At 45.0% G+C, this 144,179-nt stretch overlaps 1 long non-coding RNA gene across 1 annotated transcript; it reads left to right on the top strand.

The window, feature by feature from the left end:
* The first annotated feature begins 38,711 nt into the window (after positions 1-38,711).
* On the top strand, positions 38,712-110,490 carry LOC138674052 (uncharacterized). Its single transcript, XR_011320451.1, has 3 exons — positions 38,712-38,811; positions 62,331-62,436; positions 109,000-110,490. It is a non-coding gene; the product is annotated as an uncharacterized lncRNA (long non-coding RNA).
* Positions 110,491-144,179: the final 33,689 nt, after the last annotated feature.

Genomic DNA, 144,179 nt, shown 5'->3' with positions numbered 1-144,179 from the left:
TCAGTGTTCGTGGGAGCGCACGTATTACACGGACCCATTAAAGTCAATGGGTCCGTGTAAAACACGGATGCTGTCCGTGTGCAGTCCGTGAGCCATGCAGGAGACAGCGCTACAGTAAGCGCTGTCCCCTGCATCTGGTGCTGAAGCCGCCATTCATTTCGTCTCTCCAGCAGCGTTCGCTGGAGAAAAGATATGAAAAATCTTTTTTTTGTTTTTTTTTGGTGTTTAAAAAAAGATCCCTGTCCCCAACCCCCTCCCACCCCCTGTGCGCCCCCCGCTGTTAATAAAATACTTCCCATAGGGGTGGAGCTGCATATTCATCACTGTAATGGGCGGCACCATGTGACCGCTCATACAAGAGAAGCTGCGGCGAGGAGAGGAAGCAGCGAGGGAGCCGGGTAAGTATTTTATTAACGGCGGGGGGGGGGGGGGGGAGGGGGCGCACAGGGTGTGGGAGGGGGTTGGGGACAGGGATCTTTTTTTAAACACCAAAAAAAACAAAAAGAAAAGATTTTTCATATCTTCTCTCCAGCGCACGCTGCTGGAGAGAAGAAATGAATGGCGGCTTCAGCACCAGATGCAGGGGACAGCGCTTAACTGTAGCGCTGTCTCCTGCACGGTGCCTGTGGTACCCAGTCGGCACACGGGCGGCACACGAATGCCGCATGTGTGCCACACTGATGTGCCATGTGAGCACACGGACACACGGACACAGATAATTCCGGTACCGATTTTTCTGGTACCGGAATTATCTGGACGTGTGGGACAGGCCTAAAGAGGGAAGTCCTCTGTAAGTACTCATGATCCAGTAGCACAGAGCATAGGGCATACCAAGGCTCTCCTGCCTTTGTTATTATGTTTCCTCTCCTTGCATAATGACTTCTGCATATGTTACAGAGTAGGCCCACAATACTTAAGTTATTAAGTCAAGATTTCTGATGGAGGTTTGTACATTCTATGAATAAATTTGTAAAATTGCTGATGACAGCTGAAAGTAGCTGCTCAAGTAAAATGGCATAAGATGAGATATAAGTATGCAGAAACAAATACGATAAATATAAAATAAAATTAAATTGTTACATGATGGCTATGTGGTTAGCACTGTTGCCATGCAGTCCCAGATTCAAATCCAACCTAGGACAATATCTTCATGGAGTTTTTATCAACTTCTTGTGCTCACGTGAGTGACTTGTGTTCCTGTGGTTGTCTGATAAGTGTTGTGGAATATTTTGACACTATATAAGTAAACTAAATTGTTCTGTTCTAGCAGTTTAATTGCTGTCTAAAAGTCTAGTCATTTCTTGTGTCTCAGTTATTACAGACATGTATTTTCTGTATATATTAATCCTTCCTATATTTTTATATTGTAAATTAACAGCACCATTAGCTGGTGATTAGGAGTAGGCATTCTGGTGCAGTTTGCAATGTATTCTGAGAAGTTCCTAGGTCATTGTGGGATTGCTCCTGTTGTATTGTGGTCTTATTATGACACTGAAAGGAACAGCAGCCATTGTTCCTGTATGCTTCTGTGGAGAAATCACACCACTCGTTTTCTGTCTTGCTCCGCTAAGCATAGTTGGTAAGTCACTATCTATGTGTTACAGTCCTGTGCTTAGGAGTACGTTTGCTGAATTAGGCTAGTTTCATCTTTGCGTTCGAATCCGTAGCGTTTAATCCACAACCGCAAGTGCAGAAAAAAAAGCATAGAAACACGTACAAACGCAGAGTTTTTTAGACGCATGCGGGAACGCATGCAGTTTATAAAACGCTGCGTTTTCATGCTTTTCCATGCGTTTTTTCATGTGTTTGCATTTTTTGTGCACATGGTAGAAAATTTTACAGGAGAAAAATCTAGATAACCAGACACCACCAATGGGACTACAGTGGGCATGTATTATGGGATATCTATATATAGACCCTAGGACTGCTGTATCCTGTGTCATGATGGATGTACGCATGGTTAGCTTTTATTTCAACCTGGATTAAAGCATCAAGCTGTTTCTTGCCTGTGCGTTTGCTTGGGAGCAACACAGAAATCACGAAAGATGGAGAAGGTCACGGTGTAGGCGTTTTTGGCGACACCCCATTATTGAACTCCGTGAGAGCCGTGGAGCCTATCACACGCTATATGGCGAGCTTAATGCCAACCGGGACAAACCCAGATGTCGCAAGGCTCTTTTTGTGATTTGTTTGGTTGTGTCCAAGGAGCCATACGGAGACAGAACACCCAGTTCCGTAGAGCGATTCCAGCAGAGGAACATCTGCTGGTTACATTAAGGTACGTAACAATTCTAAACAAATGCCAGTCATAATTATTGTTGGTCTGACATGTATTCTTTGTATTTCCCTTTATGTCTTTAGCAGAACAACACCATAAATAGAATTGATTGTAATTTATTTTTTATTTATTTTATTACAGATTTCTGGCAACCTGAGAGAGCTTATCATCCCTCCACTTCCAATACCGGCTTGGAATTTCCACCCTGTTCGGAATAGTTGCGGTCACATGCCGGGCTTTGTGGAACGTTCTCTGGTATGAATTTATACCCCTACCCACCGAGGACATGTGGATGGGAATTGCAGAGAAATTCTGGAGTGTGTGTGATTTCCCCAACTGTTTGGGGGCGTTGGATGGAAAGCACATACACATTATCAAACCAGCCAGAACAGGATTGGAGTACTTCAACTACAAAAAATAATTTTCTGTTGTGCTCATGGCAATAGCAGATGCGGACTGTAGCTTCCTCACCATAAACATTGGAGCTTTTGGCCGTGGTAATGATTCCCAGACTTTCAAGAACTCGGATATGGGCCGCCGTGTGTATGGCAAAAATTTTAATTTTCCACGGCCACGACCTCTCCCCAACACTGAAGGCCCACTGATGCCATTTGTTATGGTTGGGGATGAGGCCTTTCAGATGTGTGAAAACCTACTGAAGCCATATTCCAGTTGGGACTTGAACCACACTAAAAGGATCTTTAACTACAGACTGACCAGGGCCCGAAGAACAGTAGAGTGTACCTTTGGGATTCCAGTCTCAAAATGGCGCATTCTTGCAACAGCCATTAATGGAGACAGTCGATGAGGTGGTCAAAGCCTGTGTGGTTCTCCACAATTACATAATGGCTAAGGAGCAACCCAACATTGAACTGGATGAATCAGTTGCAAACAAATTGCCAGATTATCAGCATCACCCGCTGCGGTCAACTGCTGAAGTTGGCCACATGCGGGACCAATTTGCTGCCTTTTTTTAATCTGATATTGGACGTGTGGCATGGCAGGACAATATTGTGTAAAATGTCCTGTTGGGTTTGGTCTGTACCAGTTATGTTTTAAATGATACTAATATTTGTTGTTAATAAACTACGTGTTTTGTTATCTTGACCATGTCTCCTATGTATTTCCTCTACAAATCACTTAGGTTGTTAGTGGTAAGGTTGTTGATGTCATTGCATCCTGATTCTGTTCTGCAGTATCTATTGGACACAGACTGAAGAGATGATGACGGTTTAATACAAAACAGATCTATACTCATCAAGTCAGGTGTCAGAAATAATGAATTCATGATGCACATATACAGTTAGGTCCATATATATTTGGACAGAGACAACATTTTTCTAATTTTGGTTATAGACATTACCACAATGAATTTTAAACAAAACAATTCAGATGCAGTTGAAGTTCAGACTTTCAGCTTTCATTTGAGGGTATCCACATTAAAATTGGAAGAAGGGTTTAGGAGTTTCAGATCCTTAACATGTGCCACCCTGTTTTTAAAAGGACCAAAAGTAATTGGACAGATTCAATAATTTTAAATAAAATGTTCATTTTTAGCACTTGGTTAAAAACCCTTTGTTGGCAATGACTGCCTGACGTCTTGAACTTATAGACATCACCAGATGCTGTGTTTCCTCCTTTTTGATGCTCTGCCAGGCCTTCACTGCGGTGGTTTTCAGTTGCTGTTTGTTTGTGGGCCTTTCTGTCTGAAGTTTAGTCTTTAACAAGTGAAATGCATGCTCAATTGGGTTGAGATCAGGTAACTGACTTGGCCATTCAAGAATATTCCACTTATTTGCTTTAATAAACTCCTGGGTTGCTTTGGCTTTGTTTTGGGTCATTGTCCATCTATAGTACGAAACAACGACCAATCAGTTTGGCTGCATTTGGCTGGATCTGAGCACACAGTTTAGCTCTGAATACCTCAGAATTCATTCGGCTGCTTCTGTCCTGTGTCACATCATCAGTAAACACTAGTGACCCAGTGCAACTGGCAGCCATGCATGCCCAAGCCATCACACTGCCTCCGCCGTGTTTTACAGATGATGTGGTATGCTTTGGATCATGAGCTGTACCACACCTTCGCCATACTTTTCTCTTTCCATCATTCTGGTAGAGGTTGATCTTGGTTTCATCTGTCCAAAGAATGTTCTTCCAGAACTGTGCTGGCTTTTTTAGATGTTTTTTAGCAAAGTCCAGTCTAGCCTTTTTATTCTTGATACTTATGAGTGGCTTGCCCCGTGCAGTGAACCCTCTGTATTTACAGTGGGGCAAAAAAGTATTTAGTCAGTCAGCAATAGTGCAAGTTCCACCACTTAAAAAGATGAGAGGCGTCTGTAATTTACATCATAGGTAGACCTCAACTATGGGAGATAAACTGAGAAAAAAAAATCCAGAAAATCACATTGTCTGTTTTTTTAACATTTTATTTGCATATTATAGTGGAAAATAAGTATTTGGTCAGAAACAAACAATCAAGATTTCTGGCTCTCACAGACCTGTAACTTCTTCTTTAAGAGTCTCCTCTTTCCTCCACTCATTACCTGTAGTAATGACACCTGTTTAAACTTGTTATCAGTATAAAAAGACACCTGTGCACACCCTCAAACAGTCTGACTCCAAACTCCACTATGGTGAAGACCAAAGAGCTGTCAAAGGACACCAGAAACAAAATTGTAGCCCTGCACCAGGCTGGGAAGACTGAATCTGCAATAGCCAACCAGCTTGGAGTGAAGAAATCAACAGTGGGAGCAATAATTAGAAAATGGAAGACATACAAGACCACTGATAATCTCCCTCGATCTGGGGGTCCACGCAAAATCCCACCCCGTGGGGTCAGAATGATCACAAGAACGGTGAGCAAAAATCCCAGAACCACGCGGGGGGACCTAGTGAATGAACTGCAGAAAGCTGGGACCAATGTAACAAGGCCTACCATAAGTAACACACTACGCCACCATGGACTCAGATCCTGCAGTGCCAGACGTGTCCCACTGCTTAAGCCAGTACATGTCCGGGCCCGTCTGAAGTTTGCTGGAGAGCATTTGGATGATCCAGAGGAGTTTTGGGAGAATGTCCTATGGTCTGATGAAACCAAACTGGAACTGTTTGGTAGAAACACAACTTGTCGTGTTTGGAGGAAAAAGAATACTGAGTTGCATCCATCAAACACCATACCTACTGTAAAGCATGGTGGTGGAAACATCATGCTTTGGGGCTGTTTCTCTGCAAAGGGGCCAGGACGACTGATCCGGGTACATGAAAGAATGTATGGGGCCATGTATCGTGAGATTTTGAGTGCAAACCTCCTTCCATCAGCAAGGGCATTGAAGATGAAACGTGGCTGGGTCTTTCAACATGACAATGATCCAAAGCACATGGCCAGGGCAACGAAGGAGTGGCTTCGTAAGAAGCATTTCAAGGTCCTGGAGTGGCCTAGCCAGTCTCCAGATCTCAACCCTATAGAAAATCTTTGGAGGGAGTTGAAAGTCCGTGTTGCCAAGCGAAAAGCCAAAAACATCACTGCTCTAGAGGAGATCTGCATGGAGGAATGGGCCAACATACCAACAACAGTGTGTGGCAACCTTGTGAAGACTTACAGAAAACGTTTGACCTCTGTCATTGCCAACAAAGGATATGTTACAAAGTATTGAGATGAAATTTTGTTTCTGACCAAATACTTATTTTCCACCATAATATGCAAATAAAATGTTAAAAAAACAGACAATGTGATTTTCTGGATTTTTTTTTCTCAGTTTGTCTCCCATAGTTGAGGTCTACCTATGATGTAAATTACAGACGCCTCTCATCTTTTTAAGTGGTGGAACTTGCACTATTGCTGACTGACTAAATACTTTTTTGCCCCACTGTACTTTCATGCAGTCTTCTCTTTATGGTAGATTTGGATATTGATTCGCCGACCTCCTGGAGAGTGTTGTTCACTTGGCTGGCTGTTGTGAAGGGGTTTCTCTTCACCATGGAGATTAATCTTCGATCATCCACCACTGTTGTCTTCCGTGGGCACCCAGGTCTTTTTGCATTGATGAGTTCACCAGTGCTTTCTTTCTTTCTCAGGGAGTACCAAACTGTAGATTTTGCCACCTAATATTGTAGCAATTTCTCAGATGTTTTTTTTTCTGTTTTCACAGCTTAAGGATGGCTTGTTTCACCTGCTTGGAGAGCTCCTTTGACCGCATGTTTACTTCACAGCAAAACCTTCCAAATGCAAGCACCACACCTAAAATCTACTCCAGGCCTTTTATCTGCTTAATTGAGAATGACATAACAAAGGGATTGCCCACACCTGTCCATGAAATAGCCTTGGAGTCAATTGTCCAATTACTTTTGGTCCCTTTAAAAACAGGGTGGCACATGTTAAGGAGCTGAAACTCCTAAACCCTTCATTCAAATATAATGTGGATACCCTCAAATGAAAGCTGAAAGTCTGAACTTCAACTGCATCTGAATTGTTTTGCTTAAAACTCATTGTGGTAATGTCTATAACCAAAATTAGAAAAATGTTGTCGCTGTCCAAATATATATGGACCTAACTGTAACAGCCAAATGAATTCACTATTTCTGACACATGTCCGGGTGAGTATAGATATGCCTTGTATGACCTCCATCGTCCCTTCACTTTGTGTGAAATAGATTACGTACACAGAAGAGAAAATGGAGGTTATGCAAGGCAGTTGTCTACTCACCAGGTCAGGTGTCCTAACTAATGAGTTTTTGGACACATGACCTGTTGAGTATAGTTCTGCATTGTATTGCCGTCATTTTCTCTTCAGTCTGCAACACTGGTCACAGAGTGAGCAGAAGGAAGAGATTATGGAGAAAATCTAAGTATATTTTTTTTGACCACCTCTATATCTCTATACCAAACACACACAAAGTTGCAGTGTTGTACTTGCTAACAACTGGAGCTATGAGGTGGCAAAAAAAAGTGTGCGGCGCAGTGTTTTATTTGGCTCACGATGTGTGTTGCCGGCGGCAAAATACACAAATAACCAAACATTTTGGGGGGCAAAAATCATTATTATTTATTTTCACACCAAAAAAAAATAACTGCGCCTGCTTGGGGTAGAGTGCCGGAAACGGGGGGTGTGTAGCTGTGAAGCTTGACTCACTGTGGACGATGCAGGGGTGGCAGAAGAAGGGGCAATTAAATTACTGGGGTCTGGCAGTTCGGGGATAGGGCTCGACGAATGAGAGGGCAGAGACACACTGGAAGGGTGAGACAAACCAGACATTACAGACACATTGGGAGGTGAGAGGGGAGGGATAGCAATAGTCTTCGGTTTCTTTTTGCATTTCCCTTTTTGGGATCGGCGCTGCGGTACGGGGAGCCTTGTTGGGCTCTTTTCTAGCGGCCTGGCCATGGTGGGTGACCTGTCAGGGTCTGTGTGCCGCTGCATGGTTGTGGTGGTGGGGAAGGCCATGCCAGTGTCCATGTGCCACTGCTGCTGCATGGTTGTGGTGGTGGGGAAGGCCATGCCAGGGTCCGCGTGCCGCTGCTGCTGCATGGTTGTGGTGGTGGGGATGGCCATTCCAGGGTCCGTTTGCCTCTGCTGCTGCACGGTTGTGGTGGTGGGGAAGGCCATGCCAGGGTCCGGCTGCTGCTGCTGCATGGTGGTGGCAATGGAGGAGGTCCAAGCAGGAGCAGCAGTTGTCATGGTGGTGGCGGTGGGCTGTCCAACAGCACTCGGCATGGTGTGGTGCTGTAGTGGTGTCCGGCAGTGCTTGGAATGGAGGTGGTCGTGCAGTGGTATGCAGCAGAGGTCGGCATTGAGGTCAAGTGTGACAGGTGGATATGCCGCCACTCTCTGCTGAAAATACCAACTCTGCTGCATTGCCTGCACATAAGCAGCAGGAGTAAGGTGTTCCGACATGCCCTGTTCAATTTGTTTAAAAAAAAAGATGTGCTGGCCTCTGGAGGTCGGCTTTTACTTGGTCAAGGTTTTTGGTGACCACCTGGATACGTGTATTCATATGACTAATAGCAGTATCCAGGCGGTCACCCATCGCCTTGAGTCCATCGTGAAAAACCGAGCTCAAGTGCAAAAACTCGGGCATGAGTGACCTGTCTGAGGCCCTCTGCTGCTGCCAGGAAGAGCCGAAAAAAAAGGGGCAGAGGCAGAGAACTGGGAAAGAGGAACACCTGATGGACCAGCTTCCTGGTCTCCAGTTAGTGTGGAAGACCCACTTGCGGCAGCGCTGCTGGATGGCTGGGACGGGTCCGTGGCTGTCTGATGAAGGACCGCTCCAGAACCAGGGTCAAGAGTGCTGCTCCATGTGCTGTGAAAAAAGAAAAAAAATTAATACCAAACATTTACAAAACACCAACTAGTGTGAAATAGAAACATACAGATTATGGCAATACAACACAACCTAATACGCTGAAAAAATACTTACGTTCTCTGGGCAAGGACCAGTCTCAAAAATGCCAGAATGCGGTGGTATTTATGTTTTCGAATCCTTGCTCCAGAACCACTAGGAACATGGCTCTCTTGACGAAGGTCCTTGTTGAAGCGGTCCTTCATCGAACGCCAACGTGTTTTGACTTTGAGCACTGTTGAAAAAACAAAAAATAATGGTTAGACAATGGACTTTTGGCCATGCTAACACAACTGTGTGTGATGAGAGAAACTCCTGAGAGTTTCTCTCATCACACACAGTTTTGTGGTCCCAGCCTAGGTCTCTGCTGCATCACACTGCATTGCAATACTTACAAAATGCATTTCGGATCCGAGTCGGGGCATTGTCCCAGCCATCCCACATCGCTTTGGCCACCTCATTCCATAGCCGCCGGATCATCATGTTGTCCGAGTGCTGCGGAACCTGGGTGTCCCACAACGGGACTCTCTCATGGACCAGGGAGATAAGGAGGTCATTTTCAATGAGGTCCTCATGCCATTCTGGAACCTAAAAAATAAATAAAGACATTAATGTTGGAGACATTAACATAAGGAAAATAAAGAAAACAGAGGCAGAGAAATGGCATGAATATTGAAAGTCAAGAAAAAAAGGCGTCCAGAAGAAAAATGTAAAGAAAGAGGAAAGTAAAGAAATAAAGATTCAAGAATAGTAAAGTGAGGATATAGTAAACAGTCAGCCACATATACGTACACGCTGCCGTCTTGCCACCTGACCGTGAACCCACTGCTCCTGCTCAGCCTCTGCTGCAGTGGAAGAAGTGCTCTAAAAAAAGGGGGAAAAAATTGTCATATGTGTAGATGTGATAGTGAATACTTACCAATCTGAGGAGGTGAGTACTCACTTTACTGACATGTTCGGCTTGTGCAGGCCCAGGCCTTTGCTCTTCCTCAGAAGTGGACATTCTGATGCATGCAGAAAGAAAGAAATGGCAGAAATTAGGACATATAGAGGCAGAAAATAGAAAATAAAGACATTGGCTAGGATATACTCACATTGTTCAGAGTGTAGATTCCTTCCTGTGTCTGCTCTGCTGCGTCTGGAAAGCTTCTCGGTCTGCTGTGTAGTGACCCGCAACTGTCCACTCCCTCCCTTTATCACTTTGTATGTGGGGGGGGGGGGGTGGCTGGTCAGCGTCTAGACATGTTTTCCTGTGGTGCAACACATGAGTTCACAAACTCAAGCAAACTCATGTGCTTCCAGCCGCATGCGTTCACATAGACCGTAATGCGTTTTTTTGCCGCATTCCTTCCGCTAAAAACCACATACGATTCTAGGCGGCTAATTGACACCTCTAAAATTACTACATGTTGCATTTACAGCGCCAAACCGCAGATGACAAAACGACGCATGCGTCGTCAAACGTGGCAAAACGCAACTGATATCAGACACATGCGTCCTGTTGTGAATTCTGTGGCTGAATTCACTCCTGTGGTCACAAGTGGTACTGCAGCTTCTGAGCTTCCTCCCTCAGGTGTTCTGGTGAGCTCGTTAACTGCTTCATTACTTAACTCCGCCTGATGCTGCTATCCTTGCTCCTTGTCAATGTTTCAGTGTTGGATCTGAGCTTCTCCTGATTGTTCCTGTGACCTGCTGCTCTGTATAGCTAAGTGCTTTTTGCTTTTTTGTTGCTTTTTTTCTGTACAGCTTGTCTTTTGTTTTGCTGGAAGCTCTGAGACGCAAAGGGTGTACCGCCGTGCCGTTAGTTCGGCACGGTGGGTTTTTTTTTTGCCCCCTTTGCGTGGTTTTGCTTTAGGGTTTTTTGTAGACTGCAAAGTTCGCTTTACTGTCCTCGCTCTGTCCTAGAATATCGGGCCCCACTTTGCTGAATCTATTTCATCCCTACGTTTTGTCTTTTCATCTTACTCACAGTCATTATATGTGGGGGGCTGCCTTTTCCTTTGGGGTATTTCTCTGGGGCAAGTCAGGCCTATTTTTCTATCTTCAGGCTAGCTAGTTTCTTAGGCTGTGCCGAGTTGCCTAGGTAGTTGTTAGGCGCAATCCACAGCCGCTTTTAGTTGTGTTTAGGATAGGATCAGGTGTGCAGTCTACAGAGTTTCCACGTCTCAGAGCTCGTTCTTGTATTTTTGGGTATTTGTCAGATCACTGTGTGCGCTCTGATCGCTAAGCAAACTGTGTTTCTGGATTGCCTTCATAACACCTGTCATTAGCAAACATAACAGTACAAGGAGCCTAACTAATGATTCTCAATAGAGGGAAAGAAAAAGTTCTGACATCATTTTTTTTTTTTTTTTTCTGCTCTGTGTTCACTTTTTTTTTTTTCCCCTAGACATTTGGGTGATTCTGGACACAGGTGTGGACATGGATATTCAGGGTCTGTGCTCTTCAATGGATAATCTCGTTATAAATGTACAAAAAATTCAAGATACTATTGATCAGAAATCTATGTTAGAACCAATAATTCCTATTCCTGATTTGTTTTTTGGAGATAGAACTAAGTTTCTAAGTTTCAAAAATAATTGTAAGCTATTTCTGGCCTTGAAACCTCATTCTTCTGGTAATCCTATTCAACAGGTTTTGATTATTATTTCTTTTTTGCGCAGCGACCCTCAAGACTGGGCATTTTCTCTTGCGCCAGGAGACCCTGCATTGAGTAGTGTCGATGCGTTTTTCCTGGCGCTCGGATTGCTGTACGATGAGCCTAATTCAGTGGATCAGGCTGAGAAAAATTTGCTGGCTTTGTGCCAGGGTCAGGATGATATAGAAGTATATTGTCAGAAATTTAGGAAATGGTCAGTACTCACTCAGTGGAATGAATCTGCGCTGGCAGCTTTGTTCAGAAAGGGTCTCTCTGAGGCTCTTAAGGATGTCATGGTGGGATTTCCTATGCCTGCTGGTTTGAATGAGTCTTTGTCTTTGGCCATTCAGATCGGTCGACGCTTGCGCGAGCGTAAATCTGTGCACCATTTGGCGGTACTGCCTGAGGTTAAACCTGAGCCTATGCAGTGCGATAGGACTATGACTAGAGTTGAACGGCAGGAATACAGACGTCTGAATGGTCTGTGTTTCTACTGTGGTGATTCCACTCATGCTATTTCTGATTGTCCTAAGCGCACTAAGCGGTCCGCTAGGTCTGCCGTCATTGGTACTGTACAGTCCAAATTCCTTCTGTCCATTACCTTGATATGCTCTTTGTCGTCGTTTTCTGCCATGGCGTTTGTGGATTCGGGCGCTGCCCTGAATCTGATGGATTTGGATTATGCTAAACGTTGTGGGTTTTTCTTGGAGCCTTTGCGGTGTCCTATTCCATTGAGAGGAATTGATGCTACACCTTTGGCCAAGAATAAACCTCAATACTGGGCCCAGCTGACCATGTGCATGGCTCCTGCACATCAGGAAGTTATTCGCTTTCTGGTGTTGCATAATCTGCATGATGTGGTCGTGTTGGGGTTGCCATGGCTACAAACCCATAATCCAGTATTGGATTGGAATTCCATGTCGGTATCCAGCTGGGGTTGTCAGGGGGTACATGGTGATGTTCCATTTTTGTCGATTTCGTCATCCACCCCTTCTGAGGTCCCAGAGTTCTTGTCTGATTATCAGGATGTATTTGAAGAGCCCAAGTCCGATGCTCTACCTCCGCATAGGGATTGTGATTGTGCTATCAATTTGATTCCTGGTAGTAAGTTCCCTAAAGGTCGATTATTTAATTTATCCGTGCCCGAACACGCCGCTATGCGCAGTTATGTGAAGGAATCCCTGGAGAAGGGACATATTCGCCCATCGTCATCACCACTGGGAGCAGGGTTCTTCTTTGTAGCCAAGAAGGATGGTTCGCTGAGACCGTGTATTGATTACCGCCTTCTTAATAAGATCACTGTTAAATTTCAGTATCCCTTGCCATTGTTATCTGACTTGTTTGCTCGGATTAAGGGGGCTAGTTGGTTCACTAAGATAGATCTTCGTGGTGCGTATAATCTGGTGAGAATCAGGCAAGGAGATGAATGGAAAACTGCATTCAATATGCCCGAGGGTCATTTTGAGTATCTAGTGATGCCGTTCGGACTTGCCAATGCTCCATCTGTGTTTCAGTCTTTTATGCATGACATCTTCCGTGAGTATCTGGATAAATTCCTGATTGTTTACTTGGATGACATTTTGATCTTCTCAGATGATTGGGAGTCTCATGTGAAGCAGGTCAGAATGGTTTTTCAGGTCCTGCGTGCTAACTCTTTGTTTGTGAAGGGATCAAAGTGTCTCTTCGGTGTGCAGAAAGTTTCATTTTTGGGGTTCATCTTTACCCCTTCTACTATCGAGATGGATCCAGTTAAGGTCCAAGCCATCCAGGATTGGATTCAGCCGACATCTCTGAAAAGTCTGCAAAAGTTCCTGGGCTTTGCTAATTTTTATCGTCGCTTCATCTGTAATTTTTCTTGCATTGCCAAACCATTGACCGATTTGACCAAGAAGGGTGCTGATTTGGTTAATTGGTCTTCTGCTGCTGTGGAAGCTTTTCAGGAGTTGAAGCGTCGTTTTTGTTCTGCCCCTGTGTTGTGTCAGCCAGATGTTTCTCTTCCGTTCCAGGTCGAGGTTGATGCTTCTGAGATTGGAGCAGGGGCGGTTTTGTCACAGAGAGGTTCTGATTGCTCAGTGATGAAACCATGTGCTTTCTTTTCCAGGAAGTTTTCGCCCGCTGAGCGTAATTATGATGTGGGCAATCGAGAGTTGCTGGCCATGAAGTGGGCATTCGAGGAGTGGCGTCATTGGCTTGAAGGAGCTAAGCATCGCGTGGTGGTATTGACTGATCATAAGAACTTGACTTATCTCGAGTCTGCCAAGCGCTTGAATCCTAGACAGGCCCATTGGTCGTTATTTTTTGCCCGCTCCGACTTTGTGATTTCGTACCTTCCGGGCTCTAAAAATGTGAAGGCGGATGCTCTGTCTAGGAGTTTTGTGCCCGACTCTCCGGGTTTATCTGAGCCAGCGGGTATCCTCAAGGAAGGAGTCATTGTGTCTGCCATCTCCCCTGATTTGCGGCGGGTGCTGCAAAAATTTCAGGCGAATAAACCTGATCGTTGTCCAGCAGAGAAACTGTTCGTCCCTGATAGGTGGACTAATAAACTTATCTCTGAACTTCATTGTTCGGTGTTGGCTGGTCATCCTGGAATCTTTGGTACCAGAGAGTTAGTGGCTAGATCCTTCTGGTGGCCATCTCTGTCACGGGATGTACGTACTTTTGTGCAGTCCTGTGGGATTTGTGCTAGGGCTAAGCCCTGCTGTTCTCGTGCCAGTGGGTTGCTTTTGCCCTTGCCGGTCCCAAAGAGGCCTTGGACACATATTTCGATGGATTTCATTTCTGACCTTCCCGTTTCTCAAAAGATGTCAGTCATTTGGGTGGTCTGTGATCGCTTTTCTAAAATGGTCCATCTGGTGCCCTTGGCTAAATTGCCTTCCTCCTCTGATTTGGTACCTTTGTTCTTTCAGCATGTGGTTCGGTTGCATGGCATTCCTGAGAATATTGTTTCTGACAGACGTTCCCAGTTTGTTTCAAGGTTTTGGCGAGCCTTTTGTGGTAGGATGGGCATTGACCTATCCTTTTCCTCGGCTTTCCATCCTCAGACTAATGGCCAGACCGAACGAACCAATCAGACCTTGGAGACATATCTGAGATGTTTTGTTTCTGCAGACCAGGATGATTGGGTGTCCTTTTTGCCGTTGGCTGAGTTCGCCCTTAATAATCGGGCCAGCTCGGCTACCTTGGTTTCTCCATTTTTTTGCAATTCTGGGTTCCATCCTCGTTTCTCTTCAGGACAGGTTGAGTCTTCGGACTGTCCTGGTGTGGATTCTGTGGTGGATAGGTTGCAGCAGATCTGGACTCAGGTAGTGGACAATTTGATCTTGTCCCAGGAGAAAGCTCAACTTTTCGCTAATTGCAGACGCCGTGTGGGTCCCCGACTTCGTGTTGGGGATCTGGTTTGGTTATCTTCTCGTCATATTCCTATGAAGGTTTCCTCTCCTAAATTTAACCCTCGTTTTATTGGTCCGTATAGGATTTCTGAGGTTATCAATCCTGTGTCTTTTCGTTTGACCCTCCCAGACTCCTTTTCCATACATAATGTATTCCATAGGTCGTTGTTGCGGAGATACGTGGCACCTATGGTTCCATCTGTTGAGCCTCCTGCCCCGGTTTTGGTGGAGGGGGAATTGGAGTATATTGTGGAGAAGATTTTGGATTCTCGTGTTTCTAGACGGAAACTCCAGTATCTGGTTAAATGGAAGGGTTATGCTCAGGAAGATAATTCCTGGGTTTTTGCCTCTGATGTTCATGCTTCCGATCTTGTTCGTGCCTTTCATGCGGCTCATCCTGGTCGGCCTGGGGGCTCTGGTGAGGGTTCGGTGACCCCTCCTCAAGGGGGGGTACTGTTGTGAATTCTGTGGCTGAATTCACTCCTGTGGTCACAAGTGGTACTGCAGCTTCTGAGCTTCCTCCCTCAGGTGTTCTGGTGAGCTCGTTAACTGCTTCATTACTTAACTCCGCCTGATGCTGCTATCCTTGCTCCTTGTCAATGTTTCAGTGTTGGATCTGAGCTTCTCCTGATTGTTCCTGTGACCTGCTGCTCTGTATAGCTAAGTGCTTTTTGCTCTTTTGTTGCTTTTTTTCTGTCCAGCTTGTCTTTTGTTTTGCTGGAAGCTCTGAGAAAGGGTGTACCGCCGTGCCGTTAGTTCGGCACGGTGGGTTTTTTTTTTGCCCCTTTGCGTGGTTTTGCTTTAGGGTTTTTTGTAGACTGCAAAGTTCGCTTTACTGTCCTCGCTCTGTCCTAGAATATCGGGCCCCACTTTGCTGAATCTATTTCATCCCTACGTTTTGTCTTTTCATCTTACTCACAGTCATTATATGTGGGGGGCTGCCTTTTCCTTTGGGGTATTTCTCTGGGGCAAGTCAGGCCTATTTTTCTATCTTCAGGCTAGCTAGTTTCTTAGGCTGTGCCGAGTTGCCTAGGTAGTTGTTAGGCGCAATCCACAGCCGCTTTTAGTTGTGTTTAGGATAGGATCAGGTGTGCAGTCTACAGAGTTTCCACGTCTCAGAGCTCGTTCTTGTATTTTTGGGTATTTGTCAGATCACTGTGTGCGCTCTGATCGCTAAGCACACTGTGTTTCTGGATTGCCTTCATAACACCTGTCATTAGCAAACATAACAGCGTCCCTAATGTTAAATATAGGAATACACAAAGCATGCGGATAGAAGAAAGGAAAAGGGAATATCCAGCACGTCCATCCAGTGTATGTAAAATATCCAAAATTTATTGAAGCATTTTAAAAAACAATATTAAAAAAGAGAGGGAGACTCTCTCTGCCTGACGCGTTTCTGGCGCACCACGGCGCCCTTAGTCATAGGCTGCGGATAATTGCAGAAGAAGCGCTGCGGACACAACCGCAAATGTGAAACCAGACTTAAATAGGCAATCATCAGCTTATATATTACCTCATGTTACTGTGTATTGCAGCCTAGCTGTATTTTATTCACTGTACAGTTATATGTTCTGAAAAGCTCCTGTTATTGCATCTTACAGTTTCACCCTTTCCTGTAACATCTACAATCAACGAAGGTTACATCTTTACAGCCTCTTTTCTTAAAGAAGACGGGGAGTTTAGCAACATGTCTCATTACACACCGTGCTAACGTGTATGAGGACAGTATATACATATAATTTTTTTTCAACTCACGGGCCCCATAGCGTGCCAGTGTCCCCGATGGCGAGTGAGCTACAAGGGATATTTGTTTGTCACTATAGATCGGTGTGTGTGTTTTTAAGAGACTTTGTTACTGATTTTCTCAACATAAACTGCATTTATAATTTTATAGATCTCTGACATGATGGGGCTGTTATACTTGCTTTTGAAAATTCACATCAGAATGAATGTATATTTTTTTTATGTAAGAGCAGGTGCAAATTGCCACATGTTCTCTCGTCTGAGAGAATGAGGATGATTCTGCAAATGACACTGATCAAACTCTGATCACAGTGTAAGCATCATGTGCTCCTATTCTCTCAAATGAGGAAAAGATGAAAATAAATGATTCCATCTTCTCCATTCTGTGATGCCATGGAAATTGGAATGCACTCAGATATCGTCTTAATGCAGTCCAATGTTTCCCACACACTCATTGACTTGCAATATCGGATCAAAATCGCGCATGGAGACATTTTTTCCTTGGACAGTCTCTATGAAAGTTAAAAACCGAACATGTGATAAGCCCAATAGACTAACATTGGTCAAAGTGCAATCCAATGTTTTGTCGGATCACATTCGGACTGCAAATACCCTCGTCTGTACCTGCCCTTAATGTGGAATTTATTTGAGTCCAGCCTGAGCTTGACTTATAAAATGCTCATTTTCATATCAGAACCCAATATTTCACAAAGGATTATACAGTCATTCTGATTTTTAAAAGTAATTTCATATTCAGGTCTAAGAGGTCTTTCTAGTAATGTGTGCAGTTTTATTGTGAAATCTGTTAAACTGTGCTGAAGCATGTTGTATTTTCTAATATTATCTTTGATCAAGGGAAAAAATGATTCTGAACCACTATTAATGTACAGTAGGTGTAATTATGTCTTGGCTATTGTGTAGAAAAAAATGAGAAGTACTTACATAGTTTATGGACACAAGTGATAGAGTGTTCTACATAATATAGCTAGATTTGAATACTACTAATCTGAAAAGGGATATAAAAGAATGTCAAAGGCGTTATAAAACATTCACAGAAAGGCACCCCAAGGAAAGTAATGAGATTCAAAGCACAGCACGAGATTTCTGCTTTAGGAGATATATGGTAATTAGTAGAGTTGAGCGACCTTGACCTTTTTAGAGTCGAGCCGGGTTTCGCGAAACCCGACTATCTCAAAAGTCGGGTCGAGTGAAATCGGCCGATTATGACGTAAAGTCGGGATCGACCAAAACACGAAACCCAATGCAAGTCAATGGGGCAGCATAGTCGGCAGTGAGTGGGGGCCAGGAAAACACCTAGAGTGCCCATTTTAATGTCAAAACCATCCATTCTTCTTAATGAAGCTTGTCAAGCGTAATTTACCTTATAATAATTGGAAGGCATTTGAAATTGGGGTTCATTTGGCTAAAGTTGTGGTGGGTAGGGCTGGTTCAAGTAATTAGTGGGCCCAGGAAATCTGGACCACGTCACGGCAGTGGAGCAGGGAGAGGTAAGTATTTCAACTTTGCAAGTGCTGTGAACCTGAGCAAGCAGGGGGGGCCCACTCGTTGGCATTGGCACTGGCACAGGGCCCCTCAAAGTACAGCGGTGTGTTTGCACGGCGGGGGCGCCTCCCACCGGCAGCAACACTTTTGCGTACTATGAGAGGCCCTGTGCCAGTGACGTCGCCAACTAGTATTCCTCCCCCCACCTGATGAAGGAACCTGCACTTTCATCTGCACCTCCCTCTTTGTCCCCGTGTAAGGTGGTATGGTATGCGGGAAGAGCAACCTGACTTTCAGCAGGGTCACAATGTTGTTGTGTAGCGTGCACGGGGAATGTTGCGTTATGGGTCAATGTACCAGCAGACTCATCTATCACTGGCTGGGCAATGGGCAGGATGAGGAGGAAACACAGATATAGGCCCAAAGAATAAAGTTGGCTAAATGCAGTTCAAAATTGGTAACACAGGAATAACCAGGGGGCATTGCAGTGGAGGACAACTGGAATGAGAGGCTGACACAGAGAGTAGGCCCAAATCAGTAAGTAGTCGAAATGCAGTTCAAAATTGGCAACCGTAGTAAACAGGCGGCACAGCTTTGTTCAGTGGAGGAGAACAGCAAGGAGTGGCAGACACCGATAGTAGGCCCCAACCCAACTAGTAGGCCAAATGCAGTCTAACATTAACAACTACTTAACGAGCGCCTGAAAACGGAATTTCAGGACAGGAAACCAGGAGAACAGCAAGGAGTGGCAGACACCGATAGTAGGCCCCAAACCAACTAGTACGCCAAATGCAGTTGTTCCGTTTAACCACAATTTAATGAGAGCCTGAAGATAGAAGTTCAGGAAAGGCAACCTGGAGAACACCTTGGAGTGGAACACACCATCTCTGTACACCCCATACCCAATTTGTAGGCCTAATGCAGCGTAGTTTCCAACAACTACTAAACGAGAGCATGATGATCGAAGCATTGGCGAGGAAACCTGGGGAACACCTTGGAGTGGAACACACCATCTCTCTACACCCCATACCCAATTTGTAGGCCTAATGCAGCGTAGTTTCCAACAACTACTAAACGAGAGCCGGAAGATCGAAGCTCAGGAAAGGCAACCTGGAGAACACCTTGGAGTGGAACACACCACATCTCTACACCCCATACCCAATTTGTAGGCCTAATGCAGCGTAGTTTCCAACAACTACTAAACGAGAGCATGATGATCGAAGCATTGGCGAGGAAACCTGGGGAACACTTTGGAGTGGAACACACCATCTCTCTACACCCCATACCCAATTTGTAGGCCTAATGCAGCGTAGTTTCCAACAACTACTAAACGAGAGCCGGAAGATCGAAGCTCAGGAAAGGCAACCTGGGGAACACCTTGGAGTGGAACACACCATCTCTCTACACCCCATACCCAATTTGTAGGCCTAATGCAGTGTAGTTTCCAAGAACTACTAAACGAGAGCCGGAAGATCGAAGCTCAGGAAAGGCAACCTGGAGAACACCTTGGAGTGGAACACACCATCTCTCTACACCCCATACCCAATTTGTAGGCCTAATGCAGTGTAGTTTCCAAGAACTACTAAACGAGAGCCGGAAGATCGAAGCTCAGGAAAGGCAACCTGGAGAACACCTTGGAGTGGAACACACCATCTCTCTACACCCCATACCCAATTTGTAGGCCTAATGCAGCGTAGTTTCCAGCAACTACTAAACGAGATCATGAAGATCGAAGCATTGGCGAGGAAACCTGGGGAACACCTTGGAGTGGAGCACAACATCTCTCTACACCCCATACCCAATTTGTAGGCCTAATGCAGCGTAGTTTCCATCAACTACTAAACGAGAGCCGGAAGATCGAAGCTCAGGAAAGGCAACCTGGAGAACACCTTGGAGTGGAACTCACCATCTCTCTACACCCCATACCCAATTTGTAGGCCTAATGCAGTGTAGTTTCCAACAACTACTAAATGAGAGCCGGAAGATCGAAGCTCAGGAAAGGCAACCTGGGGAACACCTTGGAGTGGAACACACCATCTCTCTACACCCGATACCCATTTTGTAGGCCTAATGCAGTGTAGTTTTCTACAACTACTAAACGAGAGTCGGAAGACCGAAGCAATGGCAAGGAAACCTGGGGAACACCTTGGAGTGTAACACACCATCTCTCTCCACCCCATACCCAATTTGTAGGCCTAATGCAGCCTACTTTCCGACAACTACTAAACGAGAGCATGAAGATCGAAGCTCAGGAAAGGCAACCTGGGGAACACCTTGGAGTGTAACAAACCCTCTCTCTACACCACGGAAGGGCTGATTCTTAGGAAGGAAGGCTGTCGGAAAGAAGCAGGGCGCGTCCGAGGGTGATTATATTCTTATTAGGTATATACTCACCCTCGGACGCGCCCTGCTTCTTTATTTGTAATGAATGTTTATTTGCAATGTGGTTTTGACTTACTCTATTTTTTTGGTAAATAATGATTTTATTATTTTCATTGTTTTGCATCTTCTTGGCAATAATATAAAGAAGACGCGACAGGACAACACTCGGTGGATGCCATATCTGTGTTTTAAATTGAAAAAAACTTTCAGTTAACTACTTGCAGGAGAAAGTTATTGTAGCTGGTGGCCATTTTTAGTACTGTACCAGATTTTTGTTGTATGTGTTTGTTTTTAATGTTAAAATGTCTGCATTTGATATCTCTCCAGTATTTTCTTTTTTATAAGCAAAATACTTATTTTTATATTTTCTGATGTTGGTTCCAGGGGTACACGGGCAGCAGTGGTGTGGTCAGTGGAGGCCTAGTGGAAGGAGTGACCGCAGACAGGCATCGAAGGCCTAAAATAATAACACATGGCTGTAGGCAATTTTAAATTGGTTCCAGGGGTACACGGCCAGCAGTGGTGTGGTCAGTGGAGGCCTAGTGGAAGGAGTGACCGCAGACAGGCATCGAAGGCCTAAAGTAAAAAAATTGGGCTGGCTGTAGGCAATTTTAAATTGGTTCCAGGGGTACACGGGCAGCAGTGGTGTGGTCAGTGGAGGCCTAATGGAAGGAGTGACCGCAGACAGGCATCGAAGGCCTAAAATAATAACACATGGCTGTAGGCAATTTTAAATTGGTTCCAGGGGTACACGGGCAGCAGTGGTGTGGTCAGTGGAGGCCTAGTGGAAGGAGTGACCGCAGACAGGCTTCGAAGGCCTAACATAACAAAAATGTCAATACAATGGTATTGTCAGTGGCAGGCATTGAAGGATGTCAGCACATAGACTAAACATTGGTGGAGCTGTGAGATAATTTTGCAAGTGGTAGAGCACTGTTTGAGCTGGGGGGGGGAACTGTCTTGTGGCCGGCGGTACAGGCCCAGGGCCCCTCATATTACAACGGTGTGTCTGACGTTGGGTGCGCACCACCACCGCCAGAGACACTTTATTGTACTAGGAGGGACCCAGTGGCAGTGCCGTCGACCAAAAGCGGGCACACCCACCTCTTCAGACAAACAGCACTCTCACGGGTGCTGTCGCCAAGTGTCGATACCACGGCCCCGTGTGGGGAGTTTGGCCATTTAGTGAGGTGTAAACATGTCGTATGCTGGACAATCAGGTGCAGAAAATTACGAGATTGGAAAAGGCATTCAGAATAGTCCACAGGCAAGACCTTTTCATAGGAAAGCTAGGTGTCAGCCGGGCAAGGTGGGGCAAAAGATTTCGAAATCCAGTTGTGGTTCATTTTAATGAAGGTTAGATCATCTACATTTTGGGTAGCCAGACGAGTCCTTTTTTCTGTTAGTATTGAACCTGCAGCACTGAATACTCTTTCTGATAGGACACTAGCTGCCGGGCAAGCAAGCTCCTGCAATGCATATTCTGCCAATTCTGGCCAGGTGTCTAATTTTGATGCCCAGTAATCAAATGGGAATGACGGTTGAGGGAGAACATCGATAAGGGATGAAAAATAGTTTGTAACCATACTGGACAAATGTTGTCTCCTGTCACTTTGAATTGATGCTGCACTACCTGTCCTGTCTGCGGTCATAGCAAAATCACTCCACAACCTGGTCAGAAAACCCCTCTGGCCAACGCCACTTCTGATTTCTGCCCCTCTAACTCCTCTGGTCTGCTGGCCCCTGCAGCTCGTGTGAGAACGATCACGGGCGCTGTGTGCAGGGAATGCCAGAAGCAAACGGTCAACAAGAGTTGATTGTTTGGTTGCTAATATTAGTTCCAAGTTCTCATGTGGCATTATATTTTGCAATTTGCCTTTATAGCGAGGATCAAGGAGGCAGGCCAACCAGTAATCGTCATCGTTCATCATTTTAGTTATGCGTGTGTCCCTTTTGAGGATACGTAAGGCATAATCCACCATGTGGGCCAAAGTTCCAGTTCTCAAATCTGCGGTTGTGCTTGGTTGAGGGGCAGTTTCAGGCAAATCCACGTCACTTGTGTCTCTCCAAAAACCAGAACCCGGCCTTGCCGCACCACCAATTTCCAGTGGCCCCGGAAAAGCTTCCTCATTAAAAATATAATCATCCCCATCATCCTCCTCGTCCTCCTCCTCCTCTTCGCCCGCTACCTCGTCCTGTACACTGCCCTGGCCAGACAATGGCTGACTGTCATCAAGGCTTTCCTCTTCCTCAGCTGCAGACACCTGATCCTTTATGTGCGTCAAACTTTGCATCAGCAGACGCATTAGGGGGATGCTCATGCTTATTATGGCATTGTCTGCACTAACCAGCCGTGTGCATTCCTCAAAACACTGAAGGACTTGACACATGTCTTGAGTCTTCGACCACTGCCCACCTGACAACTCCATGTCTGCCATCCTACTGCCTGCCCGTGTATGTGTATCCTCCCACAAAAACATAACAGCCCGCCTCTGTTCGCACAGTCTCTGAAGCATGTGCAGTGTTGAGTTCCACCTTGTTGCAACGTCTATGATTAGGCGATGCTGGGGAAGGTTCAAAGAACGCTGATAGGTCTGCATACGGCTGGAGTGTACGGGCGAACGGCGGATATATGAGCAAAGTCCACGCACTTTGAGGAGCAGGTCGGATAACCCCGGATAACTTTTCAGGAAGCACTGCACCACCAGGTTTAAGGTGTGAGCCAGGCAAGGAATGTGTTTCAGTTGGGAAAGGGAGATGGCAGCCATGAAATTCCTTCCGTTATCACTCACTACCTTGCCTGCCTCAAGATCTACAGTGCCCAGCCACGACTGCGTTTCTTTCTGCAAGAACTCGGACAGAACTTCCGCGGTGTGTCTGTTGTCGCCCAAACACTTCATAGCCAATACAGCCTGCTGACGTTTGCCAGTAGCTGCCCCATAATGGGAGACCTGGTGTGCAACAGTGGCAGCTGCGGATGGAGTGGTTGTGCGACTGCGGTCTGTGGACGAGCTCTCGCTTCTGCAGGAGGACGAAGAGGAGGAGGAGGGGGTGCGAACGGCTACAGCCAACTGTTTCCTAGACCGTGGGCTAGGCAGAACTGTCCCAAACTTGCTGTCCCCTGTGGACCCTGCATCCACCACATTTACCCAGTGTGCCGTGATGGACACGTAACGTCCCTGGCCATGCCTACTGGTCCATGCATCTGTTGTCAGGTGCACCTTTGTGCTCACAGATTGCCTGAGTGCATGGACGATGCGGTCTTTAACATGCTGGTGGAGGGCTGGGATGGCTTTTCTGGAAAAAAAGTGTCGACTGGGTAGCTCGTAGCGTGGTACAGCGTAGTCCATCAGGGCTTTGAAAGCTTCGCTTTCAACTAACCGGTAGGGTATCATCTCTAACGAGATTAGTCTAGCTATGTGTGCATTCAAACCCTGTGTACGCGGATGCGAGGCTAAGTACTTCCTTTTTCTAACCATAGTCTCATGTAGGGTGAGCTGGACTGGAGAGCTGGAGATCGTGGAACTAGCGGGGGTGCCGGTGGACATGGCAGACTGAGAGACGGTGGGAGATGGTATTGTTGCCGCCGGTGCCCTAGATGCAGTGTTTCCTACTACGAAACTGGTGATTCCCTGACCCTGACTGCTTTGGCCTGGCAAAGAAACCTGCACAGATACTGCAGGTGGTGCGGAAAATGGTGGCCCTACACTGCCGGAAGGGATGTTGCGTTGCTGACTAGCTTCATTGGCCGAGGGTGCTACAACCTTAAGGGACGTTTGGTAGTTAGTCCAGGCTTGCAAATGCATGGTGGTTAAATGTCTATGCATGCAACTTGTATTGAGACTTTTCAGATTCTGTCCTCTGCTTAAGGTAGTTGAACATTTTTGACAGATGACTTTGCGCTGATCAATTGGATGTTGTTTAAAAAAATGCCAGACTGCACTCTTTCTAGCATCGGATACCTTTTCAGGCATTGCAGACTGAGCTTTAACCGGATGGCCACGCTGTCCTCCAACAGGTTTTGGCTTTGCCACGCGTTTTGGGCAAGATACGGGCCTGGCAGATGGAACCTGTTGCGATGTTGATGCCTGCTGCGGCCCCTCCTCCTCCGCTTCAGAACTGCTGCCGCCTGCACCCTGTTCCCCCAATGGCTGCCAATCGGGGTCAAGAACTGGGTCATCTATTACCTCTTCTTGTAGCTCGTGTGCAACTTCGTCTGTGTCACCGTGTCGGTCGGTGGTATAGCGTTCGTGATGGGGCAACATAGTCTCATCAGGGTCTGATTCTTGATCATTACCCTGCGAGGGCAATGTTGTGGTCTGAGTCAATGGACCAGCATAGTAGTCTGGCTGTGGCTGTGCATCAGTGCACTCCATGTCAGATTCAACTTGTAATGGGCATGGACTGTTAACTGCTTCACTTTCTAAGCCAGGGACGGTATGTGTAAAGAGCTCCATGGAGTAACCCGTTGTGTCGCCTGCTGCATTCTTCTCTGTTGTTGTTTTTGCTGAAGAGGACAAGGAAGCGACTTGTCCCTGACCGTGAACATCCACTAACGACGCGTTGCTTTGACATTTACCAGTTTCATGAGAGGAGGCAAAAGAGATAGAGGCTGAGTCAGCAAGATAAGCCAAAACTTGCTCTTGCTGCTCCGGCTTTAAAAGCGGTTTTCCTACTCCCAGAAAAGGGAGCGTTCGAGGCCTTGTGTAGCCAGACGACAAACCTGGCTCCACAGCTCCAGACTTAGGTGCAATATTTTTTTTCCCACGACCAGCTGATGCTCCACCACTACCACTACCCTCATTACCAGCTGACAATGAACGCCCCCGGCCACGACCTCTTCCACCATACTTCCTCATTGTTTTAAAAACGTAAACAAACTAACGGTATTTGTTGCTGTCACACAAATTACACGGTGAGCTATAACTTCAGTATTTAGCTACCCCTTTACAGGTGAGTGAGACCACAACGAAAATCAGGCACAATGTTACACACTCTGTTGTTGGTGGCAACAAATGAGAGAGATGCCACACACGCAGGACTGTCACTGAAGCACAAATGTAAATATTAATCTCCCACTGATTTGATTTTTTTTTTTTTTTCACGGAGACTTTAGGAAAAAAAAATAATAGAATAAAATGATTTTTTCAGGAAGAATTTAGAAACCAAATAAAATAAAATGATTTTTTCAGGGAGAATTTAGAAAACAAATAAAACAAAAAAAGGCTTTCTATGGCCCACTGAGTGAGAGATGACGCACACAGGAGTCAGGAGTGGCACACAAGCCCAGAGGCCAATATTTATCTCCCACTGATTGATGTAGTGATTTTTTCAGGTAGATTTTGGAACCCAAATCAAGCTAAAAAAATAATAGGCTTTCTATGGCCCACAATTGGAGAGAGAGAGAGAGATGGCACACCCAGGAGTCAAGACTGGCACACAAGCAGAAAGGGCAATATTAATCTCCCACTGATTTGTTTTTTTTTTTTTTTCAGGGAGACTTTAGGAAAAAAAATAATAGAATAAAATGATTTTTTCAGGAAGAATTTAGAAACCAAATAAAATAAAATGATTTTTTCAGGGAGAATTTAGAAAACAAATAAAACAAAAAAAGGCTTTCTATGGCCCACTGAGTGAGAGATGACGCACACAGGAGTCAGGAGTGGCACACAAGCCCAGAGGCCAATATTTATCTCCCACTGATTGATGTAGTGATTTTTTCAGGTAGATTTTGGAACCCAAATCAAGCTAAAAAAAATAATAGGCTTTCTATGGCCCACAATTGGAGAGAGAGAGAGAGATGGCACACCCAGGAGTCAAGACTGGCACACAAGCAAAAAGGGCAATATTAATCTCCCACTGATTTGTTTTTGTTTGTTTTTTTTCAGGGAGACTTTAGGAAAAAAAAATAATAGAATAAAATGATTTTTTCAGGAAGAATTTAGAAACCAAATAAAATAAAATGATTTTTTCAGGGAGAATTTAGAAAACAAATAAAACAAAAAAAGGCTTTCTATGGCCCACTGAGTGAGAGATGACGCACACAGGAGTCAGGAGTGGCACACAAGCCCAGAGGCCAATATTTATCTCCCACTGATTGATGTAGTGATTTTTTCAGGTAGATTTTGGAACCCAAATCAAGCTAAAAAAATAATAGGCTTTCTATGGCCCACAATTGGAGAGAGAGAGAGAGATGGCACACCCAGGAGTCAAGACTGGCACACAAGCAGAAAGGGCAATATTAATCTCCCACTGATTTGTTTTTTTTTTTCAGGGAGACTTTAGGAAAAAAAAATAATAGAATAAAATGATTTTTTCAGGAAGAATTTAGAAACCAAATAAAATAAAATGATTTTTTCAGGGAGAATTTAGAAAACAAATAAAACAAAAAGAGGCTTTCTATGGCCCACTGAGTGAGAGATGACGCACACAGGAGTCAGGAGTGGCACACAAGCCCAGAGGCCAATATTTATCTCCCACTTTTTTTTTTTTGTTCCAGGGAAAATTTATAAACCCAATAAAAAAAATAATAAATAGGCTTTCTATGGCCCACTATCTGAGAGAGAGAGAGAGAGAGAGAGATGGCACGCTTAGGACTGGCACACAAGCCCAAAGGCCAATATTAATCTCCCACTGATTGATTTATTGATTTTTTCAGGTAGAATTTAGAACCCAAATAAAGCAAAAAAAAAAAAAAATGGGCTTTCTATGGCCCACTGAGTGAGTGATGATGCACACAGGAGTCAGGAGTGGCACACAAGCCCTGAGGCCAATATTTTTCTCCCACTGATTGATGTAGTGATTTTTTCAGGTAGATTTTAGAACCAAAATCAAGCAAAAAAATAAATAGGCTTTCTATGGCCCACTGACTGAGAGATGGCACACACAGGAGTCAAGAGTGGCACACAAGCCCTGAGGCCAATATTTTTCTCCCACTGATTGATGTAGTGATTTTTTCAGGTAGATTTTATAACCCAAATCAAGCAAAAAAATAAATAGGCTTTCTATGGCCCACTGAGTGAGAGATGGCACACACAGGGATGGCACTCTAGCAGAAATGTCAATCTTAATCTCCCACAAAAAAAAAAAAAAAACAGGGAGTGTCCTTCAATTACTATCTCCCTGCAGTAATCTCAGCCAGGTATGGCAGGCAGCAATAAGGAGTGGACTGATGCACAAATTAAATAAAAAGTGTGTACAAACAAAAAAGATAGCTGTGCAGAAAGGAAGGAACAACAGGATTTGTGCTTTGAAAAAAGCAGTTGGTTTGCACAGCGGCGTACACACAGCAATGCAGCTATCAGGGAGCCTTCTAGGGCAGCCCAATGAGCTACAGCGCTGAGGGGAAAAAAAAAAAATGTAGCTTCCACTGTCCCTGCACACCGAAGGTGGTGTTGGGCAGTGGAAATCGCTACAGCACAAGCGGTTTGGTGGTTAATGGACCCTGCCTAACGCTATCCCTGCTTCTGACAAAGCGGCAGCAACCTCTCCCTAAGCTCAGATCAGCAGCAGTAACATGGCGGTCGGCGGGAACTCCCCTTTATAGCCCCTGTGACGCCGCAGACAGCAAGCCAATCACTGCAATGCCCTTCTCTAAGATGGTGGGGACCAGGACCTATGTCATCACGCTGCCCACACTCTGCGTTTACCTTCATTGGCTGAGAAATGGCGCTTTTCGCGTCATTGAAACGCGACTTTGGCGCGAAAGTCGCGTACCGCATGGCCGACCCCGCACAGGGGTCGGATCGGGTTTCATGAAACCCGACTTTGCCAAAAGTCGGCGACTTTTGAAAATGAACGACCCGTTTCGCTCAACCCTAGTAATTAGTGTGAACGGTTAATGTACTCACTCCCTTATGCATGCTTAATAAATGCCTTATGTGTTGTTGAGGGGATTCTACCCAGACTAACAAGTTGCAGAAGCTGCTTCAAAAACAAGCTGCCTAGTCCACGACATGACCCCAACGATACCACTTAATTTTGAAGGGAATTGGTCACAAGGTTTATTATGCCTTATCTGAGAACAGTATGACAAAATGACAGAACCCCCCATTCCAATGATTGTGAGGCAAATAATAAAAAAACATTCTGGTGAGTGCTGTTGCAATGAAGAAAAGGATGAGAAGGTGTTATAAAAAAATGAACATTTATTAAAAGACAGCAATCCATTTCAAAATCGATTGGATTTCTTCCTCAGGCTACCAGGAAGAAATCAGATTGACTTTTGAAACTGTTTTTAACCCCTTAAGCCCCAAGGGTGGTTTGCACGTTAATGACCGGGCCAATTTTTACATTTCTGACCACTGTCCATTTATGAGGTTATAACTCTGGAACGCTTCAACAGATCCTGATGATTCTGACATTGTTTTCTCATTACATATTGTACTTCATGATAGCAGTAAAATTTCTTTGATATTACCTGCTTTTATTTGTGAAAAAAAACAAAAATTTGGCGAAAATTTTGAAAATGTCACAATTTTCCAAATTTGAATTTTTATGCCCTTAAATCACAGAGATATGTCACACAAAATACTTAAGAAGTAACATTTTCCACATGTCTACTTTACATCAGCACAACTTTGGAACCAAAATATTTTTTTGTTAGGGAGTTATAAGGGTTAAAAGTTGACCAGCAATTTCTCATACAGTATTATGGGCACCTCATAGTCCTCCATATAGTATTATGGGCCCCATGTAATGCTTCTCCAGACAGCACATCATGGGCCCCCTGCTCCTACATACAGTATTGTGGGCCCGGTGCTTCTCCACACAGTATTATGCCCCCCAGCTCCTCCACACAGTATTATGGGACCCCCGATCCTCCACACAGTATTATGGGCTCCCCGCTCCTCCACACAGTATTATGCCCCCCCGCCCAGTATTTCCCTCCAGCTCCTCCACACAGTATTATGCCCCCCCTGCACAGTATAATGCCCACCCCCTGCACAGTATTATTGCCCCCTGCACAGTATTATTTCCCCCTGCCCAGTATTATTGCCCCCTGCACAGTATTATGCCCCGCACAGTATTTCCCCCCCCAGCTCCTCCACACAGTATTATGCCCCCGCAGCGTATTATGCTCCACACAGTATTCCCCCCAGCTCCTTCACACAGTATTATGCCCCTGTACAGTATTCCCCCCAGCTCCTCCACACAGTATTATGGCCCACACAGTATTTCCCCCCCGGCTCCTCCACACAGTATTATGCCCCGCACAGTATTTGCCCCCCCTCAGCTCCTCCACACAGTATTATGCCCCGCACAGTAATTCCCCCCCAACTCCTCCACACAGTATTATGCCCCCACACAGTATTCCCCCCAGCTCCTCCACACAGTATTATGCCCCCGCACAGTATTCCCCCCAGCTCCTCCACACAGTATTATGCCCCACACAGTATTTCCCCCCAGCTCCTCCAAACAGTATTACGCCCCGCACAGTATTCCCCCCCAGCTCCTCCACACAGTATTATTCCCCGCACAGTATTTCCCCCCCAGCTCCTCCACACAGTATTATGCCCCCGCACAGTATTTCCCACCCCAGCTCCCCCACACATTATTATGCCCCCCTCCCCCTGCACAGTATTATGCCCACCCCGCACAGTATTATGCCCCCCTGCTCCTTCATAAGTTATTATGGGCCCCAGTCAGACATAAAGAAAAAAAAATCCTCACTTCTCCCGTTCCCAGTGCAGGTCCGGTGCACTCAGCGTCTCTCCGGCTCTGCAATGCTCAGGACAGAGAGGCTGAGCGCGCAGTGATAACATCATCGCACCCTCTGCCCTGAGACATCGCAGAGTCAGAGGGCACTGAAGACACTGCAGCTGCCGCAGGAACCAGGAGAGGTGAGTATTAGAAGGGGGGTCCGATGCCAGCGCTGGCACCGGGGGGGGCCTGGTCGTGGCAGCGGTCGGCGCCGCCCGAAGAGCTAAAGGGCCCGCGTCTCTTTTTTTTCTTTTCTTCCTCCTCCTCCTTCTCCTCCTTCTCCTTCTCCCTGGGTCCCGGTGGGCCAGTCCGACCCTTGTCACATTAGAAGACTGGAAATGGGTGATTTAGAGCGATGAGACCAAAGTCAGTGGACTAGGCTGTGATTAGTGAAAATGGGTCTGGAAGAAACAAGGGAAAAAGGGACGAATGGATCGACAAATTGAAGGAACTGTCCAGTTCGGTGTAGGAAGCCTGACGATATGGGTTTTTTTCAAAGCCAAAGGTGTTGGATACTTGACCAGGATCTATGGTGGTCTCAAAGCTGAGCTATGTGTGAGTACCTTACAAGATGAGTTACTTTGTACAGTCAAGTATTGCAAGTATAAAAAAGGAGGAAAGAGTTTTTCAGCAGGACACCGAAGAGAAGCATACATCAAGATTGGCAAGAAATCAATGACAATAAAGTAGAGGTGCTGGATTGGCCCCCACAATACCCAGACCTCGACGTAATCAAACAATTGTGGGTAGAGTTGAAGAAAAAGCTGTATACACACCCAAGTGAGCCAACCAGCATGCACCAATTTTGGAAATGTGTAGAAGAGACTATGAAGCAGATTTCAGTCGAGACATGCTTGAATATGACGAGACCATGCCTAGAAGGATTCAGGCAGTGTTGAAAGGCAAAGATAGATTAACAAAATAATATAAATGTAAATTTAGATTTATATGAGCAAAAACAGTAACAATGCAGTGACATGCACTTGTGAATCAACTTAGTAACACAATCAGCTATTAGGGATGTGAGAACAGGTTGTAGTTTGTAGTATACAGGAAGAAAAAGATTTTTTCACCACCAGGATCCAAACAGTAAAAATGCAGTGACATGACAAGAATCTGCATAACCAATAATATGCAAAATAGTTGCAAGTCAAATTTATGTATGAGATAGCCAAGCTGATTGCCTATAAAATGATGGTAGTCTCACATTCGAAGCAATAGTGGATGGTGAGATATGGAAATACTGTTTCCTTTCGCTTGTCAGGGTATATTAGAAAAGTGCTTAGTTTTTTACAGGAAATAAATAATTATATAAAATTCAGTTAGGTTTTGGACAACTCTTTTAAGACTTTGTATACTATATTCCATTAAAAATGAATTAGGATTTCCACATCAATGTATTAGTTAAGTTGATTTGGCACATGCTCGGCTCCCTATTAACATGGTTGTCCGTTGTTCTAATAGGAATCATAGTTAGATCATCCATATATTACAATGTGTGGAAATGTTTGTGCTTGGATGATAAAATCTAACAAAACTCTTAGCAGAAAGTGATTTTGTCGAATATGCTAATGCTGAGGGAACATGCTTGCAAAACATATTATTAAAACTTAAAATGCCAGAAGCATTTTCACAAGATATATTTTATTTGCTAGAGCTTGGCAAGGAGCTAAGGTTAAGTAATGCCACTGCCAGGCATATTAGCTTAAGCCTTGATTTGTGCAATGAAGAAGGCTTGTTGGAGCAGAGACCAGGAATGTCATGCCCATGGAATGTATTAAAAGATATGAATAATTTTGGTTGGCACAAAGTAATGTGCACATATAACATGAATTAAAATTATATATCAGAGTGTGACATCTAGTGAGTTGAAACGGATAGCATGGAATGATAGCTTTACAAGCTAACAAGTATTAGAATACAGTAACTTGACTTACAACTTGAAGTTCTGGGTCAAACCAGTTTACATTAATGGTATGATTTTTACATGGTATTAATTTTCTAGAAATGTATAATTCCTTTTTTGCTGATATTTATTTTCTATATAAAGCAGAAATGTTTAAAAAAAAACAGTCTTTTATATGAAATACATATACTAATTAAAATGTTATGCATGTAAATCTTAAAGCCTACCGATCATTTCAACTAACTTTGCAAAATGAACTGTCATGTGCCTTTAAAAAGTATTTTCATAACCTGTGAATTTTTCCACATTTTTTCATGTTACACTCTCAAACGTAAGTGTGTTTTATTGGGATTTTATGTAATATACCAGCACAAAGTAGCAAGTATTTGTGAAGTGTAAAAGAAATGATACATGGTTTTCTAAAAAATTAAAAAAAAAAATTGAAAATTGTGATGTGCATTTGTATTCAGCCCCCAGCAGATATTTCCAAATAAAATCCTTAGTGACCAATTGCTTCCATAAGTCACATAATTAGTTAATTAAGTCCACCTGTGTGTAATTTATTCTCAGTATAACCACAGCTGTGGAGGATGGTATGAGAACATTTGGGTTCAAACAACATCAGGAAAGCTAAGGAACAGACCAGACAGGTCATGAATAAAGTTGTAGAGAAAAGTAAAGCATGATTAGGTTGTAAACAAGTAGACCAAGCTCTGAACATCTCATGGAGCACTGTTCAATTCATCATCCACAAATGGAGAGAGTATGGCACAACTGCAAACCCACCAAATCATGGTCATCCACCTAAACTGACACCCCAAGCAAGTAGAACACCAATTAGAGCAGCAGTCAAGAGGCCAATGTTCACTCTGTAGCAGCTGCAGAAAACTGCAGCTTAGGTTTGAGAATATGTCCACAGGACAACTATTAGATGAGTACTTCAGAAATCTGGCCTTTAAGTCATTTTTTAATGCAAACCATAAGTAGTACCATTAGATGTTTCCAGAAAGCCATGTAAGGGGACACAGTGAAATTGTTGAAGAAGGTGCTCTGATCACTTGAGACCAAAGTAGGACATATTGGGCTAATTGCAAAATGCTATGTGTGGTGGAAAATTAACACCGCACGTCAACCTGAAAACACCATCGCCATTGTCAAACATGGTTGTGGCAGCATCATGCTCTGGGGTTGCTTTTCTTCAGTAGGCACAATAATGCTGATCATAGTTGATAGGAAGATGGATGAAACTAAACAGGGAATTGCCAAAGGAAAACCTGCTAGAGGCCGCAAAAGACATAAGACTGGGGAGAAGGTTTACATTCCAAAAGGACATTCACCCTAAACTTACTGCTGGAGCTACAATGGAATGGTTTGGATTAAAGTATATTCATGTGTGTGAACGACCCAGTCATAATCCAGACGTAAATCCCTCTGAGAATCTGTTGCAAGACTTGAAAATTGCTGCTCACAGACGCCTTCATCCAATCTCACTGAGCTGCAGTGCGTATGTGAAGAAGAATGCTGCAAAAGGCTGATAGAGATATAGAATTATTACAATTGCAGTGAAAGGTGGTCCTACAAAGTTGTGACTCCGGGGTGCGGAGTTCAAATCCATGTGCAATTTTCAGATTTATATGTTTAAAATAATTAGAAAACCATGTATAATTTCCTTTGCACTTCACAAATACTTGCAACTTTATGTATATCACATAAAATCATAATAAAATATAATAATAATTTTAATAATAATAATAATAATAATAATCAAATTTGTGTTTGTGAGTGTAATGTAAAAAATGTGGAAAAGTTCACAGGGTATGAAAGGTTTTTCAAGGCATTTTATCTGGGGAATAATACTATTTATTACCATTATATGACTTGTGTAATGCATTTACACACATTTAAATGCTCTAAGATTGTAAGTTGATTCTGAGCTTGTTGGTGAAGACTGGCTTCTATGATGACTCTGCCCTGCGCTTAGTAACCCGATGTTTACCCTGGTTACCAGCGAAGACATCGCTGAATCGGTGTCACACACGCCGATTCAGCGATGTCAGCGGGAGAGCCAGCGACCAAATAAAGTTCTGGCCTTCTAGCCCCGACCAACGACATCACAGCAGGATTCTGATCGCTGCTGCGTGTCAAACTAAACGATATCACTAGCGAGGACGCTGCAACGTCACGGATTGCTAGCGATATCGTTTAGTGTGAAGGTACCTTTACTGAAAAGCAGCTGAACATCTGTCTGAGTCTTTCTGCCTATTTCTTTCTCTCTCTTCTCCCACTTGTATGGACTACAGTAGGCTGTTGTAATTTGATTGCTTAGTGAGCTGTACGGTGAGGTGAGCGAATATAAATGGTGCCATCACACCTTTTTCTTTGAAAATGGTCACCAGAGTTAAATGTAGAGCATTTTGTTAAATATGAGACATGTTCCGATTTTGGTTCTGAACCCATGAGAGGTCACTGGAGGAAGATGCCCACCTGTGGAGTGGTATCACTTATGCATGTTCCCTTCGTATAGTAACACCTTCATCAATGCTGTTACCTCTGACTTCTGGTTGGTCAGAATTTGAGGCATCAAGATGGTGGATCAGAACCTAAGTGACACCAGGAACAGCTGAAGACAGCAGCTGGTAAGTGTAATACAGGGGGTAGGGAACTTATATTAGTGCCAGGAATCCAGAACTGAAATACAAAAATAATTGGAATTGGTGTAGTAATCCTCTTCCTGCACTAAGCATATTTTCCTCAAAGGTCAATCATTGATTTGAAAGCGATTTGTTTCAAGATACATAAATGAAAATGGATTTGCAATTGAGTTTAAGCCCACCCTTAAGTTACATGGAAATCGTGCCCTGATATGGTCAGTTTAAATTTATACCTTTGATAATGCGTTGAAACACATCTGCAGTGTGGCATTACTGTATTTATGCAAAAGCTAAACCCAAAACAGATGTTCTAGGAATGTCCATATTTCAAACAACAGGATTCCTGTACTGCATTCTGGACATTATTCTTATTGACACAATATTACTTTTTGCAGTACTAATATTACATTTAAAAATCTAATTTATAAAAGTCTGGAATTTTAAACAATGACAATAACACTAATTAACAAAATTGTTGTTACTTTACAGAGATATGGTCCCATTGTGACATCTAAATGGAACCCAACTTATTGGCAGATTTTTTTAACGTTCTACATCAGCACCACTTTCCAACTTATGCATCAGCCTTTATTCCTGAAATGGATGAAGCAGCTGGGACTGGTGACGCCTGTCACACAGCAAAACCAGTTGTCACGTTTTGCACTGACGAGGGGCAGTACCCTGAAACATAGTGTCTGCAAATTGAGATTCTGGTATTGGCTTTTATCCTAAGTCATGTGACAAGGCTCGTTAAAGGGTCGAAATTGACTTCTAGGATTGCTACTTCCTATAGGTGACACTAGTGTTTTAGTCCTCTTCCTCTCTAAAAAGACAATAGGCATATACCATAAATGTTTGATAGATTTCAGCTCTAAATCTAAATCTGAGACCTGCACTTATATGACTTATATGGAAAACAAGCCACCATGAATAGAAAGGTAACTCCTTCTTTATAGTGACTTGTTTGGGAGTTTTAAAAAGTAAAGCATTTTTTTAATCGTATTATTTTAAATGGTCTTACAATTTGTTTTACTCTCATAAAAGAATTTTAACTGTGATTATAAATTTCTGGGCCTCAACGCAAATGATATATCTTTATATAAAAAAAACAAACTTTGCGTTTTTTACATATGGAAATATGTTACACTATAAAGAAGTTATGTACAGTCACCAAACAAATATATTAGAACTTACATATTTATGTGCACTACAGTTTAAAGTTAAGTTTGTATGAAATGGGAATTATATACTATATATTTTATCTAATGTCAGAGGATAGTAATGCAAGCATGTACAAACTCTACTTTACTATCATAACATGCGTAAAGTAACAAATGGTTCCCAAGGATTTCTTAAAATGCATCAATCACTCAATAAAAAATAATGATGATCACAACTTATAGGTAAGATTGAATGAAAACATTACTTAAACTAGTCCCGAATTTTTTTTTTTTTAGACAACCGTTTTTATTAGTTTCAGCTTTGGAATAACTTCCAGGTGGCGCAAGAATGCTGTATAAATAACATTTGTGATTTGCACTTCAAGCAAACAGATTTACCGTATATATTGGAGTATAAACCGAGATTTTCAGCCCACTTTTTTGGGCTGAAAGTCCCCCTCTCGGCTTACACTTGAGTCATACCCAGGGGTCGGCAGGGGAGGGGGAGCGGGGGCTGTCTAATTATACTTACCTACTCCTGGCGCGGTCCCTGCACGTCCCTGCTTCTTCCAGCGCTGCAGCGTCTTCCTGTAGTGAGCGGTCACATGGCACCACTCATTACAGTAATCCATATGCGACTCCACCTCCCATAGGGGTGGAGCCGCATATTCATTACTGTAATGAGCGGTAACGGTGACCGCTCACTACAGGAAGAATATGCTGCGCCGGGGAACAGAAGTGCAGCGACGGCACCAGGTACAGGTGAGTATGACGGGGCAGTGCGTGATGTTCACCCGCTCCTCATTCCACCGTTGGCTCCGCTGTGTCTTCCGCAGTGACGCTCAGGTCAGAGGGTGCGGTGACGCGATTGGTGCGTGCCGCCCTCTTCCTGAACATCGGTGCAGAGGATGGGAAGACATCACAGCAGTCAGCGGTGGAACGGGGAGCAAGTGACTATAGCAAGTGTCGGGGGCTGGAGGGGTGAGTATGTAATTTTTTTATTTTTTTAATCGGAGCAACAGCATATGGGGCAAATATCTGTATGGGGCATTTTATGTGGCCATGTGCAGCATGACATGGGGGCAAATATCTGTATGGATCATCTTATCCGGCCATGTGCAGCATGATATGGGGGCAAATATCTGTATGGGGCATCTGTATGGGGCCATGTGCAGCATGATATGGGGGCAAATATCTGTATGGGGCATCTTATGTGGCCATGTGCAGCATGATATGGGGGCAAATATCTGTATGGGGCATCTGTATGGGGCCATGTGCAGCATGATATGGGGGCAAATATCTGTATGGGGCATCTTATGTGGCCATGTGCAGCATGATATGGGGGCAAATATCTGTATGGGGCATCTGTATGGGGCCATGTGCAGCATTATATGGGGCCATGTGCAGCATGATAGGGGGGCAAATATCTTATGGGGCCATAATCCACATTTGTGGAGCATTATACGGGGCAAATGTCTGTATGGAGCATCTTATGGGGTCATAATCAACATTTGTGGAGCATTATACGGGGCAAATATCTGTATGGAGCATCTTATGTGGCAATGTGCAGCATTATATGGGGGCAAATATCTATATGGGGCATCTTATGTGGCCATGTGCAGCATTATATGGGGGCAAATATCTGTATGGGGCATCTTATGTGGCCATGTGCAGCATTATATGGGGAAAATATCTGTATGGAGCATCTTATGGGGCCATGTGCAGCATTATATGGGGCAGTTATCTGTATGGAGCATCTTATGGGGCCATGTGCAGCATTATATGGGGCAATTATCTGTATGGAGCATCTTATGGGGCCATAATCCGCATTTGTGGAGCATTATATGGGGCATATTTTAATATGGAGCATCTTATGGGGCCCATCATAAACTGTATGGAGCATTATATGAGGCTCCTGATTCAATATGGATATTCAAAAACACTTAAACTACCGATGTCTCAATAAATGTTACTTTTATTGATATCTATTTTTATTTTTTAAATTTACCAGTAGCTGCTGCATTTTCCACCTTAAGCTTATACTCGAGTCATTAAGTTTTCCCAGTTTTTTGTGGCAAAATTAGGGGGGTCGGCTTATACTCGGGTCGGCTTATACTCAAGTATATACGGTATATCTTTCAGATGTGGTTGATGTTACTCGGCTGTAGACTCTAATACAATATTGTAGATTAATTTAGAGAAGATGGAAAGACAATAAGGAAAACTGACAGGCCAAATATTTATTTTCAATGACGCTAATACATGTTTATCTGTAAATATGTTTAATAGCACCAAGATCTTACCCCACTATTTTTTATCAGGGTGAAAGAAACAGAAGTAATACAATACAAATCTTTTTGGATACTCAGAGTGATTTTTCATATTGTAGAATTTCCAATGTCTTGTAATTTACACAACAGTACAATACATATCTTCAGATTGAGTATCTTCTTTGCCTTCTGCTTAGTTTTGAAGTTTGAGTTAAAGTCTAGAGTTAGATTTCTGCTTAGCTAATTGTTTGATGTTTCTTATAACAAATAAAGATAATTTGTGGATTTTGGATTTTTCTACTTTATGCCCAATGGCAAAGTAATCTATTTTGTGTGTTGTCTTTCTTATCGTTCCGAGGTTGTATGTATAAATGGTTGAACTTGATGAACTTATGTTATTTTCTCCAACCCGCTAATAATGTAGCTGCTTATTCTCTGTGGCAATACACTTAACCCCTTTACCCCCAAGGGTGGTTTGCACGCAGTAGCGTAGCTAGCAGGGGGGCAGAGGGTGCGGTTGCCCCGGGCCCACCGCTCACAGGGGCCCACCTGGAGCTATGCTACACTTAATTATATCAGCGTGCACAGCCCGCGGTAGAGAAGAGGGAGACAGACATGATCTCTCCCTGCACTACCGCGGGCAGTGGCTGAAGAGAGAGGAGCATATTCCCCAAGCCCCCCCCCCTATGCTGATACACGCTGAGTACCAGCACTGTACCTGACAGCTGCCTGCCTTCACTGAAGACACGCCCACAGTGCACGCTGAGGGGGCATGCAATGTCTGCTGCACAGCAGACAGGAAGAAGGCAAGAAGCATCTTTTTCCAGTGAGAGGAGCAGGACACAGCGGTGTAAGTACAGCTCACACTACTACTCTACTCTGCTGCTCTCCTGATAACACCCAGTAGGATTCCTGTGCTGTATCTGCAGTTACTAAGGCACTGAAGATTTATGGCGGCTGGTGAGTAATGTCCACTCATAGAGTGAGTGACCCTGGCTGCAGGACCCCACAGATGAGGATATACAATATGTCTCTTTCCTATATATACCATATATGGGAAAGAGTCAAATATCCTCATTTGTGGGGTCCTGCAGCCAGGGTCACGTCTTGCAATGCACATTACTGACCAGTCTTGTCAGTGTATGTATGTATGTATATATGTATATATATATATATATATATATATATACATACACTAGATTGTGGCCCGATTCTAACGCATCGGGCATTCTAGAATATGCATGTCCCCGTAGTATATGGACAATGATGATTCCAGAATTCGCGGCAGACTGTGCCCGTCGCTGATTGGTCGAGGCAACCTTTATGACATCATCGTCGCCATGGCAACCATTATGACATCATCGTCGCTGTGCCCGTTGCTGATTGGTCGAGGCCTGGCGGCCTCGACCAATCAGAGACGCGGGATTTCCAAGACAGACAGACAGACAGAAAGACAGACAGACAGACAGAAAGACAGACAGACAGACGGAAAAACCCTTAGACAATTATATATATAGATAATTGTCTAAGGGGTACTTCCGTCTGTCTGTCTCTCCTTCTGTCACGGTTATTCATTCGCTGATTGGTTTTGGCAGCTGTCTGTCATGGCTGCCGCGACCAATCAGCGACGGCCACAGTCCGATTAGTCCCTCCCCTACTCACCTGCACGCACAGCCCGGCGCCCACTCCATAATCCCCTCCACTCACCGCTCACACAGGGTTAATGGCAGCGGTAATGGCCCGCGGTGTAACGGACTCCGTTACCGCTGCTATTAACCCTGTGTGTCCCCAACAATTTACTATTGATGCTGCCTATGCGGCATCAATAGTAAAAATATGTCATGTTAAAAATAATAAAAAAAAACAAAAAACCTGCTATACTCACCCTCCGCCGCCTTTCCCGCTTCTCTGGACGCTCCCGGGACCGCTCCATTGCAAGCGGCAGCTTCCGCTCCCAGGGCTGGTGTGCGACAAGGACCTGCCGTGACGTCATGGTCATGTGACTGCAACGTCATCATAGGTCCTGCTCACACCATCCCTGGGACCGGAAGCTGCCGCCTGCAATGGAGCAGTCCCGGGAGCGTCCAGAGAAGCGGGAAAGGCGGCGGAGGGTGAGTATAGCAGGACTTCAACGGGCCTTCGGAAGGTGAGTATATGTATATTTGTTTTTTAAGTCTCTATACTACGTGGCTGGGCAATATACTACGTGGCTGGGCAATATACTACGTGGCTGGGCAATATACTACGTGGCTGGGCAATATACTACGTAGCTGGGCAATATACTACGTGGCTGGGCAATATACTACGTGGCTGGGCAATATACTACGTGGCTGGGCAATATACTACGTGGCTGGGCAATATACTACGTGGCTGGGCAATATACTACGTGGCTGGGCAACATACTACGTGGCTGGGCAACATACTATGTGGCTGGGCAACATACTATGTGGCTGGGCAATATACTACGTGGCTGGGCAATATACTACGTGGACATGCATATTCTAGAATACCCGATGCGTTAGAATCGGGCCACCATCTAGTGTGTATATGTATGTATATATATATATATATATATATAACACTGGTCTGATAAGACCCCAACCCATATATATGTTCTATCCTGTAGCCTGGGTCAGGATCCTATCAGACCAGTGTCTGCATGATTTCATATCAGTAAATCTAAGGTGGTAAACACGAAAAATAAAAAACACAAAATATGAGAAATAAAAGGTAAAACCTTTTATTAAAAAAGTTGAGGATGAATATATATTTACTATATGGAGACCCGATGCTATCGCATTGGGAGGGCGGTAATGTCACGATGGGGTCAGGCTTAGTAGAGTTGAGAATCTCTCCCCCCCATGTGCTCGCCCACCTATCCACTCTCTCTTTCCCCCGTCTGTGCTCTCTTCTTTGACCTGTCTACCCCATGTGCTCTGCACTCCTCTTGTACAAAGATGGCGGCGGTCAGTGAGTCATTCGGCTGATCCCGGCAGTGGCATGTTTGCAACGGTGTTCCGCTGGTGGTACCGCTCAAGAGGATGAGTATAAAGTGTGTGTGTGTGTACTGCCTACGGCGTTTACAGTGTGTGTGGGTGTGTGGTGCGTACGGTATATACAGTGTGTGTGGTGCGTACGGCGTATACAGTGTGTGTGGTGCGTACGGCGTATACAGTGTGTGTGGTGCGTACGGCGTATACAGTTTGTTTGGTGCGTACGGCGTATACAGTGTGTGTGGTGGACGGTGTTCAGCTGGTAGTACCGCGCAAGAGGCTGGTATCGTAAACAGTCTCCAAATTGAGACACCCATCACTTGGGTGTCCCAATATGGTGGTCGGTGAACTTCCGCCTCTTAGAATTCTGGGATCTGGACACATCTGGACGGAACAGGATGTGAAGACATTACAAGGTAAGTATATATTAAGATGAAAAATAGCCAGACAGAAGAAAATAGAAACAGCAAGTAGGTGCATATAGAAAATCACATATGGGTGCGGGTCCATTTACATATACTCAGTCTAGACCACCAGATCCCCAAGGGGGAGAAGAGGAAAAAGGAACAGAAGAGCCAGGGGGTGTACTGTTTTCTTTAGATGGGTAATATTCTACCTCCCCCTCTTTTTTCTGATTCCCTCATTTCCATTTCCCTCTTTGGGGTCTTGTCCAGACAAGAGTATTCCTTTAGGGTTACCTGGACACATTCAGGGAGCTATACCCATATGATGGCCTCTATACACACCCACTGGCAGTTTCTTCTATTTATGTCTTTGTCATATATTTCAGGGCTGTGCAAGTATCAGCCCCCAGAGAGGGACAGACAGTGACCAGAATCCAAGGAGTGGGAGCTACATTATAAAGTGTGGTAGATAATGTGGGGGCCGTTACACAGCATGGGACCTAAGGCAGGAGTCATTATACAGTGTGGGAGCTAACGCAGGGGTCACTATACAGTTTGAAGGTTGCTGTCGGGACATCATACAGTGTAGGGGCCTATATACAGTGTGGGGACTACTGTGGGGGCCTGTAAAGAGTTTGGGGCTACTGTGAGAGCACAAAGGAGACATTGTACTATGTAAGGGCACAGTGGTGGCATTACTATGTGATGCAGAATGAGGAGCATTGCATTTGTACCACACAGCAGGAGCAGTAATAGGGACACATACGGCAGCCGGGGCTTAGTATTGGAGTATCAGGTGCAGTAATAGGGACACATATGGCAGCCAGGGCTTAGTATTGGGGTATCAGGTGCAGTAATAGGGACACATACGGCAGCCAGGGCTTAGTATTGGGGTATCAGGTGCAGTAATAGGGACACATACGGCAGCAGAGGCTCAGTATTGGGGTATCAGGTGCAGTAATAGGGACACATACGGCAGCCAGGGCTTAGTATTGGGGTATCAGGTGCAGTAATAGGGACAGATACGGCAGCAGCGGCTCAGTATTGGGGTATCAGGTGCAGTAATAGGGTCACATACGGCAGCAGAGGCTCAGTATTGGGGTCTCAGGGGCAGTAATAGTCACGGCAGCAGAGGCTCAGTATTGGGGTATCAGGTGCAGTAATATGGACACATACGGCAGCAGCGGCTCAGTATTGGAGTATCAGGTGCAGTAATAGGGACACATACGGCAGCCAGGGCTCAGTATTGGGGTATCAGGTGCAGTAATAGAGTCACATACGGCAGCAGCAGCTCAGTATTGGGGTATCAGGTGCAGTAATAGGGACACATACGGCAGCAGAGGCTCAGTATTGGGGTATCATGTGCAGTAATAGGGACACATACGGCAGCAAAGGCTCAGTATTGGGATATCAGGGGCAGTAATAGGGACACATACGGCAGCAGCGGCTCAGTATTGGGGTATCAGGGGCAGTAATAGGGACACATACGGCAGCAGCAGCTCAGTATTGGGGTATCAGGGGCAGTAATAGGGACACATACGGCAGCAGCGGCTCAGTATTGGGGTATCAGGTGCAGTAATAGGGACACATACGGCAGCAGAGGCTCAGTATTGGGGTATCAGGTGCAGTAATAGAGTCACATACGGCAGCAGCAGCTCAGTATTGGGGTATCAGGTGCAGTAATAGGGACACATACGGCAGCAGAGGCTCAGTATTGGGGTATCAGGTGCAGTAATAGGGACACATACGGCAGCAGAGGCTCAGTATTGGAGTATCAGGTGCAGTAATAGGGACGCATACGGCAGCCAGGGCTCAGTATTGGGGTATCAGGTGCAGTAATAGGGACACATACGGCAGCAGCGGCTCAGTATTGGGGTATCAGCAGGATGAGGGGTTTGTGCAGGTTGGGAATAGATGGTGATGGCTGGAATATGAGAAGTGAAATGTGTCTTTGTTGTAATTTCTGGGTGGAAAAGTCGCCATGTCGGTCTGGACCAGATGGAAAAGGCGGGAAAAGTGAACGATTCCATCAGAAAGAACGTCAGTGGTAAGTCATCATCTGTAACTGTGCTGTAATCACTTGTATGCTTTGTAGGACTGGTATCTACCCCTATATGGTCACAATATGGTGGTAATATCAGTATTGGTCTTGTGGAGATGTTTTTTTTTTTAGTTGCAGCAGGATCATCTGCTGACGTTCTCCTACGTCCACTATTAGGGTGCATCACCATAGTTGTAATCAGAGGTTAGGGGCCCACTCAGATGTCTCGCCCCCCCTGGGCTGAACCCCTAGCTACGCCTCTGCTTGACACAGATCGGGTTGTACTGTCAGTGGGGTCATCGGCTCTAGGGTTGCCCGATCTGTGTGTAAGATCAAGCTGCATCAATAACTCACAGTCCCAGGGCGACTGCAGACAGCTGTATACAGGATCATAGGCTGATCACTCCTGAGCCTGACTGCAGGACATCATACACTGCATATAATATATAGAGCCACCATATACTCTATCATGTATGTTCTGTAGCCCAGTCCAGGAGCGATTGGTCAGTGCATATATCATAGTATACACAGTACACATAGTACATACAGTGTACAGGAGAATATGTCACTCATACAGCCTATGCTATGTGCAGACATTGGGTGTTATATACAGGGAACTATGTGACTATGTAGCCACAGTATACAGAGGCGTAGCTACCGGGGGCAGAGTGGATGGTTACCCTGGGCCCACCCAGAGCTACAATGCCCTTAATTAATCAGCATGTACAATGCCCATATGCAGTTGATTCCTGTGGTAGATCTCCCTGCACTACCGCTCTCTGTTCTGTAGACCACAGATCGCTTTATGCCTAAGGTCTACAGAACAACCAAGGCGCCAATGCACACTGAGGATGCCAGATTCCTGGCGCATTGTCATCATCGTGCTGAGACGGGACTCTGACACTTGGTGCAGGAGTCGGCACTATGCAGCACTTTGCCTTGTCACTGGACTGTCAGGATCTTAGATTAGATGACTATATGATTTTCTTTAAATTAAAACTTGTGGTGTGTTGTGGGGACATAATAAACAATGGGGGATCCTTCTACATAGTGTGTGGCACCTGAAACTGTGTGGGGGCTCTCATACATTTTAGGGACTAATTCAGCAGCCATTTTATAGCTCGTAGACTAATGCAGGGTCCATTTCATAGCTTGGGGACTAATGTAGGGACCATTCTACAGCTTGGGGGCTAATGCAGGGGGCCATTATACTGCTTGGGGACTAATGTAGGGGCCATTATACAGCTTGGGACCTAATGCAGGGGTCATTATACAGCTTGTAGACTAATGCAGTGGCCATTATACAATTTGGGAGCTAATGTGGGGGAACATTATACTGTACAGTTTGGGAGCTAATGAGCAGGGACCATTATACAGTTTGCAAGCTAATGTGGGGGGGATTGTACAGTTTGGGGACTAATGCAGGGGCCATTATACAATTTGGGAGCTAATGTGAGGGAGCATTATACTGTACAATTTGGGAGCTAATATGGGGGAGCATTATACTGTACAGTTTGGGAGCTAATGTGCGGGGGCCATTATACAAATTTGGGAGCTAATATGGGGGAGCATTATACTGTACAGTTTGGGAGCTAATGTGCGGGGGCCATTATACAGTTTGGGGACTAATTTAGGGGCCATTATATAGTTTGTGGACTAATGCGGGACCATTATACAGTCTGTGGTATTCATTATTCAGTATTTTTGGGGAGCAGTGGGGATATCATGCTATGTGTAGGGAAGCTGTGTGCCCTTCCTACCCTGTATGGCGGAGTTGTGGGCCCAATATATTGTGCATAGGGGAGCTGTGGGCCCACCATACTGTGTATTGGGAAGCTGTGGGACTAACATATTGTGTATTAGGGAGCTATCAGACGACCATACAGTGTATTGGGGAGCTGTAGGCCCACCATTCTGTGTATAGTGGAGCTGTGGGACCACTGTACTGTGTATAATGGAGCTGTGAGCCCATAGTGCTGTGTAGAGGGCAGTTGTGGGAACATCACATTGTGTATACAGGAACTGTGGGTGTATTATACTGTATATAGGGGAGCTGTTTGCCAATCATAATGTATAGAGTGGAGTTGTACATTGGGGACTCAGAGGACATTAGTAGATGTTATGGGGGCACTCAGATTACTATGGCTTGTATATGTGCAAATGGGGCATCATTACTTTCTAGGGGAAAAATGTGGATCTAGTGCATTTGCACAGTGCATTAATATTTTCTAGTGGGGGTCAATTTTACCATCTAGAGGGCACAAAGGAGGCATCAGCAGGTACAGCACCCACCAGCTATATTCATTTGCAACGGTTTACAGATGCATGTCTCAGCGTGTCAAGCTCCTAACCTTCCCTCTCCCCCCTCCTCTTTTCTTGAATGTATCACAAATAACATTTACATCCAGGTACCTTATAGATGACGTCATCTCTGGAGCCGATCTCCTTCTTTTCTTCATCTTGTCCAGACCCCATGATGAGTTTTCTCATCCACAGCCGTCTCTGCAGAGTTCCATCTTCTCCGTTCTTTTGCAGAAAATCTCCATATGACGCCCTTGAAGATACAAGTGTCATTAAAATGCTCCTGAATAAAAAATTGCCCCTCACTATATTGTCTGCACATAATATGACCCCCACATTGTCTCTCTTATGGTACATGCTCTTCACACTGACCTCTCCTTTCCATACCGGTCCCCTCTTCACATTGTCGTCTCCTACTGTTTTCCCCCTAAAGGGCCCAGTATTTATACTGTACTCTATCATCAAACTCCCCCTTCCTGGTATACTATTCCCTCCTGGCTGTGCCCTCACACTGTCCCTCCATGCTGCACCCCCACTATTCAGTTTCTGTTCTGTGCCCACTCACTTTGTCCCCCCCATACTGTCTCCTCACACTATTCCCCTCCCTCCTTATACTGTCTCCTCTCACATCCCTCCTGTTCACCATACTGTCTCCTCATATATTTACCCCCTCACTTTCTATACTACCTGCTCACCTAACTCCCCATACTGTGTCTGCACACATCCCATCACCCTCACTTCCCGTACTCTGTCCACATACATTTTTCACATCGCTCTTCATACCTTGCCCTCATTCTCCCATACTGTTTCCTAATACATGCCCCCCATTCCCTCATACTGTTTCCTCATACATGCCCCCAATTCCCCCATACTGTTTCCTCAAACATGCCCCCAATTCCCCCATACTGTTTCCTCATACATGCCCCCCATTCCCCTATACTGTTTCCTCATACATGCCCTCATTCCCCCATACTGTTTCCTCATACATGCTCCCAATTCCCCTGTACTGTTTCCTCATATATGCCCCCCATTGGTCTTCAATTTGTGTCCTCAAGTCTCCCACACACATTAAATCCCCCATCCCCACTACAAATCTCACCCCACACATAATAAATTCCCTCATCCACAAATTCTCCCCACACATAATAAATCCCCCTATCCCCACTCAAATTGTCCACACACATATTATTGTCCTCTACCCCACCCCATCATTGCTCTCTTCACCACCTCCATCATTGCCTTCTCCGTCATGCCCATCATTGCCCATTTCACCACCTCCAGCATTTCCTCCCAAGCAATCCTCCTCCCCCACCATCCCCATCCTTGCCCATTCCACCACTTCCATCATTTCCTCCTCCCCCACCATCCCCATCCTTGCCTATTCCACCACTTCCATCATTTCCTCCTCTTCCATCATTTCCTCCTCCACCACCATCCCCATCCTTGCCCATTCCACCACTTCCATCATTTCCTCTTCCACCACCATCCCCATCCTTGCCCATTCCACCACTTCCATCATTTCCTCCTCCACCACCATCCCCATCCTTGCCCATTCCACCACTTCCATCATTTCCTCCTCCACCACCATCCCCATACTTGCCCATTCCACCACCATCCCCATACTTGCCCATTCCACCACTTCCATCATTTCCTCCTCCACCACCATCCCCATCCTTGCCCATTCCACCACCATCCCCATCCTTGCCCATTCCACCACTTCCATCATTTCCTCCTTCACCACCATCATTGCCCTCTCCTCCCCTACACACACACACACCATTTACTTCTCTGCACATTCCCCTGCAGCGTGCAACACACACGCATGCACGTGCGGACACACACACACACACACACACACCCCTCTCACCTCTCCTCGCGCTCTGCCGCAGTATCTCCATCTCCTTCCTCTGACACAGCCGGACGCTGAATGATGACATCATCCAGCGGCACGTCTGTGTGAGAAGAAGTGTGGGCAGGAAGCAGGAAGACAGATCGCTGCAGCTCCGCTGCTATTTTCTCTTGAAGGCAGTGGAGCTGCAGGGATTTCTCCCTGCCTGCCGCAGCCACCCTGCAGAGGCCCCCCTCCATCTCCGCACCTGTTGGGAGTCGGCGCTCTGCAGCTTCTCTGTGCCAGCTGTCAGCTTGACAGTCGGCACAGAGAACAGCTGACTCCCAGACAGGGGGCGGCAGAATGCATCCGCTGGGGGAAACGCTGCGGACCGTCACATTAGGCGGCCCGACTGCACCCCCCTGCCGGCTGCACCCGGGGCACATGCCCCGGCTGCCCCCCCTAGATACACCACTGTCAGTGGTTAGCACTGTTGCTTTGCAGCGCAGGGGTCCTGAGTTCAAATCCCACCAAGGACAACATCTGCAAGGAGTTTGTATGTTCTCCCCATATTTTAGTGGATTTCCTCCAGGTACTCCGGTTTCCTCCCACATTCCAAAGACTCATAGGGAATGTAGATTGTGAGCCCCATCAGGGCCAGAATTGATAACATCTGTAAAGTGCTGTGGAATTAATGGTGCTATATCAGTGAGTAAAATAAATACATAAATATTAGCTCAGTGGGTATCTGGCTCTTTGCCTCCCTGCCCATCAGCTATATGCAGGGGCCGCAGCAGCACTATGGAGTGCAGCATCCTCTTTGCTATCTATGAGACCCCGCTCTGTGTGTAAAATAGCAGCTTTGTCTCATCCTGCACCAAAGAGCAATAAATAGGACTGAACTGTAATACTGGGCTCAGTTGTGATTATATGTTATATAGTCGTGTTACACTCCCCTAACTTCTTGTAACATACAGGTGCACAAAGATATTAAATATTCACCATGCGGCAAGTGGGCCTGTGCACCTTCATATGCCAGGGCTGAATTTTAGTCCCAGTCTGGCCCTGCTGATCAGACCACTCATTGGACCCCAAATCCCAGAAAGAGCAGAGAACTAAATGATAAAAACACAGGTTATAATGAAACTTATCACAATACTATATATCCATCTACTTCGCTCCTTCTGCTCTATAACAACATTCCAGAAAGGCCGTACTGGGGGCCCACGGCACGTAAAGGGAGGCCGCCATGACGGGGTTACGTGGGACCTGGGGAGCTGGAGCAGTTAGAAGGGATACGGTGGTAAGGGGTTAACTGGGAACTTGAGGGGTGGCTTTAGGGGCATTTTTTGAAAATAAGGGGTGGAACTAGGGGACTGTGGGGAGGGGGCACATAAAAAGGGGCACGCTCCTCACGCAGGCATCCATTTTAGGTGCCTGCGTGACAAGTGAGGAATCTCTGTCACACTTACCAGAATGGACGTTGAAGCGATCCTCCAGCGTCTCCGGACGGCAGCCAGCTCCCAGGGGACAGATTGGCTGAATGCATCCGTTAACAGCCTTCTCCAGGGGACATCGGGAGCACCATCGCAGGCACCGCAGGACGGGCGCCGGCCGCGGAGGACTAGGCCTCCGGCGCGCCTAAGCCCGGACATCATCCCCAGGGCCCGGCGCCGAAATAGGAGCCCCTCTGCGGACCCTCCGGTAAGCAGCGCTGTTCCCTCCACCTCACAGCGCGGCGTCGGGAGGAATCCTCCAGTGCGGCGGGGCCTACAACGGGGGGTGGATCCTTCCTCCCCTCCTTCAGTGTCCGGGCGACGTGGGGCGGCAGGAGCAGGAGCCGGTACGGCGGCCGCCAGCATGCCCGCTGGCGCCGCTCAGCGTGGGAGGCAGCGACAGCCGAGGAGACGGGGGTCAGGTGCGGTGGCCCCTCAGCGCCGAGGATTATGCGGGCGGCAGTCGGCTGGCCCTGGCATCAGCGTGCGGCCTTCTGCAGTGCACAGCTCTGGAGTCTTCAACGCAGCAGCGCCCTCTGCTGGTGGTGGCCTGGATATTGCAAGTTCTGCGCCCTCTGCTGGTGTTGGCCGGGATTTTCCTGCAGCTGCGCCCTCTGCTGGTGATGGCCGGGATTTTCCTGGATCTGCGCCCTCTGCTGGTGATGGCCGGAACTTTCCTGGATCTGCGTCCTCTGCTGGTGGTGTCGGAAATTTTCCGGATTCCGGCAGGCGACCTTCCGTCGCTTCGGTACGCAGTGCCGGGGACGTATCCGTGGCAAGGAGCCGCACATCTTCCATCGGGCGGCAGGATGCTGGCTCGGCCTTTTCCCTTTCCGCAGCACCAGGGCAGTCGACGGCATCACCGAGTCGCCAGGACACGGATACGGCCGCCAGGAGTTCGGCGGGCAACATCGCGGATCAAGCCGGTCGGGATGCAGGACACCTTCGGCTGGGAGCTGGATCTTCGGCTGCTGGGCTCACAGCACCCAGGCAGCTAGGTGAGAACATTTTCCCTATCTTTAATTTGCCAGGCATAGTTTCCCCTGAAGCTAGGAATAGTGACATTACTTCGGGAGTTGCTAGCGGGGGTATGGGTTTAATCCTTAGAGGTTTAGGGGAGCTAGCGGGCTTGTGGGGGTCCGGTCTTAGCAGGGGGTCTTTGCCGTCAGCTGCTTGGTTGGGAAATACGGGGTCGTTTGAGGGGTCTAGACAGTTGTCTGAAGTTACGGGTACATCCAGCAGTGCGGGTCCTGCGGCAGACACGGGGAGCTCATCAAGGGAGAAGGACGGAACAGCACCAGGGCCTGGGTCAGGAATTGATGCACCAGGTGAGGGAGCTTTGCAGGATAAGGAAAAGGAGGATGTACCGCAACTAGACGATGCGGCTAGGGGGGAGGTCTATGTCTGCTTTGAGGGCCCGTTAGGGGCACATTTAAAACAAGAGGTTAGGGAAAAAATCTGGAAAGGGGAGTACATAGAAATATTTTCTCTTTTACCCCTAGAGAGATTTAATTTGGATAGACCTAGAAGGGAGGACTCTAAAAAAGAAGATGAGAAACGGAGATATAGGCTGATTCCCAGATCATTTTCAAATTGGCTGCAAGCTTTCGCTATTATGGCTAGCGTAATCGGGGAGAAGGCCCCGGAAAATTGCTCGGCGTTATTTTGTTACTTAGATGCCATAGGGGAGGCTTACAGGACCTATGGGGGACAGGGTTGGTTACGCTATGACGAACAGTTTCGTCAGCGTAAGGCTTTTAGGCCAAGTATCAGGTGGGATCACAAGGACATAGCGTTGTGGATGAGAGTTATGGTCCCGTCCCGTTTAGGTCAGACTAGCCAGCCTTTTCACGGGGGCGCCGGGAGTTCAGGGCAGTCAGGACACTCGGCGGCTTTGCAGAAGGGACTGTGTTTCGCCTTCAATGATGGCATATGCAGATTCGGGAGCAAGTGTAAATATAGGCACGAGTGTTCAACCTGCGGGGGGGTGCATAGCGCTTCAAAATGTTTCAGGGGTAACAGGCAAAAAGTTGGAGATTCAGCTGACAAAAGGGGTGACTCCGGTGCAGTGGGTCGTGATGGAGGCCTTTCTAAGTAGATACCCTGATAGGTCAGCTGCAGTTTTATTGCGCGACGGTTTTAAGGAGGGTTTCAAAATCCCTTATGTTGAGCAGGATGTTAGTTTAAAAAGAAAAAATTTGAAATCGGCGTTACAATTCCCGGAGGTCGTGTCGGAGAAGTTGAATAAGGAAGTTGCTCTGGGAAGAATGGCAGGCCCGTTTGTCGCCCCTCCGATTGCAAATCTGAGGGTGTCACCTCTTGGCGTGGTCCCTAAGAAAGAACCTAATAAATTTAGGTTAATCCATCACCTGTCATTTCCGAAGGGATCTTCGGTTAATGATGGTATTGATCCCGAGTTGAGTTCGGTGTCGTACTTATCATTCGATTCAGCGATGGAGTGGGTTAGAGCATGTGGAAAGGGGGCTAAGCTGGCTAAGACCGACATCGAAGCGGCCTTTCGTTTGTTGCCAGTTCATCCTGACAGTTTGCATTTATTGGGTTGTTTTTGGGATGGCGGCTTCTTTGTTGATCGTTGTCTTCCCATGGGTTGCTCGATTTCATGTGCTTACTTTGAGGCCTTCAGCACGTTCCTAGAATGGGTGGTGAAAGATGTGTCTGGGATACGCTCATGTTCGCACTATCTGGATGACTTTCTGTTTATAGGGCCAGCGGAATCAGCAGATTGTTCGATTTTGTTGCATACAATGGAGAGTGTGACAAAAAACTTCGGGGTGCCTTTGGCGGAGGATAAAACAGTTGGTCCGGTGACAGTGTTGAGCTTCCTAGGCATTGAAATCGACACGGTAGCAATGGAATGTAGGCTACCTGCAGACAAGGTTACCGCGTTGCGCCAAGATGTGGTTAATACGATTGGTTTGAAGAAGATAAATTTGCGCAGTTTGCAATCGTTGTTAGGGAAACTGAACTTTGCATGTAGGATCATGCCGATGGGTCGAGCGTTCTGCCGCCGCCTATCCTTGGCAACAGTAGGGGTAAAGTCCCCTTTGCATTTCATCAGGATAAAGAAAGAGTTTCGGGACGATTTGAAGATGTGGGCGGATTTTCTGGACGAGTACAATTGCAGATCTCTGTGGATTCAGCCGGTGGCAGATGCTACCTCCTTGGGCATTTTGGTGCATGTCGTTGAAATGAGTGGCTTTGGTCTTTTCTTTCATGGTAGCTGGTCAGCAGCGGCTTGGCCGGAAGAATGGAAGGAGGAGGGGTTAACAAACAACCGGCTACTGTTGCTTTTGTTCCCCAGGGTAGTTGCGTTGGCCCTGTGGGGTGACAAATTGAGGAATTTGAAGATTTCTTTTCATTGTGAGCATGTTGGAACGGTGACGGCGGTAAACTCGTTGTCAGCGGCTACGCCTGCAGTAGTGAAGGTCTTGCAGCACTTGGTTTTCCTGGGTCTTAAGTTTAACTTATGGATTGTATCTGAAGTTAGCTTGTCAGCGCCTGATCCAATAGTTGTTGCTCTTTCTCAATTTCAGTGGCAGCTTTTCCGGGATTTGGCACCACAGGCGGAGAGCGCGGGCCGGGATTGTCCAGTGGAGTTGTGGAACCTGCCGCGAGGGCCGTAACAGAGTTATTTACCAAATCGCTCGCGGATTCATCTTGGTCTCATTATAATCAGGCTTGGAGCTTGTGGGAATCCTGGATGTCAAGTATGGACCAGGATATGGAGGAGGAGTATGGTTTGTTGTTGTTCTTAGGTCATCATTGGGAGGCAGGTTGGTCTGTGACACGTTTGAATAAGTTTCTGGCGGGGCTAGCCTTCAACCTTAAATGGAGGGGGGGTAAGGATATAACGAAATCCTTCTTGGTTCAGCAAGTTGTTCGGGGTTGGAAGAAAGGCTGGAAGGCTTCGGACGGTCGCCGACCCGTATCTTATGAGGTGCTCTCAGCCATTGAGCGGAAGTTGCAAGAGGTGTGTTTTTCCGAATGGGAAGTGGTTCTGTTCTGTGCAGCCTTTTCTTTGGCCTTCTTTGGGGCATTTCGGTTAGGTGAGTTGGTTAGCCCGTCCGTTAGTAAAAAAGGTATTTTGTTAAGAGAAAACGTGGATGTCGAAGGGAATAAGGTGGTAGTGTTTATTAAGGCTTCCAAAACGGACGTGTATGGGAAAGGGTGCAAAGTGGTGTTGTTCAATGTTGAAGGATCCCAGGTGTGCCCGGTGGCATCCGTGAAGAAGTACATGGCAAAAGGCGGGGTGTTAGACGAGCCATTCTTGGTGCACGAAAATGGGTCTTTCTTGTCCCGTTTTCAGTTCATTTCTGTTTTTAGGAAATGTTTGGCGGCAGCGGGCTTACCTGCAACACAATATAGTGGTCACTCCTTCAGGATCGGGGCAGCGACTGAGGCCGCTAGGTGGGGCCTTGGTGAGGATGTGGTTCGGAGAATTGGGAGGTGGGAATCTTCAAGATTCCAGTCGTATGTTCGCCCAAACCTATTGTGAGTTAGAAGCTGTGTTAAGTTAATTGTTTGTTGCCTTTCTTTCTGTGTTGCAGGGCCTGATCCGATGCTCGTCTGGATCATGGGGCATTCGTATGTTGTATGGGCTGCGTTGCGTGCTGCGGTTCGTCCGGACGGTCGTCAGTTGGGTCTTTCTCGAGAGACAGTGACTTTACGATGGATCGGTAAAAGGGGGATGGTGTGGAAGGAATGGTTACCTGAATTTCATCGTTTTGTTAGACTGGATAGAGTGCCGGAGATCGTGGTGATACATTTAGGGGGGAATGATTTGGCTAAACGGTCTTGTAGGGAGCTGATTAAGGATATCAAATTCGATATCCTGAGGTTCTGGGTCATGTTTCCAAAAGTGTTGTTGGTGTGGTCCGACATCATTCCCCGTAAAAGATGGAGAGGTGCTAGATCACACGAGGGGGTGAACAGGGCCCGGATTAAAATAAACAGGGCCATATCTCGGTTTATGGTGAGGAATGGCGCGTTGGCCGTGAGACATGTGGACTTGGAATCGGGTCAAGGAGCTTACTGGAGAGCTGATGGCGTGCACCTGAACGCGGTGGGTAATGATATGTGGTGTTTGGCTATCCGTAGTGGCATTGAATTAAGCTTGAAGGTGTGGAGGGACATGAATGGCTAAGGTGTCAGGCCATTCGTGTTCGTGGCGGGGGTGGAGGTCCTCGAAGTCGGTGGAAATGGTAAATCGTGGTTCAATGGGGTGGGGATCTTGAGAGGTCCTGGACACCCCATGAGAGAATTTAACAAGGCGCGGTACGGTTATTCCGCGTGAGGTGGATTTATGGACCCCTGGCATGGGGATGGGTTCGGTGGACCAGGATTGGTTGTTATCTATCCCTGAGCTGGTGCTTTACGGCTGGGGGTAAGACTCATCCTGGGCTGAACATTGTGGAGTTTTTGGGATACTGAGTTTTTTATAACTTTGGGGCTTCGAGGACCGCCCCTCCTATTCTGGGTTGTCATAAAAGTTCTGTTATCTTTTATTTAATAAAATGGCTGCTGTGGCCAATTAAATCCAACATATGTCTCCGTCTGCTGTTTTGAGTACGTTAGAAGTTTATTCTTTAGATTGTTAAGAGATCTGTTTAAGGGGGTTGGGGTAATTTTTTCCAGGTCACGGAACTCACGTATACCCTATGTCAAGAAAGGCCGTACTGGGGGCCCACGGCACGTAAAGGGAGGCCGCCATGACGGGGTTACGTGGGACCTGGGGAGCTGGAGCAGTTAGAAGGGATACGGTGGTAAGGGGTTAACTGGGAACTTGAGGGGTGGCTTTAGGGGCATTTTTTGAAAATAAGGGGTGGAACTAGGGGACTGTGGGGAGGGGGCACATAAAAATGGGCACGCTCCTCACGCAGGCATCCATTTTAGGTGCCTGCGTGACAAGTGAGGAATCTCCCGCCCACCCTCCCTTTTTTGGTTAGGGTAATGGGGGGGGGTGAAGTCGGCATATGTGGGCTTTTGGAGTATTGTTTTAAGAGGCGTCTAAATGTATTTATTTTGTTATGTGAATGCTGTCAGGGTATTGTCACGGCAGTTGGCGGGGGTGGAGGTCCTCGAAGTCGGTGGAAATGGTAAATCGTGGTTCAATGGGGTGGGGATCTTGAGAGGTCCTGGACACCCCATGAGAGAATTTAACAAGGCGCGGTACGGTTATTCCGCGTGAGGTGGATTTATGGACCCCTGGCATGGGGGTGGGTTCGGTGGACCAGGATTGGTTGTTATCTATCCCTGAGCTGGTGCTTTACGGCTGGGGGTAAGACTCATCCTGGGCTGAACATTGTGGAGTTTTTGGGATACTGAGTTTTTTATAACTTTGGGGCTTCGAGGACCGCCCCTCCTATTCTGGGTTGTCATAAAAGTTCTGTTATCTTTTATTTAATAAAATGGCTGCTGTGGCCAATTAAATCCAACATATGTCTCCGTCTGCTGTTTTGAGTACGTTAGAAGTTTATTCTTTAGATTGTTAAGAGATCTGTTTAAGGGGGTTGGGGTAATTTTTTCCAGGTCACGGAACTCACGTATACCCTATGTCATGCATATTGAACTTTTCATGGAAACTGGTTCACTTTAAGGGGTTACAAAAAAAAACAATGACGCGTATATCTAGGATTTAATTTTGAAATAGTAATGATATTTCTTGACGTATTCCCTTAAAATGAAATTACAAAACAAATAATAAGCTAAGCATCCATTGATGAAAAGTGATCCTGAAAATGTCCTAAAAGCCAGAACAATTATTCTCTTTCGTAAGCACTTGAGGTATCACAGTTTGACTTTACATTGTGCCATAAAACGTCAGTGATATAATTCTTTAGATTTAGCAGATGAAATCTAAAGAAGTCAGGTTTTCTAAAGAATCAGATAAAGTCTCCTGCATGAATCATTGACCTGAGCGAAATATTAAAAAGTGCTTAAGATGTAGAGAAGACTGTGGTTGGCGTTGCTACATGCCTTTGAGGTTAAGACTAGACTCTTATGAACATATGACCACCCTGTATACAAAAGATTCTGTGGTTGGTCTCAGAACTCACATGTTTTAGAGAATCTGTGCATAAAGCAGGATCTGTCAAGCTTTGTTTATATTAGGTATTCTGATGCCTGGAATTTCGTTAGAACTGTTATAATACTATTTGTTGGAATATTTTACTTTGACATATGTGTCTACATACTTCCTAAAGTATCTCTGTATTTATGTCTGTGTCTCTTTCATATAGTATACTGCCTTTATTTTGACTGCCAGTCACAAATTGAAAATTTTCCTTTAAAATAAAAAGGTCTACTTTTGAAGATACTTTAATGGCTACAAAATCCCGGCACAATTTGCTGACCAGCAATGCATCTCTATGTATTAGCAGTGGATGAAATGGTCTGTAGCTCAAAAGAAGACACTTTCAGAAGCAATAGTTTTTATTTACAGGGAACTAATCGTGTAAAATAATGCTATTAACATGCAGATATAGGGTTAATCTGCAGGTTAGAAGCGTTCTGACACTGGGCGGGTCCCGCATTGAGATCCCCATGGCCGGGAGTAAATTAATTTTATTCGCCCTAGCAGGCTCACTTTATCAGTCATTGGAGTCCCTTTTAAAATTTCATATTTTTCCAGAGATGTAGGTATTTTTTATTTAGTGCAAATTTTTATGGTCTTTTTGAAAGGGGTGTGGCTCACTGGATTTTCTTTGGACATGTCTTTAGGCTGCTCTGAATTATTATGAGCACTAGTGATGAGCGAATATACTCATTACTCGAGATTTCCTGAGCACTCTCGGGTGTCTCCGAGTATTTTTTAGCGCTCGGAGATTTAGTTTTCATCGCCTCAGCTGAATGATTTAATTAAGGCTATTAGCCAGGCTAAGTACATGTGGGGGTTGCCTGGTTGCTTGGGAATCCCCACATGTAATCAAGCAGGCTAGTAGCTGTAAATCATTTAAATCATTCAGCTGCTGCGAAGAAAGCAAAATCTCCAAGCACTAAAAAAAACTCGGAGGACACCCGAGCGTGCTCGGGAAATCTCGAGTAACGAGTATATTCGCTCATCACTAATGAGCACCAACTCTTTGGACAATAAAAATTAACATTTAAAAAAAAACACATGTCTAGAGATAAAAACAAACATGCATAATATTAACCCCTTAGTGACTGAGCCAATTGTGGCCTTAATGACAAGGCCACATAAATATGACCAATGTCACTATGTGGTAATAACTGTGGAATGCTTCAGCGTATCCCAGCGATACTGAGATTGTGTTTTGCAAGACAAATTGTACTTTATGTTAGCAGTAAATTTAACTTGATATTCTTTATGTCTATTTGTGAAAATATCGGAATTTTGGTGAAAAGGTGGAAAAATTTGCAATTTTCACATTTTCAACTTGTACACCCTTAAAACGGTTAGTAATGATGAAAAACAAAAAATTACCATGACATTTCCCATGTGTCTAATTTACATCTGCACAATTTTTCAAAAGCTATTTTATTATGTTAGGATTTTAGAAGGGTTCAAAGATGAGCAACAATTTTTCATGTTTTCTAAGACATTTATAAAAAATTTTTCTTCAACCCCTATCCGACACTGGGCGTAATAGTACGCCTTTTGTCGGATCACCCTGTTTGGTGCGGGCTCCGGAGCTGAGCCCGCACCTTTATCGATGCATGACAGCTGATCTATACAGCTGATATGTGCCCACAACAGCTGCAAGTGGAATCACGATCCACCCATGGCTGTTTACCAGTTAAATGCCGCTGTCAATCTCTGACAGCGGCATTTAACTTGTGCTTACCGGAAGCTTGTCGCTGATCTTGCCATCGGTAACCCACGATCATGTGATGGGTCACCAATGGGTTGGCATGATAACCAGAGGTCTGCAGCAGACCTGTATGGTTGTCATTGCCAGAATGCTATGAGCGCCGTCCCATGGGCATATCAACTGAGAATTTCTGCTACACACAGGCGATCATTACTGAAGCTTCTAGTCACCATGGAGAATATTCTAGAAGCATGCAGAAAGTAAAAAAAAGGTTTTTAAACATATATAAAAAAATAAAAAAGTTCAAATCACCCCCCCTTAGCCCCATTCAAAATAAAACAATAATAAGAAAAAGCAAATGTACACATATTTGGTGTCACCGCATTCAGAATCGCACAATCTATCAAAAAAAAAGAGTATTAACCCGATCGCTAAATAACACCTAATAATATCCCCAATAAATGGCCATGAAGGGCAATATATGAAAACACCAAATAAACTATCTTCACAAAGACGCCAGTAGTAAAATACAACTTTTATTAATCAATAACAATTAAAAAGTCACATTGGTGAGAGAACACCTCAAACACAGAACAAAAGGTGGGTAGTCCAGAGAGGCTCCAAAATAAGAGTCAATACATAATGAATAACACGTTTCCAGACAAATGTCCATATGCAGTTAATCATGTACCTATGTATAATAATATACAGCAATTAGTGAGAAAGTGAACAATAAGTACAGCAAGGTATAGTTACCAGATAGGAGGTACATAGGTACATGATTAACTGCATATGGACATTTGTCTGGATACGTGTTATTCATTATGTATTGACTCTTATTTTGGAGCCTCTCTGGACTACCCACCTTTTGTTCTGTGTTTGAGGTGTTCTCTCACCAATGTGACTTTTTAATTGTTATTGATTAATAAAAGTTGTATTTTACTACTGGCCTCTTTGTGAAGATAGTTTCTTTGGTGTTTTCCGATCGCTAAATAGCGTAATGAGAAAAAAGTTCAAAACGCCAGAAATACCTTTTTTGGTCGCCGCTACTTTGCAATTAAATGCAATAACGATCAAAAGGTCATATCTACAATAAAAATGGTATCAATAAAAACATTAGCTCAGTGAGCAAAAAATAAGCCCTCACCCAGCCCCAGATAACAAAAAATAGAGACGCTACAGGTCTCATAAAATGGCCCCTTTCTCTACCAAAATTTTGGATTTTTTTTTTCACCACTTAAATAAAAAAGAACCTAGACATGTTTGGTGTCTGTGAACTCCTGATGATCTGGAGAATCATAATATCAGCTCAGTTTTAGCATATAGTGAACATGGTAAACAAAAAAAAACAACCCACCCCCCAAAAAAACGACTGTGAAAATGCACTTTTTTTTGCAACTGGAATTTTTTTCCCGTTGTACAGTACACAATATATTAAAACACAACGAACATGTCCACACGTGACCATATTAACAGAAAAAATAAAAATTATGGCTCTGGGAAGAAGCGGAGCAAAAATCAGAGGTTCAGGATCTGTTCCGATTTAAATGGACTTTGAGGGGCCTATATATTGGAGCGATATCTTAAAAATTCGACCCCTCAAACCCTTTAGGTGATACACAGGAATTAATGCACAGTGAAATAAGAAAAAAAAACACTGTAATTTTTGCTCTTAATTGTTGCTTTAGCCCTAATTTCACTTTCTCAAGGAAAATCAGGAGACAATTGAACACAATTTGATACCAAGTTTCTTCTCAGAGTGCTGATACCCCGCATGTGGTCAGAAACCTGTATTTGGACAAACAACAGATTTCAGAAGGGGTATAGTGAACATTTTGAACTTGCAGGTAAAACAGAATGTAATAACATTAGATCGTCATATTGCAAATTTTCATTCATTTCATGAAAATGTTGCTTTATCCCCAAATTTTCACTTTTGCAAATGGAAAAACAAAACACATTTTGATACCACTTTCATTTGAGTCAGAGATACCCCATATGTAGTCAAAAATTACTCTGTGGTCACATGGTAGGGGGCAGGACCTGAAAGGTAAGAAGCGACATTTGGCCTTTGGAATGTAAATTTGGCTGTAATAGATTGCAGATATCATGTCTCATTTGCAGTGCCTTTGAGGTACCAAAACAGCAGAAATCCCCACATGTGACCCCATTTTGGAAATTAGACCCATCAAGGAATTCATCTAGGGCTGTGTTGAGCATATTGAATAAAAAATACTTCACAGAACTTTTAAAAATATATATGTCAAAATTAAAATTAAGTTGTTGTTTCAGTCCTAAATTTACAGCTAACAAATGTATTTAGTAAAGGGTATTGAAATAACTATTTCACATAATCAACCTCTAAAATGTAACTTTAAATGTATTAAGGGTATTAAAATAATCCAAACAAAAATCCCACCAAGCATAATTAGTGAATAAAGTGCATCAAAAGAAGAAATGTACAATATATATATCAGTACAAAAATTCATTACAAGGACTCTTTCCCAAGTCAGTGTCTCCATTACGTGTGGAGACAGTTTTTGCTTGTACCAGAGACACTTACACACAGAGATAGACCTATTCAAGGGAATGTCTCTGTGCAAGTCAATGTATTTCCACACCGTGTGTCTGTGTGACTCACATAGACATGTCTATTTTTTATCGGCAGCACAGCCCGCAAAACGTCCCACACATGCACACAGATGACACACTGGGATGTCATCCGTGTGACCAGTCCTGGCACCTGAGAAGCAGTGTTACAGTAAGCACTATTCCCCGGTGCTGGGTGCTGAAGTCAGCTCACATCATTCTCCCCTGCTCTGCCGGCGATCAGCGTGAGCAGGGGAGAATGATGAGAGTTGTATTCAAGTGAGAACAATAACAGCAGGTGGTGGCTGATGGGACTATTACTCCCATCAGCCTACACCTGCTGCCGCTAATAACAGTGACAGCAGAAGCAGCTTATGGGAGTATTTCTCAACCGCCACCTGTGCTATAAGTAAATAAATGAAAAATAAAAGCATGGGTTCTCCAGTATTTTCTATAACCAGCCAGGCAAAACTCACAACTGGGAGCTGCAACCCACAGCTGTCAGCATTAGCAAGGCTGGTTATCAAGAATAGAGAGGTTTCCATGCTGTTTTTTTTATTATTTAAATAAATATTTTTTTTTTTAAATGGCGAGGCATCCCCCCATTTTTGACAACCAGCCTTGTTAAAACTGACAGCTGGGGGCTGGTATTCTCAGGCTGTAATGGGCCATTGATATTGACCCCCCAGCCTAAAAATAGCATCCCACAGCTGCCCAGAAAATGTGCATCTATTAGGTGCACCAACTCTGGCACTTTGCCCTGCTCTTCCCACTTGCCCTGTATTTGTGAGGTTGATGTCACCTATGTTTTGTCAGGTGACATCAAGCTCACAGCTTGGTAATCTATAAGATACCTATCAATTACTAATCCTATAGTTGTATTGTAAAGAAAGACATAGCCAGAATAAAGTATTTTATTAGAAATAAAACAAAGCACAGTTTTCCATTTTTATTTAAAAATAACAAACACAGTTATATTCACCTAACGCCTAATTCCACTGAATCCCTCATCTCCTGTAACAGCACGAAAATAAAAAAATAACCATATCCCTCACCTCTCTATCGTTCTGTCCTATGTCTGGACAGTGCCAAGATGCAACTGTCCAGGCTGAGAACCACTGGTGAATGAGCTCCTGCAAGTGCAACATCATTGACCAGCAGTGATATCATTGTGGCTAACACCGGTCAGTGAGACTGCGTTCCCAGCAGGTCTGAACTGCAGTGACCTCAGCACCGTGGGAAAAGTCAGTGATGAGGTCACCACAGTTCAAGCTCAGTGACTTCACCGCAGATCACAGTAAGAAAATTATAGCGCAGACAGCGGGTGAGGAATTCTCTCATTAGCCGCCGCCATCTGTCACTGTTATTAGCGGCAGCAGATGTAGCCTGATGGGAGTAATAGCCCCATCAGCCACCAACTGCTGTCATTGTTCTCACTTGAATAGAATGCTCATCATTTTTCCCCGCTATAGCTGATTACCGATAGAGCAGGGGAGAATAATGTAAAAAAGCAGGCCCTCCATGCATGTGTTTTGACTGTCACAAAGTTGTGACACATGCAGCTGCGGCGCCGAACAGCTGATTATCGGGAGTGCTCCAGGTATCCAGGTTACCAAGGCAGCTATTCGGTAAGTGCTGTAGCTATTCAGATAAGCTCTTATCCTAAGCTATTCGATCATCCCTAATTGAGATCCAACTCAGAGTCTCCACATTTCAAAAATTTGTTTGGAACATCAGTAACAGTAGCAACAGTAGGTACAGAAGCCACCACAAAGGTGGCATAGACTGCACTAACGCAAGATCAATGCATGACACTAAAAACGACACCATCGCCTAGTGTGCTCACACTGCCCAATCTGCGAATGGGGTGCAAAAGTCATTGACTTGTTAATTTTGCTGAAAGTCAGGAGTTCAACTCTTTCAGGTGACAGCCGGATGCCCTTATCCATCAGGACTCCACCGCAACACTGAAGACATGTTCTGAGTGAACGCTAGCTGCCGGGCATGACAAAACCTCAATGTCGTGACAGGTGAGCTTAAGTTCTATTTTTGAAGACCAAAATCCAAAAGTGCCCAAATTCCATCTGATGACATTAATATTGAACTCAGAAGCTCCTGCACCATCTTCTCCAGTCATTTACAGCATGTCAGACTTGCACTCTGTTCTGATGGTGCATGGGCTGGACTAAAGAATTTGTGAAATGACTCACAGAAATTGTTTATGAAATTCACACTGCTGCTACTAATGTTTCTGCAGTGACGCCTTGATGTTCCCAGTGTTGGAAGTCTAGAACTACGATGCACTGTGTTCCTCACTGCTGTCTTGGGGAAAACCACACTTAAGATCTTTTGATACTCCAGCATGCGCAAGTCTCTTTCCAGGGGGGCATCTGACAAAATTTACTCTTCTACCATGGATCTAACAGAGTGGAAACCCAGTAGTTAGCACTATTTCTGACCCTAAAAATATGGGCATCGTGTTGAAGATAGTACAGCAAGAAAGCACTCAATTGTAGGGCGTTTCCATGAGGTCCAAGTCCATAATGTGTTGGTGGCAGGGTAACACTCAAGGCTGCTTTCTCTGTTCTCTCCCATCAACCTTGGGACAACAGAGGGGGTCATTATCCATTTCATTACCTGACTGTTGAACGTCCATCACCTCTTCCTCCTTAATTTGTTCCTTGGCTCCTGCGCCTTCAATAACAGTTAGTCTGGTACCATGAGCCCCCCATCAGTCACTGTAATCCACTCTCTCATGGCACTTGCCTGTGAGACGACAGTCCGGAACTTAGAGATATTGTTATCCTTTCCGCACCCCCCTCTGATTTCACCTCTTCCTCTAGAACCACCACCTCCTCCCGCAGACAATTCAAAGTGTGCTCCACGATGTAGATGACCGGAATAGTGATGTTGATTATGGCATCATCAGCGCTAACCATCTTCGTAGCCATTTTGAAACTGTCTTTCATCTGTGCCCACTCTGCAAGCTTGATTTGTACCACATCCGAACTGGGTTGACTCAGGCTATGCAAAAGGACATACTGCACTGGGGCTCATTGCTGCTGCCACAGCAACATCTGCACAGTGGAATTTCACCTTGTTGGAACATCGCAAATCAAATGGTTAACCAGTAGACCGAAACACCTCTGCAGCAATGCAAGTGGATGATCTGTGGGGTGCAATAGTCGGTATTGAGAATACAGCGACCGTGCTTTCTGCAGCAGTGCATCCTGGCTGGGATAGTGGAGGAGAAATTTCTGTACCACCAACTTGAGGGCGTGAGCCATGCAAAGCATGTGTGTGAGATTGCCGCAGCATAGGGTCACCATCAGGTTTGTATCGTTATCACACACAGCCCTCGCTGACTCCAGGTTCATTGGAGACAGCCATTGCTTCAACTCTGCCTGGATAGCTGTCTACAGCTCTTGAGTTGTGTAACTGCGATCTCCAAGGCATATTAGTTTTAAAACTGCCTGATTGCAGTGAGCCCTGGCTGCGCTGTATGGAGGTGGGGGGATTCCCTCTGCACTATTGGAACAAGTGTCTCAGTAAGAGAGAGGTTGTGCGTGCAGGTGGCATCCCTAGAGGAGGTGGAGGACCCAGAAGCAATGGAGGAAGTGTTAAATACAGAGGTTTGTCCCACAAGTCTTGGGGACTTCAAGACTTGTGGAGCAGCCTCTTGACCGCCTGCCCACACAGTCACAAGAGTCACCCAGTGCCCAGTCAGCGAGATGTAATGCCCTTCCCATGTTTGCTCATCCATGTGTCAGTGTTGAAATGCACTCTGGCAGACATATTTTTGAGGGAACGGGTGATGTTGTCTGTGACATGTTGTTCTAGTGCAGGCACAACTTTCTTAGAGAAGTAATGGTGACTAGGCAACTGGTACTGGGGGACTGCGATGGCCATCAAGTTTCTGAAACCGACTGCAGCATTTCTGTAGCCAATAGATTGGAGATGGCAGAGTTCAAGCTCTTAGCTTTGGAATGTGTAGGAGGAAATATTTTTTTCTGTGACCATAACTGCGGGACCAAGGGCTGTGTAGGTTGAGCAAGATAAACTGCTGGACTGTGAGTGAGGCGCAAGTGTAGATATTATGGTGGATTGAGAAAAATGTGGTGTGCTTGGTGAAACAAAACAGCAGGCATATCCACTTCCATAACACGCTGACTGTAGGGAGTAAACAAGTGTAGTTTCTGCAGTCGAAGACCTGTATGAGAAAACTTGGCACGTGATGGAGGAGTAAGAAGCAGCAGATGTGGTTGATTGGATGGCTGGTGGTTGGCGAGTCCCACTAGTCCACAGTTTAGTACAGTGAGATTCCAAGATTAAGGCTTGTTGATTGCACAGTTCATGCATGTGGTAGTCAAATTATTGCAATTTTTCCTCTGCTGAGTTTTTTTTTTGCAAATTTGGCAGATGACTCGAGTTGAGTCATCCTTTGTGGTCTCAACAAAGGTGCAGGCTAGGCAACCTTTTCCACCCCTGTGAACTGCAGACTCAGGACTAATGTTGGCCACAGCCACAATCGTGGCTGAGGATGCAGTGCTTGTCGTGGTTGCATCGCTCCATGTCTGTGCATCAATCCACAACGTAACCTCCTCATCTTCCTCCTCCTCCAGGTCCTCTGCTGAGCAACTTAGCTGCATGCCTCTGGGTTCACACCAAGTGAATCTACAACCTCATTGTCATCTCCTTTGTTCTCCCACTCCTCTTCCCTGCCCTGACACCACTGTACAGTCTGTGTGCGCCTCTGGTATCTGTGTCTCATTGTGATCACCTCCACCCCCTGGGTTAATGTCTGGTGATGAGGGTTTGAATTCTGCTTGGACCCTACTTCGTTCGACCCCAGATCTAACTTGAAAATATTTTGGGCATCGGTGCAGATGCTTTTCCCTGTGGATTCTGTGAATCTTTGGAGATGACCTCTGATGCCTATGGAATAGAATGTCTGAACAGCCCTGCAGAATGGTCCATCTGTGATTCCCCACAGTCAGATGGGGGTTTGGAAATTTGTTATGTGGGGGGAAACAAGGGTGATTAAGGCACCAACTCTGAGGATTGTACTGCGTGTTATGTTAAGGTGGAGGAAGAGGAGGGACCATTTGATGCGCTTGCTATCTACTGAAGCACATGCTTTTTCTGACTCTCATACAGAACATGTACTGCTGTGCGGCTGCCCCAGAAAGGTAGTCAAGTAGCCGATCCAGTAACAGATGTTGCCAGTGGTCTTTGGATAGGATGAGACGTGTTTGTTCAGTTGAGCTTTCATTAACATTACCACCTAACCCATGTACACGAACACCAAGCCTATCCCACCCTTCACCACCTCCTCACTTTTTTCCAACTCATGCTGCATGTATCCTTACCCTCTTTCAACCTGTTGTTGCAAAACTTTAGACCCACACTTGTCAGTAAATGAACAATCACTATTTATTTTCTTAGTGAGCCTGGACAACACTCTTAGACCTAAAGATTTCAATGAGCAAATGGGGCCTCCAGATTCCTCACTGCAACACTGTTTTATCCCAAATGATTAGCATCAGCAAATAGGGCCCCTTGACTGCAACACAGTTTTAGCACAGTCTAGTTAGATGCTGGAAGATCGGTTTCACACAGGACAGGATCCAATCTAACTAACTTAGGCTAGTTTCACATTTGCGTTAGAATCCGCAGCGTTTAATCCGCAACCGCAAATGCAGGAAAAACCGCATGGAAACGCGTACAAAAGCAGCGTTTTTTATACGCCTAAGATAACGCATGCGGTTAAGAAAACGCGGCGTTTTCACGCTTTTCCATGCGTTTTGCATGCGTTTGCGTTTTTAGTGTGCATGATGGAAAATTTAACAGGAGAAAAATCTAGATAACCAGACAACACCAATGGGACTACAGTGGGCTTGTATTATGGGATATCTATATATAGACCCTTGGACTGCTGAAATCTTCACAGTTTGCTACTGTTAAGGTACCTTCACACTGAGCAACTTTTGAACGATAACGATAACGATCCGTGATGTTGCAGCGTCCTGGATAGCGAGATCGTTGTGTTTGACACACAGCAGCGATCAGGATCCTGCTGTGACATCGCTGGTCGGAGTTAGAAGGCCAGAACTTTATTTAGTCGCTGGATCACCCGCTGTCATCGCTGGATCGGCTTGTGTGACACCGATCCAGCCATGTGTTCACTGGTAACCAGGGTAAACATCGGGTTACTAAGCGCAGGGCCGCGCTTAGTAACCCGATGTTTACCCTGGTGGTTACCATTGTAAATGTAAAAAAAAAAAAACACAACATACTCACATTCCGGTGTCTGTCACGTCCACCGCCATCAGCTTCCCGCACTGACTGTGTCAGCGTCGGCCGGCCGTAAAGCAGAGCACAGCGGTGACGTCATGACGTCACCGCTGTGCTTTGCTTTACGGCCGGCTGTCGCTGACAGTCAGTGCGGGAAGGTGACGGCGGGGGACGTGACGGACACCGGAATGTGAGTATGTTGTGTTTTTTTTTTTTACATTTACAATGGTAACCAGGGTAAACATCGGGTTACTAAGCGCGGCCCTGCGCTTAGTAACCCGATGTTTACCCTGGTTACCCGGGGACTTCGGCATCGTTAGTCGCGAGAGAGCTGTCTGTGTGACAGCTCTCCAGTGACCACACAACGACTTACCAACGATCACGGCCAGGTCGTATCGCTGGTCGTGATCGTTGGTAAATCGTTTAGTGTAACGGTACCTTTACCTGTGTCATGATGGATCTTCGCATGGAGAGATTTTATTTCAACCTGGATTTGAGCATCAAGCTTTTTCTTGCCTGTGCGTTTGCTTGGGAGGAACAAAGAATTCAAGAAAGACAGAAGGACATGGAGTCGGCGTTTTTGGAGACACCCCATTATTGAACTCCGGGAGAGCCATGGAGCCTATTACACGCTATATGGCGAGCTTAATGCCAACCAGGACAAATTCCCAGAATATACTCGGATGTCTCAATACTCTTTTCGGGATTTGCTTGGTCGTGTCCAAGGAGCCATCCGGAGACAGGACACCCAGCTCTGTAGAGCGATTCCTGCAGAGGAACGTCTCCTGGTCACACTAAGGTATGTAATAATTCTAAACAAATGCCAGTTATAATTATTTTTGGTCTGCCATGTATTATTTGTATTTTTCTTTATGTCTTTAGCAGAACTCCACCATAAATGGAATTGATTGTAATTTTATTTTTTAATTTTATTTCAGATTTTTGGCAACCGGAGAGAGCTTATCATCCCTCCACTTTCTGTACCGGCTTGGAATTTCCACCCTGTTTGGAAAAGTTGAGGACACCTGCTGGGCTTTGTGGAATATTCTCTGGGATGAATTTATACCCATACCCACCGAGGAAATGTGGATGGAAATTGCAGAGAAATTCTGGAGTGTGTGTGATTTTCCCAACAGTTTGGGTGCGGTGGATGGAAAGCACAAACGCATTATCAAACCCGCCAGAACGGGATCTGAGTACTTTAACTACAAGAAATATTTTTCTGTTGTGCTCATGGCAATAGCAGATGTGGACTGTGACTTCATTGCCGTGGACATTGGAGCTTTTGGCCGTGGCAAGGACTCCCAGACTTTCAAGAACTCTGATATGGGCCGACGTGTGTATGGCAAAAATGTTAATTTTCCACGGCCACGACCTCTCCCCAACACTCAAGGCCCACCGATGCCATTTGTTATGGTTGGGGATGAGGCCTTTCAGATGTGTGAAAACCTACTGAAGCTATATTCCAGTCAGATCTTAAACCACACTAAAAGGATCTATAACTACAGACTGACCAGGGCCAGAAGAACAGTAGAGTGTACCTTTGGGATTCTAGTCTCAAAATGGCGCATTCTTGCAACAGCTATTAATCTAAAAATGGAGACAGTCGATGAGGTGGTCAAAGTCTGTGTGGTTCTCCACAATTACATAATGGCTAAGGAGCGACTGGATGAACCAGTTGCAATCCCATTGCCAGATTACCAGCATCACCCGCTGCGGTCAGCTGTTGAAGTTGGCTACATGCGGCACCAATTTGCTGCCTTTTTTGATTCTGATATTGGACGTGTGGCATGGCAAGACAAGTAAAATTTTATGTTGGGTTTGGGTCTGTACCAGTTATGTTTTAAATCTTACTAATATTTGCTGTTAATAAGCTATGTGTTTGATATCTTTACTGTGTCTCCTATGTATTTCCTCTAAAAACCACTTAGGTTGCTAGAGATAAGGTAGTTGACATCATTGTGTCCTGATTCTGTTCTGCAGTATCTATTGGACACAGACTGAAGAAACGATGGTGTTTAATATAAAACAGATCTATACTCATCAAGTCAGGTGTCAGAAATAATTAATTCACAATGCATAAATAACAGCCTCATGAATTCACTATTTCTGACACATGTCCCGGTGACTATAGATATGCCTTGTATGACCTCCATTGTCCCTTCACTTTGTGTGAAATAGATTACATACACAGAAGAGAAAATGGAGGTTATACAATGCAGTTCTATACTCACCAGGTCAGGTGTCATATATGTATTTTTTAAAAAAATGACCTGTTCAGTATAGTTATGCTTTGTATTACCGCCATTTTCTCTTCAGTGTGCGACACAAATTAATCATACTAAAGAGATTATGGAGAAAATACAAGTAATTTTGTTTTTTTTTGCCACCTCATAGCTCTATACTAAACACACAAAGGTGCGGTGTTCCACTTAATAACTACTGGAGTTATGAGTTGGCAAAAAAAATAAAGTGTGCAGCGTATTGTTTTATTAGGCGCACGGTGTGTGTTGCCGGTGGCGAAATACACAATTAACCAAACATTATTGGGGGCAAAAAACATTATTATTTATTTTTGAACTACAAACATATTTATTTAACTGCGCCTGCTTGGGGTAGAGTGTCGGAAAGGGGGGGCGTGAAGCTGTGAGGCCTGGCTAACTGTGGATGACGCAGCGGTGGAAGAAGGGGAAATTAAGGTACTGGGGTCTGGCAGTTCAGGGATTGTGCTTGACGCATGAGAGAACAGAGACGCACTGGAAGGGTGAGACAAACCGGACATTACTGACTCATTGGGAGGTGAGGGGGGAGGAATCAAGATAGTCCGCTGCTTTTTATTTTTTTTCCTCTCTTTGGGATCGACGTTGCAGTTTGGGGAGCCTACGGCTGCTGCTGCTGCATGGTGGTGGTGGGGAAGGCCATGCCAGGGGCTGACTGCTGCTGCTGCATGGTGGTGGTGGGGAAGGCCATGCCAGGGTCCATCTGCTGCTGCATAGTGGTGGCGCGGAAAGCCATTCCAGGGTCCGGGTGCTGCTGCTGCTGCATGCTGGTGGCAGTGGAGGAGGTCCAAGCAGGAGCAGCAGTTGTCATGGTGGTGGCGGTGGGCTGTCCTACAGCTCTCGGCATGGTGGTGGTGCTGTAGTGGTATCCGGCAGTGCTTGGAATGGAAGTGGCCATGAAGTGGTATGCAGCAGAGCTCAGCATTTAGGTCAAGTGTGACAGTGTAGGCACAGGTGGATATGTCGCCACTGTCTGCTGAAAATACCGACTCTGCTGCATAGCCTGCACGTAAGCAGCATTGCAGGCCTGCATGACACTAAGCTGGATATCAGGAGTAAGGTGTTTTCTGACATGCCCTGTTCAATTTGATTGAAAAAATGATGTGCTGGCCTCTGGAGGTCGGCTTTTACTTGGTCAAGGCTTTTGGTAACTTCCTGGATACGTGTATTCATATGGCTAATGGCAGTATCCAGTCTTTCACCCATCACCTTAAGTCCATCATGAAAATCTGAGCTCAAGTGCAGAAACTCGGGCATGAGTGACCTGTCCAAGGCCCTCTGCCACTGCCGGTAAGAGCCCAAAAAAAGGGGCAGAGACAGAGGACTGGAACAGGGGAACACCTGATGGACCAGCTTCCTGGTCTCCAGTCTGTGTGGCAGGCCCACTTGCTGCAGCGCTGCTGGATGGCTGGAACGGGTCGGTGGCTGTCTGATGAAGGACCGCTCCAGAACCAGGGCCAAGAGTGCTGCTCCATGTGCTGTGAAAAAAGAAGAAAAAAAATTAATACCAAACATTTACAAAAGTTAAACGCCAACTCCTGTGGAATAGAAACATACAGATTAAGGCAATACAACACAACCTAATACACCAAAAAATACTTACGTTCTCTGGGTAAGGACCGGTCTCAAAAATGCCAGGATGCGGTGGTATTTATATTTTTGGATCCTTGCTCCAGAACCACTAGGAACCCGGCTCTCTTGACGAAGGTCCTTGTTGAAGAGATCCTTCATCGACCGCCAACGTGTTTTGACTGTTGAAAAAACAAAAAAGAATGGTTAGACAATAGACTTTTGCCAGGATCACACAACTGTGTGTGATGAGAGAAACTCCTGAGAGTTTCTCTCATCACACACAGTTGTGTGATCACGGCCAAGGTCACTGCTGCATCACACTGCATTGCAATACTTACAAAATGCATTTCGGACCCGAGTCGGAGCGCTGTCCCAGCCATCCCACATCGATTTGGCCACCTCATTTCATAGCCGCCGGATTGTCACGTTGTCTGAGTGCTGCGGAACCCGGGTGTCCCACAATGGGACTCACTCATGGACCAGGGAGATAATGATGTCATTGTCAATGAGGTCCTCATCCCATTCTGGAACCTAAATAATAAATAAATACATTAATGTTGGAGACATTAACTGTTATGACCTGGTGGTTAAGAGGCCACACTGATATGACCTGGTGGCTAAAACGCAACATGGAGCGAGCTCTGAGAAGGTGGTATCTCTACTGACCGCAGTCCCTAATCCTTACAACACAACTAGAAATAGCCGTGGGATGTTCCTGACACTCCCTAGACACCTCGTCACAGCCTAAAGGTACCGTCACACTAAGCGACGCTGCAGCGATAGCGACAACGATCCGGATCGCTGCAGCATTGCTGTTTGGTTGCTGGAGAGCTGTCACACAGATGCCGGTAACCAGGGTAAACATTGGGTTACTAAGCGCAGGGCCGCGCTTAGTAACCCGATGTTTACCCTGGTTACCATCGTTAAAGTAAAAAAAACAACCACTACATACTTACCTACCGCTGTCTGTCCCCGGCGCTGGGCTTCTCTGCTCTGGCTGTGAGCACAGTGGCCGGAAAGCAGAGCGGTGACGTCACCGCTGTGCTTTCCGGCTGCCCTTCGCTCACAGCCAGAGCAGAGAAGCACAGCGCCGGGAACAGACAGCGGTAGGTAAGTATGTAGTGGTTGTTTTTTTTACTTTAACGATGGTAACCAGGGTAAACATCGGGTTACTAAGCGCGGCCCTGCGCTTAGTAACCCGATGTTTACCCTGGTTACCAGCGAAGACATCGCTGAATCGGCGTCACACACGCTGATTCAGCGATGTCAGCGGGAGATCCAGTGACGAAACAAAGTTCTGGACTTTCTTCCCCGACCAGCGATATCACAGCAGGGGCCTGATCGCTGCTGCCTGTAACACTGGACGATATCGCTAGCCAGGACGCTGCAACGTCACGGATCGCTAGCGATATCGTCTAGTGTGACGGTACCTTAAGATATAATTACCCCTAAAGAAGGAAATAGAAAGCTATCTTGCCTCAGAGAAACCCCCAAAAGGAAAGATAGCCCCCACAAATATTGACTGTGAAAGGAGAGGGAAATGACGAACACAGAAATGAAATTAGAATTCAGCAAAGGGGAGGCCAATACTAAACTAGATAGACAGAGAGCAAAGGATACTGTGCGGTCAGTATTAAAAGCTACAAAATCCACGCAGAGTTTACAAAAATGAACTCCACACCGACTCACGGTGTGGAGGGGCAAATCTGCTTTCCCAGAGCTTCCAGCTAGCCTAAAAAAGACATAGTGACAAGCTGGACAAAAGAGACAAAATGCAAAGCAAAAGTGTCCAAACAAATGGACAAACAAACTAGCAAAACTTATCTTTTGCAGACAAGGACTGGCTATATGAGAAATCCAAGGGAATAATCAAATCCAACCAAGAACATTGACAGCAGGCATGGACTAAAGCCCAGAGCAGGTTTAAATAACAAACCCAGGCAAGGCGATTAGTGAAGGCAGCTGCTACAGCTACCTAACGGAGCAGCAGTTCCACTCGAAACCACCAGAGGGAGCCCAAGGGCAGAACTCGCAAACACACCATTAGCAACCACAGGAGGGAGCTCCAGAACGGAACTCACAACAATTAACATAAGGAAGAGAAAGAAAACAGAGACAGAAAACTGGCATGAATATTGAAACACAAGAAAAGAAAGGAGTCAAGAAGAAAAAAGTAAAGAAAGAGGAAAGTAAAGAAATGAATATTCAAGAATAGTAAAGTGAGGATTCAGTAAACAGTCAGCTATGTATACGTACACGCTGCCGCCTTGCCACCCAACCGTGACTCCGCTGCTCCTGCTCAGCCTCTGCCGCAGTCGAAGAAGTGCTCTAAAAAAAGGGAAAAAAATTGTCATATGTGTAGATGAGACAGTGAATACTTACTATTCTGAGGAGGTGACTACTAACTTCACTGGCATGTTTGGCTTGTGCAGGCCCAGGCCGTTGCTCCTCAGAAGAAGAAGATGACATTCTGATGCATGCAGAAAGAAATAAATGGCAGAAATTGGTACATATAGAGACATAAAATAGAAAATAAAGACATTGGCTAGGATATACTCACATTGTTCAGTGTCTTGTTTGCCCCAAGGTTCTTGCCTTCGTCTGCTCTGCTTGTCTGTCTGCTGGGTAGTGATCTGGAAATTTCCACTCCCTCCCTTTATCACTTTGTATGTGGGGGTGGCTAATCAGTGTCTAGACATGTTTTCCTGTGGTGCCACGCATGCGTTCACAAACGTAAGCAAATGCATGTGCTTGCGAACGCATGAGTTCACATAGACAGCAATGCGTTTTTTTTCCACATGCATGCCGCTAACAACCCCATACATTTCTGGGCGGCAAATTGACGCCTCCAAAATTACTACATGCAGCATTTACCGCGCCAAACCGCAGACGACGAAACAACTCATGCGTTGTCAAACGTGGCAAAATGCAACTGATCGCAGACACATGCGTCCCCAATGTTAAATATAGGAATACACGACGCATGCGGAAAATTGCGGCACAAACGCTGCGGGCACAACCGCAAATGTGAAACCAGCCTAACAAGTTCACTTGCAGCAGAAACAGGAGCTGCCTCTCTGCACTATTACACTGAGAAAATGACGCCAACAAAACAACATGTACATAAATAAAGTGGACAGGGACATTTGACTTCGGCAGCCTATCACATAAGACCTTGTGTCATGATGTTGTCGATGGTTTCTGCACCCTGATTGGCTGCCGGTATGTGCACACATTAAATGATTGCAGAAAAAAACACTCTGATGCTCCTCTTGTCCACGTGGCAAAACTTCACCACACACTCTTGGGTCCAGGTGATGCATAAATTTATTAGGATCAAGTCCGTAAAACAAGGGAGGAAAAATTATAATGCAAAGTGACTATAAAACATTTGTAGAAGTTTTAACTAATCCAAGGTCTTAATCATTACTTCATTGCTTATTGAGGTTTTGAGCATTGGGATACAGAAACCACAGTTCAGGGTAAAATAAAAGAATTGCCGGACAGTCATCAATGCTGAATGTGGCATGAGGAGTGCTTGGTAACAGTCAGGAGTGGGAGCGCCACAGTTATCAGGATACCAAGCACTTCTCATCCCATACCCAGCATTGACGACTGTCCAGCAATTCTTCCATGCTACCCTAACTGGGGTTTTTGTATCCCATTGCTCAAAACCTCAATAAACAATGATGTAATGATTAAGACCCAGGATGGGTCGAAACATCTACAGATGTTTAATAGTCACTTTGCATTATAGTTTTTCCTCTGTTGTTTCATGGACTTGATCCTAATAAATGTATGCATCACCTGAACCCAAGAGTGTGCACTCAAGTTTTACTATGTATGCCAGCAGCAGCAGTCAGGCGCAGGAGCGCCGCAGTTACCAGGATGTAAAGCACTCCTCATCTCATACCCAACATTGACGACTGTCCAGCAATTCTTTTATGCTACCCTGAACTGAGGTTTCCATATCTCATTGCTCAAAACCTCAATAAACAATGTATTGATTAAGACCAAGGGTGCGTAGAAACATCTACAAATGTTTAATAACAATAACAACAAAAAACTGACTGACACATCCAAACTAGTCTGAATAGGTGCATACCAGAAGTAGCTACCTAGACAGCCTGAATACATGTGGGGATTCCCTAACAAACAGGCTATCCCCACATGCATTCAAGCTGTCTAGCAGCTGCAAATCATGTAGCTGCGGGAACACAAACATAAAACATGAGCACGCCCCAGATACTGGGAGAACACCCAAGCAAGCTCAGAAATCTCGAGAAACGAGCACACTCACTCATCACTAGAAACAATGAATGAGGCGCTTTGCACAAAATTTGGCCAAATAATATCTGCCCATCAACCAAGGTGGTCTCATAAGACTGATGGGTCCCTAACCAATGTGAATATTTTTCTTAGGTAGATGTCTGAATTCCTGTGTGAATGTGGACCTTTCTCTCAGCAAAGCCTGCATTTATCGGTAGGTAGGAATCTGCTATAATTAAAATCATCACATGGTGAAGGGCAGAGTGCACAGTCAGTAAGCTAACATAGAAACAACAGAAAACTGACTGGCACATCCAAACTAGTCTGAATAGGTGCATTCCGGAAGTAGCTATCTCTATATGCAATGCACAAAAAAAGGTTGCACTCTATTGTGCTAAAGCATGTCAATGTGAAATATATGAATGTATGAATAGTAATATGACTTTTGAATAGTTGGAAAAATGAATGAGACGCTTTGCACGAAATTTGGCCAAATAATGTCTGCCCATCAACCAATGTCAAACTGGTCACATAAGACTGATGGGTCCCTAACCAATGTGAATGCCTCTCTTAGGCTGATGTCTGAATTCCTGAGACCACCTTGACGTTGGTTGATGGGCAGACATTATTTGGACACATTTAACCAAATATTCCTAATATTTAAAAGTCATATTGCTATTCATATATTCATGCATTTCACATTGACATGCTTTAGCACGATAGAGTGCAACCTTTTTTATATTGTATATGGAGGTAGCTACTCCAGGTATGCACCTATTCAGACCAATTTGAATGTGCCAGAATTGGACTCTGTTTTGCTGGTGCAGGAGCTGGTCTAAAAAATGTGTCAAAGGAATCACAAAAATTGCTTCTGCCACTTATACTTCTGCTTCTGCTAATATTTTGGCATCGAAAAATTGATGTGCCTGAGGTTGGATGTCTAGAGCTGCGATGCACACTGTGTGATTACTGCTGTCTTGGGAAAAACCTCTCTTAAGGTTGTGTAAAAGCGTATTTCAATACTCCAGCATTTGTGGGTCTCTTTCAGTGCAGGAAGCATCTGGCAAAATTTACTCTAGTAATGTACTCATATGTCGGGCTCTACCATGAGGTCCAAGCCCATGCTGTGTTGATGGCTGATGCTTGTTTCCTCCGTCTTCTCCCGCTAACCATGAACAACAGAGAGAGGATGATTATCGTCTTCATCTCCTGACAGTTGCCCACTAGTGATGAGCGAGTATGCTTGTTAATTGAATTTCTCCGAGCATGCTCGGGTGTCTCCGAGTATTTCGGAGTGCTTGGAGATTTAAGTTGTGTCGATGCAGCTGTATGATTTGCAGCTACTATACAGCTTGAACACATGTACCTTCTCCTAGTGTATCCTCACCCATCCCCTGAAGACTATGAGCCGTCGCGGGCATGGTCCTCTCTCTTCCTGTACATGTGTGTGCCTTGTTTTACTCATGTTTATTGTACTTGTCTATATTTGCCCCGTTCACATGTAAAGCACCATGGAATAAATGGCACTATAAAAATGTACAATAATAATAATAATAATACTAATTGCCTGTTTATGGGGATCGCTCATCAGTGATCACTATTGCTCACCCTTCAACTCTTCCTCCTTCATTTGTTCCTCGTCTCTTGCACCTTCACTAACAGTTTCTCATGCACCTGCCTGTGTGACAACAGTCTGGAACTTTGAGACAATGTTATCCCTTCTGCATCCTCCTCTGCTTCCTCCTCTTCCTCTTGGACCACCACCTCCTCCCACAGGCTAGTCAAAGTCTGCTCCAGCATGTAGATGTCTGGAATAGTGATGCTGATGACGGCATCCTCAGCGGTAACCTTCTTAGTAGCCATTTTGAAAATGTGCAGAAGAGTGCAGAGGTATTTCACCTGTGCCCACTCCATAAATGTGATATGTTCCACATCCGTACTGCATTGGCCCAGGATATACGACATGACCTATTGCGTCAGAGCTCATTGCTGCTGACAGAGTCGCTGCAACATGTGAAGAGTGGAGCTCTCTGATGCCAGAAGTGTATCTGCTGCTTCTGAGGAGTTTGGGTTTCTGGTTCCATATCCTCTGCTATGTGGAGCTTGGCTGCAAAGATTGGAGCTAAGTATCGTTGTTTCTTTCCTTTCTGTCTTGTGCTTGTCACTACCCCTTTGTTGAGATCATTTGCAGTGGTGAGGCTAGCGGCCAGTGCACTAACCAGGGTATTGTGAGGTGACAGCTGGGGATTGATCACGTGATGGCCGTGGGAGGAAAGACAAGCATAGGACTTTAGGGGAGATTAGGGATAGGGACAGGTTGGAGTTAGATTGTGCCCCATTCCTCGCTCCCTACTGTTAGGGACTTCCTCTCCCTTTTTCCATCCCATTGTTTGTGTGCCATCCGCCAGACTTTCCCATCCCAAGCACGACAAAATCTCTATCGATGCAAGTCGATGACCTAAGGGTGCTAATGGCAGAAGTGAGCACACAGCTTCCGTGTTTTCTGCAGCAGCTCACCCAGGCCAGGATAGGGGTGGAGAAAGCATACCACCTGGTTGAGGACGTGAGAAATGCAAGATACATGTGTGAGCTTGCCTCAGCATAGGGCTGCCACGAGGTTCGCACCATTAACAGACATGGCCTTCCCTGAATCCAGGTTCAGCGGAGACAGCCATTGCTCAAACTCGGCATGGAGAGCTGTCCACAACTCTCCAGTTGACTATGATCTCCAAGGCATATCAATTTTAACTCTGCCTGATTGTGTGAACCCTGACTTTGCAAAATGGAGGTGGTGGGGATTAGCTTTGCACTGTTGGAATCCTTGTCTCATTAAGGCAGAGGTTAAAGGTGCAGGTGGAGGCCCTAGAAGAGGTAGAGAAGTAGGCAGTAGCTAAGGAGGAAGTGTGAAATACAGAAGTTTGTCCGATAAGCCTTGGAGATTCAAAAACTTGTAGAGCAGCCCCTTCCCCGCGTGCCCCCACAACCACCAGAGTCACTCAGTGCCCTGTCAGCGAGATGTAACGCCCTTGGCCATGCTTACTCGTCTAAGTGTCAGTGGTGAAATGCACCCTGGCAGACATAGATTTAGTCAAGGAATGGGTGATGTTGTTGGTGTAGAGCAGGCACAGCTTTCTTAGAGAAGTAATGGTTACTGGGCAACTAGTCCTGGGGAAATGCGACGGCCATCAGTTTTCAGAAACCGTCTGTATCTGCCAGATGGAAAGGCAGCATTTCCGTGGCCAATACATTGGAGATGATGGAGTACAAGCTCTTAATGTTGTAATGTGTAGGAGGAAACAATCTTTTATGTAACCACAACTGCATGACCATGGACTGGTTGCAGTGCTGAGAAAGGGTGGAGTACGGTGAACTAGACAAACTCATGGACAGTGAGTGATTGATAAAGAGGTGTGCTCATTCCCTGAGATTGGTCAAAAACAGCAGGTATGTCCAATTCCATTACAGCTGACATGCTCTCACTCAGCCTGAAGGTTCTGTGGTCGGAGATCTGCATGACAATACTTAGCACGGTAACAGAGGAGGAGGAAGAAGCAACAGATGCGGTTGGTGGGGTGGTTGTTGAGGTCTACATTTTAGTGCAGTGGGATCGCCAGAGTAATGCATGTTGATTGCGCATGTGAAGGTTCATGCATGTAGTAGTCAAATTATTGCACTTTATCCTCTACTCATTTTTTTCTTGAAAAGTTGGCAGATTATGCATGTTGGCTCATCCTTTATGGTGTCAAAATAGGCCCCAGCTAGACAATCTTTGCCGCCCCTGCGAGCTGCAGACCCACAAACGCTGCTGGCCACAGTGTTAATCGTGCCTGCATCACTTCATCTCTGTGCCATATAGCATCTCAGGATGCTGATTGGACCCTACTTCGTCCTTCCCCAGATCCAAGCTAAAAAAATTTGGGGGCATCGATGCAGATGATATCTTCCTCTTCACTCTCTGAAGCTTTGGAGAACACTTATGGCATACAATGTGTGAAGAGCTCTGCAGACTCACCCATCTGTGGTTCCCCACAGTCAGTTTGGAGTTTGGAAATTTGTTACACAAGGGGATACAAGGATAATTAGAGTGCCAACTCTGAGGATTGTATTGCGTGTGATGTTATCGTGGAGGAAGAGGAGAGGCAACTTGTTGCAGCTCTTGCCATTCACTAGAGCACATGCTCATTCTGACCCTGTTCAACAGTAAATTTTTATGGTTGTTTGAACAAATCCACAATATGTCAATGTTTCTTGCAGTGTGCTGCGTTTTCTGTGCATATTTTTCCCATAGACTTTTATTAGATGCGGAAAATCTGTAAAAAATATCAATTATATTTTGGCAAAACCAGACACCAGAAAGTGTCAAAAATGAAACATGACATACCAAAAAGGGACAAAAAATGTAACGTACATAAACACAAGAAAAATGCATGTAAAAACACACGTTAAAAGATGGAGTGAAAAAACGCAAGTAGCTTAATTTACATAATAGCTACAAAAATGATGCAGAAAATCTGCATCATCAGAAACTCACCAAAAGCTTATTCTGGGAACTTAGCCTAAAGAGAAAAAAATCAAAATGTCAAAATTGTTGTTTCTGTTTTGCCACAACGCCAGAAAAAAGTTGAAGGAGAAGTGGCCAAAGTTTGATAACTACTAGTGTTGAGCCACCTCCCTAGTGTTCGGGTTCGGATCGTCGAACAGGGAGGTGTTCGCCGAACTGTTCGTTGAACGTTCGACGAACACCATCGAACCCCATTGAAACCAATGGCAGGCAAACACAAACACATACAAACACATGGAAAACACATAGAAAACACCTTAAAAGGTGTCCAAAAGCTGACAAACTGCTCAGAAGACACAACAAACATGTAAAAGTCACAACTACATATAGTCATTCGAAAAGAAAAGAGATGGAGGAGTAAAAGGAGGAGGAGACACAGTTATAGGCATGTCATGCCCTTCTAAAATCAAGAAAGGCTGGAGTAAAAATGTAAACTCACTCTACCAACACCCAGACGTCTTGACAAAAAAAAGAAAAAAAGAAATATCTTTAGGTAGAATGGCGGCAGGTCCATTCAGAACACTTTCCTTAGAAGACGTAGTGGTACCCCCATTGGGAGTTGTGCCAAAAAATGAGCCCAATACATTCAGACTAATCCACCATTTGTCATATCCAAGGGGCAGGTTAGTAAACAACAACATCGACGCGGAACCACCTTTGAAGAGGAACCTCCTTTGACGAGGCAATTAGGCGGGTCAAGAAGTTGGGAAGGGGCACCCTAATGGCCAAAACAAACATTGAGGGTGCGGTTACTACCTGTGCCTCCGAATAGTGTCCTCCCATTGGGCTGCTTCTGTGAAGGAGCATACTACATAGATCGCTGTTTGTCCATGGGGTGCTCCATATCCTGCTCACTATTTGAGGCGTTTAGTTGCTTCCTCGAATGTGTCGGCATGGACGTTTGTAAGGCGGCACATATTATCCATTACCTCGACAACTTCTTATGCCTGGGCCCAAAAGATTCGCCATAGTGTGAAAACACGCGGTAGTCCACCTGTGAGAAGGAGAGAGCTGGAGGGAGAGTGGACACCCCAGAGCCTAGGGGTTAGATTGAGAAAGAAAGAAGGCGGCGTAGCTTGCTTCATGGGTGGGGTACTCTGCTGAGTAGCAGAAATTGCTACTAGGCCCAAAAGGATTACCTGGGCCAAATGCCGTTAAAAAATAGTACTTAGGTAAACAGGCGGTGTAGCTTGCTTCATGGGTGGGGTACGCTGCTGAGTTGCACCAAATTCTACTAGGCCCAAAATGATTTCCTGGGCTAGATGCCATTAAAAATAGTACTTAAGTAAACAGGCGGTGTAGCTTGCTTCATGGGTGGGGTACTCTGCTGAGTAGCACAAAATGCTATTAGGTACAAAACGATTTCCTGGGCTAGATGCAGTTAAAAATTAGTAATTACTTGAACAGGCAGTGTAGCTTGCTTCATGGGTGGGGTACGCTGCTCAGTATCATTAAATTCTACAAGGCCCAAAAGGATTTCCTGGGCTAGATGCCGTTACAAAATAGTAGTTAGGTAAACAGGCGGTGTAGCTTGCTTCATGGGTGGGGTACGCTGCTGAGTATCACTAAATTTTACTAGGCCCAAAAGGATTTCCTGGGCTACAGCCAACTGTTTCCTAGACCATGGGCTAGGCAGAACTGTCCCAATATTGCTGTCCCCTGTGGACCCTGCATCCACCACATTAACCCAGTGTGCCGTGATGGATAGAGTTGAGCGACCTTGACCTTTTTAGAGTCGAGCCGGGTTTCGCGAAACCCGACTATCTCAAAAGTCGGGTCGAGTGAAATCGGCCGATTATGGCGAAAAGTCGGGATCGACCGAAACACGAAACCCAATGCAAGTCAATGGGGCAGCATAGTCGGCAGTGAGTGGGGGCCAGGAAAACACCTAGAGTGCCCATTTTAATGTCAAAACCATCCATTCTTCTTAATGAAGCTTGTCAAGCGTAATTTACCTTATAATAATTGGAAGGCATTTGAAATTGGGGGTCATTTGGCTAAAGTTGTGTGGGGTAGGGCTGGTTCAAGTAATTAGTGGGCCCAGGAAATCTGGACCACGTCACGGCAGTGGAGCAGGGAGAGGTAAGTATTTCAACTCTGCAAGTGCTGTGATCCTGAGCAAGCAGGGGGGGCCCACTTGTTGGCATTGGCACTGGCACAGGGCCCCTCAAAGTACAGCGGTGTGTTTGCACGGCGGGGGCGCCTCCCACCGGCAGCAACACTTTTGCGTACTATGAGAGGCCCTGTGCCAGTGACGTCGCCAACTAGTATTCCTCCCCCCACCTGATGAAGGAACCTGCACTTTCATCTGCACCTTCCTCTTTGTCCCCGTGTAAGGTGGTATGGTATGCGGGAAGAGCAACCTGACTTTCAGCAGGGTCACAATGTTGTTGTGTAGCATGCACGGGGAATGTTGCGTTATGGGTCAATGTACCAGCAGACTCATCTATCACTGACTGGGCAATGGGCACGATGAAGTGGAAACACAGATATAGGCCCAAAGAATAAAGTGGGCTAAATACAGTTCAAAATTGGTAACACAGGAATAACCAGGGGGCATTGCAGTGGAGGACAACTGGAATGAGAGGCTGACACAGAGAGTAGGGCCAAATCAGTAAGTAGTCAAAATGCAGTTCAAAATTGGCAACCGTAGTAAACAGGCGGCACAGCTTTGTTCAGTGGAGTAGAACAGCAAGGAGTGGCAGACACCGATAGTAGGCCCCAACCCAACTAGTAGGCCAAATGCAGTCTAACATTAACAACTACTTAACGAGAGCCTGAAAATGGAATTTCAGGACAGGAAACCAGGAGAACAGCAAGGAGTGGCAGACACCGATAGTAGGCCCCAAACCAACTAGTACGCCAAATGCAGTTGTTCCATTTAACGACAATTTAATGAGAGCCTGAAGATAGAAGCTCAGGAAAGGCAACCTGGGGAACACCTTGGAGTGTAACACACCATCTCTCTCCACCCCATACCCATTTTGTAGGCCTAATGCAGTGTACTTTTCTACAACTACTAAACGAGAGTCGGAAGACCGAAGCAATGGCAAGGAAACCTGGGGAACACCTTGGAGTGTAACACACCATCTCTCTCCACCCCATACCCAATTTGTAGGCCTAATGCAGTGTAGTTTCCAAGAACTACTAAACGAGAGCCGGAAGATCGAAGCTCAGGAAAGGCAACCTGGGGAACACCTTGGAGTGTAACACACCCTCTCTCTACACCCCATACCCAATTTGAAGGCCTAATGCAGTGTAGTTTCCAAGAACTACTAAACGAGAGCCGGAAGATCGAAGCTCAGGAAAGGCAACCTGGGGAACACCTTGGAGTGTAACACACCCTCTCTCTACACCCCATACCCAATTTGAAGGCCTAATGCAGCGTAGTTTCCAACAACTACTAAACGAGAGCCGGAAGATCGAAGCTTAGGAAAGGCAACCTGGGGAACACCTTGGAGTGTAACAAACCCTCTCTCTACACCCCATACCCAATTTGTAGGCCTAATGCAGCGTAGTTTCCGACAACTACTAAACGAGAGCATGAAGATCGAAGCTCAGGAAAGGCAACCTGGGGAACACCTTGGAGTGTAACACACCCTCTCTCTACACCCCATACCCAATTTGAAGGCCTAATGCAGTGTAGTTTCCAAGAACTACTAAACGAGAGCCGGAAGATCGAAGCTCAGGAAAGGCAACCTGGGGAACACCTTGGAGTGTAACACACCCTCTCTCTACACCCCATACCCAATTTGAAGGCCTAATGCAGCGTAGTTTCCAACAACTACTAAACGAGAGCCGGAAGATCGAAGCTCAGGAAAGGCAACCTGGGGAACACCTTGGAGTGTAACACACCCTCTCTCTACACCCCATACCCAATTTGAAGGCCTAATGCAGTGTAGTTTCCAAGAACTACTAAACGAGAGCCGGAAGATCGAAGCTCAGGAAAGACAACCTGGGGAACACCTTGAAGTGTAACACAACGTCTCTCTACACCACGGAAGGGCTGATTCTTAGGAAGGAAGGCTGTTGGAAATAAGCATTGCGCGTCCGAGGGTGATTATATTCTTATTAGGTATATACTCACCCTCGGACGCGCCCTGCTTCTTTATTTGGAATGAATGTTTATTTGCAATGTGGTGTTGACTTTCTCTATTATTTTGGTAATTAATGATTTTATTATTTTCATTGTTTTGCATCTTCTCGGCAATAATATAAAGAAGACGCGACAGGACAACACTCGGTGGATGCCATATCTGTGTTTTCAATTTAAAAAACCTTTCAGTTAAATACTTGCAGGATAAAGTAATTGTAGCTGGTGGCCATTTTTAGTACTGTACCAGATTTTAGTTGTGTGTTTGTTTTTAATGTTAAAATGTCTGCATTTGATATCTCACCAGTATTTTCTTTTTTATAAGCAAAATACTTTTTTTTTTATTTTATGATGTTGGTTCAAGGGGTACACGGGCAGCAGTAGACAGGTCAGTGGAGGCCTAGTGGAAGGAGGGACCGCAGACAGGCTTCGAAGCCCTAACATAATAAATTGAGCTGCCTGTAGGCAGTTTAAAATTGGTTCCAGGGGAACACGGGCAGCAGTAGACAGGTCAGTGGAGGCCTAGTGGAAGGAGGGACCGCAGACAGGCTTCGAAGCCCTAACATAATAAATTGGGCTGCCTGTAGGCAATTTAAAATTGGTTCCAGGGGAACACGGGCAGCAGTAGACAGGTAAGTGGAGGCCTAGTGGAAGGAGGGACCGCAGACAGGCTTCGAAGGCCTAACATAATAAAATGGGCTGGCTGTCGGCAATTTAAAATTGGTTCCAGGGGAACACGGGCAGCAGTAGACAGGTCAGTGGAGTCCTAGTGGAAGGAGGGACAGCAGACAGGCTTCGAAGGCCTAACATAATAAAATGGGCTGGCTGTAGGCAATTTAAAATTGGTTCCAGGGGAACACGGGCAGCAGTAGACAGGTAAGTGGAGGCCTAGTGGAAGGAGGGACCGCAGACAGGCTTCGAAGGCCTAACATAATAAATTGGGCTGCCTGTAGGCAATTTAAAATTGGTTCCAGGGGAACATGGGCAGCAGTAGACAGGTAAGTGGAGGCCTAGTGGAAGGAGGGACCGCAGACAGGCTTCGAAGGCCTAACGTAATAAAATGGGCTGGCTGTAGGCAATTTACAATTGGTTCCATGGGAACACGGGCAGCAGTAGACAGGTCAGTGGAGGCCTAGTGGAAGGAGTGACGGCAGACAGGCATCAAAGGCCTAACATCATAACATTGGGCTGTTGGCAATTTAAAATTGGTTCCAGGGGTACACGGGCAACAGTGGTCTGGTCAGTGGAAGTCTAGTGGAAGGAGTGACGGCAGACAGGCATCAAAGGCCTAACATAATAACATTTGGCTGTTGGCAATTTAAAATTGGTTCCAGGGGTACATGGGCAACAGTGGTCTGGTCAGTGGAAGTCTAGTGGAAGGAGTGACGGCAGACAGGCTAAGAAGGCCTAACATAACAAAATTGGGCTGGCTGTAGGCAAGTTTAAATTGGTTCCAGGGGAACACGGCCAGCAGTGGCCTGGTCAGTGTAGTAGTTGTAGAAAGAACGGACCGCAGACAGGCTTCGAAGGCCTAACATAACAAAAATGTCAAAACAATGGTATTGTCAGTGCCAGGCATTGAAGGATGTCAGCGCATAGACTAAACATTGGTGAAGCTGTGAGAGATAATTTTGCTAGTGGTAGAGCACTGTTTGAGCTGGGGGGGGAACTGTCTTGTGGCCGGCGGTACAGGCCCAGGGCCCCTCATATTACAATGGTGTGTCTGACGTTGGGTGCGCACCACCACCGCCAGAGACACTTTATTGTACTATGAGGGACCCAGTGGCAGTGCCGTCGACCAAAAGCGGGCACACCCACCTCTTCAGACAAACAGCACTCTCACGGGTGCTGGCGCAAAGTGGCGATACCACGGCCCCGTGTGGGGAGTTTGGCCATTTTGTTAGGAGTAAACATGTCGTATGCTGGACAATCAGGTGCAGAAAATTATGAGATTGGAAAAGTCATTCAGAAGAGTCCACAGGCAAGACCTTTTCATAGGAAAGTTAGGTGTCAGCCGGGCAAGGTGGGGCAAAAGATTTCGAAATCCAGTTGTGGTTCATTTTAATGAAGGTTAGATCATCTACATTTTGGGTAGCCAGACGAGTCCTTTTTTCAGTTAGTATTGAACCTGCAGCACTGAATACTCTTTCTGATAGGACACTAGCTGCCGGGCAAGCAAGCTCCTGCAATGCATATTCTGCCAATTCTGGCCAGGTGTCTAATTTGGATGCCCAGTAATCAAATGGGAATGACGGTTGAGGGAGAACGTCGATAAGGGATGAAAAATAGTTTGTAACCATACTGGACAAATGTTGTCTCCTGTCACTTTGAATTGATGCTGCAGTACCTGTCCTGTCTGCGGTCATAGCAAAATCACTCCACAACCTGGTCAGAAAACCCCTCTGGCCAACGCCACTTCTGATTTCTGCCCCTCTAACACCTCTGGTCTGCTGGTACCTGGAGCTCGTGTGAGAACGATCACGGGCGCTGTGTGCAGGGAATGCCAGAAGCAAACGGTCAACAAGAGTTGATTGTTTTGTTGCTAATATTAGTTCCAAGTTCTCATGTGGCATAATATTTTGCAATTTGCCTTTATAGCGAGGATCAAGGAGGCAGGCCAACCAGTAATCGTCATCGTTCAGCATTTTTGTAATGCGTGTGTCCCTTTTGAGGATACGCAAGGCATAATCCGCCATGTGGGCCAAAGTTCCAGTTGTCAAATCTGCGGTTGTGCTTGGTTGAGGGGCAGTTGCAGGCAAATCTACGTCACTTGTGTCCCTCAAAAAACCAGAACCCGCCCTTGCCACGCCACCAATTTCCAATGACCCCGGGAAAGCTTCCTCATTAAAAATATACTCATCCCCATCATCCTCCTCATCCTCCACCTCCTCTTCGCCCGCTACCTCGTCCTGTACACTGCCCTGACCAGACAATGGCTGACTGTCATCAAGGCTTTCCTCTTCCTCTGGTGCAGACGCCTGATCCTTTATGTGCGTCAAACTTTGCATCAGCAGACACATTAGGGGATGCTCATGCTTATTATGGCGTTGTCTGCACTAACCAGCCGTGTGCATTCCTCAAAACACTGAAGGACTTGACACATGTCTTGAATCTTCGACCACTGCACACCTGACAACTCCATGTCTGCCATCCTACTGCCTGCCCGTGTATGTGTATCCTCCCACAAAAACATAACAGCCCGCCTCTGTTCGCACAGTCTCTGAAGCATGTGCAGTGTTGAGTTCCACCTTGTAACAACGTCTATGATTAGGCGATGCTGGGGAAGGTTCAAAGAACGCTGATAGGTCTGCATACGGCTGGAGTGTACAGGCGAACGGCGGATATGTGCGCAAAGTCCACGCACTTTGAAGAGCAGGTCGGATAACCCCGGATAACTTTTCAGGAAGCACTGCACCACCAGGTTTAAGGTGTGAGCCAGGCAAGGAATGTGTTTCAGTTGGGAAAGGGAGATGGCAGCCATGAAATTCCTTCCATTATCACTCACTACCTTGCCTGCCTCAAGATCTACAGTGCCCAGCCACGACTGCGTTTCTTGCTGCAAGAACTCGGACAGAACTTCCGCGGTGTGTCTGTTGTCGCCCAAACACTTCATAGCCAATACAGCCTGCTGACGTTTGCCAGTAGCTGCCCCATAATGGGAGACCTGGTGTGCAACAGTGGCAGCTGCGGATGGAGTGGTTGTGCGACTGCGGTCTGTGGACGAGCTCTCGCTTCTGCAGGAGGACGAGGAGGAGGAGGAGGAGGAGGGGGTGCGAACGGCTACAGCCAACTGTTTCCTAGACCGTGGGCTAGGCAGAACTGTCCCAAACTTGCTGTCCCCTGTGGACCCTGAATCCACCACATTTACCCAGTGTGCCGTGATGGACACGTAACGTCCCTGGCCATGCCTACTGGTCCATGCATCTGTTGTCAGGTGCACCTTTGTGCTCACAGATTGCCTGAGTGCATGGACGATGCGCTCTTTAACATGCTGGTGGAGGGCTGGGATGGCTTTTCTGGAAAAAAAGTGTCGACTGGGTAGCTCGTAGCGTGGTACAGCGTAGTCCATCAGGTCTTTGAAAGCTTCGCTTTCAACTAACCGGTAGGGCATCATCTCTAACGAGATTAGTCTAGCTATGTGGGCGTTCAAACCCTGTGTACGCGGATGCGAGGCTAAGTACTTCCTTTTTCTAACCATAGTCTCATGTAGGGTGAGCTGGACTGGAGAGCTGGAGATCGTGGAACTAGCGGGGGTGCCGGTGGACATGGCAGACTGAGAGACGGTGGGAGATGGTATTGTTGCCGCCGGTGCCCTAGATGCAGTGTTTCCTACTACGAAACTGGAGATTCCCTGACCCTGACTGCTTTGGCCTGGCAAAGAAACCTGCACAGATACTGCAGGTGGTGCAGAAAATGGTGGCCCTACACTGCCGGAAGGGATGTTGCGTTGATGAGTAGCTTCATTGGCCGAGGGTGCTACAACCTTAAGGGACGTTTGGTAGTTAGTCCAAGCTTGCAAATGCATGGTGGTTAAATGTCTATGCATGCAACTTGTATTGAGACTTTTCAGATTCTGCCCTCTGCTTAAGGTAGTTGAACATTTTTGACAGATTACTTTGTGCTGATCAATTGGATGTTGTTTAAAAAAATGCCAGACTGCACTCTTTCTAGCATCGGATACCTTTTCAGGCATTGCAGACTGAGCTTTAACCGGATGGCCACGCTGTCCTCCAACAGGTTTTGACTTTGCCACGCGTTTTGGCCAAGATACGGGCCCGGCAGATGGAACCTGTTGCGATGTTGATGCCTGCTGCGGCCCCTCCTCCTCCGCTTCAGAACTGCTGCCGCCTGCACCCTGTTCCCCCAATGGCTGCCAATCGGGGTCAAGAACTGGGTCATCTATTACCTCTTCTTGTAGCTCGTGTGCAACTTCGTCTGTGTCACCGTGTCGGTCGGTGGTATAGCGTTCGTGATGGGGCAACATAGTCTCATCAGGGTCTGATTCTTGATCAGCACCCTGCGAGGGCAATGTTGTGGTCTGAGTCAAAGGACCAGCATAGTAGTCTGGCTGTGGCTGTGCATCAGTGCACTCCATGTCAGATTCAACTTGTAATGGGCATGGACTGTTAACTGCTTCACTTTCTAAGCCAGGGACGGTATGTGTAAAGAGCTCCATGGAGTAACCCGTTGTGTCGCCTGCTGCATTCTTCTCTGTTGTTGTTTTTGCTGAAGAGGACAAGGAAGCGACTTGTCCCTGACCGTGAACATCCACTAACGACGCGCTGCTTTTACTTTTACCAGTTTCACGAGAGGAGGCAAAAGAGCTAGAGGCTGAGTCAGCAAGATAAGCCAAAACTTGCTCTTGATGCTCCGGCTTTAAAAGCGGTTTTCCTACTCCCAGAAAAGGGAGGGTTCGAGGCCTTGTGTAGCCAGACGACGAACCTGACTCCACAGCTCCAGATTTAGGTGCAATATTTTTTTTCCCACGACCACCTGATGCTCCACCACTACCACTACCCTCATTACCAGCTGACAATGAACGCCCCCGGCCACGACCTCTTCCACCAGACTTCCTCATTGTTTTAAAAACGTTACCAAACGAACGGTATTTGTTGCTGTCACACAACTTACACGGTGAGCTATAACTTCAGTATGATTTAGCTACCCCTTTACAGGTGGGTGAGACCACAACGAAAATCAGCCACAATGTTACACACTCTGTTGTTGTTGGCAACAAATGAGATGGCACACACGCAGGACTGTCACTGAAGCGCAAATGTAAATATTTATCTCCCACTGATTTGTGTTTGTTTTTTTTAAAAGGGAGACTTCAGAAAAAAAAAAAATTAAAAAAAAATTATTTTTTACAGAAGAATTTATAAAACAAATAAAATGAAATGATTGTTTCAGGGAGAATTTAGGAAAAAAAAAAAAAAAAAAGGCTTTGTAGGGCCCACTGAGTGAGAGAGGACGCACACAGGAGTCAGGAGTGGCACACAAGCCCAGAGGCCAATATTAATCTCCCACCGATTGATTTAGTTATTTTTTTTGGTAGATTTTGGAACCCAAATCAAGCCAAAAAATTAATAGGCTTTCTATGGCCCACAATTGGGGAGAAAGAGAGAGATGGCACACCCAGGAGTCAAGACTGGCACACAAGCAGAAGGGGCAATATGAATCTCCCACAGATTTTTTTTTTTTTTTTTTTTTCAGGGAGACTTGAGAGAAAAAAAAATACAAAAAAAATGATTTTTTTCAGGAATAATTTAGAAACCAAAGAAAATAAAATGATTTTTTCAGGGAGAATTTAGAAAACAAATAAAACAAAAAATAGGCTTTCTAGGGCCCACTGAGTGACAGATGACGCTCACAGGAGTCAGGAGTGGCACACAAGCCCAGAGGCCAATATTAATCTCCCACTGATTGACTTAGTGATTTTTTTTGGTAGATTTTGGAACCCAAATCAAGCAAAAAAATTAATAGGCTTTCTATGGCCCACTATTTGTGAGAGAGATGGCACGCTCAGGACTGGCACACAAGCCCAGAGGCCAATATTAATCTCCCATTTTTTTTTTTTCCAGGGAAAATTTATAAACCCAATAAAAAAAATAATAATAAATAGGCTTTCTATGGCCCACTATCTGAGAGAGAGAGATGGCACGCTTAGGACTGGCACACAAGCCCAAAGGCCAATATTAATCTCCCACTGATTGATTGATTGATTTTTTCAGGTAGAATTATGAACCCAAATCAACCAAAAAAATAAATAGGCTTTCTATGGCCCACTATTTGTGAGAGAGATGGCACGCTCAGGACTGGCACACAAGCCCAGAGGCCAATATTAATCTCCCACTTTTTTTTTTTTCCCAGGGAAAATTTATAAACCCAATAAAATAATAAAAAAATAGGCTTTCTATGGCCCACTATCTGAGAGAGAGAGAGATGGCACGCTTAGGACTGGCACGCAAGCCCAAAGGCCAATATTAATCTCCCACTGATTGATTTATTGATTTTTTCAGGTAGAATTTAGAACCCAAATCAAGCAAAAAACTTAATAGGCTTTCTATGGCCCACTGAGTGAGAGATGGCACACACAGGAGTAAGGAGTGGCACACAAGCCCTGAGGCCAATATTTTTCTCCCACTGATTGATGTTGTGATTTTTTCTGGTAGATTTTGGAACCCAAATCAAGCAAAAAAATAAATAGGCTTTCTATGGCCCACTGAGTGAGAGATGACACAGACAGAGATGGCACTCTAGCAGAAATGTCAATCTTAATCTCCCACAAAAAAAAAAAAAAAAAAAAAAGGAACTGTCCTTCAATTACTATCTCCCTGCAGTAATCTCAGCCAGGTATGGCAGGCAGCAATAAGGAGTGGACTGATGCACAAATTAAATAAAAAGTGTGGACAAACAAACAAGATAGCTGTGCAGAAAGGAAGGAACAAGAGGATTTGTGCTTTGAAAAAAGCAGTTGGTTTGCACAGCGGCGTACACACAGCAATGCAGCTATCAGGGAGCCTTCTAGGGCAGCCCAATGAGCTACAGCGCTGAGGAAAAAAAAAAAAAAAGGAGCTTCCACTGTCCCTGCACACCGAAGGTGGTGTTGGGCAGTGGAAATCGCTACAGCACAAGCGGTTTTGTGGTTAATGGACCCTGCCTAACGCTATCCCTGCTTCTGACGAAGCGGCAGCAACCTCTCCCTAAGCTCAGATCAGCAGCAGTAACATGGCGGTCGGCGGGAACTCCCCTTTATAGCCCCTGTGACGCCGCAGACAGCAAGCCAATCACTGCAATGCCCTTCTCTAAGATGGTGGGGACCAGGACCTATGTCATCACGCTGCCCACACTCTGCGTTTACCTTCATTGGCTGAGAAATGGCGCTTTTCGCGTCATTGAAACGCGACTTTGGCGCGAAAGTCGCGTACCGCATGGCCGACTACGCACAGGGGTCGGATCGGGTTTCATGAAACTCGACTTCGCCAAAAGTCGGCGACTTTTGAAAATGTTCGACCCGTTTCGCTCAACCCTAGTGATGGAGACATAATGCCCCTGGCCATGCCTACTGGTCCATGCATCTGTTGTGAGGTGCACCTTTGTACTCACAGATTGCCTGAGTGCATGGACAATGCCGTCTTTTACATGCTGGTGGAGGGCTGGGATGGCTTTTCTCGAAAAGAAGTGCCGACTGGGTAGCTCGTAGCGTGGTACAGCGTAGTCCATCAGGGCTTTGAAAGCTTCGCTTTCAACTAACCGGTAGGGCATCATCTCTAACGAGATTAGTCTAGCAATGTGGGCGTTCAAACCCTTTGTACGCGGATGCGAGGATGAGTACTTCCTTTTCCTAACGAGAGTCTCATGTAGGGTGAGCTGGACTGGAGAGCTGCATATGGTGGAACTATTGGGGGTGCCGGTGGACATGGCAGACTGAGAGAGGGTTGGTGCTGGTATTCTTGCTGTGGCCCTACATACAGTCTTTCCTACCACGAACCTGGTGATTCCCTGACTGCTTTGGCCTTGCGACGAAACCTCCACATTTACTGCAGGTGGTGTGGTAAACGGTGGGCTTACAGTGAGGGAAGGGATGTAGTGTTGCTGACTAGCTTCATTGTGAGAGGGTGCTACAACGTTAAGGGACGTTAGGTAGTTAATCCAGGCTTGCAAGTGCATGGTGGTTAAATGTCTACGCATGCAACTTGTATTTAGATTTTTAACATTCTGACCTCTGCTGAAGGTCCTTGAGCATTTTTTACAGATGACTTTGCACTGATCATTTGGATCTTGTTTAAAAAAATGCCAGGCTGCACTCTTCCTACTATCGGATACCTTTTCAGGCATTGCACACTGAGTACTTTAACCGGATGGCCACGCTGTCCTACAACTGGTTTTGGTTTTGCCACACGTTTTTGGCCAGAGACGGGCCTGCCAGATGGAACCTGTTGCGATGTTGATGCCTGCTGCGGCTCCTCCTCCTCCGCTTCAGAGCTACTGCTGCCTGCACCCTGTTCCCCCAATGGCTGCCAATCGTGGTCAACAACTGGGTCATCTATGACCTCCTCTTCTATGTCCTGTGCACCTTCCTCTGTGTCACCGTGTAAGCCGATCGTGACGAGGCTCCATAGTCTCATCAGGGTCATATTCTGGATCAGTACACTGCGAGGGCAATGTTCTGATCTGAGTCAAAGGAACAGCATAATAATCTGGCAGTGTTTGATTCATCTTGTAATGGGCATGGCCTGTTAACAATTTCCCTTTCTAACCCAGGAACGGTATGTGTAAAGAGCTCCATGGAGTAACCCGTTGTGTCGCCTGATGCATCCTTATCTGTTGTTCTGGGTGAAGAAGACAAGGAAGCGACTTGTCCTTGACCGGGAACATCCACTGACGACGTGCTGCTTTTACATTTAGCAGTTTCCAAAGAGGAGGCGAAAGAGCTAGAGGCAGAGTCAGCAAGGAAAGCCAACACTTGTTCCTGCTGCTCCGGCTTTAAAAGCGGTTTTCCTACTCCCAGAAAAGGGAGCGTTCGAGGCCTTGTGTAGCCAGACGATGACGCTGGCTCAACAACTCGAGACTTAGGTGCTATATTGCTTTTCCCACGACCACCTGATGCTCCACCACCACTACCATCATTACCAGCTGGCAATGACTGTCCACGGCCACGACCTCTGCCACCAGACTTCCTCATTCTTTGAAAAATGTAACCAAACAAACAAACGGTATTTGGTACTGTAAAAACAATTACAAGGTGCGCGCAAACTTGTGGTGAATTTAAATCTCCCTTTATAGGTGGGTGAGACTGCAGGGAAAATCAGGCCCACTGTATAACAATACACAGCTTAAGTGGCAGACAGATATGCCACTAACAGGACTGATGCAGATGCACACACTGCAAATAAAAATCTCCCCCTTTTTGTTTTTTCTGGGAGAATAGTAAATAAATCAGGCCCACTGTAATACAGTATATTTTCTGTGGCAGAAAATGACAGACAGATGCCACATACAGGACTGGCACAGATGCAGATTTGCCAATCTTAACCTCCCTCATTTTTATTTTTTCTGGGAGAATAGTGAATAAAACAGGCCCACTGTAATACAGTATATTTTCTGTGGCAGAAAATGAGTGACAGATACCACAGACAGGAATGGCACAGATGCAGATTTGCCAATTTTAATCTGCCCCTTTTCTATTTTTTCATGGAGACTAGTGCATAAATCAGGGCCACTGTATTAGAGTATATTTTCTGTGGCAGAAAGTGGCTTGAAGATATATAACAAAAAAAAAAAAGGACTGTACTACAATTACTATCTCCTTACAGTAATCTCAGAAAAGTATGGCAGGCAGCATTAAAAAGGACTGCTGCACACAAAAGTCAAAAGTGTGGACAAACAAACAACATAGCTGTGCAGAAAGGAAGGAGCAACAGGATTTGTGCTTTGAAAAAAGCAGTTGGTTTGCACAGCGGCGTACAAACAGCAACGCAGCTATGAGGGAGCCTTCTAGGGCAGCCCAATAAGCTACAGAGCTAAGGTACAAAAATCTAGCCTCCACTGTCCCTGCAAAGAAAATGTGGTGTTGGACAGCGGAAATCGCTACAGCACAAGCGGTTTGGGGGTTAATATACCCTGCCTAACGCTATCCCTGCTTCTGATGAAGCGGCAGCAACCTCTCCCTATACTCAGATCGGCAGCAGTAAGATGGCGGTCGGCGTGCACGCCCCTTTATAGCCCCTGTGATGCCGCAGAAAGCAAGCCAATCACTGCCATACCCTTCTCTAAGATGGTGGGGACCAGGACCTATGTCATCACGCTGCCCACACTCTGCGTCCACCTTCATTGGCTGAGAAATGGCGCTGAACGCGTCATAGGAAACGCAACTTTAGCACGAAGGTCGCCGACCGCATGGCAGACCCCATACAGGGATCGGGTCGGTATCATGAAACCCGACTCTGCCAAAAGTCGGCGACTTATGAAAATGACCGATCCGTTTCGCTCAACCCTAGTCAGCACTAAACATCTTCGTTGCTATTTCAAAACTGTATAACAACAAATATAGCCAACTGACATGGTAACAATAATAGTCTCAGAAATCTGTACCATTACTCAGAAAAGGACCTAGAGACCTATCATCAAAATACATATTGGCAACGAAGAAATAGATGATACACGGTCAAACACAGTATCATATAAGAATACAAACTTTATTAATATATATTAAAAACAAGTGCATGAAGGTGATACAAAAATTGCGCCACAGCGAAAACGCCGCAACAAAACACCAGAGGCGCGTGCACAGGAATGCCAGTCCTCAATACATAATATAGATAATATTCAGAGGTATAATACAAAAAACAGAATAGAATATACAAAAAAACCTAAGTAAATAAACAAAACAAACTAAATATAACAATGTATGGCATTTTCACTATAGAGTGGGAACCGAACTGATGGCAGAAATGCACTAAGAGTTCTCAAAGACTTGACGCAGAGGCACACCTGATATATTATCAGTGTACCATATTAACCTCCATATTAAGTATAGAACCACTATCGCACAGAGTCTCAGTGAAATACGCCGCCATCGATCTCTAGTATACACACATAAATGCACTGCCACAGAAAAGTACCCACCGCAAGAGGACTGGAACTCCCGTGGACGCGCCTCCGCCACAACGCGCGTTTCGGTAATAAACCTTCGTCAGGGGGCATGCATAATGAATGGAAGACGAACTTAATAAAGAGAAGACCCCGGAAGTAGAAACCGCCGCAACCCGGAAACAGTAATGCCGCGTCATGACAACCACAACGCCGGCACGCTCCGAAGGAAGCAGGAGGACGCCAAAGAGCACAGGGGCCCCATGTGATCAAAAGCGCCCAACCGCAACCACGGACGCGCGCAGGCGCAGGAGCGCCAGACACCTGTATGACAAGAAGGCATATAGTAGATAAATACAAGCGAACGGCCACTGCGAAAATCACGTAGCCAGATATAACCAACCAGGATAACTATATAGGAGTACCACTGACTAATGCCATATACAAACGATATACAGGAGATGAACCGGAAGTAAGCGCACGTCATCATGGGAACATAGTGTCCGGACCAATACAGGGCCCAGAGGGACACTAAGGCCAATATAATTCAAAACACAAATGTATAAGTACCGAACTACAAAAAATAATAATAATAATAATAACTACACACGTGCGCTAATTCAGAAGATGGACAAGCATCATAATTACACATGTATATTTGTATACTTAGAGACATCCTGTTATAAATAGTGGTACATAATAAATCCACTATATAAATAGCCTACCGGGTGGCCACTCCCCCCATACAAAACACAAATAAACAAACACCCACCACTACAAGATAGCCGAATACAACATTAACAGCTGACATGACAATAGAACGTAAGCTTGATACAAGAAATGGCAGTCCTTTTAAGTCCTCCAAAGAGAAACATAACATGAGAACTTGATGAAGTAAATCTAGACGAATATGTCCATATCACAAAATCAGCGTATAATAGCAATTATAGTGCCGGGGCTTAATGAACAGGAGAGAAGTCCATATTAGTCTTTCGTATAATGATGTCTCAGTCACATCAGGGAATAGATGGTAAGGAAGACTTGATCCGGGAGGAGCGAGAAAACTGTACCGTGGTATTCATATCACAGGGACGACTTCCACTAGAACAAACAAGATAAGTTAAAAAGTAACAAGAAATAAAAATTTAAAAAACAAAAGCCACGATTCCGATGCGGCACAAAACCACAGCAAAACCCAACGATCACAGAAAGGGGGCAAAGCTAATATTGTCATTAAGACCCATCGGCTGGACAGTATTGAGAGTCCAGATCCATCTGGACTCAATTTTTGCCAACCGCTGGAACGTATACCCTCCACGGATACCCACCTCCAACATCTCAATCCCCCTAGCCCTGAGAAGGCTGGCATCACAGTCATGGAACCTCTTAAAATGGCGTGGCAATGTTTTGAGGGTGGTGATGTCCTCCACAGCGGCCGCCGCGCCAATACCCAAGACATGCTCACGTATCCGTGTTTTCAGTTGGCGAGTGGTCATGCCAACATACATCTTTTCACACGGACATATTACCATATAAATTACATTCCTACTGGAACATGTAATCCTTTGCTTAATTTTAAATTCACGTGAGCCGTCAGAACTAAAAAAATTTGAGATTCTCTCAATATTCGGGCATGCAACGCAGCGGCCGCAGGGAGCACATCCCACACGAGTGGGCATAGAATCCAAAAAGGTACCCACCCTCTCTCCAGTGTAGTGACTATGAACCAAGATATCCCTGAGGTTTTTAGACCTTCTAACTGCGATGCCAGCCCTCTCAGGTACATATCGCGCAATGACAGGATCTGCTCTTAAAACGTGCCATGATTTCTGGAGGATACTTCTCATCTTTGGGAACTGGGAATGATATTTAGTCACATAGCGAACAATGTCCTGATTCCGTTTATCTTTTTTCTCATAAAGAAGCGATTCCCTCGAGGTGTATCTAGCTCTATTGAAAGCTCTTTTAATGCTTTGATTACTATGACCACGGGCTAGTAATCTATTTTTTAAATCATCAGCCTGGCACAGAAAATCCGCTTCCGTGGAGCATAATCTGCGCAGGCGGAGGAACTGGCCTGTAGGAATAGCCCGGATGACATGGTGAGGATGCGAAGAAGAGGCGTGCAACAAGAGATTGGTCGAGGTAGGTTTTCTATAAATGACAGACTGCAGGCACCCACGAACATCACGTTTCAATGTGACATCCAAAAATTCAATGGTGTCTCCATCGAACTTATATGTCAAAAAAATGTTACATCCATTGTTGTTTAAGGATGTCATGAAGTTCCGCAGCCCCTCAGAAGGGCCCTGCCAGATCATCAAAATGTCATCAATGTACCGCGTCCAGGATAGGACGCGGCACATTGACTCCGGATGATCTGGCAGGGGGAGGTCCCTCTCCCACAGCCCCAGGAACAGGTTAGCATAAGCAGGGGCAAAAGGAGCCCCCATAGCTGTTCCCTGGAGCTGTAGGAAGAAGGACCCCTTAAAAACAAAAAAATTGTGGGTAAGAGAAAATTCTAACAATTTATAAATCAAACTTATAATCTCTACTGGGAGGTTAGATGTACCCAAAAAGAATTCTATTGCACGGAGACCATCCTGATGCCGAATGCTGGTGTAAAGCGATTCGACATCAGCCGTCACTAACAATTCACCATCATCAAGATGGATCCCATCCATGCGCCTCAGAAGTTCTCCCGTGTCCTTAATATATGAAGGTAAGCTCTCTACCAATGGCTGCAATTTAGAGTCGATCCACTGGTTAACCTTCTCGAGGTAGTTACCCCTACCAGAAATTATCGGACGGCCGGGAGGCGTCTTCATGTCCTTGTGAACCTTGGGGAGAAGGTAGAAAGTAGGTATAGTAGGTTCACGCACAACCAAGGCAGACGCAAGTTCGCCAGTGATAGTACCCATATCCCTGGCATTCTTGATAATATCAGTGAGTTGTTGCAAATAGGCCGACAAGGGGTTAAATGTGAGCTTTTTGTAACAAGTACGGTTATTAAGTTGCCGATAGGCCTCCTTCTCGTACAAAGCATTAGGCCAGATGACCACATTTCCCCCCTTGTCGGCCGGCTTAAAAACAACATCCCCAAGGTTCTGAAGGACACGAAGACGCCCCCTCTCATCCTTAGTCAGATTATCTCTATAAATGTGACGGGGAATCTCTAAAAATTCTTTACTCACCAACTGCACAAACATCTACACTAGGACAGGTGGAAAGAGGAGGGAATTTAGTAGATTTGGGACGAATGGAAGCAGGGATCATACCTCCTTCAGGAGTATCATGCTCAGCAGCCAGTTCTTCCAATGTACGTAGGAGGCGCGTCCACGGGAGTTCCAGTCCTCTTGCGGTGGGTACTTTTCTGTGGCAGTGCACTTATGTGTGTATACTAGAGATCGATGGCGGCGTATTTCACTGAGACTCTGTGCGATAGTGGTTCTATACTTAATATGGAGGTTAATATGGTACACTGTTAATATATCAGGTGTGCCTCTGCGTCAAGTCTTTGAGAACTCTTAGTGCATTTCTGCCATCAGTTCGGTTCCCACTCTATAGTGAAAATGCCATACATTGTTATATTTAGTTTGTTTTGTTTATTTTCTTAGGTTTTTTTGTATATTCTATTCTGTTTTTTGTATTATACCTCTGAATATTATCTATATTATGTATTGAGGACTGGCATTCCTGTGCACGCGCCTCTGGTGTTTTGTTGCGGCGTTTTCGCTGTGGCGCAATTTTTGTATCACCTTCATGCACTTGTTTTTAATATATATTAATAAAGTTTGTATTCTTATATGATACTGTGTTTGACCGTGTATCATCTATTTCTTCGTTGCCAATATGTATTTTGATGATAGGTCTCTAGGTCCTTTTCTGAGTAATGGTACAGATTTCTGAGATTATTATTGTTACCATGTCAGTTGGCTATATTTGTTGTTATTCAATTTTTGCTGTGTTTTGCACAGATTTTCTTATAGGCATGGACTTCAAGGCTAGGGAGATAGCCTGGCGTTCACATGTTGACCAAGTGTTTGGAGGTGATTCTACCATCTCCCAGCATACCAGCGATCGCAGATGGGATGACCAAGTGACAATGTTACAAAATATGGTGGTAAAGCGGACCAAGCTATGGTGGAACTGTACCTTTCTGGATAATTATCTAGCTAGGAAAATGATACCTCGTGGACTACGTGTCCGAGTAATACCCACGTTTCCTGTTGAGGATGATGCCATGGTGGCTGGCTGGGAGGAGGCGTGCAACAATTGCTCTAGTCAATTAATGAAATTATTGAGTGATTATAATAAAGGAGTTATTGCCCAGCTGGATTCTTCCATCAAAACAGCTGAAGATGATTTGAAATCTCATGGGTCGGCTGAGCAAATTGATATGACTAACAAACAGATTGATAAAACACTAGAGAAGGTCGTCAAAAAAATCCAGGATACTCAAGCTAATAAGTTTAATAGAGACCGTCAAGACTATGAGGGCAAGAGAATGTATTTATGGAGGAAAGGTAGACAGTTTGATGGTCAGATGAGACGCATACCATCCCATACATCAATTTCATCAGCTAGTGATACATCTGAGCAGTCAACTTCCTCAATGACCACTAGGTCAAGGATGACAACACGGAATCAGAGAGATTTCGCTTTCCATCCATACAGACGTGATGAGTACCTCTCCGAGCCCAGAAAATACAACAATAAGGTAATTAATCTTAGTACACATAGTTTTACAGATATTGATCTCAAATTATTGGAAAAGGGACTCTCCTTCTCACCTTCAGCACCATTTGATGTGTTTGAGGCTGTTAAGGACCTTCATCTGTTCGCCAGATCATTGGTATTTAAAAAGTTTTTCTTTGATGGTAATCTGGCTGCATTATTTCCTGGAAAGAGAAGGAGATCCAGCTCAACGAAATAGTGAAAAATCCATAATTTATTTCACTCAAAATACAGTGAAAGGACAAAACATCAGCATACAGAAAAAAATTATAAAAACAAGGTCAACGCGTTTCCGGTGACTAAGCACCCTTAATCATGATACCTGGTACAAGACATGTCTATACTTTTATACTAGTATCCGGTTATCACTCCAGTGTTGCAATTGGTAGAATTGTCTAATCAAGCAAAAATAGGCACACATGGTAATGAAAGCAAGACAAGCTTGATGGAAAGACAAAAACAAATGTTTTGGCTAAACATAAATGCAGAAAAAACAGAAATAACACAAAATACAGGAACTATATAAAAAAACAAAATGACATTACAATAATCATTAAATAAATCCAAGAATATGATAGAAAAATAATATAATAGTATGTACAGTGTCCTATGTCATGAACCCACATAACAATATAGAAAAAAAACTAATATTAGCAGGAATCTCCCAAACAGGGAGCTGTAACAGCCAAAATAGGTTGGAGCAAATAGGTGAAAGCACAGCTGCAGATGCCGTGACAATGTCACAGCGGCCAGCAAGCAAGGGAAAAAAAAAAAAAAAAAAGAAAAAGGCTATCCTTAAGTAGACACAAACTCATATGAGTTCTGGAAAAAATGAGACATACATGTAAATCTTATAATAAATAAAACTACAAAATTCCCTAGTACCTTAAAAAATAGTGAGCTCCCAGACAACCATGGATGGAAAAACAAAAAAATCAATGGCAGGAATCTCCCAATCAGGGAGCTGTAACAGCCAAAATAAGTTGGAGCAAGTAAGTGAAAGCACAGCTGCAGACGCCGTGACAATGTGACAGCGGCCAGCAAGCAAGGGGAAACAAGGGGAAACAGAAGGACAAATTGATAGCTATTAGCCTCACAAAAATTAATTATACGAGAAATATTAACTACAAATTTAGTTACTAGATGTCAGAAAAGCAACTTCATTGTTTGTAAACCCTCAGAATACTAATAGAAGAGCATGAGATCTTTCCTTTTGTTTAAACCATGTGGAATTCTTGTTCCGAGTTTAAAGATCCACCATGATTCCCTGTTTCTCAGGGTCACCTCGATGTCTCCTCCTCTAAATGGTTTATGAATTTTTTCAATCGCATAAATTTTGAGTGACTCAAGGTTAGATTGATGATAATTAATAAAATGTTGTGAAGCTTGTGAAGTATTCCTATTAGCACTAATATTTTTAACATCGTAAATATGTTCACGAATACGTGTTTTTAAAGACCGTATGGTACTCCCCACGTATTTAAGATGGCATGCCATGCATTCCATAATGTATACCACATTTTTGGTGTTACAGTTCATGAAAGTCTTGATGGGATAAACATTTTGATTACTGGCATCAGTGAAATTGTAGCATTTGCTCGAAAATTTGCAAGTTTTACAAGCCATCGCACCACATTTGAAAAAGCCTTTTGTGCTGAGCCAATGAGAAGGTTGTGCAGGGTGGGCATGAAGAGAACTCGGAGATAAACTAGAGCCTAAAGAGGGGGCTCTTCTAGACACAATTCTGTATCCATTACTCAAAATTTGAGCTATATCAGCATCTTCCTTAAGAATAGTCAAATTATTAGTCAATATTTTCCTGATTGCATTAAATTGATTACTGTACTGGAAGACCACAGTGATTGGATTTTGAGGAGATAAACTTTGGTTTTGTTTACTATGAAAACGAGGTCGTCGAGCGACAATTTTTTCTGCTCTTTTTAAATGCCAGTCACTGTAGCCTCTCTGCACAAGTCTGTCCTTTATACCCTCAATCTCTTGGGAGTAATCTTCTAGTGTGCTACAATTACGTTTAGCTCTTACCATCTCCCCTATAGGGATACTTTTGATAGTATGTTTGGGATGGTGACTATTTGCACGCAATATTGTATTCCCTGCTGTGGTTTTCCGGAAAGTGGAGGTAACAATCGGGGTATTAGGTATCCCCTTTAATTTTAAATCTAGAAACTCTATACACGTGTGGTCTTGGCGTGAAATAAATTTGAGATTGAATGGATTGTAATTTAAATAGTTTGTTAAATCCTGTACGGTAGATACATCAGAACTCCAGATAAATATCAGGTCATCAATGTGTCTACCGTACCATCGTATACAGTCTTTAAATGGATTCTCATCATTATATATGTAAGATTCTTCCCACCAACTCATAACCAGATTAGCAATGGAGGGTGAATATTTGGCACCCATTGAGACACCACTGGTTTGCATGAAATATACTTGGTTGAAGCAGAAAAAATTTGTAGTCATGAGAAAAGAAGTGACCTCTATGACATAAGACTGTAAATCTACGGAAAAATCACTATACTTCTGCATGTGAAATTTAAGAGCAAATATCGCCACTTCATGTGGTATAGAGGTATATAACGAGGTGACATCTGAAGTGATCCAAGAGAAATTAGACTGCCATATAAAGTACTGATGTCCTGAATTTCATGGAGGGGTTTATATGGCAGTCTAATTTCTCTTGGATCACTTCAGATGTCACCTCTACAGTCTTATGTCATAGAGGTCACTTCTTTTCTCATGACTACAAATTTTTTCTGCTTTAACCAAGTATATTTCATGCAAACCAGTGGTGTCTCAATGGGTGCCAAATATTCACCCTCCATTGCTAATCTGGTTATGAGTTGGTGGGAAGAATCTTACATATATAATGATGAGAATCCATTTAAAGACTGTATACGATGGTACGGTAGATACATTGATGACCTGATATTTATCTGGAGTTCTGATGTATCTACCGTACAGGATTTAACAAACTATTTAAATTACAATCCATTCAATCTCAAATTTATTTCACGCCAAGACCACACGTGTATAGAGTTTCTAGATTTAAAATTAAAGGGGATACCTAATACCCCGATTGTTACCTCCACTTTCCGGAAAACCACAGCAGGGAGTACAATATTGCGTGCAAATAGTCACCATCCCAAACATACTATCAAAAGTATTCCTATAGGGGAGATGGTAAGAGCTAAACGTAATTGTAGCACACTAGAAGATTACTCCCAAGAGATTGAGGGCATAAAAGGCACATTTGTGCAGAGAGGCTACAGTGACTGGCATTTAAAAAGAGCAGAAAAAATTGTCGCTCGACGACCTCGTTTTCATAGTAAACAAAACCAAAGTTTATCTCCTCAAAATCCAATCACTGTGGTCTTCCAGTACAGTAATCAATTTAATGCAATCAGGAAAATATTGACTAATAATTTGACTATTCTTAAGGAAGATGCTGATATAGCTCAAATTTTGAGTAATGGATACAGAATTGTGTCTAGAAGAGCCCCCTCTTTAGGCTCTAGTTTATCTCCGAGTTCTCTTCATGCCCACCCTGCACAACCTTCTCATTGGCTCAGCACAAAAGGCTTTTTCAAATGTGGTGCGATGGCTTGTAAAACTTGCAAATTTTCGAGCAAATGCTACAATTTCACTGATGCCAGTAATCAAAATGTTTATCCCATCAAGACTTTCATGAACTGTAACACCAAAAATGTGGTATACATTATGGAATGCATGGCATGCCATCTTAAATACGTGGGGAGTACCATACGGTCTTTAAAAACACGTATTCGTGAACATATTTACGATGTTGAAAATATTAGTGCTAATAGGAATACTTCACAAGCTTCACAACATTTTATTAATTATCATCAATCTAACCTTGAGTCACTCAAAATTTATGCGATTGAAAAAATTCATAAACCATTTAGAGGAGGAGACATCGAGGTGACCCTGAGAAACAGGGAATCATGGTGGATCTTTAAACTCGGAACAAGAATTCCACATGGTTTAAACAAAAGGAAAGATCTCATGCTCTTCTATTAGTATTCTGAGGGTTTACAAACAATGAAGTTGCTTTTCTGACATCTAGTAACTAAATTTGTAGTTAATATTTCTCGTATAATTAATTTTTGTGAGGCTAATAGCTATCAATTTGTCCTTCTGTTTCCCCTTGTTTCCCCTTGCTTGCTGGCCGCTGTCACATTGTCACGGCGTCTGCAGCTGTGCTTTCACTTACTTGCTCCAACCTATTTTGGCTGTTACAGCTCCCTGATTGGGAGATTCCTGCCATTGATTTTTTTGTTTTTCCATCCATGGTTGTCTGTGAGCTCACTATTTTTTAAGGTACTAGGGAATTTTGTAGTTTTATTTATTATAAGATTTACATGTATGTCTCATTTTTTCCAGAACTCATATGAGTTTGTGTCTACTTAAGGATAGCCTTTTTCTTTTTTTTTTTTTTTTTTCCCTTGCTTGCTGGCCGCTGTGACATTGTCACGGCATCTGCAGCTGTGCTTTCACCTATTTGCTCCAACCTATTTTGGCTGTTACAGCTCCCTGTTTGGGAGATTCCTGCTAATATTAGTTTTTTTTCTATATTGTTATGTGGGTTCATGACATAGGACACTGTACATACTATTATATTATTTTTCTATCATATTCTTGGATTTATTTAATGATTATTGTAATGTCATTTTGTTTTTTTATATAGTTCCTGTATTTTGTGTTATTTCTGTTTTTTCTGCATTTATGTTTAGCCAAAACATTTGTTTTTGTCTTTCCATCAAGCTTGTCTTGCTTTCATTACCATGTGTGCCTATTTTTGCTTGATTAGACAATTCTACCAATTGCAACACTGGAGTGATAACCGGATACTAGTATAAAAGTATAGACATGTCTTGTACCAGGTATCATGATTAAGGGTGCTTAGTCACCGGAAACGCGTTGACCTTGTTTTTATAATTTTTTTCTGTATGCTGATGTTTTGTCCTTTCACTGTATTTTGAGTGAAATAAATTATGGATTTTTCACTATTTCGTTGAGCTGGATCTCCTTCTCTTTCCTGTTCGTCCACGCCCTGACACAGCGGTTCCGTGCTCCGAGCTCCTGGGAATGTCGGTATGGTGAGCTGGATTTTGTTTTTCCTGCATTATTTCCTACAGAGGAAGAACAGATAGCCCTACGTACATTGGAAGAACTGGCTGCTGAGCATGATACTCCTGAAGGAGGCATGATCCCTGCTTCCATTCGTCCCAAATCTACTAAATTCCCTCCTCTTTCCACCTGTCCTAGTGTAGATCTGTTTGTGCAGTTGGTGAGTAAAGAATTTTTAGAGATTCCCCGTCACATTTATAAAGATAATCTGACTAAGGATGAGAGGGGGCGTCTTCGTGTCCTTCAGAACCTTGGGGATGTTGTTTTTAAGCCGGCCGACAAGGGGGGAAATGTGGTCATCTGGCCTAATGCTATGTACGAGAAGGAGGCCTATCGGCAACTTAATAACCGTACTTGTTACAAAAAGCTCACATTTAGCCCCTTGTCGGCCTATTTGCAACAACTCACTGATATTATCAAGAATGCCAGGGATATGGGTACTATCACTGGCGAACTTGCGTCTGCCTTGGTTGTGCGTGAACCTACTATACCTACTTTCTACCTTCTCCCCAAGGTTCACAAGGACATGAAGACGCCTCCCGGCCGTCCGATAATTTCTGGTAGGGGTAACTACCTCGAGAAGGTTAACCAGTGGATCGACTCTAAATTGCAGCCATTGGTAGAGAGCTTACCTTCATATATTAAGGACACGGGAGAACTTCTGAGGCGCATGGATGGGATCCATCTTGATGATGGTGAATTGTTAGTGACGGCTGATGTCGAATTGCTTTACACCAGCATTCGGCATCAGGATGGTCTCCGTGCAATAGAATTCTTCTTGGGTACATCTAACCTCCCAGTAGAGATTATAAGTTTGATTTATAAATTGTTAGAATTTTCTCTTACCCACAATTTTTTTGTTTTTAAGGGGTCCTTCTTCCTACAGCTCCAGGGAACAGCTATGGGGGCTCCTTTTGCCCCTGCTTATGCTAACCTGTTCCTGGGGCTGTGGGAGAGGGACCTCCCCCTGCCAGATCATCCGGAGTCAATGTGCCGCGTCCTATCCTGGACGCGGTACACTGATGACATTTTGATGATCTGGCAGGGCCCTTCTGAGGGGCTGCGGGACTTCATGACATCCTTAAACAACAATGGATGTAACATTTTTTTGACATATAAGTTCGATGGAGACACCATTGAATTTTTGGATGTCACATTGAAACGTGATGTTCGTGGGTGCCTGCAGTCTGTCATTTATAGAAAACCTACCTCGACCAATCTCTTGTTGCACGCCTCTTCTTCGCATCCTCACCATGTCATCCGGGCTATTCCTACAGGCCAGTTCCTCCGCCTGCGCAGATTATGCTCCACGGAAGCGGATTTTCTGTGCCAGGCTGATGATTTAAAAAATAGATTACTAGCCCGTGGTCATAGTAATCGAAGCATTAAAAGAGCTTTCAATAGAGCTAGATACACCTCGAGGGAATCGCTTCTTTATGAGAAAAAAGATAAACGGAATCAGGACATTGTTCGCTATGTGACTAAATATCATTCCCAGTTCCCAAAGATGAGAAGTATCCTCCAGAAATCATGGCACGTTTTAAGAGCAGATCCTGTCATTGCGCGATATGTACCTGAGAGGGCTGGCATCGCAGTTAGAAGGTCTAAAAACCTCAGGGATATCTTGGTTCACAGTCACTACACTGGAGAGAGGGTGGGTACCTTTTTGGATTCTATGCCCACTCGTGTGGGATGTGCTCCCTGTGGCCGCTGCGTTGCATGCCCGAATATTGAGAGAATCTCAAATTTTTTTAGTTCTGACGGCTCACGTGAATTTAAAATTAAGCAAAGGATTACATGTTCCAGTAGGAATGTAATTTATATGGTAATATGTCCGTGTGAAAAGATGTATGTTGGCATGACCACTCGCCAACTGAAAACACGGATACGTGAGCATGTCTTGGGTATTGGCGCGGCGGCCGCTGTGGAGGACATCACCACCCTCAAAACATTGCCACGCCATTTTAAGAGGTTCCATGACTGTGATGCCAGCCTTCTCAGGGCTAGGGGGATTGAGATGTTGGAGGTGGGTATCCGTGGAGGGTATACGTTCCAGCGGTTAGCAAAAATTGAGTCCAGATGGATCTGGACTCTCAATACTGTCCAGCCGATGGGTCTTAATGACAATATTAGCTTTGCCCCCTTTCTGTGATCGTTGGGTTTTGCTGTGGTTTTGTGCCGCATCGGAATCGTGGCTTTTGTTTTTTAAATTTTTATTTCTTGTTACTTTTTAACTTATCTTGTTTGTTCTAGTGGAAGGTACTTTCTACCTTCTCCCCAAGGTTCACAAGGACATGAAGACGCCTCCCGGCCGTCCGATAATTTCTGGTAGGGGTAACTACCTCGAGAAGGTTAACCAGTGGATCGACTCTAAATTGCAGCCATTGGTAGAGAGCTTACCTTCATATATTAAGGACACGGGAGAACTTCTGAGGCGCATGGATGGGATCCATCTTGATGATGGTGAATTGTTAGTGACGGCTGATGTCGAATCGCTTTACACCAGCATTCGGCATCAGGATGGTCTCCGTGCAATAGAATTCTTCTTGGGTACATCTAACCTCCCAGTAGAGATTATAAGTTTGATTTATAAATTGTTAGAATTTTCTCTTACCCACAATTTTTTTGTTTTTAAGGGGTCCTTCTTCCTACAGCTCCAGGGAACAGCTATGGGGGCTCCTTTTGCCCCTGCTTATGCTAACCTGTTCCTGGGGCTGTGGGAGAGGGACCTCCCCCTGCCAGATCATCCGGAGTCAATGTGCCGCGTCCTATCCTGGACGCGGTACATTGATGACATTTTGATGATCTGGCAGGGCCCTTCTGAGGGGCTGCGGGACTTCATGACATCCTTAAACAACAATGGATGTAACATTTTTTTGACATATAAGTTCGATGGAGACACCATTGAATTTTTGGATGTCACATTGAAACGTGATGTTTGTGGGTGCCTGCAGTCTGTCATTTATAGAAAACCTACCTCGACCAATCTCTTGTTGCACGCCTCTTCTTCGCATCCTCACCATGTCATCCGGGCTATTCCTACAGGCCAGTTCCTCCGCCTGCGCAGATTATGCTCCACGGAAACGGATTTTCTGTGCCAGGCTGATGATTTAAAAAATAGATTACTAGCCCGTGGTCATAGTAATCGAAGCATTAAAAGAGCTTTCAATAGAGCTAGATACACCTCGAGGGAATCGCTTCTTTATGAGAAAAAAGATAAACGGAATCAGGACATTGTTCGCTATGTGACTAAATATCATTCCCAGTTCCCAAAGATGAGAAGTATCCTCCAGAAATCATGGCACGTTTTAAGAGCAGATCCTGTCATTGCGCGATATGTACCTGAGAGGGCTGGCATCGCAGTTAGAAGGTCTAAAAACCTCAGGGATATCTTGGTTCATAGTCACTACACTGGAGAGAGGGTGGGTACCTTTTTGGATTCTATGCCCACTCGTGTGGGATGTGCTCCCTGCGGCCGCTGCGTTGCATGCCCGAATATTGAGAGAATCTCAAATTTTTTTAGTTCTGACGGCTCACGTGAATTTAAAATTAAGCAAAGGATTACATGTTCCAGTAGGAATGTAATTTATATGGTAATATGTCCGTGTGAAAAGATGTATGTTGGCATGACCACTCGCCAACTGAAAACACGGATACGTGAGCATGTCTTGGGTATTGGCGCGGCGGCCGCTGTGGAGGACATCACCACCCTCAAAACATTGCCACGCCATTTTAAGAGGTTCCATGACTGTGATGCCAGCCTTCTCAGGGCTAGGGGGATTGAGATGTTGGAGGTGGGTATCCGTGGAGGGTATACGTTCCAGCGGTTGGCAAAAATTGAGTCCAGATGGATCTGGACTCTCAATACTGTCCAGCCGATGGGTCTTAATGACAATATTAGCTTTGCCCCCTTTCTGTGATCGTTGGGTTTTGCTGTGGTTTTGTGCCGCATCGGAATCGTGGCTTTTGTTTTTTAAATTTTTATTTCTTGTTACTTTTTAACTTATCTTGTTTGTTCTAGTGGAAGTCGTCCCTGTGATATGAATACCACGGTACAGTTTTCTCGCTCCTCCCGGATCAAGTCTTCCTTACCATCTATTCCCTGATGTGACTGAGACATCATTATACGAAAGACTAATATGGACTTCTCTCCTGTTCATTAAGCCCCGGCACTATAATTGCTATTATACGCTGATTTTGTGATATGGACATATTCGTCTAGATTTACTTCATCAAGTTCTCATGTTATGTTTCTCTTTGGAGGACTTAAAAGGACTGCCATTTCTTGTATCAAGCTTACGTTCTATTGTCATGTCAGCTGTTAATGTTGTATTCGGCTATCTTGTAGTGGTGGGTGTTTGTTTATTTGTGTTTTGTATGGGGGGAGTGGCCACCCGGTAGGCTATTTATATAGTGGATTTATTATGTACCACTATTTATAACAGGATGTCTCTAAGTATACAAATATACATGTGTAATTATGATGCTTGTCCATCTTCTGAATTAGCGCACGTGTGTAGTTATTATTATTATTATTATTTTTTGTAGTTCGGTACTTATACATTTGTGTTTTGAATTATATTGGCCTTAGTGTCCCTCTGGGCCCTGTATTGGTCCGGACACTATGTTCCCATGATGACGTGCGCTTACTTCCGGTTCATCTCCTGTATATCGTTTGTATATGGCATTAGTGAGTGGTACTCCTATATAGTTATCCTGGTTGGTTATATCTGGCTACGTGATTTTCGCAGTGGCCGTTCGCTTGTATTTATCTACTATATGCCTTCTTGTCATACAGGTGTCTGGCGCTCCTGCGCCTGCGCGCGTCCGTGGTTGCGGTTGGGCGCTTTTGATCACATGGGGCCCCTGTGCTCTTTGGCGTCCTCCTGCTTCCTTCGGAGCGTGCCGGCGTTGTGGTTGTCATGACGCGGCATTACTGTTTCCGGGTTGCGGCGGTTTCTACTTCGGGGGTCTTCTCTTTATTAAGTTCGTCTTCCATTCATTATGCATGCCCCCTGACGAAGGTTTATTACCGAAACGCGCGTTGTGGCGGAGGCGCGTCCACGGGAGTTCCAGTCCTCTTGCGGTGGGTACTTTTCTGTGGCAGTGCATTTATGTGTGTATACTAGAGATCGATGGCGGCGTATTTCACTGAGACTCTGTGCGATAGTGGTTCTATACTTAATATGGAGGTTAATATGGTACACTGATAATATATCAGGTGTGCCTCTGCGTCAAGTCTTTGAGAACTCTTAGTGCATTTCTGCCATCAGTTCGGTTCCCACTCTATAGTGAAAATGCCATACATTGTTATATTTAGTTTGTTTTGTTTATTTTCTTAGGTTTTTTTGTATATTCTATTCTGTTTTTTGTATTATACCTCTGAATATTATCTATATTATGTATTGAGGACTGGCATTCCTGTGCACGCGCCTCTGGTGTTTTGTTGCGGCGTTTTCGCTGTGGCGCAATTTTTGTATCACCTTCATGCACTTGTTTTTAATATATATTAATAAAGTTTGTATTCTTATATGATACTGTGTTTGACCGTGTATCATCTATTTCTTCGTTGCCAATATTTCAAAACTGTGCAGAAGGGTGCATAGGTCCCTGATCTGAGACCACTCCTGCAGCGTGATTTGCCCCACCTCTTGATCTCGTTGGCCCAGGCTATACGTCATAATGTATTGCACCAGGGCTCATCGATGCTGCCACAGTCGCTGCAACATGTGCAGAGTTTAATTCCACCAGGTGGGCACATCGCATTTCAGCTGGTGAACTGGCACGCCCAATGACTTTTGTAGAGATGCAAGTCGTCGAGCTGCGGGATGCGAACGGCAGAAGTGAGCACACAGCGACACCGTGATAGTGGGATAAAAATTGCTGAACAACCAGGTTCAAAACGTGAGCCATACAAGGCACATGTGTGACATTGCCCTGGCAACGGGCCGCACCCAGGTTTGCAGTATTGTCACACACAGCCTTCCATGGCTGCAGGTTGAGTGGATACAACCATTGATGGAACTCGGTCTCCAGAGCTGACCACAACTCCTCTGCTGTGTGACTCACATTTCCCAGACATTTCAATGTAAACACTGCCTGATGCTGTTGAGCCCTGGTGACAGCATAGTGAGGACGTGTGCAGGATTCCTTCTGCGCAGTTACAACGCGGGTGGCATTACCAGACAGGCTTTGGGTGCAGGTGGAAGACCAAGAGGAGGTTGAGGAGGCAGAAGCAGTGGAGGAACATCTAGATACAGAGGATTGATGAGCAACTCATGGCGACGGCAAGACTTGGACAGCAGCCCCTTCTCCTGATGTCGCCGTAGTTACCCAGTGCCCAGTCACCGACATGTAACGTCCCTGTCCATGTCAACTCATCCAAGTGGCTGTGGTGAAACGCACCCTGTCACACACAGAGTTTCTCAAGGAAGCGGTAATGTTGTGTGCAACATGCTGGTGTAGCGCAGGCACAGCTTTCTTTGAAAAGTAGTGGCGACTGGGCATCTGGTACTGGGGCACTGTGACGGACATAAGGTCTTGAAAATCCTCTGTGTCCACCAGGCGGAAAGGAAGCATTTCTGTAGCCAACAGCTTGCTGATGGAGAAATTCAACCTCTTAGCTTTGTCATGGCTAGGAGGAAATGGTCTTTTACTTGTCCACATCTGAGGGACTGAGGGCTGGCTGCCGTGCTTAGACAGAGTTGAGTAGGGTGTCCCCGGCAAACTGCTGGTCTGTGAGGAAGGTGCAGGCGGAGATGTTATGTTGCCTTGATCAAAATGTGGTGTTGATGTCGGAGGGCGCTCAACACCAGCAGGTGTTTCCACTAGCAAATTTCCTGATGACCTGCCAATCACACTGGCTGTTGTGGGTAAAGAGGTGGAAGGTCTGCATTCAAAACCATGTGCGACTGCTGTCCCCACAGTTACAGAGGATGAAGAGGACACGAATGCACTTGATGGGGCAGACAGTGGTTGACCCGGCCCACTAGGCCGCATTGTAGCACAGTGAGCTTCCCACTGCAGCTTATGCCTCATATCCATGTGACGGTTCATGCATGAAATACTCAAACTAGTCATTTTTTTTCCTATACTGAGATTTTGGTGACAAATCTTGCAGACAACATGAGTTGGGTCATCCTTGCGATCTCAAAAAATTCCAGGCTATGCAAGGCTTAGAGCCCATGTGACCTGAAGAGCCACCACGACTTCTGCTCCGAGGCACAGTTGGGGTTGAGGATGCAGTTGCTGATATGCTTCCAGTACTAGGTCTCTGTCCAGGAAGGCGCAACCTAACCTCGTCATCAGACTCGACACTAGCATCCTCCTCCACCTCCTCTGCAGGCCTCATGGACTAGCGGACTGTGGTTGACAGTAAGTGGGGTCTCCAACCTCGTCATCATCATCCTGTGTGTTCTCACACACGTCGTCCTCAGAGCCAACCTCTTCCTGCCCTGACCGAAAAGTCAACTTTTCGTTCCAATCAGGTATGTCAGTCTCATCATCATCTTCCTCATTGTCTCCACCAACAGGAGTTACAGTTTGGGAACGAGGGTCTACATTATGCTCAGAACCTTCTTCATCTGAGCCTGGATCCGACTCACAAAGATTCTGGGCATCAGAGCAGATCATTTCCTCGTCTGGATTCACAGAATTCAACCTCTTAGCCTTGTCATGGCTAGGAGGAAATGGTCTTTTACTTGTCCACATCTGAGGGACTGAGGGCTGGCTGCCGTGCTTAGACAGAGTTGAGTAGGGTGTCCCGGGCAAACTGCTGGTCTGTGAGGAAGGTGCAGGCGGAGATGTTATGTTGCCTTGATCAAAATGTGGTGTCGATGTCAGAGAGCGCTCAACACCAGCAGGTGTTTCCACTAGCAAATTTCCTGACGACCTGCCAATCACACTGGCTGTTGTGGGTAAAGAGGTGGAAGGTCTGCATCCAAAACCATGTGCGACTGCTGTCCCCACAGTCACAGAGGATGAAGAGGTTGCGGATGCACTTGATGGGGCAGACGGTGGTTGACCCGGCCCACTAGGCCGCATTGTAGCACAGTGAGCTTCCCACTGCAACTTATGCCTCATATCCATGTGACCATTCATGCATGAAGTACTCAAACTAGTGATTTTTTTAGCCTCTACTGAGATTTTGTTGACAAATCTTACAGACAACATGAGTTGGGTCATCCTTTGCGATGTCAAAAAATGCCCAGGCTATGCAAGGCTTAGAGCTCGTGTGACCTGAAGAGCCAGCACAACTTCTGGTCTGAGGCACAGTTGGGGTTGAAGATGCAGTTGTTGACGTGCTTCCAGTAGTCCATCTCTGTCCAGGAAGGCGCACCGTTACCTCATCGTCAGACTCGTCACTAACATCCTCCTCCACCTCCTCTGCCGACCTCATGGACTGGCGAACTGGGGGTTGACAGTAAATGGGGTCTACAACCTCGTCATCATCATTCTGTGTGTTCTCACACCCGTCGTCCTCAGAGCCAACCTCTTCCTGCCCTGACCGAAAAGTAAACTTTTCGTTCCAATCAGGTATCTCAGTCTCATCATCATCTTCCTCATTGTCTCCACCAACAGGAGTTACAGTTTGGGAACGAGGGTCTACGTTATGCTCAGAACCTTCTTCATCTGGGCCTGGATCCGACTCACAAAGATTATTGGCATCAGTGCAGATAATTTCCTTGTCTGGATTCACAGAAGCTCTGGAGCAGACCTCTGATTCCCAGGCTATAGTATGCGTAAACAGCTCTACAGACTCAACCATGGGTGTTACTTCATGCTCAGACAGGCAGCTGGAGACTTGGGAGCTGTGAGGAAGCAAGTGTGATTGGGGTGACAACTCTGAGGACTGGAGTAGTTGTGATGTTGAAGTTTACATGGAGGGGAGCTCCCTTGAACGAGCACTTGATATCCGTTCAAGCACCTGCTGTTTTTGTGCCTCATCTGGAATTTTTGGCGATGCTTGTAGCGATGGTCGTAAGAAAGGGATCATATCAGATTGTCCACGAAAAGAAGTAGACATCTTACTTCGGCTGGAAGATGGTCTTTCTTCTGCAGATGTTACTGTTGCTTTACCACCTACCCCACGGACACAACCTTTTTTTCCCTTTCCAACACGCCTATTCCCCTATCCACCATCAGCAGGCTTTTACCACTCATTTTAGTGCTTAACTAATTGGCAACTCTGTATCTGTAGTTGTTAGCACAACAACCAATGGAAGAAAACCGAGCAGAAATGAGTGGCCAAACTGTTATACTAGGCCCAAAACTATTAACTGGATTAGATGCAGTAAAAATTGAGATACACAGGCGATGTAGTTTGTTTCACAGGCGGGCTACTCTGCTGACATTCAGACACTGCTCCTAGGCCCAAAACTAATAACAGGATTAGATGCAGTAAAAATTGAGATACACAGGCGATGTAGTTAGTTTCACAGGCGGGCTACTCTGCTGACATGCAGACACTGCTCCTAGGCCCAAAACTAATAGCAGGATTAGATGCAGTAAAAATTGAGACACACAGGTGGTATAGTTTGTTCCACAGGCGGGCTACTCTGCTGAGGTGCAGACACTGCTCCTAGGCCCAAAACTAATAACTGGATTAGATGCAGTGAAACTAGAGATACACAGGCGGTATAGTTTGTTTCACAGGCCGGCTACTATGCTGCCATGCAGACACTGCTCCTAGGCCCTAAACTAATAACTGGATTAGATGCAGTGAAAATAGAGATACACAGGCGGTATAGTTTGTTTCACAGGCGGGCTACTCTGCTGACGTGCAGAGACTGCTCCTAGGCCCTAAACCATTAACTGGATTAGATGCAGTGAAAATTGAGATACACAGTCGGTATAGTTTGTTTCACAGGCGGGCTACTCTGCTGACGTGCAGACACTGCTCCTAGGCCCAAAACTATTAACTGGATTAGATGCAGTGAAAAGTGAGATACACAGGCAGTATAGTTTGTTTCACAAGCGGGCTACTCTGCTGACGTGCAGACACTGCTCCTAGCCCCAAAACTAATAACTGGATTAGATGCAGTGAAAACAGAGATACACAAGCGCATACCTCCCAACTTTTAAAGCTGGGAAAGAGGGACAAAGTTTGCGGCGCGCGATGCGCGCCGTGGCAAATTTTAGGCCACACCTCTGACCACACCCATTCACTAGCCACACCCATATTCACATTCCAACCACACCCATTAAGCACTGCTGATCACACTGTTCATAAAAAATAATTATAAACAAAAAAATATGGCCACACAGTGCTCCATACTGTATAATGGCTGCACATGGTGCTCCATACTGTGTAATGGCCACACATTATGCTCCATACTGTGTAATGGCCACACATGATGCTCCATACTGTATAATGGTTGCACATGATGCTCCATACTGTTTAATGGCCACACATGATGCTCCATACTGTGTAATGGCCACACATGATGCTCCATACTGTATAATGGCCACACATAATGCTCAATGCTGTATAATGACCGCACATGATGCTCCATACTGTATAATGACCCCACATGATGCTCCATACTGTATAATGGCCACACATGATGCTCCATACTGTAATGACCGCATAGGATTCCATACTGTATAATGACTCCACATGATGCTCCATACTGTATAATGGCCGCACATGATGCTCCATACTGTATTATGGCCGCACATGATGCTCAATACTGTATAATGGTCACACATGATGCTCCATACTGTATAATGGCCACACATGATGCTCCATACTGTATAATGACCACACATGATGCTCCATACCGTATAATGACCACACATGATGCTCCATACTGTATAATGGCCACACATGATGCTCCATACTGTATAATGGCCACACATGATGCTCCATACTGTATAATGGCCACACATGATGCTCCATACTGTATAAAGGCCACACATGATGCTCCATACTGTATAATGGCCGCACATGATGCTCCATACTGTATAATAGCCACATATGATGCTCCATACTGTATAATGGCCCCACATGATGCTCCATACTGTAAAATGGCCATACATGATGCTCCATACTGTATAATGGCCCTACATGATGCTCCATACTGTATAATGACCGCACATGATGCTCCATACTGTATAATAGACACACATGATGCTCCATACTGTATAATGACCGCACATGATGCTCCATACTGTATAATAGCCACACATGATGCTCCATACTGTATAATGACTGCACATGATGCTCCATACTGTATAATAGCCACACATGATGCTTCATACTGTATAATGGCCCCACATGATGCTCCATACTGTATAATTGCCACACATGATGCTCCATACTGTATAATGGCCCTACATGATGCTCCATACTGTATAATGGCCCCTCATGATGCTCCATACTGTATAATGACCGCACATGATGCTCCATACTGTATAATAGCCACACATGATGCTCCATACTGTATAATAGCCACACATGATGCTCCATACTGTATAATGGCCCCACATGATGCTCCATACTGTATAATGGCCCTACATAATGCTCCATACTGTATAATGGCCCTACATGATGCTCCATACTGTATAATGACCGCACATGATGCTCCATACTGTATAATAGCCACACATGATGCTCCATACTGTATAATAGCCACACATGATGCTCCATACTGTATAATGGCCACACATGATGCTCCATACTATATAATGACCGCACATGATGCTCCATAGTGTATAATAGCCGCACATGATGCTCCATACTGTATAATGACTCCACATGATGCTCCATACTGTATAATGACTCCACATGATGCTCCATACTGTATAATAGCCGCACATGATGCTCCATACTGTATAATGGCCGCACATGATGCTCCATACTGTATTATGGCCGCACATGATGCTCAATACTGTATAATGGTCACACATGATGCTCCATACTGTATAATGGCCACACATGATGCTCCATACTGTATAATGACCACACATGATGCTCCATACCGTATAATGACCACACATGATGCTCCATACTGTATAATGGCCACACATGATGCTCCATACTGTATAATGGCCACACATGATGCTCCATACTGTATAATGGCCACACATGATGCTCCATACTGTATAAAGGCCACACATGATGCTCCATACTGTATAATGGCCGCACATGATGCTCCATACTGTATAATAGCCACATATGATGCTCCATACTGTATAATGGCCCCACATGATGCTCCATACTGTAAAATGGCCATACATGATGCTCCATACTGTATAATGGCCCTACATGATGCTCCATACTGTATAATGACCGCACATGATGCTCCATACTGTATAATAGACACACATGATGCTCCATACTGTATAATGACCGCACATGATGCTCCATACTGTATAATAGCCACACATGATGCTCCATACTGTATAATGACTGCACATGATGCTCCATACTGTATAATAGCCACACATGATGCTTCATACTGTATAATGGCCCCACATGATGCTCCATACTGTATAATTGCCACACATGATGCTCCATACTGTATAATGGCCCTACATGATGCTCCATACTGTATAATGGCCCCTCATGATGCTCCATACTGTATAATGACCGCACATGATGCTCCATACTGTATAATAGCCACACATGATGCTCCATACTGTATAATAGCCACACATGATGCTCCATACTGTATAATGGCCCCACATGATGCTCCATACTGTATAATGGCCCTACATAATGCTCCATACTGTATAATGGCCCTACATGATGCTCCATACTGTATAATGACCGCACATGATGCTCCATACTGTATAATAGCCACACATGATGCTCCATACTGTATAATAGCCACACATGATGCTCCATACTGTATAATGGCCACACATGATGCTCCATACTATATAATGACCGCACATGATGCTCCATAGTGTATAATAGCCGCACATGATGCTCCATACTGTATAATGACTCCACATGATGCTCCATACTGTATAATGACTCCACATGATGCTCCATACTGTATAATAGCCGCACATGATGCTCCATACTGTATATTGGCAGCACATGATACTTTGTACCGTATAACGGCCACACATAGCTACTCCTACACACGCGGCTGCGCTCCGTACACTTTGCACACGGCTCTGCTCCGTAAACACGGCTCCACTCCATACATCTCATACACACACGGCTCCGCTCCGAATACCTCGTACACATACAGCTCCACTCCATACACCTCAAAACTTTCAGCTCCGCTCCATACACCTCGTACACACACGGCTCCACTCTGTACACACGGCTCCACTCCATACATCTCATACACACATGGCTCCGCTCCGTACACCTCATACACATTCAGCTCCGCTCCATACATCTCGTACACACGGCACTACTCCGTACACCTCGTACACACACCGCTCTGCTCCATACACATTGCACACGCTGCTCCGCTCCGTATACCTTGCACACACACACGACTCCGCTCCATACACCTTTCACATGCTGCTCCTCTCCGTACACCTCGTACACACATGGCTGTGCTCCGTACACCTCGTAAACATGGCTCCATACACCTCTTACTCACGACTCCGCTCCATACACCTTTCACATGCTGCTCCGCTCCGTACAGCTCGTGCACACTCGGCTGCGGTCCGTACACCTCATGCACACGGCTCTGTACAACTCTTACACACGACTCCGCTCCGTACACCTTTCATATGCTGCTCCGCTCCGTACACCTCGTACACACACGGCTGTGCTCCGTACACCTCGTACACACAGCTCCGTACACCTTTCACATGCTGCTCCGCTCCGTACACCTCGTACACACGCGGCTGTGCTCCGTACACCTCCTACACATGCGGCTGTGCTCCGTACACCTCATACACACGCGGCTGTGCTCCGTACACCTCGTAGACACGGTTCCATACACCTCTTACACACGACTCCGCTCCGTACACCTTTCACATGCTGCTCCGCTCCGTACACCCCGTACACACGCTGCTTTGCTCCGTACACCTCGTACACACAGCTCCGTACACCTCTTACACACGACTCCGCTCCGTACACCTTTCACACGCGGCTCCACTCCGTACACCTCATACACACGCGGCTGTGCTCCGTACACCTCGTACACACGCGGCTGTGCTCCGTACACCTCGTACACAAGGGCTCCGTGCACCTCTTACACACGGCTCCGCTCCATACACCTTTCACGTGCTGCTCCACTCCGTACACCTCGTACACACTCGGCTGCGCTCCGTACACCTCTTACACATGCTGCTCCGCTCCGTACAGCTCGTACACACTCGGCTGCGCTCCGTACACCTCTTACACATGCTGCTCTGCTCCGTACAACTCGTACACACTCGGCTGCGCTCCATACACATGCTGCTCCGCTCCGTACACCTCTTACACATGCTGCTCCGCTCCGTACACCTCGTACACACTCGGCTGCACTCCGTACACCTCTTACACACGACTCCGCTCCGTACACCTCGTACACACACGGCTGCGCTCCGTACACCTCTTACACACGGCTCTGCTCCGTACACCTCGTACACACGGCTGCGCTCCGTACACCTTTCACATGCTGCTCCGATCCATACACCTCGTACACACACGGCTCTGCTACATCCACACTGTAAACACCTCCTGACCTCACACACATACACTTACCCTCCTCCGGCGCCCATGGCAACCAGCAGAGTCCTGTACAAGGATGTCCTTCCGATCATGTGACCCCCTGACTCCTCCCATCCTGTGACCTCATCACAGGTCCTGTGCGCACAGAGCAGCCATTATGTGGTGTGCTGCTGTGCCGGCCTGGTGCAGGGACTCAGGGAGCTCTCAGCTGACTGGTTGATACACATACCTCCCAACCAGTGCGGGACAACTAATGTCCCGCCCGGGATCGCGAGGCTGACTGTCAAAATCAGGACAGTCCCGCTGGATACGGGACGGTTGGGAGGTATGCAGGCGGTGCAGTTTGTTTCGCAGGCGGGCTACTCTGCTGACATGCAGACACTGCTCCTAGGCCCTAAACTATTAACTGGATTAGATGCAGTGAAAATTGAGATACACAGGCGGTATAGTTTGTTCCACAGGTGGGCTACTCTGCTGACGTGCAGATACTGTTCCTAGGCCCTAAACTATTAACTGGATTAGATGCAGTGAAAATAGAAATACACAGGCGGTATAGTTTGTTTCACAGGCGGGCTACTCTGCTGACGTGCAGACACTGCTCCTAGGCCCTAAACTATTAACTGGATTAGATGCAGTGAAAATAGAAATACACAGGCGGTATAGTTTGTTTCACAGGCGGGCTACTCTGCTGACGTGCAGACACTGTTCCTAGGCCCTAAACTATTAACTGGATTAGATGCAGTGAAAATAGAGATACACAGGCGGTATAGTTTGTTTCACAGGCGGGCTACTCTGCTGACGTGCAGACACTGCTCCTAGCCCCAAAACTAATAACTGTATTAGATGCAGTGAAAATAGAGATACACAGGCGGTATAGTTTGTTTCACAGGCAGGCTACTCTGCTGACGTGCAGACACTGCTCCTAGGCCCTAAACTAATAACTGGATTAGATGCTGTGAAAATAGAGATACACAGGCGGTATAGTTTGTTTCAAAGGCAGGCTACTCTGCTGACGGGCAGACACTGCTCCTAGGCCCTAAACTAATAACTGGATTAGATGCAGTGAAAATAGAGATACACAGTCGGCATAGTTTGTTTCACAGGCGGGCTACTCTGCTGACGTGCAGACACTGCTCCTAGGCCCTAAACTATTAACTGGATTAGATGCGGTAAAAATTGAGATACACAGGCGGTATGGTTTGTTTCACAGGTGGGCTACTCTGCTGACATGCAGACACTGTTCCTAGGCCCTAAACTATTAACTGGATTAGATGCAGTGAAAATAGAAATACACAGGCGGTATAGTTTGTTTCACAGGCGGGCTACTCTGCTGACGTGCAGACACTGCTCCTAGCCCCAAAACTAATAACTGGATTAGATGCAGTGAAAATAGAGATACACAGGCGGTATAGTTTGTTTCACAGGCAGGCTACTCTGCTGCCGTGCAGACACTGCTCCTAGGCCCTAAACTATTAACTGGATTAGATGCGGTAGAAATTGAGATACACAGGCCGTATAGTTTGTTTCACAGGCGGGCTACTCTGCTGACATGCAGACACTGCTCCTAGGCCCTAAACTATTAACTGGATTAGATGCAGTGAAAATTGAGATACACAAGTGGTATAGTTTGTGCCACAGGTGGGCTACTCTGCTGACGTGCAGACACTGTTCCTAGGCCCTAAACTATTAACTGGATTAGATGCAGTGAAAATAGAGATACACAGGCGGTATAGTTTGTTTCACAGGCGGGTTACTCTGCTGACGTGCAGACACTGCTCCTAGCCCCAAAACTAATAACTGGATTAGATGCAGTGAAAATAGAGATACACAGGCGGTATAGTTTGTTTCACAGGCAGGCTACTCTGCTGACGTGCAGACACTGCTCCTAGGCCCTAAACTATTAACTGGATTAGATGCAGTGAAAATTGAGATACACAAGCGGTATAGTTTGTGCCACAGGTGGGCTACTCTGCTGACGTGCAGACACTGTTCCTAGGCCCTAAACTATTAACTGGATTAGATGCAGTGAAAATAGAGATACACAGGCGGTATAGTTTGTTTCACAAGCGGGCTACTCTGCTGACGTGCAGACACTGCTCCTAGCCCCAAAACTAATAACTGGATTAGATGCAGTGAAAATAGAGATACACAGGCGGTATAGTTTGTTTCACAGGCAGGCTACTCTGCTGACGTGCAGACACTGCTCCTAGGCCCTAAACTAATAACTGGATTAGATGCAGTGAAAATAGAGATACACAGTCGGTATAGTTTGTTTCACAGGCAGGCTACTCTGCTGACGTGCAGACACTACTCCTAGGCCCTATTAACTGGATTAGATGCGGTAAAAATTGAGATACACAGGCGGTATAGTTTGTTTCACAGGCGGGCTACTCTGCTGACGTGCAGACACTGTTCCTAGGCCCTAAACTATTAACTGGATTAGATGCAGTGAAAATAGAGATACACAGGCGGTATAGTTTGTTTCACAAGCAGGCTACTCTGCTGACGTGCAGACACTGCTCCTAGGCCCTAAACTAATAACTGGATTAGATGCAGTGAAAATAGAGATACACAGGTGGTATAATTTGTTTCACAGGCGGGCTACTCTGCTGATGTGCAGACACTGCTCCTAGGCCCTAAACTAATAACTGGATTAGATGCAGTGAAAATAGAGATACACAGGCGGTATAGTTTGTTTCACTGGCGGGCTACTCTGCTGAGGTGTAGACACTGCTCCTAGGCCCAAAACTAATAACTGGATTAGATGCAGTGAAAATAGAGATACACAGGCCGTATAGTTTGTTTCACAGGCAGGCTACTCTGCTGACGTGCAGACACTGCTCCTAAGCCCTAAACTAATAACTGGATTAGATGCGGTAGAAATTGAGATACACAGGCCGTATAGTTTGTTTCACAGGCGGGCTACTCTGCTGACATGCAGACACTGCTCCTAGGCCCTAAACTATTAACTGGATTAGATGCAGTGAAAATTGAGATACACAAGTGGTATAGTTTGTGCCACAGGTGGGCTACTCTGCTGACGTGCAGACACTGTTCCTAGGCCCTAAACTATTAACTGGATTAGATGCAGTGAAAATAGAGATACACAGGCGGTATAGTTTGTTTCACAGGCGGGTTACTCTGCTGACGTGCAGACACTGCTCCTAGCCCCAAAACTAATAACTGGATTAGATGCAGTGAAAATAGAGATACACAGGCGGTATAGTTTGTTTCACAGGCAGGCTACTCTGCTGACGTGCAGACACTGCTCCTAGGCCCTAAACTATTAACTGGATTAGATGCAGTGAAAATTGAGATACACAAGCGGTATAGTTTGTGCCACAGGTGGGCTACTCTGCTGACGTGCAGACACTGTTCCTAGGCCCTAAACTATTAACTGGATTAGATGCAGTGAAAATAGAGATACACAGGCGGTATAGTTTGTTTCACAGGCGGGCTACTCTGCTGACGTGCAGACACTGCTCCTAGCCCCAAAACTAATAACTGGATTAGATGCAGTGAAAATAGAGATACACAGGCGGTATAGTTTGTTTCACAGGCAGGCTACTCTGCTGACGTGCAGACACTGCTCCTAGGCCCTAAACTAATAACTGGATTAGATGCAGTGAAAATAGAGATACACAGTCGGTATAGTTTGTTTCACAGGCAGGCTACTCTGCTGACGTGCAGACACTACTCCTAGGCCCTATTAACTGGATTAGATGCGGTAAAAATTGAGATACACAGGCGGTATAGTTTGTTTCACAGGCGGGCTACTCTGCTGACGTGCAGACACTGTTCCTAGGCCCTAAACTATTAACTGGATTAGATGCAGTGAAAATAGAGATACACAGGCGGTATAGTTTGTTTCACAGGCAGGCTACTCTGCTGACGTGCAGACACTGCTCCTAGGCCCTAAACTAATAACTGGATTAGATGCAGTGAAAATAGAGATACACAGGTGGTATAATTTGTTTCACAGGCGGGCTACTCTGCTGATGTGCAGACACTGCTCCTAGGCCCTAAACTAATAACTGGATTAGATGCAGTGAAAATAGAGATACACAGGCGGTATAGTTTGTTTCACTGGCGGGCTACTCTGCTGAGGTGTAGACACTGCTCCTAGGCCCAAAACTAATAACTGGATTAGATGCAGTGAAAATAGAGATACACAGGCCGTATAGTTTGTTTCACAGGCAGGCTACTCTGCTGACGTGCAGACACTGCTCCTAAGCCCTAAACTAATAACTGGATTAGATGCAGTGAAAATAGAGATACACAGGCGGTATAGTTTGTTTCACAGGCGGGCTATTCTGCTGACGTGCAGACACTGCTCCTAGGCCCAAAACGAATAACAGGATTAGATGCAGTAAAAATTGAGATACACAGTCGATATAGTTTGTTTCACAGGCGGGCTACTCTGCTGACGTGCAGAGACTGCTCCTAGGCCCTAAACCATTAACTGGATTAGATGCAGTGAAAATAGAGATACACAGACGTTAAAGTTTGTTTCACAGGCCGGCTACTATGCTGCCATGCAGACACTGCTCCTAGGCCCTAAACTAATAACTGGATTAGATGCAGTGAAAATAGAGATACACAGGCGGTATAGTTTGTTTCACAGGCGGGCTACTCTGCTGACGTGCAGACACTGTTCCTAGGCCCTAAACTATTAACTGGATTAGATGCAGTGAAAATTGAGATACACAGGCGGTATAGTTTGTTCCACAGGTGGGCTACTCTGCTGACGTGCAGACACTGTTCCTAGGCCCTAAACTATTAACTGGATTAGATGCAGTGAAAATAGAGATACACAGGCGGTATAGTTTGTTTCACAGGCGGGCTACTCTGCTGACGTGCAGACACTGCTCCTAGCCCCAAAACTAATAACTGGATTAGATGCAGTGAAAATAGAGATACACAGGCGGTATAGTTTGTTTCATAGGCAGGCTACTCTGCTGACGTGCAGACACTGCTCCTAGGCCCTAAACTAATAACTGGATTAGATGCAGTGAAAATAGAGATACACAGTCGGTATAGCTTGTTTCACAGGCAGGCTACTCTGCTGACGTGCAGACACTGCTCCTAGGCCCTAAACTATTAACTGGATTAGATGCGGTAAAAATTGAGATACACAGGCGGTATAGTTTGTTTCACAGGCGGGCTACTCTGCTGACGTGCAGACACTGTTCCTAGGCCCTAAGCTATTAACTGGATTAGATGCAGTGAAAATAGAAATACACAGGCGGTATAGTTTGTTTCACAGGCAGGCTACTCTGCTGACGTGCAGACACTGCTCCTAGGCCCTAAACTAATAACTGGATTAGATGCAGTGAAAATAGAGATACACAGGCGGTATAATTTGTTTCACAGGCGAGCTACTCTGCTGATGTGCAGACACTGCTCCTAGGCCCTAAACTAATAACTGGATTAGATGCAGTGAAAATAGAGATACACAGGCGGTATAATTTGTTTCACAGGCGAGCTACTCTGCTGAGGTGCAGACACTGCTCCTAGGCCCAAAACTAATAACTGGATTAGATACAGTGAAACTAGAGATACACAGGCGGTATAGTTTGTTTCACAGGCAGGCTACTCTACTGACGTGCAGACACTGCTCCTAAGCCCTAAACTAATAACTGGATTAGATGCAGTGAAAATAGAGATACACAGGCGGTATAGTTTGTTTCACAGGCGGGCTACTCTGCTGACGTGCAGACACTGCTCCTAGGCCCAAAACGAATAACAGGATTAGATGCAGTAAAAATTGAGATACACAGTCGATATAGTTTGTTTCACAGGCGGGCTACTCTGCTGACGTGCAGAGACTGCTCCTAGGCCCTAAACCATTAACTGGATTAGATGCAGTGAAAATAGAGATACACAGACGTTAAAGTTTGTTTCACAGGCCGGCTACTATGCTGCCATGCAGACACTGCTCCTAGGCCCTAAACTAATAACTGGATTAGATGCAGTGAAAATAGAGATACACAGGCGTTATAGTTTGTTTCACAGGCGGGCTACTCTGCTGAGCAGACACTGCCCCTAGGCCCTAAACAATTAAGTGGATTAGATACAGTGAAAATAGAGATACACAGGCGGTATAGTTTGTTTCACAGGCGGGCTACTCTGCTGACGTGCAGACACTGCTCCTAGGCCCTAAACTAATAACTGGATTAGATGCAGTGAAAATAGAGATACACAGGCGGTATGGTTTGTTTCACAGGCGGGCTACTCTGCTGACGTGCAGACACTGCTCCTAGGCCCACAACTAATAACAGGATTAGATGCAGTAAAAATTGAGATACACAGTCGGTATAGTTTGTTTCACAGGCGGGCTACTCTGCTGACGTGCAGACACTGCTCCTAGGCCCACAACTAATAACAGGATTAGATGCAGTAAAAATTGAGATACACAGGCGGTATAGTTTGTTTCACAGGCGGGCTGCTCTGCTGACGTGCAGACACTGCTCCTAGGCCCAAAACTATTAACTGGATTAGATGCAGTGAAAAGTGAGATACACATTCGGTATAGTTTGTTTCACAGGCGGGCTACTCTGCTGACGTGCAGACACTGCTCCTAGGCCCAAAACTAATAACTGGATTAGATGCAGTGAAAATAGAGATACACAAGTGGTATAGTTTGTTTCACAGGCAGGCTACTCTGCTGACGTGCAGACACTGCTCCTAGGCCCTAAACTAATAACTGGATTAGATGCAGTGAAAATAGAGATACACAGTCGGTATAGTTTGTTTCACAGGCAGGCTACTCTGCTGACGTGCAGACACTGCTCCTAGGCCCTAAGCTATTAACTGGATTAGATGCAGTGAAAATTGAAATACACAGGCGGTATAGTTTGTTTCACAGGCAGGCTACTCTGCTGACGTGCAGACACTGCTCCTAGGCCCTAAACTAATAACTGGATTAGATGCAGTGAAAATAGAGATACACAAGCGGTATAATTTGTTTCACAGGCGAGCTACTCTGCTGATGTGCAGACACTGCTCCTAGGCCCTAAACTAATAACTGGATTAGATGCAGTGAAAATAGAGATACACAGGCGGTATAGTTTGTTTCACTGGCGGGCTACTCTGCTGAGGTGCAGACACTGCTCCTAGGCCCAAAACTAGTAACTGGATTAGATACAGTGAAACTAGAGATACACAGGCGGTATAGTTTGTTTCACAGGCAGGCTACTCTGCTGACGTGCAGACACTGCTCCTAAGCCCTAAACTAATAACTGGATTAGATGCAGTGAAAATAGAGATACACAGGCGGTATAGTTTGTTTCACAGGCGGGCTACTCTGCTGACGTGCAGACACTGCTCCTAGGCCCAAAACGAATAACAGGATTAGATGCAGTAAAAATTGAGCTACACAGTCGATATAGTTTGTTTCACAGGCGGGCTACTCTGCTGACGTGCAGAGACTGCTCCTAGGCCCTAAACCATTAACTGGATTAGATGCAGTGAAAATAGACATACACAGACGTTAAAGTTTGTTTCACAGGCCGGCTACTATGCTGCCATGCAGACACTGCTCCTAGGCCCTAAACTAATAACTGGATTAGATGCAGTGAAAATAGAGATACACAGGCGGTATAGTTTGTTTCACAGGCGGGCTACTCTGCTGAGCAGACACTGCTCCTAGGCCCTAAACAATTAAGTGGATTAGATACAGTGAAAATAGAGATACACAGGCGGTATAGTTTGTTTCACAGGCGGGCCACTCTGCTGACGTGCAGACACTGCTCCTAGGCCCACAACTAATAACAGGATTAGATGCAGTAAAAATTGAGATACACAGGCGGTATAGTTTGTTTCACAGGAGGGCTGCTCTGCTGACGTGCAGACACTGCTCCTAGGCCCAAAACTATTAACTGGATTAGATGCAGTGAAAAGTGAGATACACATTCGGTATAGTTTGTTTCACAGGCGGGCTACTCTGCTGACGTGCAGACACTGCTCCTAGGCCCAAAACTAATAACTGGATTAGATGCAGTGAAAATAGAGATACACAAGTGGTATAGTTTGTTTCGCAGGTGGGCTACTCTGCTGACATGCAGTCACTGCTCCTAGGCCCTAAACTAATAACTGTATTAGATACAGTGAAAATAGAGATACACAGGCGGTGTAGTTTGTTTCACAGGGGGGCTACTCTGCTGAAGTGCAGACACTGCTCCTAGGCCCTAAACAAATAACTGGATTAGATGCAATGAAAATAGAGATACAGAGGCGGTATAGTTAGTTTCACAGGCGGGCTACTCTGCTGACATGCAGACACTGCTCCTAGGCCCTAAACTATTAACTGGATTAGATGCAGTGAAAATAGAGAAACACAGGCGGTATAATTTGTTTCACAGGCGGGCTACTCTGCTGACGTACAGACACTGCTCCTAGGCCCTAAAATAATAACTGGATTAGATGCAGTGAAAATAGAGATACACAGGCGGTATAGTTTGTTTCACAGGCGGGCTACTCTGCTGAGGTGCAGACACTGCTCCTAGGCCCAAAACTAATAACTGGATTAGCTGCAGTGAAAATAGAGATACACATTCGGTATAGTTTGTTTCACAGGCAGGCTACTCTGCTGCTCTGTAGACACTGCTCCTAGGCCCAAAACTATTAACTGGATTAGATGCACTGAAAATAGAGATACACAGGCAGTATAGTTTGTATCAAAGGTGGGCTACTCTACTGACGTGCAGACACTGCTCCTAGGTCTTAAACTATTAACTGGATTAGATACAGTGAAATTAGAGATACACAGGCGGTATAGTTTGTTTCACAGGTGGGCTACTCTGATGACGTGCAGACACTGCTCCTAGGCCCTAAACTAATAACTGGATTAGATGCACTGAAAATATAAATACACAGGCGGTATAGTTTGATTCACAGGTGGTCTACTCTGCTGACGTGCAGACACTGCTCCTAGGCCCTAAACTATTAACTGGATTAGATGCAGTGAAAATAGAGAAACACAGGCGGTATAATTTGTTTCACAGGCGGGCTACTCTGCTGACGTGCAGACACTGCTCCTAGGCCCTAAACTAATAACTGGATTAAATGCAGTGAAAATAGAGATACACAGGCCATACAGTTTGTTTCACAGGCGGGCTACTCTGCTGACGTGCAGACACTGCTCCTAGGCCCTAAACTAATAACTGGATTAGATGCAGTGAAAATAGAGAAACACAGGCGGTATAATTTGTTTCACAGGCGGGCTACTCTGCTGACGTGCAGACACCTCTCCTAGGCCCTAAACTAATAACTGGATTAGATGCAGTGAAAATAGAGATACACAGGCCATACAGTTTGTTTCACAGGCGGGCTACTCTGCTGACGTGCAGACACTGCTCCTAGGCCCTAAACTAATAACTGGATTAGATGCAGTGAAAATAGAGATACACAGGCCGTACAGTTTGTTTCACAGGCGGGCTACTCTGCTGACGTGCAGACACTGCTCCTAGGCCCTAAACTAATAACTGGATTAGATGCAGTGAAAATAGAGATACACAGGCGGTATAGTTTGTTTCACAGGCGGGCTACTCTGCTGACGTGCAGACACTGCTACTAGGCCCAAAACTAATAACTGGATTAGCTGCAGTGAAAATAGAGGTACACATTCGGTATAGTTTGTTTCACAGGCAGGCTACTCTGCTGCTCTGCAGACACTGCTCCTAGGCCCTAAACTAATAACTGGATTAGATGCAGTGAAAATAGAGATACACAGGCGGTATAGTTTGTTTCACAGGCGGGCTACTCTGCTGAGGTGCAGACACTGCTCCTAGGCCCAAAACTAATAACTGGATTAGCTGCAGTGAAAATAGAGATACACATTTGGTATAGTTTGTTTCACAGGTGGGCTACTCTGCTGCTCTGCAGACACTGCTCCTAGGCCCTAAACTAATAACTCGATTAGATGCAGTGAAAATAGAGAAACACAGGCGGTATAGTTTGTTTCACAGGCGGGCTACTCTGATGACGTGCAGACACTGCTCCTAGGCCCAAAACTATTAACTGGATTAGATGCACTAAAAATAGAGATACACAGGCAGTATAGTTTGTATCAAAAGTGGGCTACTCTGCTGACGTGCAGACACTGCTCCTAGGTCTTAAACTATTAACTGGATTAGATACAGTGAAAATAGAGATACACAGGCGGTATAGTTTGTTTCACAGGCGGGCTACTCTGCTGACGTGCAGACACTGCTCCTAGGCCCTAAACTAATAACTGGATTAGATGCACTGAAAATAGAAATATACAGGCGGTATAGTTTGTTTCACAGGTGGTCTACTCTGCTGACGTGCAGACACTGCTCCTAGGCCCTAAACTATTAACTGGATTAGATGCAGTGAAAATAGAGATACACATGCGGTATAGTTTGTTTCACAGGCGGGCTACTCTGCTGACGTGCAGTCACAGCTCCTAGGCCCAAAACTAATAACTGGATTAGATGCAATGAAAATAGAGATACACAGGCGGTATAATTTATTCACAGGCGGGCTACTCTGCTGACGTGCAGTCACTGCTCCTAACACCTAAGTTATTAACTGGATTAGATGCAGTGAAAATAGAGATACACAGGCGGTGTAGCTAGCTTCACAGGCGTGCTACTCAGATGACTATCAGGCAATGCTATTAGCCCAAAAGGATTGGCTGAGCTAGATTACACCAAATGCTGTAACAAACACTTGCGCAACACTGGCACAGACCTGCCTGGCAAACAGTGCTATGAACTGCTATAACCTATCCTGAAAAGGGCTGATATAACAACTAGTCCCGACTCCTCCTGACTCCCTAAACCTATCTCTCTGACAATTCGCTCCCAAAAAACACACTCTTTGTCTGTATAGCGCCCACAGCAGCAGCGGTGCCATCTAACATTAAGCTGCAGCAGTGAGGAAATGGTGGCGATGGGGCAAATGGCTGGTTCTTATAGGGCAAGGACATGTGACATACACAGCCAATGACACATGCCCATGCATGTGTGCATCACATGCACATTTCTGTGTGTGTGCGCACTGCTGATAGGCTGAGAGACTGCACCGCCCCACTGTAAATGCGGGAAAGAAAAAAAAATGGAGATCGGCGTTATTTCAGCACAGATCTATCCCCCGCCCACTACACACTGAAACAGTCTATTAACAATGATAAACAGTTTTAATGTGCAAATCAAGCAAGGCTTTTTCTGAACGAACATTTATTGAACAGAAACTCGAACAGCCGAATTTTAAGCAAATTGTTCAGGTTCGTCGAACACTACCCAAAACAGCTCGAATTTGAGATTGGTGAACAGTTCGACTCAAGCACCGCTCATCTCTAATAACTACCCCAAAACCGTATCGATATGAACATCAGGTCACCATTCAAAAAACAAGCCCACATAGCTCCTCGGACCAAAAAATAAAAATGTTATGGGTTTTAGAAGATGGTGATTAAAGCAAATAAAAATTTTATATGAATTTCTAAAGATATTTTATGCAAATTGCCTCTTCTGAGAAAAAGAGGACTTAAACTTTATAGCGCTACCTGTTGGAAGTAGCGATCATACAAGTCACAATCAACTCTTTAACGAGTCGTGCAATATGACTTAGGATAAAAGCCAAATTAGTATCTCAATTGGCAGACACGGTGTTTCGGGCTGTTGGCCCTCATCAGGGCGAAGCATGAGAACTAATTTGGCTAGGAGAGAGGCTCTGGACTGTGGTCTAAGGGGTATCATTTCTCCTTATGGAGAGTGACATACCATCTCTGGCTTGTCAAGGTAAGCAGGCTTATTCGCCATGCAATGCTCCTCTGGGAAATATAATATGCAAATTGCCTCTTCTGAGAAAAAGAGGACTTAAACTCTATAGCGCCACCTGTTGGAAGTAGCGATCCTACAAGTCACAATCAACCCTTTAACGAGTCGTGCAATATGACTTAGGATAAAAGCCAAATTAGTATCTCAATTCGGAGACATGGTGTTTCGGGCTGTTGGCCCTCATCAGTGCGAAGTATGAGAACTAATTTGGCTAGGAGAGAGGCTCTGGACTGGGGTCTAATGGGTATTGTTTCTCCTTATGGAGAGTGACATACCATCTCTGGCTTGTCAAGGTAAGGAGGCTTGTTTCTCCTTATGGAGAGTAGCATACCATCTCTGGCTTGTCAAGCTAAGGAGGATTAAGGCTTAATCTGATTAAAAAGCATATTGCATTCAGATCAATGTTATTCTATCATTGTGTGTTCACCTGCATTTTTTTTCCAGCTCAGATCGTATCACGATCGGACTGGAAAAAACTCACAGCTTGCTCCGATTGTAATCGGAAATCGGATCGCATCCCATAAGAGAAGTCAGTGGGTGCGAGTAAAAAAACTGCACAGCACTCGGACCATGTGAGTGCTGTCCTATTTTTATACACCGATCTTCTTGTTAAAGCCGGCAATTCATGCACAGTGTACAGTAAAATCACAGAGTAACAGGCTAAATTAGAATATATACACATAGAATACATAGATATATGGATGTCAGTGACACCCACATGTATAGATGTATTTATATTACAAAGATAGCTAGATAAAAGAAAAGCTGGCAAATCATCTTCTATTTACTGTAAAGTTACTGCAGGAGGTGACAGGATAGAATATATGGATTACGTACAGAAAATACAAATAGAATAGATAGATATACATATGTGATGTCTGCGACAAATTCAATTACTGTAGTTCAGTGTGTGTGTAGCTTACTGTACATGTATTTAATTAATAAAATATTATTTTTCAGACAAAAATGGTGTGGGCTCCCACACAATCTTAGTAACCAGCAGAGGGAAAGCTGATGGCCGGGTGCCGAAGTGTATAGCCTGGGAAGGGGGATAATTCCAATGGCGCTTCCCAGGCTGTTATTAGCAGCTCACAACTGTGTACTTAGCCTATACTGGCAATTAAAATGGGGAACCCTACCTAAAAAAAATGACGTTGGGTCCCCCTATAATTAATAACCTGCAAAGGCTATGCAGACAGCTACAGGCTGATATTAATAGCCCCAGGCTAAAAACATAAACTCTCAGCCACCCTAAAAAGTCTGGCACATAGCCTTGCTCTTTCCACTTGCCCTGTAGCGGTGGCAAGTCGGTTGATAGCTGTTGATAGGGTTGATGCCACCTTTGTATTGTCAGGTGACATCAAGCACTGAAGTCAGTAATAGAGAGGTGTCAATAAGACGCCCCCATTACTAACTCCATAGTGACATTGTATGAAAACACAGACACCCAGAATAAAGTCCTTTAACTGAAAGAATGATGCAGCCTCCTTTAATAATCTTAATTAAGTCATAGTTATGACCTCACCCATTCCCCCCGATGCCCTTGTCATCTTCAAAAGAGTTAAAAAAGCAAACAACAATATTCTTCAACTTTCCACAAAGATGCTGCTAATCCATTTCTCCCACTACAGATCTAGCTCTGCTACATCTAAATGGCAGGCTGTATGTTTGCATCATGCGACCATGCAGCCTGTCATCCAGCAGAAACTGAGCATCATGTGCTCAGTGTCTCCCTGTGAACTCATATTCCCTTTCTGAGGGCACCACAAGCATGAGAAAGTTCTCCTGATCACTGTGCTGTCAGACAAGTCCTGCAAGTTCACAGCCAGTGAACTTACTTTACCGTTTTGATGCCTAAGGTTGGAGTCACACTAGCAATTTTAAAATCGGTTCAATTTTGATGCAGGAGAGTCGGATGTGTGTAATGCAAGCGTGCTGCAAGTGTAATGTGCTTTTTATGCTAGTACAATAGGAATTTTCACACCTAGCATCCGATTTACATCAGAATGCATTGCGATTGCTATCTGATTGCAATGCGATTTTAACATGAGCTTTTACATACAGCAATTCTATATGTCATTTATACATTGTCTTCAAACTAAATATTTTTCAAACCACATATATATATATCTATATATATAATTGTCTAAGGGTTTTTCCGTCTGTCTGTCCTGGAAATCCCACGTCTCTGATTGGTCGAGGCCGCCAGGCCTCGACCAATCAGCGACGGGCACAGCATGGCGACGATGATGTCATAAAGGTTGCCTCAACCAATCAGCGACGGGCACAGTCTGCCGCGAATTTGCCTCGACCAATCAGCGACGGGCACAGTATCGACGTAGATGTCATAATGGTTGCCATGGCGACGATGATGTCATAAAGGTTGCCTCGACCAATCAGCGACGGGCACAGTCTGCCGTGAATTCTGGAATCATCATTGTCCATATACTACGGGGACATGCATATTCTAGAATACCCGATGCGTTAGAATCGGGCCACAATCTAGTATATATATATATATCTATATATATAATTGTCTAAGGGTTTTTCCGTCTGTCTGTCCTGGAAATCCCGCGTCTCTGATTGGTCAAGGCCACCAGGCCTCGACCAATCAGCGACGGGCACAGCATGGCGACGATGATGTCATAAAGGTTGCCTCGACCAATCAGCGACGGGCACAGTCTGCCGCGAATTCGCCTCGACCAATCAGCGATGGGCACAGTATCGACGTAGATGTCATAATGGTTGCCATCGCGACGATGATGTCATAAAGGTTGCCTCGACCAATCAGCGACGGGCACAGTCTGCTGCGAATTCTGGAATCATCATTGTCCATATACTACGGGTACATGCATATTCTAGAATACCCGATGCGTTAGAATCGGGCCACAATCTAGTATATATATATATATATATATATATCTATATATATAATTGTCTAAGGGTTTTTCTGTCTGTCTGTCCTGGAAATCCCGCGTCTCTGATTGGTCAAGGCCGCCAGGCCTTGACCAATCAGCGACGGGCACAGCATGGCGACGATGATGTCATAAAAGTTGCCTCGACCAATCAGCAACGGGCACAGTCTGCCGCGAATTCGCCTCGACCAATCAGCGACGGGCACAGTATCGACGTAGATGTCATAATGGTTGCCATGGTGACGATGATGTCATAAAGGTTGCCTCGACCAATCAGCGACGGGCACAGTCTGCTGCGAATTCTGGAATCATCATTGTCCATATACTACGGGGACATGCATATTCTAGAATACCCGATGCGTTAGACTCGGGCCACCATCTAGTGTATATATATATATATACACTAGATGGTGGCCCGAGTCTAACGCATCGGGTATTCTAGAATATGTATGTATATATGTATATAGCATCCACATAGTATATAGCACAGGCTACGTAGTACATAGGATGGTATATACCACGTGGCTGCTATATACATACATACATATTGTAGAATACTCGATGCGTGAATATAGGCCACGCAGGAAATAACACTGCCCATGTAGTATATAACACAGCCCACGTAGTATGTAACACTGCCCACGTAACATATAACACAGCCCACGTAATATAGCACAGCCCACATAGTATCTAACAGTGGCCACGTAGTATATAGCACGCAGTATAGAACACAGCCCACGTAGTATATAGCACTGCCCATGTAGTATATAACACTGCCCACATAGTATATAGCAGCCATGTAGTATATAACGCAGCCCACGCAGTATAGAACACAGCTCACATAGTATCTAACACTGGCCAGGTAGTATATAGCAACCACGTGGTATCTAACACAGCCCACATAGTATATAGTAGTGTGGGCATCATATCCCTGTTAAAAACATAATTAAAGTAAAAATAGTTATATACTCACCCGCCGGCGAGATCCAGCGAAGCTCTGGCGATGCAGGCGCGACTGCCGCCATCTTTCGCTCCCAGGATGCATTGCGAACTTACCCAGATGACTTAGCGGTCGTCCGATTTCATCGCAAGTGGGAATGAGCCCTAAAAGTCAGTATTGACCCTTTAACGAGCCTTGCCACTTGACTTAAAATCAGAAGGCAAGCTAAACACTCCTTTTTAAGATGAGTTTCAAAGCATTTGCCCCTCGTTAGTGAAAAACAGAACATCTGACTTAGGTCTTTTTTTCTGAAGAATAAAGAACCTCCAGTAAAGGACATTGGTTCTGAGGGATTTTAGGGCACAGCTGGGATGAGGGTTAGGCATGGTAGGCACTTGCCTAGGGGTGCACTTTGGGGAAAACAAAACACAAACAGATAAAACTGAGATTACTCCCCCAGCAGCAGGCATTTAGCACAATGATGGCAGGGGCATTGTCACAGAGATGAGCAGTGTTAGTCACCTCTCTCTGCTTGTACCTCAGCTGTCCCTCCCTGTGCTCAATTGTATAAGCGTCTATTAGACACAAATACAATTGCTGTGAGCGCCACCTGGGACAGGTGCAGAGGACCTGTGATCAGTGCCCTGCTCTGCTGGGAATGCCAGCAGAACACAGGCTGCTTGCAGCCTTAGTCTTGTTGGCGACTGCACACCCATGGAACACAGGATGGCATGATTTAGTGACATCATCTCACTGTCCAGCGCCCACTGCTGTACAGGATAGTAGAAGAGTCAGAGGCTGTTCTGTATGGGAGTAGGGATTAGATGAGTATAAGCTATTTTTTCTTACATGTTTTTATTTTCATTATAATATTTTCCTAATGTAAGAGGGCTATCAAAGAAGGGCAGAGGGGACATTCTATTACATATTTTGCTTGGGGAATTAACTAAAAAAGTTTTGAATATCATAACATTTTGATATACACAGTTAGGGCCAGAAATATTTGGACAGTGACACAAGTTTTGTTATTTTAGCTGTTTACAAAAACATGTTCAGAAATACAATTATATATATAACTAGATGGCAGCCCGATTCTAAAGAATCGGGAGTCTAGAATCCATATATACTTTATTTATTCAAATGTAAGAATAATACAATTAATAAATAATAGTAAGAAAGAACAAAAATTATAGGCAGTATATGGAGAAAACACAAAACAAAAGTTCAAAATTGGTGTGAAAATGTCACTGAACCACTTCACAACTAAATATATATAGTTTTGGTAAATGGTATTATCATTTTTTTGACGAAATTCGGCAGGAGCTTGAAGAGCAACGTCACTGGGCCCGCCTCCACGCAGTAGAAACTTGCTGTGAGGTAAAAATTCAAAAATCATACCAAAATGGCGGGCGGAGTGTGTCACAGTACGGCACGTTTCTGATTGGTCGCTCGCAGCAGGCGGCAACCAATCAGACACTGGACACTGTTGACGTCACTTATCTCCGGACATTAGCTCCGGACATTAGCTCCGGACATTAGCTCCGGACATTAGCTCCGGACATTATCTCCGCACATTAGCTCCGGACATTAGCTTCGGACATTAGCTCCGGACAAAGCCACGGAAGTTGGCACAAATTGCAGGAAGTAGTATTCTAGGCAATTAATCTCCGGACATTAGCTCCGGACATTAGCTCCGGACATTAGCTCCGGACATTAGCTCCGGACAAAGCTACGGAAGTTGGCACAAATTGCAGGAAGTAGTATTCTAGGCAATTATATATTAGATATGGGCTGAAAATGCACACTCCCAGCTGCAATATGATAGTTTCCACATCCAAATCGGAGAAAGGGTTTAGGAATCATAGCTCTGTAATGCATAGCGTCCTCTTTTTCAAGGGACCAAAAGTAATTGGACAATGGACTCTAAGGGCTGCAATTAACTCTGAAGGCGTCTCCCTCGTTAACCTGTAATCAATGAAGTAGTTAAAAGGTCAGGGGTGGATTCCAGGTGTGTGGTTTTGCATTTGGAAGCTGTTGCTGTGAGCAGACAACATGCGGTCAAAGGAACTCTCAATTGAGGTGAAGCAGAACATCCTGAGGCTGAAAAAAAAGAAAAAATCCATCAGAGAGATAGCAGACATGCTTGGAGTAGCAAAATCAACAGTTGGGTACATTCTGAGAAAAAAGGAATTGACTGGTGAGCTTGGGAATTCAAAAAGGCCTGGGCGTCCACGGATGACAACAGTGGTGGATGATCGCCGCATACTTAATTTGGTGAAGAAGAACCGTTCACAACATCAACTGAAGTCCAGAACACGCTCAGTGAAGTAGGTGTATCTGTCTCTAAGTCAACAGTAAAGAGAAGACTCCATGACAGTAAATACAAAGGGTTCACATCTAGATGCAAACCATTCATCAATACCAAAAATAGACAGGCCAGAGTTAAATTTGCAGAAAAACACCTCAAGAAGCCAGCTCAGTTCTGGAAAAGTATTCTATGGACAGATGAGACAAAGATCAACCTGTACCAGAATGATGGGAAGAAAAAAGTTTGGAGAAGAAAGGGAACGGCACATGATCCAAGGCACACCACATCCTCTGTAAAACATGGTGGAGGCAACGTGATGGCATGGGCATGCATGGCTTTCAATGGCACTGGGTCACTTGTGTTTATTGATGACATAAGAGCAGACAAGAGTAGCCGGATGAATTCTGAAGTGTACCGGGATATACTTTCAGCCCAGATTCAGCCAAATGCTGCAAAGTTGATTGGACGGCGCTTCATAGTACAGATGGACAATGACCCCAAGCATACAGCCAAAGCTACCCAGGAGTTCATGAGTGCCAAAAAGTGGAACATTCTGCAATGGCCAAGTCAATCTCCATATCTAAACCCAATTGAGCATGCATTTCACTTGCTCAAATCCAGACTTAAGACGGAAAGACCCACAAACAAGCAAGACCTGAAGGCTGCGGCTGTAAAGGCCTGGCAAAGCATTAAGAAGGAGGAAACCCAGCGTTTGGTGATGTCCATGGGTTCCAGACTTAAGGCAGTGATTGCCTCCAAAGGATTTGCAACAAAATATTGAAAATACAAATATTTTGTTTGGGTTATGTTTATTTGTCCAATTACTTTTGACCTCCTAAAATGTGGAGTGTTTGTAAAGAAATGTGTACAATTCCTACATTTTCTATCAGATATTTTTGTTCAACCCTTCAAATTAAACGTTACAATCTGCACTTGAATTCTGTTGTAGAGGTTTCATTTCAAATCCAATGTGGTCGCATGCAGAGCCCAACTCGCGAAAATTGTGTCACTGTCCAAATATTTCTGGCCCTAACTGTATTTACTCAACAATATGAAAGGAGAGAACATGAGTCAGACCAGATAAGTCCGAAGGCTATATGCAAACACAGAGAAAAATAGTTAAAATACCCACGTGTGTAAACCAGGTCTTACTACAAGTGATTGTATCAGGAGACCTGCTATGGTTATATCAGTATAATAGAGCAATGTCTAGATAATATGGTCACTGATAGCAGAGGCATTAAAGCAAGTAAGTGCAAGTGCCTATAAAAAATGGACAACAATTACACATAGCTATAATCTCCTTAGATCCATAGATAAAGCATCTCCTTAGCATTGTAAAGGGAACCTATCATGTATTCTATTAACCTGCAGATATGGGGTTAAACTGCACGTTAAGAGCGTTTTGACACCGTATTGCCATTTGCCACCAAACTGAGACCCACGCTGCTGGGAGGAAATGAACTTTATTCCCCCAAACAGTCACCACTCAGTGTATAGAGGGGGGCAGTTATAACCCCACCCCCAGCACTGAGTGACCTCTGACCCTATTGATGAGTGTTTATGCTAAGCTGGCTGTCAGTTAGTGCTGTCGGTTCAATTACAGCAGCTGCTCGATGCACTGAGCAGTGACTGAAACCATGTCAACGCCTCCCCTATGACTGAATGCCAACTGCTGTTGGGGGGGGAAAGTTCATTTTTCCTACAGAGGGTGTCTCAATGCAGCAGCCTCACTGTATCAGAACACTATCAACCTTCAGATTAATCTCATATCTGACGGTTAATGGTTTTATTTTACATGACAAGTTCCCTGGGAGTTGTAGGTTCATGAAATACAAATGTAAATTGGCCTGAATTGACATTACAATTTATTGCTTTACCATGGTATGGTGATATCATGCACTAATGGTGGTTCTGGTGATGTATACATGAACTGGTGTTGTATTCAGTGACTGTGGATCTTGTGATATATTTATGTACTGAGTCTGATTCTGATGATGCATTTATGTATCGATGTAGGTTCTGGTAATGCATTTATCTACTCATGGTGGTTCTGGTGAAGTATTAATGTACTGATGGTGGTTCTGGTGACCTATTTATGTACTTTTGATGGCTCTGGTGTTCTATTTATGTGCTGATGATGTATTTTTTTGTTTCGTATTGGAGTATCGATTATGGTTCTGGTGATGAATATGGCACCAGAACCACCATCACTACATGATTAAAATCTAGTAACACATGAATACAGCACTAGAACAACCTTTACTGCAGGAATACATCACCACAAAACCATCATTACAGGAAGACTACACCACTACACCAGAACCACCTTCAATACATGAATAAGTCACCAGAACCACTATCAATAAAGGAATATGGCACCAGAACAACCATCAGTTTTATTTAAAATTGTGTTTGTTGCATGACAGATGTAAAAACCATCATACATATCCTTTTATGCTGGACACCTTAATTGAAACCAAACTTCCCATAATTAACTACATTAATTCCTGTGACCCTTCTCGTGTCTGACATTTAAAATATAGGATGTCATTGATGAATATCGCTATTTGTTCCTCGTATTGTGTAAATGGTCTACAAGCAATGATTAATCATATTTAACTGAGAAAATGCACTTCCTGTTGAGCTTTTCCACTAATGTACACCAATTTTTTTCTTTTCTCGCGAAAAAGGTAACCATTCTAGAGGAGGTAGTCATCAGAGCTGGATATGTCACCCAATGTACGAGAAATGGAGTGCATTAGGGGTCCTGTAACTTTAGTCTCTGACCCATTCCTTCACTTGAGGGCTGAGGGTTCCCCCCGAAACATTGGCTTTTTCTGCCTAGGGCACCAAAATACCTTGTCCCGGCCCTCTAAGAGATGAAGTTTGTTGAAGCATTATAACTTGGTCTGGTGTCAGTTGTAGCCACTGTTTTCATTATTATTCTGTGATAGTGTTTGGAATGAGGATTGCATATGGTTCTTCTGAAAATCTAATTGGAAATTTTTGTAAGTTGCAGTTCCATTTGTTTTTATAGTGTGTAGTAATAGTCTAATTAGCATGACTATAGTCTACAATTTCCAAGCTTTCTCCTTAACAAATGAGCTTCTTAATAAGACCTGACAGCCATATTAATGAGCTTTAACAAGGATAATATTTAGTTAACTTGTACATTTTGTGAACTACATGTACTGAAAATAATATGGGCGTGTGTGCTATGAAAGGTTTAGCATTAATTCCAGCACTGCACCTTGTTAAAGCTGTGGTTTCTTTGAAGTTCTTGAAAATGACAGAAACTCTTTATGATATACAGCAGCAGAAAATTAATTTAAGATGTCAACTTCTCCTAAAAGAGAACCAGTAACTTTACAGAGTTCTTTCTGTGGTCTGGTGCTATATTTGCCAGAGGAGTGCCTTTTCTGTATTACTTTTTTTTCTTTAAAGGGCAATCTGCAATTAGTTCAAGCAGAAAAGATTATAGCCAGGTGCAGCTTTTGATGTGATTGCCGTGCTCTTTTGTTAATTGTGTGTCTTAATACTAGTTTGGTACTGGTCATTCTCCAAGAATCCATGGAATTTGTGGCTATAGCAAGTTAGTCCGTCTAGACAAGAAGATCTGGCATTGATGGAATTTATTGAAGTTATTGAAGTTAGGCTTCAACAGAAAGACAGCATTAAAATACAAATTACCGTAATCTTTTTAATTGAACATCCAGTATTCACAGAATGGATAATATACAATTTTCATATACATACAGTGGGGCAAAAAAGTATTTAGTCAGTCAGCAATAGTGCAAGTTCCACCACTTAAAAAGATGAGAGGCGTCTGTAATTTACATCATAGGTAGACCTCAACTATGGGAGACAAACTGAGAAAAAAAAATCCAGAAAATCACATTGTCTGTTTTTTTATCATTTTTTTTGCATATTATGGTGGAAAATAAGCATTTGGTCAGAAACAAACAATCAAGATTTCTGGCTCTCACAGACCTGTAACTTCTTCTTTAAGAGTCTCCTCTTTCCTCCACTCATTACCTGTAGTAATGGCACCTGTTTAAACTTGTTATCAGTATAAAAAGACACCTGTGCACACCCTCAAACAGTCTGACTCCAAACTCCACTATTGTGAAGACCAAAGAGCTGTCAAAGGACACCAGAAACAAAATTGTAGCCCTGCACCAGGCTGGGAAGACTGAATCTGCAATAGCCAACCAGCTTGGAGTGAAGAAATCAACAGTGGGAGCAATAATTAGAAAATGGAAGACATACAAGACCACTGATAATCTCCCTCGATCTGGGGCTCCACGCAAAATCCCACCCCGTGGGGTCAGAATGATCACAAGAACGGTGAGCAAAAATCCCAGAACTACGTGGGGGGACCTAGTGAATGAACTGCAGAGAGCTGGGACCAATGAAACAAGGCCTACCATAAGTAACACACTACGCCACCATGGACTCAGATCCTGCAGTGCCAGACGTGTCCCACTGCTTAAGCCAGTACATGTCCGGGCCCGTCTGAAGTTTGCTAGAGAGCATTTGGATGATCCAGAGGAGTTTTGGGAGAATGTCCTATGGTCTGATGAAACCAAACTGGAACTGTTTGGTAGAAACACAACTTGTCGTGTTTGGAGGAAAAAGAATACTGAGTTGCATCCATCAAACACCATACCTACTGTAAAGCATGGTGGTGGAAACATCATGCTTTGGGGCTGTTTCTCTGCAAAGGGGCCAGGACGACTGATCCGGGTACATGAAAGAATGAATGGGGCCATGTATTGTGAGATTTTGAGTGCAAACCTCCTTCCATCAGCAAGGGCATTGAAAATGAAACGTGGCTGGGTCTTTCAACATGACAATGATCCAAAGCACACCGCCAGGGCAACGAAGGAGTGGCTTCGTAAGAAGCATTTCAAGGTCCTGGAGTGGCCTAGCCAGTCTCCAGATCTCAACCCTATAGAAAACCATTGGAGGGAGTTGAAAGTCCGTGTTGCCAAGCGAAAAGCCAAAAACATCACTGCTCTAGAGGAGATCTGCATGGAAGAATGGGCCAACATACCAACAACAGTGTGTGGCAACCTTGTGAAGACTTACAGAAAACGTTTGACCTCTGTCATTGCCAACAAAGGATATATTACAAAGTATTGAGATGAAATTTTGTTTCTGACCAAATACTTATTTTCCACCATAATATGCAAATAAATTGATAAAAAAACAGACAATGTGATTTTCTGGATTTTTTTTTCTCAGTTTGTCTCCCATAGTTGAGGTCTACCTATGATGTAAATTACAGACGCCTCTCATCTTTTTAAGTGGTGGAACTTGCACTATTGCTGACTGACTAAATACTTTTTTGCCCCACTGTACATAATACCCTAATAACTGATGTCAGAGTCCAGTGGTAGAGATGAGCAAATCTTTTGAAATTTGAATTCCAACTGATGAATTTTCCCAAAAAATTCAATTTGCGGCAAGTACGGTAGATTTGATCAAATTACAATGCTGGAAAACTTGTAATTGTTAAAAAAATTAAACGGAGTAAGGAGAGAAAGATCCTTGCTGACCATGAGAGCCTATAATTTATTGTTGAGAGGGAGAGAAGCCCCAGATGACTACAGTATATGAGCTTATAATATACGAGAGCAAGGACTCCACTGACCATAAGTGCTTACAATTTACATGAGAGAGAGGATTCACTATCCATAACAGCTTTTACTCTACAGAAGAGAGAGAGAGGGGACTTCTCTGACCATAACAGCTTGTACTCTACAGAACACTGACTCAAACTGTGCTACACTGATCATAGCTGGCCCAGGTACTAACCACCACTGTAAGGTATGATACTCCAGTAAATATTATATCTGCAGGACATTATGGGTAAACCCACAGGGCAATGCAAAATTACGTTTACCATATCAATGATGCATCAGCTGTGTAGGAAATGGTGCCAGGTAAGTTTTTTTTTTTTTTGCAAATCCCGATTCAAATCTCACAATGGTTGAATTCAAATGAAACCACAATTTTCAGGAAATTCAATGAAAACCTGATCCTCAGCGGATTGATCTGCTCATCTGCTCATCTCCAGTCAATGGTTACTGGTAGGGATGAGCAAATATACCTGGCGATACTTGGTTGTGCACTTGATTGTCACTGTACTATGCTGCGCTCGTTATTCGGTGAGTAATGGGTGGTGCTCGATGTAAAGCTCGAATTCCTGCCCTGCATCTTTGGCGTCTGTTATGCAGCCAATAAGCATGTGGGGATTGTCTGGGAGTCAGGGCTGTCATTAGGAATTTCAGGGCAACATTTTTGGGCCTCCTTGAGACATAACCCAGGCTCCACCTCAGCTACACCTCCAACCCTCAAACCTTCCACAGTCTCACCACCCACATCTGCACCATGTGCTCACCAATCACACGTTATCTGTACCCATTAGTGTTGAGCATTCCGATCCCGCAAGTATCGGGTATCGGCCGATACTTGCGGTATCGGAATTCCGATACCGAGTTCCGATACTTTTGTGGTATCGGGAATCGGTATCGGATCCATATTAATGTGTAAAATAAAGAATTAAAATAAAAAATATTGATATGCTCATTTCT

The sequence above is a fragment of the Ranitomeya imitator genome, chromosome 4, assembly GCF_032444005.1.
Source record: "Ranitomeya imitator isolate aRanImi1 chromosome 4, aRanImi1.pri, whole genome shotgun sequence".
Lineage (NCBI taxonomy): Eukaryota > Metazoa > Chordata > Amphibia > Anura > Dendrobatidae > Ranitomeya > Ranitomeya imitator.
This window is presented reverse-complemented; position numbering and strand designations above follow the sequence as displayed.